This window comes from Tachypleus tridentatus, chromosome 11, assembly GCF_004210375.1.
Source record: "Tachypleus tridentatus isolate NWPU-2018 chromosome 11, ASM421037v1, whole genome shotgun sequence".
Classification (NCBI taxonomy): domain Eukaryota; kingdom Metazoa; phylum Arthropoda; class Merostomata; order Xiphosura; family Limulidae; genus Tachypleus; species Tachypleus tridentatus.
This window is the reverse complement of record NC_134835.1, coordinates 80807128-80917555: the sequence shown is the minus strand read 5'-3', so window position 1 is coordinate 80917555 and position 110428 is coordinate 80807128. Positions and strand designations below refer to the sequence as shown.

The 110428-nt window shown below is 32.5% G+C and overlaps 1 protein-coding gene across 3 annotated transcripts; it reads right to left on the bottom strand.

The window, feature by feature from the left end:
- Window positions 1-8866: 8866 nt before the first annotated feature.
- Window positions 8867-68609, bottom strand: LOC143232586 (importin-5-like). Of its 3 annotated transcripts, none has more exons than XM_076468189.1 (27): window positions 68468-68609; window positions 56625-56705; window positions 53220-53412; window positions 49439-49541; window positions 44615-44711; window positions 43500-43604; window positions 41096-41221; window positions 35751-35874; window positions 35547-35634; window positions 34736-34842; window positions 29733-29857; window positions 29124-29213; window positions 26312-26485; window positions 22767-22867; window positions 21491-21608; window positions 20978-21061; window positions 19664-19796; window positions 17724-17785; window positions 15948-16104; window positions 15388-15560; window positions 14195-14362; window positions 12439-12561; window positions 11645-11719; window positions 10689-10833; window positions 9804-10032; window positions 9382-9523; window positions 8867-9186 (listed from the first exon to the last, which is right to left on the bottom strand). In XM_076468189.1, the coding sequence occupies exons 1-27, from the start codon at window positions 68546-68548 to the stop codon at window positions 9100-9102; spliced, it is 3291 nt and encodes a 1096-aa protein (XP_076324304.1). In that variant the 5' UTR covers window positions 68549-68609; the 3' UTR covers window positions 8867-9099. The 3 variants fall into 3 exon arrangements, with proteins under 3 accessions (XP_076324304.1, XP_076324306.1, XP_076324305.1); XM_076468191.1 differs by having other exon boundaries at window positions 53021-53412; window positions 68468-68590; XM_076468190.1 differs by lacking the exons at window positions 8867-9186; window positions 9382-9523 and having other exon boundaries at window positions 9895-10032; window positions 10652-10833.
- Window positions 68610-110428: the final 41819 nt, after the last annotated feature.

The following is a 110428-nucleotide window of genomic DNA, read 5'->3' as shown; positions in this document are numbered from 1 at the left end:
ACCTAATGCTTGTAACAATTAGAGATTTAAGGATCTGGTAATTAGAAGGATAGAAAAAAATGATTTGTAGCAGTACCATGTACAAAGAGACTTAAATTTAATTAAAACACTATTAACTAAAGACAACAGGCTGAATACTGTATTGTGATAAAGTTAAAGACTTACAAACAAATAAGCTGTATGAAATGGAAAAGGTAGGTAAAGGAAACTATTTGGTCAATGATAAAGTAAATTTTACCAAAAATAAAGTAACCAAACAAACAACAAAAGTGACTGTTTTCTAATTTCAAGAATGAAGCACCCAAATCATTGGATGAAAGAAATATAATTTGCTGGTGCAGTATCAGACATACCTGGAAATACTGGAGTCAAACTGCTGATTGATTGATTCTACCATCGAGGCCTCCTTGTCACCTGATATTAAAATTATCTGAAAGACAAAACCTGGATGAGAAACCCAAGTCCATAAGCTGGATGCATAGCTCCCCAGTGAAAGAATTCTGAGTAATCTAACTTCACAGTGAAGTTGATCTTAAGATAATGTACAAATTTCATGTTAAAATTCTTTTAAATGAAGTAAAAAATGGCACAATTATACAATGTACCTTGATCAATATTGCTGTTCATAGCAGAGTCGTAAATGAAATTAAGGATATCAACGCTGGCCACTCATCCTTGTCATTGTGGTAAAATTTGTTCAGTTCAGGTAAGGTGTGTAACTTAAAGAGTAAAAGGAGTATATAGCTACCTTTATGTGATTTCTATAACAATTAGAAGTTTGAGGCCTTAATATATGGAGACATATTTAGTGAAAGAGGAGGCTTGCTGTGATGTAGAAGCAGAATTAGAGACAGATGGGACTTTTGCTTTGGAATATGTTTACTTGAAAAGTAAAATGTATTTAAAAGTGAAGTAAAAACAGAAGAGTGCTGTTTGAGGGGAAGCAGGGAGGGTCACTTCCAACCACACCCTTCATATTTCACACTTTAGTTTTTGGAAAAATACACACCTAACTAAACCGTCTAGCTCCACTCCCATTTAACAATTTCCCAGTTTGTGCCCACAAGTCCCATAATCTCCATCACTGCCTTAGTGTCAAGTTTGTGAGTGAAATCTCAACTTGTTCTGTTTTTATTAAAAAAAAAAAGGAAATAACCACAAAATATTCTACCATAATAAGCTGATTTTTAGTTTATCTGCAAAAATACTCAACCCCACTTAAAGTTCCCATCTCCTCCTTGACTGAGATGGTGTCCCAGAGTAAAGCTGATTCTTATAATTAACCATAGGTGATAAAAGGTTAAAACCCAGACAAAGTTCAATAAAAACGTTTTGGTGCCTTCAGGACAGAAAGCAGTCTGTCAGAAAATGTCAAAACTGCATTATAAATTCACCTTCTCTCTGGAGTTGACCAGTCAGAAAATTGGAGCACAAGAATCTGGAGGCATCTCTGCTTCATGATAATCAGAGTAATCCCACACAGCAAACAAATATACTTTCCAAATCGTGCAACAGAAACAAACATTTAAGGATGAGTTTATTATGTTATCTTGAATTAATTTATTTTATTCCAAATCAGAACTTACATCTTGGGGATAAGAAATATATGTTATTATGGCATAGTAAGATTTGTGGTTTCTGCATACTTTCATGAATTCTATTAGTATAGCATATTTAAATCATTGTAATATTACTAATAACTATTAGGTCATCTAAAGACCTGTAAGTAGCTTTACTGAGCACTTTTTTAACCTCATAACTTCACCAGAACTACATAGAATTGTCATTCATTAGCATGCTACTATTAAGTTTATTCATATATCTAATAGTTGATTTTTCTCTTCTTAGTGTGTTTATACAACATTCATTTGCATTAACAATTATTTAAAGAATAATAGTATAAATGAAGGCACAGCTAAAACTGAAAGGCTCCTTACATTTTTCAGTTTTAAAAATATATATTTTTAATGGTTATGTATGTTATCTCTGGCAAACTTAAAAAAACATCATTAGAAAAAAAGTCCTAAACTTAGTTTTTCATTCAATTTCCAACCTAAATACATAAGAATCATACTTTTATTTGAGAACAAGCTACACAATGGGCAAAATGCTGTGGGTATCAAACCCCAATCTTTATCATTACAAGCCCTCAAGCTTACCACTGAGGCATTTTGGTGGGCAATAATCTTAAAATCATTTTTATTTGAATATTTTTCATTGTTAAATAATATGTGAACAATTAGTTTTATATTGAAATAGAAATAGTTTATTTTCACTTGTTTATTTTATAGTCATAACAGAATTATCAATGAATATCTGAGTTAACTGAACCAATTGTGTAGTGTTTGGTAACAGAAGAGGCTCGACACAGGACCTGAAAATGCTTGGATAAAATATCAGTAGGGCTTGATCTGGAAAGTTCATTTGCAGTGATCATACTAGTGTTTTACTTACTTGATTTTAAAACCACTCATTGCTCTTGTAATGGCTGTCTGGCCAGTAACAAGAGCCTTTATAACAGCTTAAGCCAAGCTTTCACTCGCAGTGAGTTTGCATCAAAATTATTAGGAAATCCTTCTACAGCCACCTGTTCTTTCATCATCAGTTTCATTATCCTACACTGACTTTCAAAGCTTGTTTTTTTCTTTACATTCTGCAAACCTATTTTTCTTACTACTTTTAATGTTTTGCATTGCAACTAATATCTTCATCTTCTATATTTGCATGTTATGTTTATGATAAATGCTTGGGTTTAACTGAGAGGTTTTCAACATTTTTGAGAAAAAAATTCAATAGAATCTAGAAAAGCAGTTTTTTGTGCATTTATTATTTGAAAGGAAATAATGGTTTACTGAATTGGGTGTTTTAGGTAATTATACGAAGTAAGGAGAGTGTAGCAACAGCTTTTAAAGAAGGATTATTTTAAGGCCAAGTCTTGGTAAAGGTAAGTATACCTGTATTTAAGGAGAATTCCACTACTAGAGAAAGGTTTTGTAACTAATTCTTTATTTAATGCTAAGAATAGAAGAAATTTTAATAACAGGATTTTTTAAAAAACAAAACTGTTTATTTGAACAAAATATACTCACAGTTGAAAGATGGCAAGACTGGACTTTTACAGATGATACATCTTAACTTCACAGAGCTACTAACTGAACAATATAATTTTGACACAACTTGAACAGTGTAACCTTGATGCAAGAAGCTAGGAATTACAAAAATAAAAATCTAACTTTAAAAATTATTAACAAAAATCTGCTTGATTGAATAAAAATAACAAGCTCTGATTAATTATAATTTCTGTTAGTTCTAATTCAACTCAAAATAATGTCCAATCCCTTCTCTACATATAGCATCTGCCATATGTCATCAACTGATTTTTCTTTTACACTGTTAGTTACTTATTACCAGATGTCAAGATTACAACTAAATACTAGCAAACCTTTTGATAAGTTTATTTACACTAGCAGAGGGTGAGAGGTTTATAGAAGTTCTTTTTACAAAGTATGTCAGTGACCATATAAAGATTAAAAGTTTGTCCCTGAAGAAGAAAGGTCTACCTTCTGAAAGTGCTCGGGTTATAGGGTTTCTATGTCATTTTTATCAAGACTTCTTGGACCTACGTCTTTTTAGAACACCATGGAGATTAAAAGTGCTTGAGTATAAAATTATTCCTGACTATTTAAATAACATATCAATTAAAACACTTAATATAAATGTGTATCTTGAAAGTATGTGTTAAAAAGAAATCCACCTGTAGGATTAATGACTTACCACTTATGAATATAAAGTTTCTGTTTTTGCCCTAAATATTCTAGCAATGATTGAAAGTACATAGACTGTATGTATACCACACATAATGAAAAAGGAAACTGGAGAAATCCCTTCAGTACTCTTAGTGTCCACCCACATTGACTAATCTATATCTAACCAGCACTGGAACAATGAACTTGTGTATTTGAAAAGAAAAACAACATTCTGAATCATTCCTAGTTAATTAAACTATATTTGACAGATCCAAATGAAAAACCCCAGAGAAGAGTTAGAGACCAAAAATACAAACTTCTCCAAGATCATAATAGCAGTAATGTACATATAGCCATGTACAATAAAAACCTTAGTGCCATATGGTGTCAGTCACTTTGTTTCACTGTGAAAATATTACTTTCTTAACTTTAATAGTGGGTAAACTCAGCCAAACAGTAAAGAAAAAGGAATGTAAATATGAACATAATTAAAAAAATTAAAATGTGTATTAAGTAACATTATCCATGCATTCTAAGCATTAGAAATATAATGACGAAGGCAATACAGTGAACTTTTCAGTTGCAATTTTATTTTTTTTATTTGAAAGTACTGTCAGAAGTTGCTACATTGAGTTTTACAAATTCTGGGTACACATTTGTAATGCAGTTTGATGTGAACTGTTAATTTGTCTAGCAGTATTGGTAGTCAGTGAATTCTGCAGTCATATTTGCAGTAGCCAAAATAAAATGCTGATGCTTAAAGGTAATAGTGCATGTTTGTGTCATCAGTAATGCAGTGAGAGGAATACATTATAAACATACAAATATGTGTGTCAGTAATTGGTTCACACTTGTTTGAATTTTTTACCATCTTTATTCTTGAAATATTGAACACACATCAATAAGTATGTGATTGGATCAAAGTAAACATGTTGATAATTTTATTAATTATTAACACAAATGCATAGCCACTGTATTTCACATTAAAATGCTACAGTGGGTATGGTCTTGTTACTTTTGTCATTATTACAACAAAAACTGTATTTATACACTTTAATAAAAGGTAAAAACAAAATTTTAAAATTTGTGAGATATCAGTATTTTTAAATTAGGTATTACTATTAAAAACATTTAATAAATACATCAGCCTGTGTTATTTTACTACATGTTATTGTTCTTAAAACAAGTATAAATGCATATATTACTCATGTTAATTCAACTCTATACATGGGCTCAGTCATATTGACTAACCTTGTAACCACAGCATATTATTATTCAAACTTTAGCTTTTAACACACTAAGTGTATCTTCAAAAAAGTTAAGTTTTTAATGAACATTGAAACTGTTGTACACAAAAAACCAAGTTTCTTAATAAAGTAATTCTTTCAAAGATTTGTCTGTGAACTTATAAAGCCTTTGCTGAGGCAGTCATAAGGCACAGTGATTTTCACATTAAAAAAAAAAGGGGGGGATCATCTTAGTTTTAAATTTTTTTTTGCATAATTTTTAAAACCTTTCAAACAAATAAGTTTTTCTCAGTAAGAATTTATATTTCATGTTACTTTCTCTTCTCTAACTATATTGGCATCATTTTCTTGTTTTTCCTTAGTTTTCTATATAAACTAGAAATTAGTTAAATAATTCACATATCTGCTCAGTCAAGAGTTCCAATGCTGGTAGTCTAACGTGAAGCTGTTAGATTTTTAAAACCAATCATTCCAATGGATAAAAACCTCAATTCATTCAGGCAATTGGAATCTTCTCTTTCTATTGGTTAAAAAGAATCCTACAGCAATGCCCTAGAAGATTACTGCCATTTTCAGAAGACAGTATGTATTAAGAGGGACATAATGAGAGTTTGACTTTATGGTTTATTAAAAGTAAATTTAAAACAAACAGAGAAGTGAAGTTTGAGAATTTATTGAAATGTTTCTTTTTGAAATTAAGAATAATAATTTATATTTTGATGACAAGTTTGCTGGCATACATTGATAATAAAATTATAAACTTTGTATATAGTTCTGTAAAAAGTTTGTGACATGCACTTTTGGTTGATTTTTTTCGTTATATGTGTTTTCAGTACATATAATCAGGAACTAAGAGTCCTTTTTATGTTTCACATAAAATGTTGGTTGGTTGGTTGATTTAGTGTTTTATGACACAAAGTAACTAGGCTATCTGTGCCAAAAGTCTGGTAAAAAGGTAAAAATAAATTAAATGTAGTAAAATACATAAAAGGAAATGAAGGTAAAACAAAACATCATTGAAAAATAGAAAAAGCAGAAAACCAATGTTGACACCTAGTCTACAATGTTAAGAGAGAAAGCAGAGTAAGAGAAGTTGTAAAGGACTTTCTCCAGCATAACGGTAATGATCATAACATGCCAGGTTGAAGTACAAGAACCACCGTCAGTCACCTGAAGTTGCCCTTTCCATTCCTAGGTTCGGGTTATGTGCCATAACAGCCATTATCAAAAGGTAAAGTAATAAAAGTTTTAAAAAGACATAGCAAAATCGTAATAATTAGCCAAATGTCTGGTAAAAAGGTAAAAGTGAAGTAAATGTAGAAAACTTGATAAAAGGAAATGAAGATAAAAACAAAACAGCAATTAAAAACATAAAATGGCATAAAACCAATGTTGACATCCAGTCTACAAAGTTGTAAAGGGCTTTCTGTAGCATAATGGTAATGATCATAACCTGCCAGGAAGACTAACAGATAAGTACAAAACCACTGTCAGTCAACTGAAGTTGGTCTTTCCAGACCTGGTTCCAGGTTGTGTGTCCTCATGGCCATTACCAAAAGGTAAAGTAATAAAACTGTTAAAAGACATGCAGCAAAACTGTAATAACAACTCGCCAGGACAACTAACGGGTAGTTCTAACAGCAGCGTTAGTCACCTGAAGTTGGCCTTTCCAGTCCTGGTGTCAAGTTATATAATGTTCTGGCCATTTTCAAATTGAACTAGAGAGATTGAGACTCTTAAAAGGTGTAATGAATAAATATCAAACACTTAAATGAGATTTAAAAGATTAATGGCCATTAAAAAACTAAAAACTTTATCAAGGTGGACAGTGTCATCATCACCAATAACACTGTCTAATGTTATGGAGAAACCTTGGGACAGAACATGTTTAAAATAGTGCTGATATTGAGAGTCGTAACAATGGCAAGAAAGTAAAATGTGGCTTACAGTGATTTGCGTGTTACACAAACTACTCACTGGTGCAACAGTTCCAGATAAAGGAAAATGATGAGTTAAAAAACTGTGACCAATGCGTAGTCTAGTTAGAACAACTTCCTCCTTCCAAACCTTACAGAAGCCAGATGGCCAAAGCCCAATATAGGGTTTTATTTGAAAAAGCTTGTCGCATTGCTCACTCCAAGTGGACTGCCAGCTGGCATGGAGTCGAGCCTTGAATACAGAATCATAGTCAATGTACAGAATAGGCACAGTAGTGATAGTGTCGGAGCAGATAGATTTAGCTGCTGTGTCTGCAAGCTCATTCCCGCAAATACCAACGTGGCCTGGTATCCAGAAAAACTGGATAAAAGTAGATATTAATGAGAAATGGGCCAGTTGGTTTTGAATATCAGCGAGAACAGGGTGTGAGCCAACGTGAAGTGAGTCCAGGGCCAGTAGAGAACTAAGCAAGTCAGTATAAATAGTGCAGTTGGAGAATTGCTTAGCTTCAATATGATCCAGGGCAAGAGATATGGCATACAGTTCAGCAGTGAACACAGAAGCTGTAGAAGGGATTTGCATGCAACCACCAAACAGCAACAAACCATGGCAGAGCCCACAGAATTATCTGATTTGGAACCATCTGTATAAATTGGAATGGAAAGATTGTTTAAAAGATGTTCAATAAATAAAAGACGGTACTTCCTATCTGGAGTATCTGCCTTTCTCAGATGATTTACAGAAAGGTCTCATTTGGTGACTGTAATAAGCCATGGTGGGATGGGCTGACCAGTGGATTCTGAAATGTTTTCCAAGGACAGACCCAATTCATCCAATTGCGCCTGGATGCAAAGGCCAAAAGGAGCAATGGCAGATCGTCTGTTCTGAAAAAGTATGGCCCACTGAGAAAGGAAAACATCCCCAGGTGGGATGCTTTGGTAAGGAACGAAGTTTCGGAGAATATAGTAAAGATAGTTGCAAGCAGAGAAGGTTCATGAGATTTAACGTAGAAACTTTGAACTGGAGAGGTGTGGAAAGCCCCAGTGCAGAGTCTAAGTCCTTGGTGATGAATGGGGTCCAACATCTTTAAGGCCGAAGGTCTAGCAGAGCCATAGACCATTGATCCATAGTCGAGTTTCAATCGAATAAGAGCACGATATACCTTTAACATAGAACATCGATCTGCTCCCCAACTGGTAGTAAACTGGGGATAAACCTTCTATATATCTTAACCTCAATTTGCCAGTCTCACACAAAGAAATAGAATAAACTAAAGGAATAAAATAAATATACTAAAAATTAAAATTAGAAATAAGAGGGTGAGATGTGGGTGCTCAAGCCCACAATGTCCACATCTATATCACCCTTCTATCATAATGGGGGTTAGAATGCTAATTTCAAGAGGTAAACCTTCCTACAAATGTCTGCAGACAGTGAATGGTGATATGTTTACACACATGCACACATTTAGTTTGCTATAACCAGAAAAAAGCTGAATCAAATATAAAATTTAAAATGTCTGTAAATATGATATGTTTAGCCCCTAATGGTAAAGTTCTTTTCCACCAATACTACTTATGCAACTCTGAAAAGCAAAATGGATGGTTTTGTAATGTGAATGCTCCTTTTCTTTTCTAGATAAGTTTGTGTTAAACGAATGATAACATTCATAGGCATATTAGACTCCTTTCAAAACAATTCCTTCCCTTTTACAGCTTTGAAAGCACTCAGTATGTACACACAAATCCAGATTGGAGTAACAATACAACTAGTAACATTGTAAAGTCTAATCACTGGCCCTTACAAAAAAACGTTACCTTTAACATCTGTAGGTTTGTACTTGTGTGATTTTTGTTGTGTAGTATAACCATTTTTTGCATTACTTTCTGTGTCTACCTGGCAAAACAAAACATAATTAAAAATCACACCATAAACTTAGAGAAAACATTAAATATTATTTATTTTTGAAAGAATAGGAACGAAATACAGCAAAATTTCGCTAAATTTTAATATACAACTTTGGGTTCCAGAGACATGTTCTGTTAGATATTCTTTTTGCTTTAGGGTAAAGCAATAGTCATTCTGCAACTGATCACTTTGATGAATTTCTTTTTTAACAAACCAAAAATCACTATAAACTAGTTGAGCAGAATTAAGTGCATGTAAGGTCAATGTAGGGCTAATAATTGGTGAAGGGCTTGCTGCTGTCCAGGTGCGAGTTGTTTTAAGCATATTGCAAATACTTCACTGTTGACCTGAAAGTATTGCAAAAGGCAGCATGATTAAAACATGCAACCTATAAATGAATCACTTCGTTAATCTGATTATTCAGTACAAAATCATTAAGCTATAACTATTTCAATTTGACTAGACCATGACCACTGAGCTATTTTGCATGTTAAATTATGTTTCAAACCTTTCTCAGAAATTATCACATCCAGATGTCTCACCTGGAGATGGTGTAATAAGGTAATCATTTTTTTCCCAACCTCAGTCTGTGGATCTACTGCTTCTTGGGCAAAAGTTTCAGCCATAACAGCCACTATACGAGGTAAATTACAGTTGTCCTTGCCCAACAGGATGGGGTTATTCCTTAAAAGATAAATTATTTACTGCTTGTAAATTTAGTTTATGTGAAAAACTAAGGAAAACTTGTTACTAATTTACAAGTAAACACATTTCACCAATAAACATGAGACAGGGAATACAAGACACAATAAGTTGGTTAGGTAAAATAAGATTTAAATCAATTAAACCAAACACAAAACTTATAGAATTGATTACTTCACTGTACAGCTGACTTCACTGCATAGCTTGTCTTTATGTATATTACAGTTACAGTTTGTACAGTTTACAAATGATTTAAACTTACTGTTCAAGAAGTGTGCAAAGAAAACCATAAACATGTGGGGCTTCATCCTCATCTTTCCATACAGGGAGCCAGCCAAGCCAAAGGGGCAGAATTTCATCTACTGATACGTGGCTGTTATTGTACATTAAGATCTTTGTAACAGCAGCAATAGCATTTTCTGTAGCTGCTAAGTTTTCCAGTGAACGTGAATCTGACATATTGATCATCTGTATTAGATGGGGTATAGCATCTGTCAAACAAAATTTATGCATCTGTTATGACAACGTTTTCTGCTAAATTTATACTGTATTGCTTAATGCTATATACATCACCATACTTTTGCCAAATTACTGAACCTGCAGTGAACTGATTTATACATGGTTTTGGCACTGATTATTAGTTACTTTAAAAAACAACAAATTATGATATAGTTGTCCAGAGATTTAAAATGAACACTGAATAAACACATTAAGAAAGTAGCAACTAAGTTCAAAAATTATCTCTACGTATAAATGATTTAACATATTTCAATATATATTTTCTAAGTATTGTTTTGTTTTTGACAGGAGTATTTCCAATGATTTAAAGTTAAGTTTTTAAAGTTTTTATAAATAATCACCAATGAAATTAAAATTACAATGGCACAAAAAAAAGGATCAGATTGTTAACATAGGTATACCCATATATTAGTAATTTAATATATTAATATGTGTTTACTTAAAGCAGACTTAATGAATGTGTGCTACACAATATATTTTGAAGATAATTTTCTACAAATTTTACTAAATAGTAAATACCAGTCTCTAGTGAATGTATTGCATACATAATAACTCATGGGTAATAAAACAATATAGTTATTCACAAATTACCAAAATCTGTTAAAGTTAGATAAATGGCAAATAGTACCAGCACAAGTTTTGGCAAAACCTTCCCCTGCAAATTGACCCATTACACCAAATCCATAAGCAGCAGCCTGTCGAACCTCAGGGTTAGGACTTGCTAAAGCATCCAACATTGGCTTAAGGAAGTACTGTTGATACTTTACACATGCCTATAAGAAATAACAACATGAAAATATTGGCAACTGTGTATCCAAACTGATGAAAAACACTAAGAGGTCCAAATAACAGTACAGACTAACATTAATTCTAACATTTAACTTCAGTTTACATTTAATAAATAAAACACTGATTCATTAATGTGGGTAAAACCAATGACAAAGCATTTACAATTATTTATGTTCTTTTCTTATAGAACTATCTAAATCTCTGTTAATTGTATTCTTATTTCAACAGAGTTGAAATTAGTTCCATAAAACCACTTATGTCAGATGTATTAGTCCTCATTCTCAAAACGATAACTAGTAGATTAAGTGAAGCAAACAAGTGGTCAAAAAAAAACAAACATTATCATCCTTAAACACAAAAACAAGCCTTTAGACAAATGATTAAATGTTTAATTACATATTAATTACAGTAATTCTTAAATATTGCACAGTGTGAGTCGTATATGCTGGATTTATTTAATAGTCATTCACTTAACACAAGATAAACTAACCCATTAAAACAAAAACAAATCCATGCAGACATACTATTTTTCGAAAAGGTCTATTTATATTATATTCACTATATTGCCTCTATTTCTTATGTTTGGCTAAACCTCTTTCATGTTTTCTAATGTTGGATTCAAAATGGCTGATAATTATCCAATTATCAAAGTTACCCATTTCAAAAATGTTACAGTTCTAGTTTAATTTCCAAAGAGTAAGTTCTTCATATTTGTATGAAATCCTATTAAACAAAGCTTTGCCCAATGAACTTAAAATGGATGAATTTTTGGAATAAAAAAATGTAAACACTTACAGATCCTCCATGTTCAATGACATCATCAAATACACAGATTGCCCACTGTTGATCAGCCCATGATCTGTCATGACCCTAAGACAAAACTTAAAGTTACTTCCAGAAAACATCTTCTGAAGCTTATCACTAATGAAAATACTCTACGTTTTTTTGTTTTTTTTTATTGTTCTCAAAATGAGGCCAGATATAGTTACACATTTAAGTATACATGTAAATCCTGTGTTGCTCATTAACCCAATAGCTATTGAGCTATGAAGAGCTAAAATTCATCTTATAATCACAGCCTGCAGGCAAAAAATACTCTTAAATCTCAGTTTCCTTACATTTAGAAATATATAATACATATTTAAAGGAAAAAAAAAAAAAAAAAGACCTCGGACACAAAAAGGAATTATTTAAATTTCTTTGTGTAGATTACTTGACTACATTCTGGCTAGGTTTTGAGATCACAGAAATTCTTAAGATGATCACATTGGAAATCACAAGCAAACTTTTTCAACAAGTAGTTTTATTAGGATTAGTCAAATAGAATATTTTCTTGGTTAAATAATGAGAATGATAACATTTTATAGATAATAAATAACTATCGTAAGCAAATTTGATAAAAAAAACTGATACTATCAAAGACATTAGAATCATTCCTAGAAGTTTACAAACTTCTAGTTTTTTATTGCTAAAACTTATTGAACAGTGTCATGTTCTTTCAAAATTAATTAGTGGAACTTGCCTTCAATTTAAAGTTAAATAAAACATTTTTATAAGAATCACTTATCTTTCAAAAACAAGATACTTACCAAAAGCCTAACAAAGTGTTGAAGTAAATGATCAAAACAAGGTAAAAAGTCTTGCTTGTGGGTGATAAATAATGAATGTAGAATATCTGCAACTTTACTGAGGATATAGACATCTTCATCGTCCTATAAAATTCCCAATACTCTATTATCAAAACTACCTTTTGACATACACAGTATCTATAATGGTTGTGAGCTTTTTAAAACTTTTTAATGCTATTTAAACATGTTGTCCAAATAAAGATTTGTAGTCAGTGCTAACACTGTCAGCATACAGCAAAAACTTGTATACTGTTTTAGGGTACAAGGTTTTCATGTCAACTTTTTTTGTTTCAGTGCCAATTATGAAAACCCTATCATACACAGATATCATTGAATACTGAATTAAATGAAGGCAGAAGTAACTCAACAACATAGGATCTGTGTCTCTTAAGTGGACCTCTGTATGACAGAATAAAAAAAGAAGACAAAATATTTCCTCACTAAATGAAGTATTTCAAAACCGTTCAGGAAACTGTGAGAAGGGTCATTTCATGAACAACTTACATAAAAGCTAAAATGTCATGCCCTTGAATTTAGGATAGTGAAACAAGTGCATACAGAGGACAATAACGTTTTCATACTGTAAGGCTCATGATAATACATTTCTCAAATACATTTTCATGGACAATGAAGCAGCATTCTATTTTGTGGTACAATCAATAGACATAACTAATGCTCAGGATTTTAGGCTGTAAGCATACATGAAATACAGCTCTGCAGTCACAAGTGATCTTGAAAATGAGCAAAATAATGCAACTCCAGAAAAGTTGCTACCAATGTGTTTCAACAGAGATAAAGATGCCTGTAGAAGTTTAAGTCTACAAAGGTTATACAGAAGTTCTACAAACTTGAGGGTGTATAGACCAATGTGTATTTATATAAACTAGCACATCAAGTAGTAACAAACTGACAAAAACAACCTAGCTGACAGAGAGGAAAGGTCAAATTAATTTTCTATTGTAAGAAGTTTTTTTCAATATGCATCTTTAACAATATTTTAATATTTTATTTTTACTTTCTATGAGAATTTATAGAAGAAAACACTATTTTTAGCTAATTTGTTATTTAGATAAAGCTTACAACTAAACCTGCACTTTCCTCAGAAAAATAAGTATGACAATTGATATCTGAATTATTAAGTAAGTTTGGAAATTTAAATTTCAACGTAATTTAGGACATTTTATTCCTCACACAAATAATTGACAGTACTTAGTATTAACAAATTCCAATTACACTTCTGTTTTATCAAAATAGTTTTAAATACAACTTAAATCTGGCATGGACACGTTACATAAATAAACTGTTCAAACAGATGAATGGTATTTTACAATGCTTTAATGGTATTTTACAATGCTTTAATATCATTATCTATCTGAACTAGCAGTCAGAGTTTCAGAGAGGCTCAGACCACTTCTACCTTTTGAAGCCTCTAGCTACAATAAAAATAAAAAATGATGACATATGAAAACAAAATAAGACAATCATTAGCCCATAAAAAAAATGAAACAATTTTAATACTTCATCTATAAATATAATTTGCAGTTCTAAGCTCAGTGTATGTGTAACATTTTGTATGATTGGAAGACAAAAATATATCACAACACTTAACAATTACAAAAGAATAAGAAGTATTTAAATTTCATGCCCCTTATGGCTTAAGGTTTAGTCTAAATACCCCTCCCTCTCCTCTAACTGAGCTCACTAGCAGTAAACATACCTCATCTAATAGCTCTTCTTCCACTATTTCATCATAGTCTTCATCTTTTCTCTTCTCCTGTCGCTCTTGTGCTCTTTCAAAATGATCTTTGAGACTCTTGTCAAGAACTTTTAAAAGTTCTGCCATGTGTTCTTCTGACAAACAACCTCTTCCAAGTACTTCTATACACTTCACAATGGACGTAAAAAGGAACTCTGATATACACATTTCAAAATTACATGTCCTACAAACCCATATCTTTAATTCTCAAAGTGTTAGGTGGCTAAAAATCACCAAAATGTTGACATTAGGAAACATATCAGTAACTAGATTTTAAATTAAAATGTTTTCTAGAAATAATGACAATAGTGATTTTATCTAATGTTTGAGCTATTTACACATTAAAAACAAAACAAGGAAGTAGTTTAGAATATCAGAAGCAATACTGAAATAAATTAAAACATTAAAATATTTTAATTGTTCCTTAATTTCTTCAGATATCACAAATCTTGGGTGTTTTCCTAACTTAACGATATTCAATGTCATAGGTGTTACTGTTTGTATTATAAAACCTTATGTCGATTTTCTGCTTAAAAGACTATTTTACTTCTTGACTTTTCTTGATCACCTGTAGTTATAAAGAGGAATTTCATTTATTAAAATTACCATATTATATTTCTTAGTTTTATTTTACGTGAGTGGTATTCTGTCTCAAAGTATTCATCATTTCTTGACTATTTTTCTGTGTTTCATACAAATATAGAACATGGGTGGATAAAATACGGCTTGCAGGCTGAATCTAGCCCATTTAACATTTCTGTCGTGCCCACCTTGACTCTTGTCAATTGTGGAAAGAACATAATGGGGTCTTTAAACAATCAGCACTGAGGTAATTTAATTAATGTAATATAAATGTGCAGCTAATAATCACAAAACTTTGTGAAGTGGCCTCTCAGCAAAATTTATGGTCAATCTCTGATCTAGGCCATATTTCAATTCTACTTTCTTCCAATTTTTTTTGTGTATTCTTTGTTTTTAAAGTGTGCAAGTAGCTCAAACATTAGATAAAAAGCAACAGAGTGAATAATGTAAGAATTCTACACATTCAGGAATTTTCTGTACAGATATTTCTAAACAACCTACAATAACTCCTGTGTTAACTATTATTTACAAATATTCTATGTAACGAAAATAAACTGTTTTCTCACTCTTACTTTGGCCAATGCATGCATGTGTTCAGAGAGAACTTCCTTCTCTGGTTCACTATCCACCGACTTTAAAAGTTCTGGACAAATATAACGCCACATCTCTGCAAGGTAATCTCCTCCACGAATACGAGCACATTCTAACAGGTAAGGAAGGCACTCAGCAGCTGCTGTTCGAACACGTGAGCAAAATTAAGGGAACTAAATTTCTCGGAAACAGAGGAATAATACTAATATTTTATAATATTTAGCAGGTACTATGTTAATCACATTTAAAATAAAATAAAAAGTTCTGAATATTTTTAAAAACTGGACAATGAAATTACATACAACACTAAGTTAACATAGTGCAAAGTAAAACTACAACATTTGCTTTTATTTCGCTACTAATGAAATACTATATACCTTAAACTGAATAAAAAGACAAATTGCTATACATGAGATTGACACATAACTAAAAGAACACATTTACACAGTTCTAACCCAAAAAACATCCTTTGCTGTATTGTTTCTCTATATTTTAAGGATGCAAAACATTCATTACTTTTATAAAACAAACAAAAGGATATCATCATGAAAGTAAAATCTAAGTAAAGGCACCATCAGTTTCACTACTTCTTCTGTATATGCAGAAAATCCTTCTTTTAATTCACGAGCATAACACACTAACATTTGGCAGGCTGTTGCTTTCTCTTCCAGGCCAACTGTTCTGATTCCAAAGTTTTGCTGAAGCAAAAATTAACATAAATTACAGTACTTGCTGTAGATCAAAATAATACATAATTTATGTTTCAGTTACTTTCAAATAAAAAATATTTATAGCAGATAATACAAGTAACAAATAAGGAATAGAACAGTTGAAAATAGGAGTTAGCACTAACCTTCAGCATAATACATATTACAAAAATGTTAACCATGTTATAAGCATCAAACACTAGACATTTTCTGCAACTTACAGTAAAAGCACTGCATAATTCATTAACAAAAGTATCTTATTACAGTTTATTACTACAAATAATTATCTTTTTTTTTTACTGTTTGCTCAGGACAACATTTTGACACAATCACATATCCTTCACAATAAGTTACAAAGCATTTTCTGCCTATTCAAACCAATGAAGTATTGTATAAGTTACTTTTATCAAAAACTTAAAACCAAAAACTATAATTTTGAGTAAAATTAAATGCCACTAACAGTGGTGCCACAGATCTGAACCATAATATGTTTAATTCAAAGCCAAATCTTGGCAGTTTGACAGTGTAATGCATCCAAAATAGCCTTATGATCATTTGATTAATGTCATGGTTCTTACTGAGGAAGGATAATTGCAAAATAAAACTAATACAGAACCAAATTTCAGCTTGACATAAAATATGTTGCACAATAGGCTCAGTCTGAGGTTTTATTTTTTTCCATTATCAGTTACATTCAGTCACATTTCTAATATTATGCATTATTGCATAATGCTACAATTTGTACCGTAACATGAAGAACAGGTAACGTTTTACAGATCCTATGTATGATGCTGACTTTCAAAAATAAATATGACCAAGCAAAAGGCACAAAAGTTTTTTCTAGCTGTACTATGGAATTTTGTGGTTGATTGAATTGGATTGTTGTGCTTCCACTAATTTTTAAATATTGTATTCTTTGGTTCTGTATTAGTTTTATTTTGCAATTATCCTTCCTCAGTAAGAACCATGACATTAATCAAATGATCATAAGGCTATTTTGGATGCATTACACTGTCAAACTGCCAAGATTTGGCTTTGAATTAAACATATTATGGTTCGATCTGTGGCACCACTGTTAGTGGCATTTAATTTTACTCAAAATTATAGTTTTTGGTTTTAAGTTTTTGATAAAAGTAACTTATACAATACTTCATTGGTTTGAATAGGCAGAAAATGCTTCGTAACTTATTGTGAAGGATATGTGATTGTGTCAAAATGTTGTCCTGAGCAAACAGTAAAAAAAAAAGATAATTATTTGTAGTAATAAACTGTAATAAGATACTTTTGTTAATGAATTATGCAGTGCTTTTACTGTAAGTTGCAGAAAATGTCTAGTGTTTGATGCTTATAACATGGTTAACATTTTTGTAATATGTATTATGCTGAAGGTTAGTGCTAACTCCTATTTTCAACTGTTCTATTCCTTATTTGTTACTTGTATTATCTGCTATAAATATTTTTTATTTGAAAGTAACTGAAACATAAATTATGTATTATTTTGATCTACAGCATTATTTAGCTATTCTTTTAACAACTCCAGTTAATATATCCTACTCAGCAAGATAAACAATCTGTCAGCCATCATAACCAAACAAGTTAATACATCCTACCTGTTCACCAAGGCTAACAAACTGCCAGTCGTCATCTCCTTCCACAACTTTCATGTCTTCGCCTTTGTAAAATAACAACATAAATCAATATTTCTGAATAAAAATCAGTGCTGATAAAAAAAGAAGAAATTTATATGCCACATAACAGAGTTTTTGCTAATTTTTTTTCTCTTATGACAGGTATATGTTTTCCCATTTAATGGCTATAAATGACATTGTTAGTAGTGATGACATCCATAAATTAATGCTGTAATAAATAAATACCAATGTTTTATGGAGAAAAAAAAAGGACTTTTAATTCATTTTTGATGAATTATTTAGTAATGAGTGATTCTAGTTTCCTGATAAAAAGGTAGATGTGTATTAGTACAAGCATAAAATAAAAAAACTTGCATAATCAGATAATCAGTGATAATGTTCTGCATTTTCTTTCTATATAAATAGGTATTATGTTTTGTACTTTTCATCAGCACCAGAATCTAAAATAATTCCTTAACTGTCATGACAATAAGTTGAAATTATGTTGTAACTAGAATACCAAGAGCAGAAGTACAAGAGTTAATATCCTCCCCTCCCAAAATAAACAAATTGAACTGAATTATTGTAAGACTTTGAAGTAGGTCCAAATGTAGCAAATGCCACTGTCCTCAAGCAGGTATGGCAAAAATCCTGCATAACTGGATCAATGTTTATACAAAAGCAATTCTTTTTTCATTTTACATAACTAGAAAAAATTATATATACTGCAATCTGGTAAATGTAAAAAATGATAAAATCATTCCTTTAAAATAGCATCGAAAATTTAGATTCTTTCAGTTTTGATGAAGTACTGATATTTGTCTATGTGTATATATATACACACACATTACTAGCAACACAATTTTACCCTTACCAATTTTCCTTTTGTAAAAGTTATTATTTCCCAAAGGGTGTTATGTTTTCAAAGCCATTTGGGAAGTTTCTTGTTTAAGTAATTAAACTTGCATGCACAAGTATGGGTCTGTTGAAGCAGAGAATTAGGCACTATGGAGAGCTGAATGTTAGTGCTTTTATGCTCTGTAGGTAAGAAATATCTATTCTTTGTAGTTACTTTTATTAGTAGTATTGATTGCGATTTTTAACACAAGTAGTTTTACTACTGTTCACTTTTACTTTTAGTACAGAACTTTCATTACAAAGATTTTTTTGCTTATAAAATGTATTTAGGACTAGCTTATATTTCCTAAGCTGCATGAAATGTGCAAGATATGATTGGATTTACACCCAGGAATATCATTCAGTGAGGACTTATAAGTGATGAAACAATGCATCCAAATCCATATACATAGATAAATAAGTACAATTGATTAGCTATACATGGGAGCACAGGATAACTTTTTGTATGTCATATTATACGTGTAATTGAGAGAGAGAGAGAAGGTTGCATTCTACAAAAGGCATCAAAAATTTGTAAAAAGTCCAAAATTCTCACAACTTTTGTAAGTATTATCCATATGTATTGTGAATTGAAGGAGTGAAAAGTTTATAGTTTTACAGTCAGTATTCTGCTAGTTTGGAAACATACTTTTAACAAATTTTAACACATATGAAACAGATTCTAATGTACTTACCAAAAATAACACTAAATAAGACAAACATTCTACAGCTAAAATAAAATTAACTTTCCCAGGAAGAATTGGTTGAATGGACATTATTACTAACTTGAAACCTTTGTATAAAAAAAAGAAGAAAGGTTCTACTTATCTATACCACCTGAAAACAGATAAAAATATCTCAGAGAAACGTCTGATTCAGACAAGAAACAAGGACAAGCTCATAATGTATTCAATACAATTTTAACTTAGATGGAGTCTCCCCATAAAAATATTTCAGGTAATTGTGAAGATTAACACACAATCTGTACGCACATTTAAATGCTCAATTTCTATCTTCAAACTTACTATCTAGGAGAGCAATCTCTGGCTTTAAGGATGCTGCCTTTAAAACTGGTCCCATAACACAAGGAAGATAAGGTTCAAACTGTTTACCAAGAATCTTGCATATCCTAGCCCAGGCTGATATCATGTAAGATAGCTAGAAAATAAAATGCATCATTTTACATAACCAAATCTAGTTTTTATGGATTACCACAATATTAAGCACAATTTTATATATAGTCTAGTCAGAAGAATATAAAATTATTATTATTATTATACTTTTTGGAATCACATTTATCAAAGATACAAAATTACACTAAGAGTTTAAAATATTCAAATTACACATAAATCTCTTAAATTTCACTAATAAGCTTCCTCTTTTAAGCAATATAAAAAAACTTATATCACTAAAATATTTAAATAGTAACATAGTTTTTGGTTAATCATTTTTCACGGAGACAAACACAAATCAGACTATAAATAAAAATACTAAAAAAATAAATGTAATTTATAATTTTACTGAAAATACTTGACTGACAGAAAAGTATTGCTGTAAGCAATATATATAAATACTGTAAACAAGTACATTTTATGTTCAAAACATTATTCTAATTCACAGTATATTTCAGTGTAAAAACCAATTGATTAAACAACTAAAAAGTAAAATTCCAGAATATTTTATATAATGAATACAAGCTTTTATTTTCTCTTTAGCCTATATGAGTACATTATTTCATGGTATTCAAGTAACTGGATTGGTCTATACCGGATGCAAAAAGAATAAATGGAACTTAATTTCATACCTGAATTAAGGTTCATTATTGTACAGTTTTATATACTGTCACAAATCTAAAAATCAAACACAGCTGAATCAAAATTAAATAAAGGGTGTCCTGAAAACATAATTTTGCTAGATTTATTTACACAATATATATATATCTTCACACTAAGTTACTGAAAGAAATTATTTGTAACATATCATTAGAAAATAAAGTAAGGAGAGATGTTTCTAATTTTTCTAATACTTGAAAAGCTGTTAAAATCTGAGAGACTATACATACAAATTTTGTGAAATGACACCAACAAATAGCAGAACCTTAACCCTTAAACAGTAGGAATGCTGTAGGTAGCAGCATCAATTGATAATGGCTATTGTTTAAGGGTTAATGAATAAAGAAGGCTAAACTGTCAATGATTTGGAAACCTTCATCACCACCTTAGTTTTATTCTGTATTAAAACCCTTTCATTAAAGTTCTACTATCTGCATAAGGCATCTGTTTCACTATGAATATACTGTACAAACTAAATAACACCAGAAACAAAGATAAAATACTTACTTGTGGATCATCTTCTCTAATTGTATTCTCATCTGTTTGTGTCTTTAGCAACATGTTCATAACATCACTGGCATCAGTCACAAACTGTCAAAGGTTTAAAAAGATAAACAACTTTTTCAGACTATGTAAATCATATATATACCGAATCATACAAACATGCCAATTATAACTCTATAAATAATTTTAACAGCAACTGATGAGTTATACCAAACATTTAATATTCTATGCAGCAAATGAGACAGTTGAAATATAATAATAAGAATGTTACATGAAAAAGTCATTTTTACAATACTGGTACTCATTATGGATGTTATTAAAACTATTAATTTTTATGTTAACATCAAAACCAACACAACTTTTCACAAAATTTTACTGGGATGTTCTAATTACAAAATTCACATATAGTGTGAAGCAAAAGTGAGACACCATCACGATATTTCTAAATCTTATCTTTACTATAATTTTTTAATATAAAAAAAGAAAATTATAATAAATAAAACTGGAAATTCTTACTTTTTCTTGACCAACAGCCAACCCTATTAGACTCACACATTCAATAGTTTTGCCTCTCAAAAGACGTAGTTCCTCAGTGTTTGCATTTTCAATTATATATTTCAAGCATGGCATAAACCTAAACAGAAAATTGTGTTATTTAAAGCAGAGCACACACTGACACTAGTGTACTTGATACATTGCACACAATTCTATATGTAAAAAGGTTGCAATTATTTCAAAATACTATGATCTAACACTACCATACTAACCTCATAAATTCAACCTTAGTAAAATTGCTAAAAGTCAGCTACAACTGTTGAAAAAAAATTTTTTGTTCTTAAAATCTCTTTATAATAAATATGAAACACAGTAGCAAGCCTTTACAACATATAAACAATTTACCATGTAAATCAACATCCCTGTCTAACAGAAACTGATTTACCTGAAATGAAATAAACAGCCAACCAAATAAACAGTCAAATGATTGTTAGATAATTATTACACTTCGTTGATGTTATTTCACAAACAATGTATAAACACAACTATAAGTCCAAGGCCTTCAACTTCTTTTCACTACTTGACATAAAACAAGCTATGATTTTATGCCACAGCAGAAGCATAATGTTAAAAACTTCAAATATGTTCTTAAAGATTTTACAGAAGAACATTAACAAAATTTAATATTTTTGTTACAGTACACATTCTTAAGAAAAATATTTCGTTAGCATTTCATGTGTGAATTATTTCTAATGGACAATACTGGTGTTATTGTTTTACTTTATTAATGTATGATTTTAATATTGTAAGATATTTCACCCAGATGTTTGTTTTTATATTACTTTTGCAAATTGAAGGCCTACCTAACTGATTCCAGTATTTATGAAATAAGGTACAAACGTTTTAATACATCTAAACAATAACATAGAATTCAATATGTATACCACACTTCTATAGAAATCTATTCAAACACTACTGTATACCAAGCGTGCTTTCCTTCAATAAACACACACACACACAACATGTCAGCTGTCACGGAGTAGATTAGAGAAAGTCAATGAGATGAAAATGTTACTAAACCACACCACCATCATGAATTATTAATTAAAATCTGTGTTCAGATATAGACTGAAGCCAGAAAAGTATACTGATTGCAATCATCTAACCTCACAGAGAACCAATCCTAGTGGACCACCCTATAATGTTTGGCAAACTCTCAAGGAAAAAAATCCTCCCAGGTTAGGAGCTGCTGATACACACAATATAGCTTATATTTTAAAAAATCACACAGTCTTACCTATCATAATACTGTACAAACTTTTCTTCTGCACTGTCTGCCACTGATGAGAGAGTTACCACAACTTGTTCCAAAACCAATTTTGTGCCTTTTTCAACAAGCTGAAATATTACACAAAATAGATTATTGCTATAGCATGTTTCTAGTATTATAATTAAAATCTTGTTTATACTCATTGAATATTCATTACATTAATCCCAAGAATCACACTTTAGTTACTGCAAAGAATAATGAAACTTTTCTTTGTTTATTTACTGAACAACTGGCACCAACAATTTTGTACAAACTCATTAACTGTTACTCTAAAGTTCAAAAGATTCAAAGCAATATATACGAGTTTCTGTAAAGTGAAACTAATATTATTTAGAATAGCAAGTACCTTTACAAAGAATTTCAAAAATCTGGTCACCTGGTGCATACAAAAAGTCAGGCCAAATAATATAGATTTTATTTTACACACATTACAAAATCATCCATTAAATTTCCAACAGTTCTTTATATTGCTCACTACTAATAAGGTCCATATACACATATATACGTATACACATCACCTTGAGTAACTTCTTTAGCTTGTTACAACACTTAGTGTAGTGAACTAATCAAAACAACTTAATGAAATCACTCATTTTCCATATAAAATAAAAAAATGTCTGGGCTCATTTTTAAACTAAGAAAGTAATGCAGTTACACAATACAGAGAAAAGACCAACAGGATCCACATGGAACCAAAGGTTAAACAGGGAATAACTTTCTAAAACAAATTAAGAGCATAAGTGCTGTAGTCAATGTACACATCAATTATGAAACAGCTTTAGTAATTTTTCAATTTGTTGTTGGTTGGTACAATTTAACGTATTAACTTTAACCCAACAAGAATAAACAAGTCATAATAAAACATTCTTAACCTAGTATTAATATTCAAACATGGACTGTAAAGTAGAGTTAGTTTTAAATTTTTACCTTCTTAAAAAAAAATCTACATAATCATAAAGTATATAAACCATGTAATTTGGAATAGTGCTTACAAAGTTTGGTAAAATTAATTTTCGAGGTATATATTCATCCCTATCTAGACCAGAGGTTCTTAGAGATGTTGAGAATACAACTAAATATCAAAATTTATAAAAATAATAATTCCAACACTATTTCAACTCAAAAATATTTTTAAAATTGATACTTTATTATTAAATAACATTTAATTAATGTAATTAACAAAAGAAAATTTAAAAAAACCAAAAAACTCCAACTTTCATTTCTACAATGTTCTAAAGGACTATCTCATCTGCAAACAATGTAGTAAATTTTAAAATTTTTCTAGCCATCCCAAAGTATGTTTATTTTTGCTATGAAATTGTCATCATTTCAATCCCTTTTGGCGCGGTTGGAAACCGCAGTCAACTTGAAGGCTCAGCTCTGCAGGCTATCTTCATTGACAAGATGTAAACAACATACCCTCATGGCTAATTATCAATATCACACAGGCCTGTAGACCCACTTGAGGCTAGAACCACGTGTATTCATTGTTTACTTGGAATTCCCAGCAGGTATTTAAACTGGAGGTAACATGATATCTTTGTTTTCTAACCTGTGTAGATCATACTGTTCATTGTTTCAGAAGATGCCTTCCTTGCATATTCTGTTGATATTTGTGATGCTGTTACAATGCTGAAAGGAAAAGCTTTATACCACTAAAGAGTGACAAAGAGTTTAAGCCAGATGATAATGAAAGCTTACTTGTAACGGACAAGAGTGATAATGACGACATTCGTGGCCTGGAATCTGCCCCCGCTTTAGGTAAGCACATGGTGTAGTTAGGGTCATATAACTTATTGCATAAACTGACTGACCAAGGCTAGTTCTTTTTAACGGATATATAATATATTGTGCAGACTGCAAGAGCAACGGTGAAAACCCGGAATCTCAAAGACTATTTAGAGAGCAGATTATTCAAAATTTGCTGGAAGGATATGTCAGCAAAGCCAAACGAAAAGGAAAACCAAGTACTGATAAAGGTCAGCACTTGATGGAAAGACATAGTATTGGACAATATGAGGGCAAAAAACACAAACCTGATTGTACTGTTTGCAGCAATAGATACACAGCTGGATGGAAAAGAAAGCAGACTAATTATTTCTGCAAACAGTGCAATCTCCCCATGTGCTTCTTACCATGCCATGAGATATATCATAACCACAAAGACTATGCCAGGCTGCTGCACAAACTGTATACAATTTATAATAAGTTATTGTGCTTTACATGGCACTTCTTCATTGTGTATCAGGGTGTCTTCCTTTATTCCTGTTATTCTTATGTATTGAATTTAACATATATAGTATTGCGTACAATCACTGAACATTTCAAGGACTTTTGTTGAGTTATTGCCGAGATATCGTGCTTTTAGTACTGATACTGTAATTAGATGAAGTATCAAAAATATTTATGCAGCACCATGCCAAACATTAAAATTTTTTATTCAGTGCCAAAAGGGTTAAATAATAACATTCCATGTTTTGTTGATCATGCCATTTTCTTTCTCTATTATTTGTTTGATTATTACAACTATTTGTCCCCATCCTTTTAGAATAACACAGAATTGCTTAGAAAATATGACTGTCTAAAGCACATTATACAATATCTTATATAATATAAATAAAGTTTAAATGGTAATTTATGGTTTTATGGGAAAGTGACTAACCAGTAAAAAGAAATTAATGATATGTTTGGAAGGCTTAGGAACAAAACAAATCTATGATTTTATATATATATATATATTTAGATATTTTTTCATTTCTGAAAGGGTTTTATGTTAAATCATATCATTTGAAATCTTAATTAGGTTTACCCAATACAAGAGGTAATGGAAATTTATGTTAATGACTCGAACCCTTAACGTATTTTATAATACTAAGATTATAGTATTCAAACAGTGTTTAATAATAATGGTGAGTTTTCTCCATTACTTTCAAGGATAAATTTACATGAACATGTTTTCTTCAGATTTTATTAATCCACAGTTATATAATTTAATTCTATCATGCCAAGATGGGTGCATCTGGTCAAGAGGTAAAAACTGCATCACTGAATTAAATATTTAAAAACAAAATTCTTCATAAATAAAATTTATTGAATAAAAAAAGGTTTTACTTATTTAATTTCCTGTGCAACAAACTTTTAAAAATTGTAAACCTTGATTTAGAGTTGATTGCAGCAAGGCAGGAACAAAAACATTAGTAATTTGTGAATTTTCTGAATTTTGTTATGAACATCATAAATTGCTTATTGCACCACAGGAGAAAAGTCAAAATATTTATGAAAAAAACAGCACTCATCTGAGCCTTGAAACTTAATGCAAGTGTGGTACTTTTATTTATTCTAGCCAATTACCATTTCTAAACCTAAACTGTCATGGTGTGATATGACCACCAACTTCCACTCTTGAACATACACATTGTTTATACAACTTCACTCTGAAGTTTCAATAAGTAGAACTGTAAACCAGATTCAATGCTTTAATGATACATACATCTAATTTTTGTTTCACCTACCTCTTTGAACTTACAGCTCAGGACACCTTCCAGAGTGCTAATGATTTTCTCAAGGTATAATGTTACAATAGATTTTGGACAATCCTCAAAAAAGTTTACTAAAGCTGCCCCAGCATGAGCCTGGACTCTGGGAAAAGCTGAATTTTCCAGGATCATTAATAATCCAGGAAGGACCTTAAAATAAGAAAAAAACATTAAGTTAGTTATTCCGATAAACCATTCTAGAATGTGAAAAATAAATTAAAAATCAGTTACAATATTTTAAAATCAATAACTTTCTACTTCAAAAGTGGATTTAAGAAGTTTTTGGAAAAATTAAAGTTCTTTGAAAAATTTCAAAATTCATACAATTTTGGAAATGTTCCTCTTGGTTCCAAAACAAATACTTGAGTTTCCTACTTGAATATTCATCACTCATATTTGATGTAATCAATAAATACAATGAATATATCCTTGTTCCTACTATACTTTTAATAAATAAAAAAACAAACCACCTTCTTGAAAGTGCTCAGGTTAGGTTTATACTTTTGTTTTTCACCTATATGTTTTAATCAAGAACAAATAATACTGTCTTTCTGTATATTATTGTAAATCGCTTGTCATAAGATGAGAACAATTACTGATAATATCAGGCTGAATACAAATGTTCAAAGATACTAAATAAATATTTAGCATTGGCCTTACTGTCAATGTCAAGCCTATCTGTACTGAGTGAGAATCATACATATTTTGTTGAAAATAATTCTGCTATTACACCCATATATAATAAATATGTCAGACTGCACTGGCATAAACTTGACTATGCCACAATTAGCTATAATTATTCACTTCTTTTTAAACTGCCATTTTCATTCATTTTAGTGCTTTTGGAAGAACTTGCTTTAATTAAAATAAAGTACCGAACAATGTTTTGACCTTCTTAGGTCATCTTCAAGTGTTTCTTGTCATCATGTTATATGTTTGTATTCATATATATTATTTGTCAGTTTTTGATTTTTGGATTTGAAGCACAATGAAGAGTTCTTATATTTATTATAATCAGGTGATTTGAACTCTTACTTGAAATGTTTATCATCCAATCCATTACACTTTACACACTCACTAAACAATGAACATTGGGAAAAAATTTTATTTGAATCAGTGAGCAAAGCTTTGTAACCATGTTGTTGAACCATGTTAAGTAATGCTAGAAAATTACTTGTAGGATCCTTTTCTATAAAAGAACCTTATTTACCAGGTTTCCCACCTAAGAAATTATTTTAAACATCCATCAACAAAGATTAATTTTCAAAATCCAGTATACCTGCACCTACATTTTTAATTGAGATTTAAAAGCCACCATTGCAAGTTCTACAATAGAAACACTGTACTGAAGAACAACTTTTATTCAACTGAGCATTTCAAAACTACTGATATAAAGAATGCAATCAATGCCACAGATTCTATGGTAAATTAACTGTCTTCAGTTTTGTCATGATACATGTGCTGTTCTCTAAGCCTGTTTATCTTTCATAATACAGTTCCTCTAGGTTTGTTGATTTTTACTAATTTATGAATCTGATTATCTTCACTGATGTACCATTACCACTATTTCTCTAGGTCTGTTAATTTTACATAATATATTGTTCTCTAGATCGTATGATAAGTTTAAAGAAAAAACTAAGAAAGGAAGTGGTTGTAGGGATGGCTAATATCAATCTTTCAATAACAATGTAAACAAGATTGTATGGATGGCATTTGCAACATACCTAAATTCTTTTTGAAAGATAAATATTAGCTATCCCTACTTTTCTGTCCATTTTAAGTTTGTTTTCTTTACTTGCTTGCCTTTTTTTTTAAATATAATTTTTCAATAAACATTGGAAGATTATATTTATAACTAAGTTTTAAATATGAGGTTCCATCTGTAATATGTATTATGTACTATTGGCTGGTATTTTCTGTTTCCCCTGTACTTACATTTTTAAAAAGTATACCAAAGTTTTGTAAGAAAGTTAACTTCAAGGGTAATGACAACATCATTTGAAACATTTTTTTTTTTATTAGTACTGCTTATTAATAAATAGTTATGAAAGCAGATACTCCATTTTAAACTGTCACCTCAATAAAATTGGTTGATATCATGGTTTTTATATTTGAGTTATTATTAAATAAAAAATAAGCATAAGAAATTCAAACTTTTTGCTATGATATTTACAAACATTCCCATAACTTGACTCAGTCATTACTTAGATATAGTTTTAAAAGGAAACACAGTATAGTATTATAAAGTTCTGATAACCTTTTGGGAAGATGTTTAAAATACCATTTCAATGGCCAATCCAAGCCACTCCCATACAGGCAATGCTACTGCCTGCCTGATATTACTATTCTGTGGGAAAGTTGATTTTTATTAATGTATATTTCTTTACATCTTTATTATTATTAAACAGATTTCACTGGTGTAACTTTATTCATGTAGTTTTCTAGTTTTATTCACCCCTATTGATATGGTGGCTCACCAAGTCTGTGGACTGTGAATTTTTACAACTTTACATTTGTTTATATCTTAATTTTCATCGATATAGTTATCTTCCTTTAATGATCTTTAATACACTATTCTCTAAGCCTGATAATGTTCATTAACGTACTGATCTCTATATGTATGGTGAACATTACTCTTGTACAACTCTCCTTGGTAATTTCATTTTAGTGTTAGTATATGTACAGTTTAAAAATTAATGTCTAATACTTAATACTCAAATATGTATCTAATACTCCCATAAATCACTTTCACAATGATTTTAAAACAACTCTGCAGTTCTATACTTACTTTGTCATGGAATTTCTTTTCAAATGTTGGAGCAAAATCTGTAGACATTTGACCTAAGGCATTACAAACTGCAAACCGAACCCTTGGGTGCTGTATGTGAAAAAAAAAACGTGCATGTAACAAGCTGGGAAAACATCTTCATTTTATGAATGTTGGAAATCAAAGAAGAGAGTTTCAATACATAAAAATTCATTAAACATTTTAAACAAATTCTTGCAAATGATAAAATTACTGCTTTTAGATAATAATACAAGTATGAATATTTAATCATATCACATTAAGAAAACATTACTGTCCAGTAATTTACCCTTGAATATTCAACACTTGGGTACAAATAAATGTATAGGAAAAATTCTAAATTAAAGATCAGGTAAAAATATAAAAATGAGTAGTTTTAGTCTATTTCAAAATTGTCTGTTGAATCTAGTAGTTCAAATGTATAAAGCTATTTAAAGAAATCAGAATTAAAACCATATTTAACAGACAAATAACAATGCTATAAAATCTGTGTGATATTTACAAAATTTGCCATTTAACACAAAAAGTAGCTGGTATTAGAAACAATATAGGGATCTAGCCATGTTGTTTCCAACAAAATAATTAACCTACCGGATCCTGAAGATATGGAAGAATGCCATCAACTATCTCTGGAAGAGATGCCTCCATGTGGCGATGGCAACCCTCCCCCACAGCTGCTATTGCCATCAATCCTGCATACCGATGTTTCCAATCGGCTGTATTAAAACATAACTCTTTGATATTCAAATATATTTTTATTGTCAAAACACCCTGATCTTTTATAGTATTTTTGGTGTATTATATTCATAAATCAATGATTTTGAGTTGTTCTAGTTTCTCACATGAAATTCAATAATAAATTTATGGATGCAGCTTTATTTCTTATCATTCTCTTCCTTTTCTTGGAGGAGGTGTTACATATTATCATTTGTTTCAGATAAGCCTCCAATTTAAGTTATGTATTACAATTTCAAATAGCTTAAAACTGAGTTAAATTAATATTTAAATTTAAAAATTAATTAAATGTAGAGATGTACAAATTTATGATGTTTGACAAGATTGATACACAGTTTTCTTTCTTAATACAAATATATTTTAATATACAAACAACAACAGCATTTATAATAATGGTTATTACAAATAGTTAAAACAAATCATGATTTATTTACAGTACTGAGTTTTCTATCCAGTTTGGAACTGAAAATTTTATCAATGAGTGAATTAATTTTGAGTTGATTTTAGTACAGCTTACTTAAAGGATAGCTAGCTAGTTTTCCACTGATCACAGACAAGTTTTTCACAATGAAGATATCTAACATTTTCATAGTTATAACATCTGATGATAATTTGCTGAAATTAAATAATTTGTAACATTTGAATCTATAAACATTCCTGGTCAATTATCTGTAGTTTCCCGATTAATAAGCATTAATCACAGTTCTAATATCCGAGGTTTATAGTATACCAACTGTAGCAAACCAACAACATAAAATGTCACTTGATGCATCAGTTTATAAATGATAAGAAGAGGTTCTAGAAATTTCAGTCTGCCCAATAATGTGGTAAGTGCTTTCATAAAACATACACTTGATTCTTACACTAGAGAATCTCCTACAAATTTAGGGAATAGGTAGGGATTTCACAATACACAATTAATAGTGTAAAGTTACATGCATTTCCAAATATAAGTATAACTTACACAAACATTGATATTAAAATAAATATATAATAGTAAATCCTTTAGAGAGGAACATCACCTGTTCTCAATATTTTCTTTAAACTAGAATTACCAATGGTATCCACATGTGGACTCAATGACTTATGAAACATTTTTTCTCAACTGCTTATGATCTAAATTGCCTATAACATTTGTTCATTATAGAGTCGCAAATAACGAGTCATACAAGGATATTATCTACCATCAACATTGGAATTAATTCCATCAAATATTGTTGAGGTCCCCTGTGTATTTTACACAGAAAATGAACAATTTCACATAATACTTTTGGGTCATTTCATTCTCCAAATCCAACCTAAATTTCAGTAACACTGTAGTCTTCCATTTCAACTACAGCTCTAAACTTATTTATTTTGTTCCTTATATTCCTAATATTAGAACACTAGGAATTTAGTGTATTTTTATTTCTACTAATATAATTATGTATATCCTTAAATCTGATACTTATCTTTAAAACTCATTTCTTTAGCTATTATATAAATTTGTTTATTTACAAGTTCCCAAGATCCCTCATCTCTATGAGTTTAAACTACCTTTGATTAATACATTGAGGCTTCTCCAAACATCCTACTACTTAATCTGCTTAAGTGAAACTCACCTCTACCATCTAATTTACCCTCACCCTGAAAACTAACCATAGGTCTAACCCCAACACACTTGTTGCTCTAAATGCATCTGTGACAGTCTTTAATCTAAGCTTTTAATCCTGCAAAGTAATGCCTTCCAGTATCTGGTCCAAGAGAGCATTCCACAAAGGGCCACACTTCCATTTCTATACCTAAATCTAAAATAGAAGGTTCCTTTGCAACAACAAGTAAACTGCTAACATGCTTTATAATATAATGTACTCCAACATATGGTAAGCAAATTCTAGTCCCAGTCTTTCCTTCTCCGAGTCATAGAGTCCCCCCTACTAAATACAACTCTTGTTTATCTCTTTCCTCATTGCAGTGTCAGCAGTGATTCTAATCTATTAAAAAAGTGGTACCTGAATGATAACTGAAACTGTTATTGTAGTTTTAACTTTTACAACTGTTCACACCAAAGATAGAAACAACTTATTCTCAAATGAACAAGTTTCATAAGAACTTAATAACAGAAGAAGGAAAAACTAACTGTGGTACAGCTTGACAAAAGTATTTTTTTAAATCTTAATCACAGAAATAGTGCAAGAAAAATAGCTTAAAACCTACTGTTCAGTACTAACACCAGATATCAGACCAAGCAAAAGAATCCCAATAGACACGACATTCCCTCGTCTGGTACTGACTTAAATGAAATCCTAGGATGAAAGCTTACTGTTAAGCTTAATCCTATAACATACGCTAAAGCTTCTATTAGTAACATCAATTGTTTTACACTAGTTTATAACAGTGCTTTAGATACTAATACCAAATATACTATATAAACAATGTTATGTCTTAGAACAGATGAAACTAACACTTTTATATGGAAACAAAACAGATAACAGGAAAGAAGTAACATGAAAAAATACTATAAAATCAATAAAGTTATTGAAAGTAGGTGATATAAAAAACTATTTCCATACAGTTTTCTATGATATACAAGACTTAAAAACACCTAGAGAAATGAACTAGGCAGAATTTACAAAAAAAAAAAAAAACTTTTGCTGAAATTACAAATTTTAACAGAATTGTAAAAAACTTGTGGCAGAACTAACTTTATATTCCATAATACTGTGGGTTTTCTTAATCATTTCCTATGTATACCACATCTGATTCATCCATATTGTATTATTACAGTAATTAACTTAATGGCCAAATATGCCCAGTACCAATCCATAAAGGATATCACAAACATGTCACATCTGACCAACAAAATCTCCAATGGACCAAAAATCCCTAGCAGGTAACTTAGACATACATGATTCTAAAGCATTTTTTTTATTTCTTTCTACCAGTCATTCACTTTCATGCATCACTGGAATTTCTGAAACAATCTTTATAAATGTATTAATTGTGAACAGCATTTGCATTGATTTAATTTTTACATTCAAGTGATGTATTTTCTAAGCAATTTTGATTAATAGCTTATAACTTTGACATCTGGCATCCAATAGCCATAATCCAGATGTTCTTCTTTCAGAAATGTTTCAGAACCCTAATGGTGTTTCCATGTCTTGACATAAAATGTTTTCTCTTCCTTTGAATAACAAAATTGTTCATCACCTTTATGTTCCAAAAGGAATGAAAAATTCAAAATATTACAGACAACTTCAAATATTAAAGACTCATTTTCTTAGATTGACAGCTACAATTTATAATTAACAAAGCTTAAGAGTTACTGCACCTACATACAACGTACATTACATATGCAGCCAAAGCCAATTTGGGATACATTTTTTGGGCTCTGTATTGAATTATGTGTAGGACAAGAGAAAAGCTTAAAGAAAAAGTTAAAACACCAAACTTGTGCATCTGAAAAGTAGACTTACAGCCTTGACAAATAGAAACATTAGAGACCCACCATCTTTGAAGTATAAAAGAAATAATAAACTCTGTAGCTGTGCTTGATGCATTTCTTAGTGCTTATGTAAATCAACTCTGTCATTTGTAATCACAAAAGCTGAAGTAATATTTAAAATTATCAAAATACTAGATTAAACATAATGATCAACTGGAAATTATTTCTATGAACAATACTGTTAGCATTGTTTTTTTCATGTATAATAAGCTACCACTTCAAACTGTAATTATTCAAAAATAGTTAATAATCAGTGTTAATACTGAAATATTGTAAAAATTATTTTTAGTTAGGTCTTTTGAAAACAGGACTATAAGTCATTGGCTCTCTTTATCTGTGTGATATATCACATAAAATTAATATTTCTCTTGCTATTACACAAAACTTGCACTTTATAATGTTGTCTGGTTTTGTATTTTTAAGCTTTTGTTCTCATATTGGTGTTATAACAGTCATAATTTTGTTGTACCCAGTTAAATAAATTTATCTGAAATGAACACTCTCCTTTGACACTTCTTATAGAAACAACTGTTAAACAGCATTTGTTTTAGTAGCAATTTTTTCTCATACTCAGTAAAATGACAAGGAATAGTGGCATCCAAAGGAAAAATCTCCATCACTATTTAGCAAAGCTAAGTGCTTTAATGTGCAGAATGCACCCATTGCATCAAACACCAACTATTTGTACAAGCATTATGTTGTATCCAGTCTCTTTTGATTAAAAACAAATGTAAAACAATTTTTGTTAGTAAAATAACAAGTATAATGAAAAATACAGTTGCAAACAGTCAACTAGACAATGATAATGCATACAAACTCTGATCCAAGTGACTGGACTGACTACACACTTTATTTATTTATTCATCACTGTTTTTAGGTTTGGTTTGTTTTGAATTTCTCACAAAGCTAAATGAGGGTTATCTGCACTAGCCATCCCTAATTTAGCAGTGCAAGACTAGAGGAAAGGCAGTTAGTAACCCAAGAGTTGGCAGTTGTTGATGGTGACTCTTTTACTAACAAATAGTGGAATTGACTGTCACATTATAATGCCACCACAGCTGAGAGGCTGAGTATGTTTGGTGTGATGGAGATTCGATCCCACAACCCTTAGATTACGAGTTGAGTGCCTTAACCACCTGGACATGCCGGGCTGCTATTTTTGGGGAAATTACTGTTGATGTTTTCAACAGATATTAGCTAGGTTTTAATAAATATTGCTAACTCTGAACTTTATTTCTAATCAATTTTGTATGCTTATGATGAAATGTCTCAGGTGTGATAAAATAATTTTTCCATATACAGTATAAATATTTAATCCGTAAAAATAAAAATGCACAAATAAAAGAACACCACAATCTCACAGCAAACTTACCACTAGTAAGCATAGTTGGTAGAATGTTGACAACAAGAGGCAGCATTACTTTTCCACCTAAAGCACAAGCAAGCCTATCCACTGCTGATTCTCCAACCACTGGATTACTGTTAAAATGTATTATAATAATAATATTTGTTTGAATTTTAAAAGATACACATATCACAGGAATAAAAATAACTTACAATGAACATCCCACAATTAATCCGATATCAAAAAAACAAAAACTGTAACCGTACTTGGGACTTTTTTTTTTATCAAGTTAATTTGCACCTGTTTAAAAATGACCAAACTGTCAGTTTCTAATGACAAATATAAATTGTGAAATACCTAAGTTGACTACCTGTGTTCTGATCACATGCATATCAAAATGGTTTTGTAATTATAACTGCACAGCCATATAAAACTAAGCAAATACTTTCCATAACAATCAATAACATATACAGATATTCAGGTTTCAATACATTTTTTAAATAAATGGTTATAACTGATTTTATACACAAAGTTACACAAATAAGATCGAACTTAAAAATACTTATATTAGATTTTGTAATATTTCTTAAGTTATTTAATTGGAATATTATTAACGTAATAACAGCGCATCAAACATGCAACTATGATGCTAGTTATTGAAAATATTTTACAAACTAAAAATTAATATTAAGAAAGTATAATTTTCTGAAATTTCCCTACTTTACAGTGCGAGTACTCTTCTATAGGTAAATCTTAACTGCTAAAATATGATGTCAAAAAAATCTTTCAGTTGAATATTTTTTATTACTGTATAATATATAAAAAAAATTATTTTTACCTGTCATTATCATCATCTAAGGTTTCATCTGAAAATGCCCAATTTTCTTCTTCTTCTAGGTCAATCATCATGTTGAATATCAGGGGAACTACAAGTGATTGGAAAATGACTAATTAATTAGAGAAGCTCATAATAATTAAATTCATTAAATAATATACAAAGTATTGAACGTTTTCTTGCGTAGTAGTTGGATATTAAACTCACCTAATTGTGCAATGTGTTTGCTTGCAAGTTTTCTCATCATTGCAGGAGCAGTTTCAGAGAGTGTTACGATTACTTCTAAAGCCAGTTGGCGCCAGGAATCAGTCATTTTAGTTTCTGATATGATCTGTCAAACCAAAATATTTTGTATTTTAATGTTTTACATTAGATAAACTATCTCTTTCTTTCTTTTTTACTGACATGTAATGGTGTTTCCTGAAGACCATAGATGTCTTGCAAGTTTAACTTATTTGTATTTACTAGTATCGTTGTCCTTAATTTTTTAGTTGGATAATTTTTACCATCCATGAACCACAATAAATTTAAGGTGTTAAACAAATTCATACATAGCATATTAATAAACCAATCACTTCATGTTAACATCATAACACAAAGTTATTATGAGCAAGAAGTTTAATTATTCATAAATGCCTATATAACTTAATTATATAGAATTTGCATTTCTTACTGTTCTACAAATAATTAGAAAATATGTAAACTGGTAATTTTCATATATAGTACCAGATTCTGTCAGATGCAATGGTGCACTCTTGTCTCAAAAACAGTCTAATTTTTTTTATAAGCACTGAACCAACATAAGCTGTAACACATATTTCTTAAGGAAATTATATACACGTATACTTTACCACAGGTTTCTAATGTCATTTTTTTTTTATTTTAGATAAAATCTCTGCAATTACTGTGACACACTATTCATCTGAAAATTGTTAAATTACATTTACATAATTAATCTCTAAAGCCCTCTAAATAAATTTTATACTTTTTTTTAGTAAAAGTTTACATTTTATCTGTTATTTTCTCTATTCTTACCATGAGGTTTAACAGTTTGACCAACATAATAGCTGCCAGAAAAAAAAGACTAATAAATCAAAATTACCCCTTTTTCTTTTTAAAATGACTTCAAATTATAACAAGTAACTACATTTGATCATCCCAAACAGCTTTAACTTTATAAAGTATACACCTGTTTATATTTAAATTTTATTTTTATTGTCCTTTGACCCATGTTTGACTAATAATCCTACCACATAAATTGAAAATCATTTGGTGAACACAGCTCAGGTTACCCTATTGAAATACATAACACACAGGTTACTCACAAGTTCCTTGCAATTATACCTTATGAAAATCGACTTTTTTTTTTTTTTTACCTAAAAGTTTTTAATTTTTATATATTAGTTACTATTATAATAATAAATAAATAATACACATTACAGACAAAAAATAGAGTGTAGTAAGATCCCACTTAGCACTACCCCATTTTAACCCTTTCACAAGTCTAAGGCCACGTTATCACACTTGTTGACTTGCATTTGAAATATTATTGAACTACTATTTTATAAATTTATGTCCATAAGTTTGTAATCAAATTGTAGATTATAATTCAAACTTTTATATATGAGTTAATTTCTTAATGTTAAAGTAAATATTAAAATAACACATTAAGTATAGATTTTAGTGAGTCTTATGGTATGTTGAATGCAGCAATATTTGAAGTTAGATGTTAATTATGTCAAAATACTAAGTCTATACTTTCGTACCAATTAGAAACTCACATTATTAATACTGACAAGCTAGAATATAAAATAAGAACCTCATATCTTTTTATTTTGCTGAGATGTGGCTTATGTACTGAATAAAATACAGTGGCCACACTCAACTCTTTCCATTTTCTGAAATAGTCCCTTATATACTATTATTACAGTATATGACATGTGAATAACCAATCAACAGCTTAGAATGTCCACAGAGTGGTTTTCTCAGCCATTTAAATATAAAACCTAAAAAAATTGTTTGATACCCTCTACATGTAAAATTTTAAAAGGCTTAGCAATCTAGAAGAGAAATTATTTCAAAATAGTAATAATATAATCTATAATAATTGAAATGTGAGTATATATTATAAAATACTAGTCAACTAAATAAAACAACAGAAACAGGGAAGGGTAAAGGTCAGTTTTATATTGCTAGATATGTGACCCGAGTGCACTTACATTGAGCTAATGCAAGTTATGTCATGTTATCTAGGAATGACTAGGAGGTCAATACACACACACACACACACACACACACACACACACACACACACAGCATTACAAGACTTAAGGTACTTAAAACTAAGCAAATTTATTTTTGTGTTACAATTCTAGCATGAAAAAAGTATAATTTATATCTATTTCTTAATTTTTTCACAATGGTTATGAGGTTGGTTAAGTAACAGACCTCACATAGCTAGAGTATAGAAAATAACAAAATATAATGTCTTACTGAAAACAAACATCTGAAATGTATTGAGAAGGTTTTAGAGATTATGCAAATAATATGAGATGTTTTGAGCAAAGAATATTTCTTAATCACAACATGAAATCATTTTGCACTCAGTCTAGTAACAAAACAGACTATTTTTACAAATAAATCATTAGCAAAAATATTTATTAAAAATCTGATTTTTTGTATACAAAAGACTTGTAATCTTCTGTAAAAGTCTATCAAAATTTGATACACATACTGTATCAAAAGTTATACTGAAAATATTTAATGTGTGCAAATGTGTAGATGAACTTGTGTATATTATACAAGAAAACAAAATTCAAATCCATAACTCTCTGAAAACTACTTTTTCATACTAATGGTAGTAGAGCATTAAATAATTTTTATTTAATAAAATAATATAACAAAGTATATAGAATAAGAATATGCAAAAAACAAATGTCCCTTAACTATTACAATTTTTCTGGCATTTCTTGCAACATGAACCATTAAAACATCATTCATCTACACAATATTGCCTTAGGAAGTGATCTACAAATCTTTGCACAGAAAATAATGTAATACAGTATGTCATTTAATAAATCGAAACCTTGCCTGTCTAGTGGTTATTGTTGTAAATGTAAGAAAGAACTACATGTATTGACAAATACTGAAAGAAAGGACCTTATTGTCTATTTAATGGCTCTGTAACCAAACTAGATTCAAGGCTAATAAAAAGTTACTTTTTTCCAGCAATGACAATATCACCGAGTAATTTATATACTTTATCAGTACATAAATAAAGCACTTATACATCATTTACAGGTAAGAAACAATGCCTTCAGTTACCTATCTCAACTTATGTAATGTTAAAATGACCCTGTTTAGAGATTTGTTCTCAGGAACTCTTCCCAAGAGTGAAACAGGGTGTTGCTATACACATTTTGTCTACTTCTTTACTGCTGTCTACTGTCAATAAAACTAACCACCCTTTTCTTTATACTAATAGTACTACTGGATCAATTAATTTTTTAATTAACTCTCTCTCTCTCTTCAGTATCACTCAATTCAACCAACCTAGTAACCATTTTGCACTGTTTACTGTTTCCATACCATAACTTTTAATACACTTTGCATATCTTCACAAAATTTGTCAATTTTAGTAAACATTGCAAGCCTTTTTGTACACAAGAAATATGAAGTATTCTTACTAACGATTTGTCCATTAATATACAAGTTATTTCCATGGTATGGCTCAGAATAATATTCTTTGTCCCAGAATCTCAAACTTTGTGTATTCTCTAAAAACTCCTAAATAAAGTTCTAAAGTTTTCTTCAGTAAAACTTTATAATTTAACATTTTGTTACCTAACTTTAAACAAGGTGTATGTCAATTTAACTGGCTTTAAAACCACAAGGGAAACAAAAATATATATATATTACCCTTTTTTCTTTTTAGAATGACTTCAAACTAATATGAAACTACATTTGTGTGTATGAAATAGAATTATACTCATAACACTATACATCTATTTATATTTAATGTTTTATCATCTAATTAGTTGCATCATTGTAAGTTGTAGCTCACATTACACTATCAAATTTCATCAAATACAAGCTACACACAACAGACCTTATGAAAAGAAACTATTATTATTACCATTATTTATTTCACCTAATCTAACCTTAACTAACAAAAATAGTTTCCTGTTTTTACACATAATAATATATAAACAAAGAATACACAAGAATAACAAGACAAAGTAGTACTTCTTGGAGGAGTGGTAAATAAATAAGAGAAAAGAGGATGCCAAGAGAGCAAATTTCACAATCCCCATACTTGGAAAAATTGAGGATTTTGAAAACAAAATTACAAACTTGAAACTTGTAAAACATTAAAAGTTACATTATTAGCTATGTTTTGATACCATATTGGTTCATATAGCATGATAATAAAATATTTTAAGTAAATTTTGAATGTAACTTAGTAAAACCTTGTGACAATCATAGAAAAGGATGTCTGTATGGAAAGAGTTACAACCAACTACTAATATTTTTTTTAAATATAAGAATGGATTGGTTATCAAAAAAACAACAACTAAAAGTTGCATCTTATTAATACTTTTTATAAGATTTTAAAATAACAGTTAGTTTTAAACATAAGATGCATGTTTTTGTTTTTCACTTTTGCTTACATACCCCACAAGTTTTTGGATGGATGTTAAACTAAATTAAGCTCAAACTTCACTTTTTAAAAAAATGTTTCTTCCTAGTTACATTTTCTCAATATGTATTATGTCCCAAACTAACTTACCAATAAAAGAAATTTTTAGCCACTTGAACAGTGATTTAACAAGTACCCAGTGCTTTAACAGTAATAAATATTTGTTTACTGCATAAACATGTCACAGCTTTAAAGTTCACGATGTTGAAATCATAATGTAATAGAGATGTACACTTTACAGAATGCTACAAAAACTGTGAAAATAAGATATTGTTTTACTTTGATTTTGTGAAAAGAATAAGATGCTTATGCTGTTTTCAGAGGTTGCTTATACCAAAGAGGTTTTATAACAGTTGCAGGTTTCTATATTCACAATCAAAAATTAATTTATTATAAAACTCAAGTTAACTGCAGATATTTTTACTAAAGTCCTCATAATTTGTCCTTTGTAGCTCCAAAATCAGGGGTATGTAAAAAAAAAAAAAAAAAATTCATATCTAGATTTCATTTCCCACAAGTCACTGTCAAAGATGTTAGATGTTTGTTTAATATCATAACTCACCAGTTAAGGCTGGACAATAAGAGGCTAAAACAATGAGATACTATTTGCAATCTTTAGTCCTATTGGTTTCCAGTAATTCAACAGCTTTCATTTAAGCCATTATTTTCAAAAACTATTTTGCTTTTTCTTAAACACCATAGTTGAAAAGTTCATCAATAAGCAGAGCATTAAGTGCCAGTAAATTGACTTTTAAAAAATATAAATATTTGATGATAAACATATACAAGTTTACCTGAATACAGCAGTGTCAAAACAACAATTCTTATGCCACAATCACACAATACTCAGTACCTTCAAACATATCTGTAAAAGAGGATCAAGTTGACTACGTAGGAATCGGGGACAAGATTCAGCTAGGTCAATAAAACTTTTCAAAACAAAGTCCTCATTCTGTTGCTCCAAACTCTGCTGCAGAACCTTTTTTAATTATTTAAAAAATATATACAAGTTTACATATACTTATATAAAGTAATATTTTTTTCATAACATATGCATAATCATCTTGTACTAACTAAAACATCTGGACAAATCTTGAACACATGGCATGATCTACTAAGCATGCTCTAGAAATGAACCACAAGTATTAATACAAACACACATCACCTAAGCAGCTTAATAATGTTGAAGTATGGACAGGGTGCCAAAATATTGTGAAATAATAATTTGAAAGGGAATATTGTAGGTTGTTGAAGGCGTGGAAAATTGACATGTCAAACAATTGAAATGATTGACCATAAAAACAACTTACTGTGAATGGGACTGAAAGATTACACTATGTAACAAAATTTTTACTTTTTCTTGTTCCTGGGCAGAAAGTGTTATTTCCCAATTGCTTATGCCTAAAGTAAATGAAAAAGACGACCTATTTTTCTCTTCAAACTTTGCTTTTGTGACCTGGGAGCATATAAGGAAAACATGATGGGAGACTATATTTGGGGGCTGATATGTGAAAGTGATTTACATTACAGTCACATATCTCAAAAAACTACTCACTTCTAAACATTTTTGTATAACTTTAGTATAAATACATGTAAATCTTGATTCATATGTTGTTTTATTCAGATCTTATGTAAATGAAAATGTGCAAATTTGCTCATTCTTACATAGAAAATAGATTAATTTCTAAATTTCATTATCCAGGTCACAAAAGCAAAGTTTGAAGGGAATAATGTTCATTTTCTGTACTTTTACAACATAAGCAATTAAGAAATAACACATACTATCCAGAAAAAAAATTTGTGTTACATAGCATTAAATTTATAACAGTATCTGAAAGTCTTTAGCAGAAAGTGCTTTCGGAGTTTGAAAAATGTTAACTTCTTAGGATTCTAATAAAATGCTGGAAATTAAATTACAACAAATTTCATGACTTTACCAGATGTGACTACACATAAATGGTCACTAACTCTGAGGTCTATAGGCATGCTTTACTATTGTTGTTCATGTAATTTGATAATATAATAACTCAAACTTAACTGTTTGTTGTACCTCAGCCTACCTGATGAAGAAATGATATAAGGGGAAGTTATCATTAGCACTTGTTATAACAGATATAGTGCAGCTCACAAAATGTTTTATATTTTTTCTTTTTTCTTTGTTTTTACTTTGACTCAAGTCCTTAGAATTAAAATCAACAGAGGTTTCTCCAACATAATTGATATCTCCTTAAAGAATGTTTAAAACTATCCAACAACTGAATTTACAAAAATTTGTCACAAATATCATGAAACATAACTACTCCATTCAGTTTGATGGTTAAACATAGACCATGACCACATTGACCAAATGTGAAGAGAAGTAGGAAGTGTCAAAGAATTGTCTAAGTATTCTATGCCGACATGGTAACTATTTGTGAGACAATAAACCTGAGTACTCAGAAAAATTGGCAAATCTTTATGTTCCAACAGTCAAACAAGTTCTTAATTGTTATGCACAGAACAAAGCATGACCTACATCTTATTTCAGTTATATATTTGTATATTTAAATGACTCATCCATGATATTAACTCTGAAAACATATTTGGCATCATGTGTAGTAGTTAGTTTAAAAAGTTAGAAAACAGTTTTCCAGGTTTAAGCAACTGGTCAGGCTTTAATGCATGAGAACCAAACTGTACCAGACATTTCTCAGAATCTATGTGAAAGCATGCCTCATAGATACTCTTAACAAGCACTGTGCTATGTAAAGACAGCATTCAGTAAGACCTCTTCCTTTTATGAGACTCCATGTTCAGATACTTTTAACACATGTTGCACCATGCAAAGACAGTGTTCAGTAAGACCCCTTGTTCTCAAGACTATGTTCAGATACATTTAACAAAGCATGAACAATCAGCCCAAAGAAAATTCCTGAGATAAACTATTTGCACAGAACAATTCAAACTTTTAAAAAACATTTTAGCTATCTTTTTTATTTTTACCATAACATCATAATAATATTCAGTAACACAATATAAAACAGACTAAATGACAAGTTGTTTATCCAATTTTCTACTCTCAAAACAGTATCTTCAACCATACCCTTGATTAAAATATATTTAAATTAAAATCATTATTTGCAACACAAAAATTCATATTCAGCTTACACAACTATAAATATTAAACATAGTTTCCATGAAAATTTTAAAATACTATAATAATAAAAGATCAAAAGCATGTTATCAAAATTAAGTGCACCAAATGTGTTACTTTTTACCTGTAGAAGAGGTGGAAGGCAGTCTGCCAAGTGTTTCTGAATGTTATGTTCTTTTTCATGAGCTAGTAAAAAGGCTGTTGTAGCTCTAACAGCAGCTAACCGAACCTACAAGAGCAAAGTTGAATTTAAAAATATTCCAACATTTATTAATTATTACAATAAAAATATTTTAACACTAAAGATCAAACATTAAGATATCACAGTTCTATACATGGCTTAAATTGTACACTTACAAATGTATAGACATTCCATAATATTTTACATGCTTATCAGAGCTAATAATTAAATGTGATTAAACTTAATGTAGAAGTTACAAAACCTTCAAAATATTCTTTTAAAAACAAAAGATTTATAATTAATAGCAAAGTTTACAATATTTCTTTCCCAATTTAATAACTCTGCACTACTTAACAAAATACAGGCACAGAATTTTTCATTACCACAAACAACTGTAGTGTACAAGTTGTACATTAAATACCCACCCTCAAGATCATTAACATACTTCATACTAATCAGCTATAACAAGATAATGGAAATATACAACTATGAAAGTAAACCTACAGAAAACTTCATTAATTCAAGCTATATTTACAGAATATTTCAATAGCACTCAAAATTAAGTCTATTCTAGATCTATAAAAGTCTACCATAAAATATTATAAAATAACTGGAGAAAAAATGAAATTGTGAGGACAGTGATAAGTTCAATACTTTTTTGACTGTAAGGGTTAATTTATCACTAACATACATATACATGACCATCAACTAGACAAACATATTTACAGATTTGGACAAGTTCAAATGTAATTATGATGACGGGTTTTTTTAATTATTATTTTTTTTTAATGTAAAAGGGTCATTCCAACTCACCTCAGGTTTTCCAGTTTATGTCATAGATTTCCTTCAAAAACTTTAAAAAAAAACAACTTCATTTTGATTTATTCAGCCATGCAAAATCCTAAAACTGTACTGCATAGCTAAATAAATCAAAATGAAGATTTTGTTTGAATGTTTTCAAGAAAATCTGACATGAACTGGAAAAAGTTCTTTTTTCTGGGTGAGTTATATGGAATGACACAAGTGTTATACTTAATGTGTAAAAGTCTCAATATTACATTTAAGTTTGTTGGGTCTTGAAGACTCTGTAAGAGCATTTGTCGAATTACTTCTAGGTATCTGTTCTGCTGGTTTCCAAAGATACCAGGTACAGCTCTGTGTAGAAACAAACAACATTTAACATTATAATATTCAACACTTTAATAAAATCAGCTTTTTTTAAATTTTAAGTTAAACTGTATGTGATTTTCACCAGATTTGTAGCTTTAATAGTATCTGAATAGCATACCCAAAGAATATTATAATTAAAAAAAACTGATAAGTTACCTTGCAAACAGGCTAGTTATTTTGTTGATTCTTTTCATAAACATACTGTCACAGGTAATTTTATATGTAACAAAAGATAGGCTTAAAAATTATTTTAGTAAAAGTTAATAAATTTAGAATTTTAAAAAGACAAAAGAAAAGTGAAATCTTAAAAGATTTTAAAGAAAATATTGATAATTCCAATATTAAAAGGAGCAAAAAATTTAGTTATCCTAAATATTTTTATTAATAGAAACTATTTTATTAACTCCATAAAATAAAAGTTAAAAACCTTTAATCTTATCTAAATATAGATAATACTTTTAATATCTTTAAAAAAAAAGCAGAGAAAATCAAGAACAGTTTATTACCCTTATCGACAAATGTTGGTTGTAATACTGGTCTTGTACATAAAACACTACATGCATACACTTTAATTTATGAAATCAATACAAAAAAAAGATCTAGAAAAAACATTTTAAATAAAAATAGAATGACTAATGTAAAGAAAAACCATTAAAATGGAATATAAAAAGAGGTTCTAGATGTTCTAATTTACTATTTTTAAATACAATTTTGAAATTGCATAAAACTCTTGTAAAGTTGAGATTTATTACAAACTACTTAACTCTTTTGCAGTTATCAAACTCTATTAACAATTTGAATTTTAATCCAAATCTAATATCTCCAAAAAAACTTAATTGAAAGAAGCAACAGTACTGATATTTATGTACATAACTTAGATATTAATTTTGTAAAAAACAGAGCACAACTGGTAAAAGGATGGGATTTGATGTTACCACCTTTACAGTTCCCACTCCTAACAGTTTTTTTTTCATCTATACTTCAGAAAATAAATGTTTATCTCTCAATTTAAAAGATCTTTAAACATTTGTAACAAAATTAATTCTTGTTTGGATAATTTTCAGATAGACTTTTGAAATATAAATGTTATAAGAACTGGTATACAAAAAAAAAGTTTATACCCTTTATATTTATTTTAAAATATAAAACTGTATTAAAAGTCTTGATTACAGAAACCACCTTGTGGAGAACATAATTTGTTTGTTAGTCAAGGTTAATCCCTGACTCATAATTACCTAACTTTAAAATATTTAGGTATTTTATTCAGTATAGCCAGGCAGAAAGACTAGCTTCAAGTAGCTAGGCTTAGCTCACTGGGTTTAAATTTGAACAAATTTTCAAGAGAAAGAGAGAAGGATGTGAAATTATAAACTATTAAAGTAATGGTTTTAGTTATGTTTAACATAATTTTGTAATTGTAAAATAAAAGGACAGAGATTGGGAGTCTTGTAGAAAAATAGGGTAGTTTATCTCTACTGCGAGAACAGTTCTGTAAAATTTAAGGTGGTTTATTTCTACTTTAAGGTTATATCCGAATATTTAAGATTACTGCCTTCCCACAACTGGTTGGAGACAGTGAAAAGCAATAGAAGTCCAGATGTTTAGGTTCAATCATTCAGCTTCTAACACTTAATTGATTTTCCTTAGTTGCTAATTAGTTTGACATCTGCATCAGATTCTTGTTATAGATAGAATATCCCCAACACATTTGGTGTTATTGCCACAGGCATTATCCATTATGAACTTTATTGATGACAACAATAATTGGTAGTGGAAATATTAATTTTTATTTTTGCTTCTCTTTGTAATGTTTTTGATTTATATTAATGCATATATTCTAATTCTGAGTGACTATAAAAGCCATACATTATCATATCAAAATGACTTTTTTTTTTTTACACACCAGGCCTCAGATTAAACATTTTCACTTACCTAGAAACAAAAACAAACATTTTGCATAATACACCAAGAATAATGATATTTTAAATGATCTAAACATTTAAAGCCTATCCTATTCTTAATTAGATGTTTCTTATTTTTTCATGGTTTCTGGAACAAATCAGACCAACATAATACTTTAACTCTGAAAGTTTAAAAAGTATAAAAACTCAATTTTTTAGTACAAAGTATCAGTTATGATACATTCATGAAAAATATTCACAAACATTAATATATTCGGAATTTGAATTTTCCTTCCAAATAATTTTCAGCAAAATGTATGTATGTATAAAATTTAGCAAAGTTATTATGAAGTTTCATGATGTGTTATTTCACATTTTCTATTAGTAAAAGACACACCACAATACTTCATTGATTGTTTATTATGTTTAGGCATAATTTCCAAGAAGCTAAACATTGAAATCACATGTACTGGCAAATTATTTTTCAGTAATTCACAAGCAAAGTAAAATTACTTGTAAATATTTGTTCAGTTTTTTTTTGTTTTAAGCTGATACAAGTATTTACTTTAATTTAGTTGTGCTGTTGTTTGGAATTAAGCACAAAGCTACACAATGGGCCATCTGTGCTCTGCCCACCACAGGTATTGAAATGTGGATTCTAGCGTTGTAAGTCCGTAGACATACTGATGTGCCACTGGGGAAGTTAGTTGTGATGTAAATAACTTCACGTCATTTGTCTATGGTATAGACATACATGATCAAACCACATAATGTAGATAACTTCAGGTCATTAGTTGTGATGTAAATAACTTCACATCATTTGTCTATGGTACAGGGATTACAAAGTACCTTTTCAACCCATCATCAAACATTCACATAATGTAGATAACTTCAGGTCATTTGTCTATGGTACAGGAATTATAAAGTACCTTTTCAACACATCATACACAGAGATGCCAACTATTTCAAATGACTGAGCATAATGATTGTAGACAGAGCCCTTTCACAGTTTTAGTTTGTTTAGATTTGCCAGAAACAAGACAATCTGGTGAACGAGAAATACCCATCTACGCAAGTGCTGATTGGCTGACAAGCAGTGATGACATAACTATGGATTCTCCCACGTACCCAGTATGGAGAAGCACTGCACTCAAACTATTGGTAGACATTGGAGATACAAATATTTTTTATTATTTCAAGCACAAACATGATTATCACAAGTAGCCATTTGGGCAATATCTTTTATTTATTATCAAAATTTATTTGTATCTCACTAGAAATTTTCTTTTCACCCCTTTCAAGCCCTGGGGGAACAATTTATCACTTTATTCTATAGGCCTATATAATATATAATAATTTGGGAGTTGCAACAAGTCGTAATATTTGTCTGTATGAGCGTATAGTTGTAATGTATACACCAAAATCATAATGATTACGCTCAAGTCGTAATGGTTGGCATCTCTGCAAACATTCACATAATGGTTATAGAAAATTTATAAATATTATCAAGCAGTAAGTATTCATACACACTTCCTATACAGTTAATTTATTGCTTCTTTTTCTGTATCATTTCTGTGATTCAAGAATATTTGCATATTCACACTTAATTATTTCAAGAAATTTTCAAGTACAGGCAGATCTAGACTAACCACTTGACAGTAAAAATTTAAATATTATAGAGGTCAGCACATCATCATCGTTTTGGCATTTATCATCTCCATTACTCACGAATATTAGTATGTCAGTGTAGCAAAAGTTTAAGTAAATACCTATAGATGCTAACAAATAGTAACACAGTCAATGAAACACAGATAACATCAATATAAGACTGAGTAGAAATGCTAATTATTTTTGTATCTAGTGACCTAAAAAAAAGTAAACAAAACTGTTTAACATTCCTGATATTCACTGTCCTGTAAAGCAACATATAAATATTTTTAAGTACTTACAAAAAAATAAAAGAACTAAGATAGAAAATTCCTATCCATGAATCAGACCAACAAACATGTTAAAACAAAGGGAGGAGCAAAACTTAAAAATAATAAGTGAAATGTACATAGTCACTGTATGAAACAGATAAATAGCATATTAAACTTACATATATTCATCTCACAATTAAAACTATATTATAATCAATATATCGCATAATGCTTGTGTGAAGCACCCAATTATCTTGTCTACTGACACTTTTACGGTCCTATTCTGTACAAAAAAATAAACCAATAATATTTTCATAAATCTTTTGTCCACTGAGAAAACTTTTTATCGTTATAATTACACAAAACTTGATCATGGGAAAAAAAAATCTGTATACTTTTTAACAATTTTTCTATTGAATTAGCTTTACATTAACAAACTTTTATCTAATTATTTATAATTATTACTAAATATATTTGATGAAGAATTCAATAAACAAGAATAAACTATATTTTGAGAAATTGCAAAAACAAAACCTGAAGAAATTCTTGCCAGTATTTGTTTCCAGCTTCATTCAGAAAACATGAGAATTAAATATAAGAAGAAAAAACCATGTTCCATGTATAACTTTAATATAGACTCATTTCAGAAGTTAAAGATCTTGGATTCTTTTCATTAATTATTTATCCACACAGAAAAGGCCAGAGGATACGAGTAGTTGGATATGGAACATATTTCCTAATTCCAATATTAGCCTCAGGACAACATACTATACATTAAGAAGCAGAAAACACAACCAGTTTAACCAATACAAAATGTGCAAATAAAATGTTACTTTTTATTTTACTTTGCAAATTTTGATAATGCCATATATTTAACAAAATGAAAACTTACGTAAACATTTGTAATGATGCTTCCTTATAAACTGTGTTTTGGGAACTTGCACAGTCAAACAAAAACTTGAGAAATTCTGGCCAATGGTTGTTTCCATCTTCATCTAGAAAATGTGGAAAATAAATACAAGATGGAAAATATATTCCACATATAATAAAATACAGACTCTTGTTTTCATAAATTATACATCTCATATTCTTTCCACTAATTGCACATCCACATAGAAAACTTTTTTTAACTATAATTATGTGATTTATTGGGTGGGAATAAGTTAAAATTTTCTTAAATTTAAAATGTATTTCCAATAATAATTACCTCCTGTCAGACTTACAGCTATTACTCAACCACCCACCTAAGCACTGGTCCAATTTTTTCTTGCTTTCTCTAGTATTTTATACCCCCACTCATTTGCTCTTAGCAATATTTCTTCCATGAAACTCTTAACCTACACCCTCCATCCTGGTACTAGATGATTACGTCACTTTTTTCGAGACTGACTCCATCCTACTCTAACACTAGCTCTTAGTAGGAAGAAGGGGCAGGATAGTGTTAGAGGTGACAAGTATGGTTTGAAATACATTTTCAATTTAGGAAAATGTTAACTTCTAAAACATAAATGACTCTTTGTGAGTGGATATGTGCCTCACTGCAAAAACTCCTTGGGTGGAGAAACCAGCAAGAATCTCCAACTCTGGGATGTTCTTCAAATCCCTCTCAACAATAACTTTTTGTGATGAATTCAAAGTAGCATGAGGTGTAACCTCAATAGGTATATCCCCAATGGCTTTTGAATGCAAGAGGAGTTTACTGTGTTGAGATGTAGATGTTTCAACCAATATGTTACCAGATCAAAGCTTCTTTACTGACTTTGGAGAGCCAGCAAGTCCCTCTAGTCCCTTTTGAACAAAAAAGGGAGACATTTGCCCTAAAGGTTTGTCTGAAAGTGAGTGCAATATAAGAAAATGAGGTACAACAGGTGGTACAGATGGTGAGGTTTGCTGCTCAGGATCTTCAAGACATGGTCGTTTACCTATAGACTGTGTATTACTATTTTATTAAGATTTTTTAATTGGAGTATCTATAATAAAGAAAGGGAAATATTGGTGCCAACTGACCCCACCCACCGTGGAGCCCTATGAGGGGACACACTACAATGTCAAACAAAGACATTGCAGCAACGTCAGGGTTTCATGAGCACTATACCCAAACACCAGTATCAGATACAATGTCCACAACACCTATTGAGAATATCCAATACTGGTACTTGGTTGACCCTAGCCCGAGTGGACCAGCTGATTGACCCAAGGGGGCTATACCCCAAGGCTGCCTGTGTACAGGAATTCTAGGCCAAAATGGTGTGTTAGGGTTGGACCCTTCAACCACCAGGATCCTCTCCTCCCCTTCACAGGTTGCCACACACAGCAAACACGTAGGTGGATGTTTAGATCCCAGAGGAAGTAAACTGAAAGAACAGAACCTTCCCTGAGAGATTCCCTCACCATGTACAGGAATCCACACCGAGGGGCACCACTATGGAAATGTGAAAATAGGCATAAGCAAAATAAGATTTGGTCAATCCACAGACCTGATGAAAAAATGCCAATGTTGGGTGAGAAATGACTCCACCATAATCTGAAAGAATCTAAGAATTGGTTGAAACAAGAAAGATCAATGATCGGATACCAAACCTACTGTCTTTTATGGGCACAACAAACAGGAATAAAATCTCAGAAAAACTGGATAGACACATTCTACTCTTCCCTTGATCAGTGACTCTCTGATAGCTTTGGAATGAATGCTAACACTGAGGATCTGTAAGAGGTGAAAATGCTAAGTTGGGTGAGGGATAATAGTGGTGGTGTTGTAAACTGAATTACTAAACCTAATGCATGAATGTGAAGTACTTATGGATCTTTTGTAAATGAATACCCATATGTCCAATAAAAGTTGTAACTGACTTTCCACAGACCCCAACGGCAAAGGGTAGTCAATAATGCTGATGATCTGCCCAAGTGAAGAGCCTGTCTGATTAGGACAGAAACTCTTCTGGGTACCAACAGATCAAGGAGCTATAGCTAAGGATCAGGACACACCTTAGCACATAAATATACATCCTCCTAGCAGAGGTAAACCAAAGAATGTTATTCCAACAAACGTGGCAAACAAGGTATAGCCATCCCTCCATGTAACTGAGTGGTAAACCTCCCTGCATAAACAGCAATATCAAGTGAAGGAAAAAAGTTCTTTTTACCTCAGACCTTTCTGCCACTAAGGAAGGAGCAGATTGAAAAACAAATGGTTAAAGCTCCGGAAACTCACACACCCATCTGAATAACTGAAAAAAGAAATAGGAGAAGGCTGATCCAACTGACTTCCCAAAAAGCCAACCTCATAAACAAAGATGATGGGAAAAATAAGTCTTAATGTCCTGGATCATAGGCAGCCTCAACATCTCCTGGAGAAATATCCTTGGAACAGATATGTATCTCCTTTTCATAATAAATCATGTACAGTCTCAACTGTTGAGAGATGCTAATTAACAGAGGTAGAATAGAAGAGGTCTGATCAGTAAATCAAAATTTATGCCTGAAATCAGTATATCACAACAAAGGGAACTTTTATTTAGTTATTATTGATATTATTGAACTTAAATCAACTAGGCAATGCAAGAGTCAAACTCAAGGACTTTAACAATCAAAATAATTCTTTAGAGAAACCCATTTCTAAATGCTTTGTCAAAAAAAGAAAAAAGAAAAAGTGACATTATCTGAATGGGGTGTTTTAATACAGTACCAGGATAGAGGGTGCAATGACATTGGTGGAGTATCTTTAGATAAATATTGCAAAGGGAAATTGAATGGGATATAAAATACTGGAACAAGCAAGAAAAATTCAGCCCAAAGCTTCGATGGGCCAGAGAAAAAAACAAACAAACTGGTGGTTAAGTAACAGCAATAAGTGGGAGAGAAAGTATGCATGTTTAGGAACTGCCTTTTCTTAATGTAACTCTTTTGTTGGATTAGATTTTTATTATTCAATTATATAATTTTATTACCTAATTATTTACAATTAGTACTAAATAAATGTAATGAAAACATAAATAAACAAGAACATGTCACACAAGTTAACATTTTATTCTGAATAAGTAACTGAACAGTTTATAGGAACCTCTAAAGTATTAAAGTATTAAAGGAAGTATTAAAAGATGTTGATTTTTCATGTTATAGACTGTACTTTTTATAATGTTACAACTGTAAAGTGAATAACAGAATTTAAAGCAATCCTCAATAAGTGATTTTAAATGAAGTTAACATTCATTTACATCCAGTATACAAACTGAATATCATATGCGAGCCTATAGTTTATCATTAATATATTACACAATTCATTATCTGTAAAGAATTCAATGCTACCAGATAAAAGACATGTGGTCTTTAATAATGCTTTTTAAACAGTTTGATTACATGATAAATTTTTCTTTTAAGACATTCAATATGTTCTGTTCAGTAAGTGAAACATTATATTGCTTTGAAATAAAAATTCTCAAAACAAACTACAACCTTTATCAACTATATGGCTTACTATTCTATGTAGTATCAAACGAAGCAATCTTCAGCTGAAGTAACTTCCACTGCTAATTTTGATAGAGATGTACTTGAGCATCACAGTATAGTAACTACTTAAATATTTGCCTATGCCTACTGATATTTAAGGTTTTTGACAAAAGATTTGTCTTTCAATGATAAAGTATTTTCAATAATAATTTTAAAACATGAGGTACCAATTAAGTTTCTTGCCAATTCTGATGCAGCATCACAAACTTTTTTCCTTAACTGTGGAGACAAGTCTTGCTGAACTGTCAAAAGTAGTTGATTTTTTAATTGAGCTTGAGACTCAGAATTCAGCTTTGGGAAAAAATGTTCAAAATCTCCAGAAATTACTCTTCTTAGCAACACTGCTCCTAGTTGACGAACCTAAATGCAAGTAAAAGAAAGGCCAAACATAGTCTTACATACCAATGTATGCATAATCATTCTTGCCAGAAGTAATCACTGTTAATAAATGTTTTTTTAAGAAATCACAATAGTTTTGAAACTTTCTTGCTTCCAGGTGCTTATCAATTACTACTAATAATAAGATAACGAAAAAAAATGTTCAAAGAAATGTAGATGGATTCTTGCTTATAGCTTTCTTGTATCATTTCATATTAACACCATCACTTAACATTCTTAGAGTGGGAGAAGGGGGTTAAAAATTTGAAGTCAAAATGTTTAAAACCATTAAAATTATGTTTGTAAATATTAATTTATATTTTCATAAAATACTGCACTGGCAATTTAGTACCAGAATTTCACTTATATGGAGCTATAAAATATTAGTCAAAAATCAAAATGACCATGGATTAAAATTATTATAAATATTAGAACTCGTATTTTAAATAAGATTAAAAGTAAATACTATTTCTATATAACTGTTTGTTAAAATACAGACCTATTATTTAATGGACAATTCTTTTTAATGATATGCAAATTATTATTCAGGAAATACATTGATATTTGTCACTTGTATGATACCTCTGTAAAAAAATTATAGTTCAAACACCACAAACCACATTCTGAGATCATGTTTAGTTCTGCCCCTAAGAACCTTAACATTTTCTTCTCACACCCAAACCTCATTTGAGAATAACAGTAAGATTTTTGAGTGAGAGTTAAGTATCTAAATATAATTTAAAAATAAAACATCAATTCCAAACAAAGTAGTTTGGCTCTATAACACATATTTCCTGCAATATCTACACACAAGTGGAAGTGGAACCAGAGTAAACAATGAAACATCTACTACGTATGAAATTAAGTACAAGTAAAATTAGCTATGAAATGACTGACTGTAGTAATTTAGTTATTGCGAAACAAATTGTATGACGTGTGTGTGTTTTGTTATAGCAATGCCACATCAAGCTATGTGCTGTGTCCTTCAAGGGGAATGGAACCACTAACTTTTGTGTTATAAATATAAAGGCTTAATGTTGTTCCACTGGAGGACCAAAAAACAAGGTTCTTCAATGTTAATTGTACATGTGAAAAGGCCAGAGGACAGGAGTAGGCTGGACACAAAACATGTGTTATAAATATAAAGGCTTAATGTTGTTCCACTGGAGGACCAAAAAACAAGGTTCTTCAATGTTAATTGTACATGTGAAAAGGCCAGAGGACAGGAGTAGGCTGGACACAAAACATATTCTCAACTTTCACTACTGGCCCCAGGACAACATACCAAATAGTTCAAGAATAGAAAAAGATGGGTCACACACGAAAATTATCAAAAGGACCCAAAGACATTTGATGACATGTATCAAAAGCCAAGAAATATTTTGTATTAGAAATGTTCCACAAATAATCTTATATTACTTATCTTGCAGAATCATCCAAGTCTGTTCTACTAAAAAGAGTATGAAATGTCATTACTTGGGACAAGCTGTCTATTATACAAGTGAACATACCAAGTACCATGTCACCTTGACTTTTAGTAGATGCAGGGAAAAAAATACCAAAAACAGTGTTACAGTCTCATACCAAGTTATACATTCTCTTCTCTAAAAGAATTTCAATAAGAAGCAGTCAACAACTTGAAACTCTATGAAAACAAAGGTATTCAGACATACCTTAATGAAATTCTTTGAAACTGGCACTGACAACTACAAAAAGTCAATGAAACTGCTCATGAAAGAAATTTTTATATGATAAAGATAATAAAAAGTATAGGGAAGGAATTTCACATTTGGCTTTGAAAATATCTAATTAGAATCATAAAAGTTTATGAAAAAAGTGTTTCTAGGTTGGAAGTGGCACAAATGGCTATAATTGTTGCTAACTTAAAAGAACATACCAATGTCACGCTTGTCAAAGATAAAAAAGCAGAAAGGCTTAACAACCATTTTGACTCAATTTTCAAAAACTGGAAGTAAAGAAAGTGTGGTTAAAACTACTACTTAATACAAAAAATTCACCAAAACAGTAGAAGTTAGAAATTCCATGTAATGAAAACTATCTGGAGTCCAGTACAAGTACTTGACAGTAATAAAAATGACAATTTTATTTCCCACATTATCTGATCAAGAAAGTTGATATGACAGAAGACTTATCACTCCAAAACATAATACAACCTGACCTGAAACACAAAACCAAACTAATTGAACTACATCCAATATACATCACCCCAATACCTGACAAAGAAAGATTATAGGGCAGAGATAACTGGATAAGTAAAATCCTCTGACAGCCACAAAATTCATTATTTCAAGGATATACAGACCTTCAAAGTGATGGACCAATTTTGGTCCTAGAATCAGAGGAGACAAAATACATTTCCTAATTCCACTATTAGCCCGATTACAACATACTGCACATCAATAAGCCTATTTGCCCTTGCTCAATGTCAGCCATAATAGAGTATTTCAAAAGGCTGCTTTAGCAGTATTTATGTACTACTATACATGGAGGATTTATCCCCCTTCAACTAATGAAGGTCTGTAGTCTAAGCTTATTAAATCACAGGCTGATATAATGGACCTTAATACATGGAGAAGTGAAAGATTAATTTCGAAGCTTGTGGCATGTATAGAAAACTTTCATGGTTATGGGCAAAATAATAGCTGTTTGTTATACAAATACTCGAGTGGCATTTCTGAAATAAAATATGTACTAATACTAATAATAATCTTTACGTACAATTAATCAACAATTTTATGTTAAAAAAAGCTGACTGTCAATCTGCTTACTACACTGGTTGTTAAAAATATCTATTTTACCTAAATCAGTTACAGTTCTTTTAACTGGCAGTCACAAGATGCTAATGCAATGCAAGCTCATATTGCTATATGATTATCACACATAGCATCAAATACATCTACAAAAACAATATGCATTATTTACTTGAAATAGAAAAACATGATTATTGTTCTCTATAACATCTTTATAAATTATATACGAAAGTTTTATTTGTAAATTCAAAATATTCAATCAAATATAAACTAGAAATTATGGTAACACCAAAACTAAAATTATGCAACTTAGGACAACTGGAGGTTCAAACCTTTGAAGGTTAAGATCTACCTTTTCATTATACCCCTACCATTTGTTCACTGAAGTTGCAAATGGTCTACTTTCAAAGATGTTAAACTCACCTCATCTGAATTTCCATTATTACCTACAGTGTTCAAAAGATATACAATTCTTCTTTCAACAGGGATGTTATCAAATGTGCTCTGTAAAAAAAAAAAAAAAAATACTGAAATATAAACATTTTGTTTTTAAATCTAGTAAAAATATATCTGGACATTTACTTTTGATGTATATATTCATAACAGTGAAGACTCCCAATTTAACTGACTTGTTTGTAAAAATCAGAAAAAATCTAATGTGCAAGTCTGTGATAATTTTAAAAAACTCATTCTGTAATTTTTAATTATATTTTTCTTAGAAATGCCCAAGAAGACTCGTACTGATTCTTACAAGTTAGGCATTTAAGAAAAGCAGTAAAATGTATATTTTAAAGGAAACATTTTACAGGATCACTTACAAAATATTTTGGTCAAAGATTTTATTTAGAAAGTTTAAGTTTTGTTGTTTGACTTCACTTTAGTAAAATTTCAGACCATGAAAAAACTGACTTGAATGTTAAAGATATTAATCCTTTCAACAATTAAAGATTAGAAACAGATTAAGTGAAAAAAGCAGATTGTAACAACACCAAAAGTTTTAAATAAAATCAAAAATTAGACAGCTTCATAAATGAGTATCTTTTGGAAGATCAATAGACAGTGAGCAGATGTCTAAGACTTGAGAGTTGTTAAATGTTACTCCTGATTTTAAAGGGAGTAATAAGTGTTGCCAAGAAACTACAGGCAAGTAGTCTTGTTTCTGTCAAGGAAAAAATTCTAAAGAGTCTAATAAAAGAAGCTTTGCAAAATCATTTAGTGAAGTTATATCACACAAGAGAGCAAGTGTGGTTTTACTAATGAGAAATCTTGCTTTACTAGTCAATTAACTTTTTTAAAGTGTTACTTTTGATATGAACGGTGATAAGGGTTTTGACTTGTTATACTAGATCTACAAAAGGCTTTTGATAAGATACCATTCAGATTATTAGTGAAGAAAATCACATTGATAAGAATTTGGGAAAGACTGGTCAATTGGATCAAAATTTGAAGAATGGCCAAAAGAAATAAAAAGTTACAAATGTGGAACTGTATTTTTACCAGTACTGTGCTTCTGTGTTTTTCTTATTTATATCAACACTGTAGGTGGCAAAATCAAACTATTAAATACTGCTCACTTTATCACAAATATTGGATCAACTAGCACGTTTTATAAATATTTGTCAAATTACCCTTAACTATGATAAGTGCAAGATAACTCATTTGGATTATAATAATTTATACAACATACTGAATACAGAAAAGAACCAACTCAATAGTTATTTGAAAGCAAGTCCATGTCATGCTTTACAAAGTGCTTTTATTGATTCAAACTCTCATTTCAAATGGCACAAGTGGATAAGAATGGTGTTCCATTCTCCTTGAATAGATACCAATCCATTACAGGTTAACTCCCAGTTAATAGCTGAAGCTCATCATACAGCTAGAAAAAGTGAAGTAAATGATATAAAGCAAACTGCTTAAGTGCACAAGATCATCATGCAAGCTAGCCATGAACTTACAATCATCTATGAGTCCAAAATGCAAATCCAAGATTCATGCTGCTGTAACTGAAATAACTCAGTCAAGCCATAAAGGCAACACTCTGATGGTAGTAGTAGTGTTAATATACTTGCAGTATGCATTGATAAATATACTGACAAGTTAAAAGACACAACTATCTCATTATACAAATCACTAGTTAGGCATCATTTATGACACTGTTCACAGTTTCAGAGTGCCACACAAGAAAGGATAATGACTTATTGGAAAGGGTACAGAGGAGGTCATCTAAGTTTACATTTTCCTTTACTAAAAATATATTTATAAACATATTTACCTTCTCTCATGTTTCAGCTTTATCCTAATGGATGTTTCTCTTTTCTGCCCATCAAAGCACTGATATGAATTATGCCTCATTTACTCCAGTCTCTATATTTCAATATATCACCCATATCAATTATAATCTTGTGACTCTCTCTAGCTATGTCAGTGCCCCATATCTACCAGATCCATATATTAAGTTCCTTGTTATAACTTCCTATTCACTTTTTCAAGACTGGCAAGATTAACAGCCACTGTGAGGAGGAATGGTGGGATAGTGTAAATGGGGGTATTATCAGAAACAAGTTTTCAGTAAATGAAAACCAACTTTTGAAACATGCTCAACTCCTCTCACATTTTAGCTAGAATCCCACATTAAAAAGATGGAGGGACAGGCAAGGGCAAGATCCAAACAAAAACATCAATATGGAAAATATGCAAATTGAATATATTGGTATAGCAGTATAGCATACTAATGGGGTCTGCACTACTTCTGAAACAAGTTTCCTCTTTGCCCAGATAATATGAAATCTAAAACATGGGTGGAAAAGGCCAAACAGCCATAGCATCGTAACATCATGAGAATAAACATGCAAGGAGGAAACATTTCTCCTGCAATACCAGACTCATCTGTTCTGTGGATCCGAAGCTAGACCCAATATGTAGTGTCTCAGACATGAGGACAGCAGTGTGATATCATTGTATTATAGTCATATGATATTAAGGAAACCCACCATAAAAGTTGCAGAATGTTGCTTGTCAAATAACTGGAATTAAGGAGAAAACAAGCAACACTTACATGGAAAAATTTCCCCTCAATCTGAAAAAACACAGAATGTAGCAAAACGAATTCAGAACTACGGGATCATTCACTCCTCACTCAATCTGAAGAAAATAGAGATCATCCAGATTGGGATTACAAATTGAAATCCTAATTCCCAACCTGAAAGCAAAGGCAACATATCTTGCCTTTGGAATTAAAAGAAGGATATGGAACAATTTTTGACCATTGACTCAAAGACTTGACACTCTTCATTTGGAAGTATGAGGAGAGAGGACCCTCTTCCATGTTCCTGGTAAGTAATGTAATAAACACAAAGAACCATACTCAATGTAACCAGACAATGAAGTGCCATCTCTAAACCAAAATTATGAGAAGGCTTCCACGTACACTGATTCTGCTCCCACCAAACATCTGGGAAAACCAACCAGTGTAAGGAATGGGAGGGTATCAAGCTTCACCCTTCTTCTCTTTAAGCAGAATAATGTTCAAGCAACATTCAGGAGGAATAAACCTCTGGCCACCATTGCAGCAACTGAAAACTGAAAGTGGGAATGACCCCAATGTTTCACTATAAAGAGATGCGGAAAAATTTGCATTGGAGAGTCCTGACGAATAATGATTCAGAGATAATGTAATAGATGAACTACATTCTCTATTTTGAAAAGCAAACCAACCCCAATTTCTACAATCTGGGGGTCAGTAGGGATGAGCAAAATCCCTTTATGTTTTACTCAGTATTGTATATTAAGTATGGTAATGAATAATTGTGCACCACCCAGAAAGCATGAATGAATGGTCTTATGGAATACAGCATCTGAAAGCAACTCATTGCTAAAAGATATTTTATTTATTGGTCTACTGGTAACTAGTGCAGATTTCGAAAAAGTTTACCTGACCAGGCAACACCCACCACTGAGGGTATCTAAATAAAAATAATGAAAGGATTGCTCAAAAGGAATAGAATAACAAAGAAAAATTGAAATCATACTCCTCTGTCACAATTCAGCCAGGTCATATAAAATAGCTATGGAGGACAGCCTAAGCCCAACCCAAGAAGAAATTGCTAAATCATATGGGCAACTGAAATGAGCTGCCAGAAACATTGGGATATGTTAAACTTGATGTCATGAAACAGGAAGTTTCCACTCCTCCAACAATTCCCGCAAATACCAACGTGGCCTGGTATCCAGAAAAACTGGATAAAAGTAGATGTTAATGAGAAATGGGCCAGTCGGTTTTGAATATCAGCGAGAACAGGGTGTGAGCCAACATGAAGTGAGTCCAAGGCCAGCAGAGAACTAAGGGAGTCAGTATAAATAGTGCAGTCGGAGTACTGTTCAGCTTCAATATGATCCAGGGCAAGAGATATGGTGTATAGTTCAGCAGTGAACATAGAAGCTGTAGAGGGAATTCTGCATGCAGCCACCAAACAGCAACAAACCATGGCAGAGCCCACAGAGTCACCTGATTTTGAACCATCTGTATAAATTGGAATAGAAAGGTTGTTTGAAAGATGTTCAGTAAATAAAAGTACTTCCAATCAGGAGTATCTGCCTTTTTCAGATGACTTAAAGAAAGTTCACATTTGGGGGCTGAAATAAGCCATGGGGGGATGGGCTGACCAGTGGATTCTGCAATGTTTTCCAAGGACAGACCCAATTCATCCAATTGCACCTGGATGCAAAGGCCAAAAGGAGCAATGGCAGATCATCTGTTTTGAAAAAGTAAGGCCCACTGAGGAAGGAAAACACATCCCCAAGTGGGATGCCTTGGTAAGGAGTGAAGTTTTGAAGAATACAGTAAAGACAGTTGCAAACGGCGAAGGTGCAGAGAAGGTTCATGAGATTCCACATATAAGCTCTGAACTGGAGAGGTGCAGAAAGCCCCAGTGCAGAGTCAAAGTCCTTGATGATGAATGGGGTCCAGCATTTTTAAGGCCAAGGGTCTGGCAGAACCATAGGCCATTGATCCATTGTCAAGTTTTGAACAAATAAGTGCACAATATATCTTTAACATAGAACATCGATCCTCTCCCCAACTGGCAGTAGAGAGGACACGGAGGATGTTCAGTGCTCTTGTGCATTTGACCCATAGCTGCTTTAAGTGTGGTATAAAGGTCAGCTTACGATCATTGATAAGCCCCAAGAACATGGTCTCAGGGACCACTGGCAGCACAACTTCACCTATACGGAGTTCAGGATCAGGGTGGATACCCCTTTGGCAGCAAAAGTGCATGCAAACGATTTAAGAGAGAGAAAAATTAAAGCTGTTCCCCGTAGTCCACTGCAGTACATGATTGAGGGCAGTTTGTAGTTGCTGCTCAATATATCTGTGAAAGTCGTCGACATAGAGCCCGTTTGCAACAGTGAAAGGAAGTTGTTCAGTGATGGCATTTATCTTCATACTGAAAAGTGTGACACTCAAAACACAGCCTTGAGGGACCCTAAGTTCCTGTTGAAAAGAACGGGAAAGTGTCGAACCCACACGAACTTGGAATCTCCTGTCCATTAAAATGTTTTTTAATAAACATGAGTAAATGGCCACATAACTCATATGTATGGAGGTCTCGCAAAATGCCATACCTACATGTTGTGTCATAAGCCTTCTCAATGTCAAAGAATATTGGAACAAGATGTTGGCATTTGAGAAAGGCTTCTCTGATTGAAGTTTCAAGTCGAATTTGGTGGTCCATGGTGGAATGCTGTCGTTGGAACCCACACTGGGTGGGCGAGAGGAGGTTGTTTGATTCGAGGAACCAAACAAGATGAGCATTAACCATCCTCTCTAAGATCAACAGAGATAGCTCGTCAAAGCAATTGGATGGTAGTGTGAAGGAATCTTGGGATCTTTCCAAGGTTTAGAGAAAGGTAAAATAATAGCCTGGCATCAGGCATCAGGAAAAACATTCTCCTGCCAGATCGAGTTAAAAACAATTAGAAGAATATCAAGAGAAGCAGGGGAGAGATAGCGCAGCATGTCATAGTGTACATCATCAGGTCCAACACATGTACTGCCAGACCGATGAAGGGCCATTTCCAGTTCCACCAGTGTAAAGGGACAATTATAGTCAAAAAGACAGTCAGTTCGAAAGGAAAGAGGCAAACACTCTGCCCGAGTCTTGATGGCCAAGAAGGTGAAGGAACAAGCAGAAGTGCTAGATACCCAGCAAAAGCTTTCACCTAGAGTATCAGCGATGCTTCAGACATCAGCTACCTCTTGGCCATCAGAGAGTAAGATCGAGAGGGGGACAGAATTGTAGTGCCCACTGACCTTTCAAATCCTGTCCCATATGACCTTGGAACTGGAGGTAGAAGATATGCTAGTTGTGAACTTAATCCAAGATTCCTTCTGGCTTTGACGTCTTACCCACCTAACATGCGCACGGGCCCGTTGGAAGGCGATGCGGTTTGAAAGTGTGGGATATCTACGGAAAGTATCCCAGGCCCGTTTTTGAGCCTTCCATGCCAAGTGGCAAGCAGGATTCCACCATGGTTGAGGATATTGTGGAAAACGTGTCTAGGTTTTAGGAATACACTGAGCAGCTGCTTGTATAATACAGCCAGTTACTGCTGCTACACAGACGTCTATTGATGGCAGGATCAAGTTCTGCTAGGGCAGTGAAAGTGGACCAGTCTGCCTGATCCAGCTTCCCCTGGGGCATGCGGGTAGAATGGCATCGACCACGGCCAGTCTCTCTCAAACGTATAGGAAAATTATCACTGCCTAGTGGATTACTGTCAACCCGCCATGAACATTGGGAGAATAATGAAGGGGAGCAAACCGAGAGATCAATAGCAGTAAAGGACTGACTAGGCGCATGAAAATAAGTGGAAAAACCAGTATTGAAAAGAGAAAGGTTGTGATCAGAGAGCATATGCTCTACAGAGCAAACCCTCCCATCAATAAGAGCACTTACCCAGAGGGGACGATGTCCATTAAAGTCCCCCAAGATTAGAAATGGAGACGGCAACTTTCAATGAGAGCGTCAAGATCTGATTGATCATGTCTCTCTAGGAAACAGGTAGAGAGAACAAACAGTGATGGTATGACCCAAGGAAACACGAATGGCTACAGCCTCCAAGGGTGTGTTGAGTGACAAAGACAGGGTGGGCACATGCTGATCAACCAATTGTGTCACCTCTCCCCTGTACTCTTTCATCACACAGCCTGTCATTTCTGTGCAGAGGAAACTGCTGAATGATGACTGTATCAGCAGGTTGTAAAAATGTTTCTTGTAAGGAAAGACATACAGGATGGTAGGAAGCAATCAGTGTTTTGATATCATCCAGATTAAAACGTAAACCTCGACAGTTCCATTGTATCAAAATGGCCATTTTTAATGATGGGTAGGCAAAAGGGCTGGAGAACCCTTCTGTTAATGACCACGTCTTTTTTACTTACTGTCCTTATTCAGAGGAGGTCTATAGACCTCCATGGATCCCGCCCTGGGTCAATTGGGCAGGTCTTTGTTGTTGGAAGGGGATTCCAGTGACTGAGGATGCGAATGAATGATTGTTTTGCATCGTGGGGTTGGAGAAAAAGATGTATCAGAAGAAATGCCTGTATTTGAAACCGAAGGATGTGGATCTCGAGAGTTGTTGGACTGTATGGGAGAAACAGACAAGTGTAGAAGTCGATTCATCAACCTTTTCAACCATGGAGGTCAAAAGGCTTTTCATTTGTTTTGAACACGATTCTCATGGAGGTACAGAGAGATCTGTCTGCACTCTCACTGTAGTTGTGGAACGAAGTGCAGCAGCATATGTCCGAGATGAAGTAGTGGACAGCAATTTCCCGAGCCTCAGGATAACTAATGTTATGGGTCATTTTCAAACACCGCACCTCTTTTTCCTCCAACCATTTTGGGCAAGAACGAAAGTAGGAAGGGTGAGAACCATTGCAGTTGACACAATGTGGGTCTGTGTGACACTCATAGGCATTATGGTCCTTGCCACCATAATGAGCACATGTCAGGGAACCACGACATGACGTCTTTTAGTGGCCAAACCTCTGACATTCGAAACATTTAAGAGGATTTGAAACGTACAGCTGTACCCTGCAAATTAGATAACCTGCCTTGATGGTGGCAGGTGCACGTGGTGATGTAAAAGTCAAAATGAGGTTATTTGTCGGCAGTATAATTTCATTTTTGCGAGTGGAGATGAGCCTCACTGCAGAAACACCTTGAGCAGAGAGACCAGTGAGAATCTCTGACTCTGAGATGTTCTTCAAATCCCTCTCAACAATAACTCCTCGTGATGAATTCAAGGTAGCATGAGGGGTAACTTCAATAGGTATATCTCCAATTGCCTTTGAATTCAAGAGGAGTTCACTGTGTTGGGTTGTGGATGTTTCAACCAATATGTCTCCAGATCGAAGCTTCTTTACGGACTTTGAAGAGCCAGCAAGACCCTCTAATCCCTTCTGAATAAAAAAGGGGGACATTTGCCCTAAAGGTTTTTCTGAAAGAGAATGTGATATAAGAAAATGAGGTACGTGTGTTACAGATGTTGAAGACTGCTGCTCAGAGTCTTCAAGACGTGGTCGTTTACCTATTGACTGTTTTTTCACTATTTTAGTTAAAATTTTTGAAGGAAGATCCATTGGAAAAAGGAAAATTTCGGTACCCACTAACCCCACCCACCATGGAGCCCTATGAGGGGACTCACTACAATGTCATGCATGGACAATGCAGCAATGCCAGGGTTTTGCGAGCACTATACCCAAACACCAGCATCAGACACAATGTCCACAACACCCGTTGAGAACTTCCAACACTGGTACTTGGTTGACTCTAGCCCAAGTGGACCAGCCGACTGACCCAAGGGGGGCCACCCAAAGGCCGACCATCTACAGGAATTCAAGGCCAAAGTGGTGTGTTAGGGTTGGACCCCTCAACCACCAGGATCCTCTCCTCCCCTTCATGGGTCGCCACGCATGGCAAACACGTGTGTGGATGTTTAGATCCCAGGGGAGGTAAACTGAAAGAACAGAACCTTCCCTGGGAGATCCCGTCACCAAGTACACACCGAGGGGGTTTTTGGTAGAAAAAGACCTGTTTGGATACAACAGAATATAAGTGAAATGGTAAAGAATTATGCAAATATGAAGTGCAAACACATATGAACATCAACTCCCAATAGCCAGAAACAGAAAATAAATCTAAGTGAAAGATGATATAGTGAACATGACAAGACACAAAGGACTACTGTGTTATTCCAATTCAGAACCTGGAAAGGCATACAAGGACAGATAATGCAAAATAATTTCAAAAGCAATGAAAAAGCTGAGGACCCACAAAATATTTGTCTCTGAGAAAAATGAAAAGTAAATGTTAAAACAGCTTTATACAGGGTAATAGACACAGGAAATAAACCTTTGTTAAATAACTACATCATAAATTGAGTATACACTTGATACAATTGAGTATACAAAATTATACACTTACTTCTTACAATGGGTGGTTTATTTCAAAAATAGAGATTTTAAAAAACTTTGCACCATGAGTATCGTGATGCAATTTCTTTGAGCATTTGCTTCTAATGAGGTATCTTTCTCCCTGACTGACTGTTATGCATGTATTTCTTTAAACTCTGTACCAGCATCTTTCCAACTGTCAAACTCATACAACAAAACAGAAGCAAATGTCATTAATGTTGCATGAGTAGTTTTCTTAAAAGAATAGCCTCACTATACAATCCTTTAACAATAAAGTCAGATGACTAATTGTACATAGAGGAATACCTGATTGCCCTGTACAATTACTTCTGCAAAATTTTATAAGGGTTTTCATCTATGATCTAGCATTTTAGGTTTGAAGTGTCTGCTTTTGAATCCAGTACCTGTCTTTCAACACTTCTGAATATGTCATCAAGATTTATGTTAAAATTTTGGAATTTTTTAAATGGCAGATGCCAATTTTATGGCATCCACTCAGCAACTACTTTGGATGTTTATAAAAAGTAAAATGGATGAGCAATTGTATTTATAGTAAGTTCCTACCATTTTGCAAATCATTTTAGCATAGCATTTATACTTCCTGATTGTGATTCACCGGAAACTTTCAAAATATGTAAACATTTACCAACTTGTCACATAGCAAGCTACTTAAGGAGTCAATTCATGTTCATTTTTGAGGTTTTCTCTATACAGTAATAATTCCTTTATAATATGAAGTTGAGAAAATGAATTAGTCATTATATTTATAATCATATACAAGTGATATTTAATAAAAAGTAAAGATCATTAAATACGTAATGTTACAGAACACACAGACTATTAGTTATTTTGTAAAACCATGTGATAACATTGCCCCTTTTGTATTTTACATACATTACATTGAACTGACTACATTAAAGAATAATAGTAGCATTAAGGTTATTTGTCACTATTACCTGCAAAATAAATCAAAAGTTTTACTAAAGCAGCCTGAACCTATTTACACTAATAATTTTGAGAATCCAGTGAAGAATATTTGGATACTGAAGACAACCTTTATCTGAGTATATGACTGCATGTTTGAAGCAATTCAGGAACAACATATGCTTTGGATAATCTAATATCAAAAATGATAATGAATGTTGTAAAAAATAAAATTTCACATATTCTTAAAATAAAATATTTTATATAAATATATCACACCAGAAAAATACTACTATTTTCAATAATTATTAATAAATCTTTTAGTTCGTTAATTGTGTATCTGATTTTGAAAAGTTTACACACCTATACTGACCTAACCAAACGTTACTTAATGAGCATGAAAAATATATAGTAAAGATTAAAAACAAACTCTTTGTAAATTACTTAAATATGGTAGGGTGGTAATGACAAAATCATAGATAACAAGCAAGAGTGTAAATTGTAAGATTTATGAACATTTCCAAAGATTACACGTGATGTAGCATTTCAAAGTATTCATTATAAAAAGCTATTTTGAAGTCAGCAATTGTAGAAATTCATTAGCATATGATTTCCTGAATTAATTAAACTACTATTGACTTACTCACAGAATTCTTTTTAGTGCCAAAGGTCTTGGATGCATCAAGTCAAATACTTGTTTGAAACTTATTTTTCAGAATGGGTACCAATTTTTGTATGCATGTAAGACAAAAAAAAAAAAAAAACATATTTTTTGTATAAAACAATAACAATAAAAAAATTGGATTCTTGTTTTGGAATGATCTCTTTCAATTTTAATATGTTTATTTCAGTGAAAGGTATCCCATCTGGAGAGGCTTGTTTTTATTTTGATATTACAGAAAAATAACAGATTATTTCAGAATAACTTTTTTCATTAGTAATATGGGAGACACACAGACTGATGTAGTAGTGGAATGACATGTGTCACTTAATGTGCTCTCTCCAGAGTTTCTTCGTATAATACAGAGAACTACAAAAGATTTCAAAATAATTATTTCTGATTGATGTAGGGAAGAACTGTCGTACCTAGGGAAACATATATGCTGGTCTCTAGTTATTTTATATACTTACATATTACAGATAAACTACCAAATATTAAGGTAATTATTTGCATTTATTGTAAAAGAGCATTGGATTAATTAGATGACACAGTACAAGTGGCATCTGGTGGTATTTAAATATTAAGTTACAATTTCAGGCAAAAATATACAAATCTACTGTCTTTTTGATATGACAGAAACTGAGACCATTGTACAATAGATTTTGAAATAATTTTCTCTGGTTATTATATGCGAGAACTTGAATGATATAATAAAGTGTTTTTATAATTTAGTGTCTTTTAACTGTTCCAGCTGAGCAAATATATGCTACTCTGAAATTTTTTTTTTTGTTACTGCTACTACCAGTACCACGTTTTATCAAAAATATGGAGAATAATTATTACTTTTCCTTCCTTAAATTTAAAAACTTTTGTGAATACTAAAATAGTAATTTCCGTTCTTAAGTCTACGTTAGTTTATATGTGGCCAAAAACGTTGCTGTGTTTACTTCACTTTAAATCAATTTATAACAAAAAATGCTAGCACATCCCAACTAAGCCTGAAATGAGCACGTGTATCTAGTACCAATATATGTCACTAGTTCTAGGTTTATTCACATTCCATCAATGAATCATTCGATATTATGTACTCAACTATGAATCATCCAGTTCCATTTTTGATGATTAAATTATGCCTCATTTATAATTCGATCATATTTCAAATGAGCAAAGTACTTCACATAACAGATAAAAAGACCTTACCTCACTCTTAGTTCGAATGTCATTGTTAGTGTTTAACAAATTTAATAGAAGAGAATCAAATTCTATCTGCCCTTCCGCCATCCTGTCTCAATAACACCGGTGCGCGCGCAAATATCCTGCCACCTGCAGTTAAATGTCAAAATGAGTTAGTCGATTTTCATAGATTGCATAATCTCAATCAAACCAATATGTTTATATATGCACAGTATTTTGGATGTTGTGAAATAACAACGAAATACAATTTATCTCGGATTAATTAGTTTACAATCAAAGGGAATTTGTTACGGATCACCAGATTATACTGGTAAAATTATTGAGAAAACTTTACTTTGAGATTAAGATTTCAGTTGTTAATTAGGTCATAATTATGGTGCCACCCAGTGGCTCAGCGGTACGTCTGCGGACTTACATCGCTAGAAACCGGGTTTCGATACCCGTGGTGGGTAGAGTACAGGTAGCTCATTGAGTAGCTTTGTGCTTAATTCAAAACAACAAGAACATCATAATTATGGATCATTTTGATTTCAGACATACAGATTGGGAAACGATAGAATCAAATCATGAAGAAAAAGCTTCTTGGAATCTGTTCAATCTGGTTTTCTTCATCAGTTAGTTAAGGAACGTAAACAATGCTAATTTAGATTTGTGTATAACTTCTAATATAGGAATTGTTAAGACGATGGAAACTGGGGAATACCTGGGAGCAAGCGATTATTACTCTACTAGGTTAGATATTTTTCCAAAACACTTTTCAACTGTACAGTTATATTTCAGTTTCGTTATTCTTAATACATGATGCCTTATTGCATTTCATATATATACTCGTATAGGCTAAGCAACAAATGATTAAAAAAATGAAGAATATTCTAGTAAATATATTTATTTATCAACTCTGAAATTGAGCTTTATAATCTTAAATATATATTTTAAATATTTATCCGCTTCACTTACTTATATAGGTGAATTTTTAGCTACACAATTACTTTTAGAGGTGCACAATTTATGCCCAACTGTACGTTGGGAAAACCCCTGGCTCGATTTTTTGCTTCGCGTTGAGAAAAGGAATAACGATATTTTGATTAAAAATTTTAATAAAGCAAATTTTTAAAAGATGTTACAAGAAGAATGAATTTTGAATTGGGCAGATAGCTGTTTGAAGACAGTGATTAAAAGTAGAATTTTTTAAAGTTATTTTTAAATATTCAAGATAAACATATTCTTTATAGAAAGTATTTGTTTGTTTTAAATTTCGCATAAAGCTACACGAGAGCTATCTGCGCTAGCCGTCTCTAATTTAGCAGTAAAAGACTAGAGAAAAGGCAGCTAGTTATCGCCACCCACCACCAACTCTTGGGCTACTCTTTTACCAACGAATAGCGGGAGTAATTGTAACTTTATAACGCTCCCAGGGCTAAAAGCTCGAGCATATTTGATGTGAAAGAGATTCGAACCTGCGACTGTCATATTATAAGTCGAGCGCCCTAACCACTTGGCCATACTGGGGCTTTATAGAAAGTAACGGATGGCTGACTACAAGCTAGATTGGATCAAAAAGGGTATAAGAGATAAAATTCAAGAAAATTATGACAAATTTAAGAAATTTAAATTGATTGATATGACGGGAGACTTATAAGATTATAGAAGATCAAGAAAATTGGTCAAACAGGAAAACGGATATGTGAAAAAAGGTTGGCTGAAAATGTAAAATTAACGGTAATAATTTCTTTAAATATATTAAAGGTAAGCAAAGTGTTAGAATGTGTGTAAGACCCTTCCTTCATCATCCTGATGATTAGGAGATGGTTGGGCTATTAAATTCTGCTTTTTTCAGTTTTTAGTAATGAAGGTCTGAGCAGTATTACTCATTTCGAACAGTTGATACATGAAAACAAGATTGAACAAGATAATTGCATTAATTCTGAGCTTGTTAAGAAAACACCGAGAAGTTTAAAGAATGATAATGCTCCTAACCCAGATAATATTTCAGGCCTGGCATGGCCAAGTGTGTTAAGCCGTTCGACTCGTAATCCTAGGGTGGCGGGTTCGAATCCCCGTCGCACCAAACATGCTTGCCCTTTCAGCCGTGGGGGGGGTTATAATGTGACAGTCAATCCCACTATTCGTTGGTAAAAGAGTAGCTTAAGAGTTGGCGGTGGGTGATGATGACTAGCTGCCTTCCCTCTAGTCTTACACTGTTAAATTAGGTATGGTTAGCGCAGATAGTCCTCGAGTAGCTTTGTGCGAAATTCAAAACAAACAAACAAACCACTAATTTGAAATCGTAATACATACGATTGGAAGTTAACTAATGCTACTTCTTTTTTCAAAGGAGACAATAAAAATTGTACCTGTAATTATAAACGTATTAGTTCTTACATTAGTTGTAGAAAAAAAGTTTTAGAAAGTCATTTAACAAAGTGTAGAATTCTATTGGATAATCAACATGATTTTACTGAAGAAAAATCTTGTCTTACAAATCTTATGACATTCTTTGAAAAGGTTACTGCTTATGTAGATGAAGGTAAGGGTATATATTTGGTATATTTGGATTTTCTGAAAGCATTTGACAGGATACCACTTCGAAGGCTTGTAAAAAAAATATATATATATATATATGTGTGGGATAAGCCAGCTAATTGGAGTGTTTCAAGAACTTTTTAAATATATATATTAAGTAAGTAAATGTACGTGTGTGCTGGGCTAAGGATTCTTCTAAGGTAGTGTCTGCGACTTGTTGCGAAAAAATTCAAAAGAATAAACGAACAGCACACGTTTCTCTTGTTCTTAATATAATATATATACGTATTCGAAACAAGTTAAACTTATGTACAAAATTTCCTTACACTATGAAGTTCATAGTCATATCTTAAATACTATATAGTTCATTGTCAAAAGTACACCTAGGCCTATTCAATTATTGTAGAATTCAGTTGACAAATCAAACTATTTTTTCTCTATTACTATCGCAAGATTATCCGTGTATAGTTCACTTACGTTGTTGTTGGGCTACGGTGACTGTATCATGTACTTCAAAAATCGTCTGCTCCTTTATCATATTTCCAAAATTCGTCTGCCTTTTGTCAAAGTCCAATTAGGCTGGTTTATTACTTTTAAACTCCCTTTGACGAGACAACTTATTCTCCTCATCTCTTACGAAATTATTAATCTTACTTGTATATCAAACCTGAGGGTCTCAGGTTCGAATCCCGGTCGCACAAACATGCTCGCCCCTTTCAACCGCGGGGGCGTTATAATGTGACGGTCAATCCCACTATTCATTGGTAAAAGTTGGCGGTGGGTGGTAATGACTAACTACCTTCCCTCTAGTCTTACACTGCTAAATTAGGGACGGCTAGAGCAGATAGCCCTTCAGTAGCTTTGCACGAAATTAAAAAAAACAAAGAAACAAACAATTAACTATTAAGCCTTTCACTTACACAACGATTAACTTTGTACTTGAAATTCTCCTCCAGTGACTTTAAACTTTTCTGCTATTTTTTCATATACTTATCGCTATTTATGTTTATCAATTAGGTTTTCTAGAAATATCTATATCCTCTACATCAGTGAAAAGTTGCGAGTTCGATAGCCTCGATATCAGTGAATTATAAACACAAAGTAGGATTCTTACCGAGTTACGTAACTGAACTTATCATAACTGTTGCATTTAAAATAATTGCTTTTATTATCTTGTTATGAAAAACTAAAACATTATTGAAATATACACTCACGGAATACAAAAATTAATAATACCTACACTAAACAACGTTTTATATCTGACAGAGTGACTGGTTGGAAGAAAGCAGAGAGTTATTATAAATGGAGTTCGGTCAAACTTGATTACTGTCACAAGTGGGGTACCTCAGGAAATAGGTGAAGGAATGGTCAATAAATTGCTCAAACTTGCAGATAATACTAAGGTCGTGAGTGCTGCTAGCTGTGAATAAGGTACTGCTGATTTGCAAATTAATTTAAATCAATTATTGAGTTGCGCAAATAGGTTTTAATTATAATTATTTTTTGTTTTGTTGTTTTTTTAATTTCGCGCAAAGCTACTAGAGAATTATCTGCGCTAGCCGTCCATAATTTAGCAGTGAAAGACTAGAGGGAAGGCAGTTAGTCATCACCACCCACCGCCAACTTTTGGGCTACTCTTTTACCAACGAATAGTGGGATTGACCGTTACATTATAGCGCCCCCACGACTGAAAAGTTGAGCATGTTTGGTGAGACGGGGATTCGAACCTGCGACCGTCATATTACGAGTCGAGTGCCTTCACCACTTGTCCCTGCTTACCCTCCCAGCCGTGGGGGCGCTATAATGTTACGGTCAATCTCACTATTCATTGGTAAAAGAGTAGCCCAAGAGTTGGCGGTGGGTGGATAGGTATGAATAATTTGTAAGCTAAATAGATAAATTTATATTTCAGCAGTATGATAGTTGGTTTTAATAAATATTATAATAATGAATATAGTTTCTGCTATTATAATAAATGTTTTGAACATGAGACGAAAATAAAGTATGCAATCATTTGTTTATTACTGTTAATATTTACTTTTGGTTTTGTTTGGTTTATTTTGAATATCGCGTAAAGCTACACGAGTGCTATCTGCATTAGCCGTCCCTAATTTAGCATTGTAAGGCTAGAGGGAAGGTAACTATTCATCACCACCCACCGCCAACTTTTGGGCTACTCTTTTACTAACGAATAGTGGGATTGACCGTCACTATATAACGCCCCAACGGCTGAAAGGGTGAGCACGTTTGTTGCGACGGTGATTCGAACCCGCGACCCTCGGATTATGAGTCGAACGCCTTAACACGCTTGGCCATGCTGGGCCCGTTTTAATTATAAGAAATGCGAAATAATGTATATGGATTATAATTTGAATTACAAGTATAATTTGGATGAGAATAACAGTGTCATGAAAGAAAAGAATCTTAGTGTAATGATTGATCAAACTCATAAACCATCCAATCAGTGTAATGTTGCTAGTTGTAAAGCAAATAGAATTTTAGGTCGTTTCTACTGTAATAGTATACATATATATAAGTCTAAATAGATTAAAATTTCATTGAATGGGTCACTGATTAGGCCACATTTGGAGTATTTGGTTAATCTTGGGCTCTTACTCTATGAACCACCCGCTGATACAACGGTAAGTCTACGAATTTACAACGCTAAAGTCAGGGGTTCGATTCTACTCGGTGGACTCAGCAGATAGCCCAAAGTGGCTTTGCTGTAAGAAAACGCACACACTTACTCTTGGAAGGACATTGAATTGTTAGAAAGGTTTCAGAAAAGGGTTAGTGTGGAGAATTGTCATGTGACGAGATATTAAGATTTCTAAAATTGTTTTAACTTGAAAAAAAAAAGTTAAAGGAGATCTGTTAGCGGATTAGTGTATTCAAGATTGTAAAGGGAATTTATAGTGTTAGTGCAGAGCTTCCTATGATCTGCATAAAAATAACAGCGAGAACAACAGTTAGAGGATGTGATTAAGGAATAATATATTTAAGGTTATAAATGGATTTAATAGTGTTGGTGTATAACCTTTTTCCATACTTAACTGTGAGAACAGTAGGACAGGAAACACAACACAAGTTCTGGCAATGTAGGAGTCATCTTCAGATGAAACATTTATGTTTTTCTAGCAGTGTGGTTGGTTTTTGTAAAGAGTTGCCTTCAGATGTGCAGACAGCAAATTTATGTAAAAGATTAATAACTATATGAATGATAAAGACACGCTTTAAGATATTTTATTGAAAATAAAATGTAGGTAAATGTAACATTTTGAAGTATAAATGAGTAGCAATTGGTATTTTATCAATTTATTTTTCGATCATGTTTAACAAAGAACGAACTAATTGCCCTCCAGAAAAAATGATTTTATTCAAACCCAGTGTTTCATATAATACTACTTTCGCTGAAGTTATAACATCATATAAAATGTAAAATAACAGATGAAAAAACTTTGACAGTACACAGTTAAAAATTGACTTAACAATGGAAACATCACATATTATCACAAATTAAAGATATTTAAAATTAATTAAAAGAAGTAAAAATAATTACAATGACTAAGCACCAGAAAATCGCAAGCTATTGAATAAAAGTAGAAAACAAAAGAAAAACTTAGAGAGATCAATGATAATTTACGTTTATTTTAACTTTATGAAATCGAGTGAGAAGAGACTTTTTTGAATTTTTTATCAAGGAAACTATTACATTTTGCTAAAGGTTCATCATTAAGTGGTGAGGTATCTACTGTACCATGTTTTATTAGAAAGTGTTCAACAGTGGGTTTGGTTCGAATTTCCATCACACCGAATATGCTCGCAAGTAATATCTGCACTAATTTAGCTATTTAAAACTAGAGAAAAGGCAGCTGGTCATCATTTTGGGTAGTTATTTAAAACTAGAGAGAAGGCAGCTGGTCATCACTTTGGGTAGTTATTTAAAACTAGAGAGAAGGCAGCTGGTCATCACTTTTGGAGAAGAGTTAATGGCTTGCATTACTTCATTACTACTGCGATAATAAAATATTTTAGACGTGATTCCCTGTTGGCTGGGTTGGCCAGAAGGATTTCACTTTCAACTGTAAGTTAAAATGATTTATTTTAATAGTTTGACTTTGAAAACTCTCGAAGTCTTAGCTTTCTTATTTTCAGTATCTCAAACAGCTTGTTCAGTGAATAATTCAGTAGCATAAATTCGACATATTATTTACCTCCTACATAAATATAAGATCATTGTTGTGAGTGAAAGAGAACTAAAGTCATTGCACTTCAAGTATATCAGGTTAGAGGATACCGAAGATGAATAGTTAATAGGTGTGTGGGATTTTTCTTATAGCAAAGCCACATCGGGCTAACTGTGAAGCCCAGCGAGACTGTTAGCAAGTAAACGTGGTATTTATTATAAAAAGAAAAGAAGAGAAACTGAACATAGATCACCAATATTAATGATCTAGTACTATTTTGTTGAATTTCATGCTGTGGGTCATAAACCATGTTAAATAAATAACATAACCGATTGATATACATAAACTATAAAAAAAAAACATGAACTGAGAAATATAAACAAAAATATTCTAAATGTACTTTTAACGTTTTTTATATTTTGCGTTTTGATTTTAATTTGAATAGAATTTAATATAAGTAAATTCATATGTCTATGAATTATTTATTGTATAACGGAAACCTTAACATGTGATTACATTAATCGTATATCCTCTTTAACTCTGGAAGTTTGTTTTGTTTTCAATTTTGCGCAAAGATACACCAGGGTTACCTGCGCGAGCCGTCCCCTAATTTAGCAGTGTACGACTAAAGGGAAAGGCAGCTAGTCATCACCACTCACCACCAACTCTTGGGTTACTTTTCTATCAACGAATAGTGGGATTGTCTCTTACAGTATAACATCCTCACGGCTGAAAGGGTGAGCATGTTTGGTGTGACGGCGATTCAAACGCGCGACTCTCAGATTACAAGTCGAGCGCCCTAACCACTTGGCCTAGAAGCTTGATCAGTATTTTTAATATTTCTTTATGTTACCTTCAAAGAGAACCGCGTAAGAAAATACTTGAGAAAATAAAAGTTATAACATCCAATAGCCTTTGCGACCAACCTTTATCGGTATGATGAAAAGATTGTGAGCCAATTGTAATGCTACCCATTGAAAGAGTTGAACAAACACTAAGCAACTTGGCATTCTGAAATGAATCGTCAAATGAACATTTTAAATAAAAGTAATCCAAGAAGTTCTCTGAGAACGAACAAAAGATTCATTGGTACTTAGAGGCAAGGATTTCTGTTCAATGACAACTATAATTATCATACGAAGTTAAATCAGATCGATACAACATTTTATGATGTAAAATGTAGCGTGTTTCATACTCAGAAACTATCGGAAGAGACCTTCACCATAAAATTGTATTTCATTCTTACCTATGCTTTATTTTTAAATATTTCTAATATTAACATAAAACCTTAGCGTTTACGACATAGAGGTGTGTGGTTTCGTGGTTAGCGGACCAGGAGGTTTCACGATTCTCCATCTGTCGCTGCAAAAACTCGTTTCGCACTTTGAGATGTGAGGAATCGTTGTAAATGTGACAATCAAACTTCCTTATTTGATCAAATAAAAGTAGTCCAAGGGTTGTCAGTGGATGGTTTTGACTTCCCTGTAATTTACCAGTTGAAAAGTAGGGAAGGTTACGTGTAAGATTCTGAAACAGTTACTTTATAATTGAGCCAGGCTCGGCATGGCCAGGTGGTTAAGGCACTCGACTCCTAATCTGAGGGTCATGAGTTCGAATCCCTGTCACATCAAACATATTCGCCCTTTCAGCCTGAGGGGTGTTATATTCGTTGGTAAAAGAGTAGCCCAAGAGTTGGTGGTCATGACTATCTGCCTTTCCTCTAGTCTTACACTGCTAAATAAGGAACGACTAGCGCAGATAGTCCTTGAGTAGCTTTGCGCGAAATTCAAAACAAACAAATAACTAAGCCCTCTAACGGTTTCAAGTAGTACCATCCTTCTATCCAAATAGACCGCGTTATTTAATTACCTTCACTTTTAACACGTTTTTAAATAACTAGGTTTGTATCAGTGTTAGTTATCCCACATAGACCGTGTGATTTAACTACCTTCATTTTTAACATGTTTTTAATTAACTAGGTTTGTATCAGTGTTAGTTATCACACATAGACCGTGTGATTTAATTACCTTCATTTCTAACACGTTTTTAAATAACTAAGTTTGTAGCAGTGTTAGTCTTAGTAAAGTTAGTTAGTCGTAGTAAAATGAACAAGGTATTTCTTATGGGACGTCAGTTTGTGAACTTTAGCCAACAAATCATAACAATGTACAGAGAAAGTGTAGAACCAGTAAGTAAGAAATAAACTACTTTGTCATAGTTATGCCACTGCTTTCCCACATAATTTTAAATAATCCACCAAATGTAAGAACAACGTTACGGTAATTCACTTCGTACTTCAAATTATGCTTATTTTAGTTTTATTATTCACAGTCAACGATCATTTGCCCATTCAAAATTTTTTTTGGCATCCAGAAATTTAATCCTACATACATTAAATAGATATAGTGTATAACAAGAAAACACGTTCGTGAGCACACGTTTACAGGATTTTGTTTTCTCTCTCTCGCATGTCAACCAGGTATTTCCTACAATACTAGATATTCTCTTCAATCCTATTTTAAATATTATTAATACTTATAATATATTAATACTAATATAACTATTGCTTTAAATTATTTTTTAATCTCCTCCCCACCAAATCTTCTCGCCCATTTAGCCGTAAATGCATTATAATGTTTCGGTAAATCCTACTATTTGTTTGTTTTTGAATTTCGAGCAAAGATACTCGAGGGCTTCCTGCGCTAGCAGTTCCTAATTTAGCAGTGTAAGACTAGAGGGAAGGCGGCTACTCATCACCACTCACCGCCAACTCTTGGACTGCTCTTTTACCAACGAATACTAACTATTCGTGAGTGAAAAAGTAGCCCAAGAGTTGGCGGTGACGATTAGCTGCCTTCCTTGTAATCTTGCACTGCTAAATTAGAATCGGCTAACTCGTACATTTCATTTCTTGTATTTTTCGGAAATAAACATTCAGAAAATTTTATTATTATCTTAGGTAAAGCATTGGCATGTGATGACACTGCAGTACAGCGGCCGTATTTCGGACTAAATATTAAAACTTTTATATAATGATAAAATTCTAAAACAGATGAACAAGCTACTGCAGAAACGCCTGCATCTAGATTCACAGGGTCTGCACGTATGTCTTTGTAGAAGAGTTCCTATGTTTGGTTTGCAAAATATGGTTACAACCTTTATGTAACACGAGAGCAAAGAAAAAACAAACTTAGTAACAACAATCGAAAGTTGTAAGTTATCTGCGTTAGTTATCCTTAATTTTCAACCGTTGTGCTACTGCAATAAACTAGTTGGGTTTGACCGTGTTTCTTATAACACACCTACAGCCGCAAACCATAGATCTTTAAATAAAAATTCACGGTCAAGTACAGTAAAGACTATGCCATATCCGGACCTTGCGGGTTTATTTTCTGCAGTATTTTGATTACAGAGCGGCAATAAGAAGTTTGTTCTAAATAAAACACATATATCAAGATATGTAGTCTCCTTATCAGGGAGAAAACTAGGAATGTCCATATTTCCAAAGCTTTTGGGTTAGTTTGCATTTTTTTTAACATAGCACCAAGAATTACTCGTATGTTTACTTTGAAATAATATTAATTGACATCAAATAAAGTATAATTTAACACAAGGAGCAAAATTGTTTCCTTGTTAATAATTGTCGAACACGGTGTTGCTGATAGCATGGTTATTATTCAAGGAAGCCTGTCAAGTTGTAACAACCATAAGGAACACAAAACCGAAATGTAGAAAGCTGTTATTGTAACAAACGATTCTTAAAAGTGTTTAAAATACGTTTCTCTCCCGCTGAGAGTAATGTTTCTCAAGAAATATATTGTTTTATAAAGTATAAGCTTAATAGAGAAATTCATGACAGCTACATTTAAGAAGTTCTCACCTTATCTAAGAAATTATAAGAACAAATATTTTTAAATTAGCGCATCAGTTCAGTGTAAAATTAGCATCCAGGTTAAACAGCTTGTAAAAAAAAACAGTTTGCTATCTTTCAGAAGTGTTTCTTTATCAGTCATTAAATAGAAAATTGTTCATATTTGCAATAGAGTCTAAGTTTTCAGTTGCTTAAAATGGAGCTTTTATTTCAAATCACATATAAAAAATTAAGCATTTTTTTACGCTAATGAACAGAGTACCATTTTAACAAACTTCTCAATTAGAACAAATTATTTGGAGGTATGTTCACTATATTTATAGGTATACCTTCATTTAGAAAATTAATTCAACGATAATCTACAAAAACTATGTTGATTCCTTGGATATCATGATAACACCGGATAAAATACTTTATATTTTTTTAACTATTCGAAATAGGATATAAATGTTTCAGCCTATGAAGTTGCGTTTAACCAGCGATATCGGAGTTCTTCGAAAGGAGAGTAGGCACAGTCAGAGAAAATCTGTTCACAATGAGGATGTTCGGTACTGTTTCTTAGAGCAATGCTGTAGCTTTGTAGATTCGGGGTGATGGAACTAAGGAAAAGAACAAATTTGTCTGAGAATAGAAAAGCACGCTTGAGTATTTTATAAACGTACAAAACATTTATGGTAAACCCTAAACCTTTAGTATGATAGAATGGTACTTACGCTGCTAATCCAATGACCCTAGTAACAAAAGGATAATCCTTAGACATATATTCTCCCAGTTCGCAGATAGCCCGGCTCTGACACTGCGGTTCCGGAATTTCTAAATACTTGAAAGACGATTCAGTGAGATCCAAAGACTCAAGAGCACGTACCATCCGCTCGACATTTATCTCTGCAGCAGTTGACTTCAGAGAACGGAAGAGGGAGACTGTAGGAGGCAGACCTAGGGACAGTGGGATGGCATAGAGACTTGGGAACAGCCAGGTCGCTACTGTAAATATGAGATAGATTATACCGTACGCCATACCAATATACTGGATCCCTGTCCAAATAGTGGCAAGATGACCAGACACTGTAGCCAGAACACTAGATGCAATAGCTGCCCAGTTGACTTTATTTAGTACGGCAATACCTTTTGTGACGAAATCAGCGGTCCTTCCTAGTTGATTGATGTCCAATTCCTTAGATTTTCTTGATCCGGTCTTCGTGGAGACTGACAAGGCTAGTGAAATGTATAAATATCACGTATAAAAAATCTCAAAAACCAAGATTACATTTTAGTTGAATATTTTTATTTTAGCAAAATAATATTTTAAAATATATATAAATATATATATATTTTGCAATTAATGATGGTATTTTACCTAATGAGTTAACCATGCAGACAACTATTATGCAAGTCAAAAGATACATTCTTCCGGATGTCAGCATCGTGCTATATAATACTGTCGTCAAAATTAACTCTTGAGTATCAACTTTCTTTGCGACGTGAAATGGTGAATTTATTCGAACTTAGCGGCTTTTATACAAGCCAGATTGAAAATATTCGCTGTAATTGGTTAACAGCTTTTCCTTTTCTTCCTAGAAATAAGTTAAAAATCGAAAACAATACTGATTGGTCAGTAGAATGTGAAAGTGGGTTAGTTGTTACTTGTGATTGCATAAAGTAAAGTGAAAACAAGGTCAACTGGACGTAAGAGTTTGGCCATACTCCCTGAAAACTTGACTGTTACTTCCTGTTGTAGTCTTGCTTTGTCTCTTCGAATAGATAGATCCTGTTTCACAGCAGGAACGTTGTTTGAATTGACACATTTACGTTACACAGTTAAGTGGCTGAAAGATCAGACTTTAGAAATCCACCCAAAGTCAGTGTTTAGAAATACACCAAAATCGCACTACTTCCGAGAGAAGAGAAATCGAAATTTCTAAACACACTTGGTTTTAAACATAACTACCTACCTAGAGGACGACAAGTTAAAAGTAAATACGATATTTTAAAATTAAACAAAACAAAAAACAACAAAGATTACATATTTGATAATTCTGTTATGTGCTCGTAATTTCCATACCTATTAAGGCTCGAAATTATTATCTGTTATGTTTGTTTTTCAGTAGTCGTGTTTATTTCCGTTCATTTTGTTTTTTTCAAAGACAATAAATCTTTACGTTTTAAAATATTTTAAATTAAACATTAGACTTAAAACAAATAAAATAATCATTTTAGGTAGAAAAATAAAGTAACAAAGAAAAAGAGTTATGAAACAACGTAACTTGTGCTCCCTTTTACAAATTATTAATAGCACGTGTGAAATGGTCATACAAGGACTGTGTCTTCGTACATGAGTATTCATGCGCAGTTGAAAGCATCACTGTTATAGTTTTGGATATAATTCAGTGTGTCTTTAAAACATAGTATTAATACACATAATCTTATATTAAGTATAGATTTACGTTACCATTTAAATCGTTAGTTGTCATATGTTTTTACGATCATACCAAAAAACGTATCTTTTACACATCAATCGATGATTGGTATTGTTAAAACATTTCTATAAATGTAATGACGTAAGCTCTTAGTTGAAATAAAGCCTTATGACCGAGAATTGAAGTTATATGTAATTAATTTAGAGATTATTGTAAATTTGTTATCAGAAACCTGAGAACAGAAAAGAGTGTGTGTTTACTATAGCAAAGCCACATTAGGCTATATGCTGAGTCCACTGAGGAGAATCAAACTCCTGATTTTAGCGTTGTAAATCCGTAGACTTACTACTGTACCAGCTGGGTACGAACAGAAAAGAAGCAGTTAAATAATAAACACACTCACACACACACACATATATATATATACATGAATTCAACGACTAGTGTGATCGAAATAACTTATTCAATATAGAACTGTAATGACATCCTGAACCGATTTCTAATTCTTAGGTAAACGGTAAATACTGGAAAAATATAAATTATTGTTATGATTGTGTGATATTTTAGAAACAAAAAGTATAGTTTAGCATTTTTGCGCCAACGAGACACGAACAATGGATCCTCCGATTTACAATTCAGCACAGTAACGACCCGTTGTAAATACTGTTCCCAACTTTCATTTAACACCTCCATTGCATTCGTTTATCCTCCTACTATTAGATTTATTTTTGGGCATGGATGACAAACTTTGACTAATAATATCGCACCGTTTACCTATAATCTAAATTACAATAAATACATTACAGACGTTGAATTTATTTAAAGTTTTATTGTATTTGAAGGTTTAAAGTCGAGGTCTCGAATATCAGAGAAATTAACGGGCAGATCTGCGTTGACTCTAGAATATTCAACTGTGGTTTGTATAGATGTAAGTTATTATTAAATTAAAATTTCGTTGATGTTTTTATTCTTCAAAGTAGAATTATTTCATGTCTAAATTATCTACATTTTTTCCCCCTGTTTAAGTTCATCACACTGATTGTCAGTGTGAAGTAAGAAAGAGTATGAAGTAGCTATAAATACGAAAATAAATTATTGAAATAACAATTATTTGGAGCTATGTGTCGACGTTGACACCTAATCAACCAATCCACAATTCGTTACAAACACCTTTCACAGAATCAAGATTCGGGCCTAATCTAGTAGTTAGCGTGCCTGAATATGAATTCAGTGTTTCAATGTTTTCATTCCATTTCTGAAATAAATTCTTGGCGTGAATATATGAACTAATTTTCAGTAGGAAAAAATAATATTTATTGTAACGGATTTAATATTATTTTATTATCTATGTTTGTTTCAATTTAATACATATTTAGAAATGTATGTAGCTTATATTGTTAGATGTGTATTGCGCAAGTCCCACCTGTTCTCTAAATTTGTAGATTCTCAAGTGTAAGAATCAACAATATATGTTTCAAGAAAGCACTATTGTATTTTCGAATATTGTTGCCAAGTGAACTTTCGAGATTGTCGTCTTGACGTTTATAAATCGACACGCCGAGAGACAGGTAGATATAATATTGGTGGCCAGCTAGTCAGTGTACTATGTCTCGGAAGCTATAATTGTAATTAATGCTTATTAATAGCAAAACTAGATATATTTGACCATGAACGTTTATGGACTTTGATTATAAACCGTTCAACTTCGTGCATTAGTATTTCTACGAAGACATTAAATATTTTCTTCGGTAAAAATTGAGCTTATAAACCACCTGAGATCAAGCAAGAATAGAGCTAGCTAGCTTTCTCATTATGTTTGTTTGTTTGGAAATTTCGCACAAAGCTACTCGAGGGCTATCTGTGCTAGCCGTCCCTAATTTAGCAGTGTAAGACTAGAGGGAAGGCAGCTAGTCATCACCACCCACCGCCAACTCTTGGGCTACTCTTTTACCAACGAATAGTGGGATTGACCGTCACATTATACATCCCCACGGCTGGGAGGGCGAGCATGTTTAGCGCGAACCCGCGACCCTCGGATTACGAGTCGCACGCCTTACGCGCTAGGCCATGCCGGGCCTTCTCATTATGAGAAGTGTAACAATATCAGTTATCATTTCATAATTAATTTGGCCATCGTGGACTTTAATAACAGTCGATAAAATATTAACTTCCAGACCAAACAGAATATTGTTTGTGAGTTTGTAAAACTCTTGCATATAAACCAATATTTGTAACAACTGTTATTATAAATTGTATTGTTGTTTGCATATATGGTGTAATTATAAACATTAAATATACAAATCACTAGTTAGTTTTCTCTGTATCAGTTTGGTCTCCAATCTTTACAAGAATATTTAATTATGTATTCAGTATTATTGATGTTAGTTTCATACATGTTATTAATTAATTTACAAGTTGAAACTGCGAAGTAAGTTTTGTATCATTTCACAGGAGAAAGGTTTTTATTTAGCTTTATTGACAGAAATTTTCGTTATAGAATATATTACAAAATCATCCGGTTTCCGTGTTCCGCTGCATCCAAATTTACATATATGTGTATATATTTACACACACATTTAACAACATATTGAACATTTTCCTACTAAGTATAAAATTTATTTCAAAATTCGTTACAACTCATACAAATTGAAACATTGTTCCTTAAAACATTACGAGCTACAAATAATTTATTATCTTTTAATAGATTTGCAAGTTCTTTCTATGTGGGCCCGGCATGGCTAGGTGGGTTAAGGCGTTCGACTCGTAATCTGAGGGTCACGAGTTCGAATCCCCGTCGCACTAAACATGCTCGCCCTTTGAGTTGTGGGGGCGTTATAATGTGACGGTCAATCCCACTATTCGCTAGTAAAAAGAGTAGCCCAAGAGTTGGCGGTGGGTGATGATGACTAGACTTCCCTCTAATTATACATTGCTAAACTAGGAACGGCTGCGCAGATAGCCCCTTGTGTAGTTTTGCGCGAAATTCAAAAAACAAAACAAACAAAATTTCTATGTGTGGTTTTTATTAATATGTGTATTTATGTAACTTTTACGGATAAACGAGTTGAATTTGCGAGATGTCTTTAACTATGGGAATTTTGTATTATACACTAGAGTTAAAACACCCTATACAATAGATTGGTGGTAAGGTAGTTCAACTGGTATTTTTGGATCGCAAATTTGAACAAGTTCATTCTTTTCGCCATACGGATGTTATTATTTGACAGTCAGTTTCACTTTTCTCTGGTCTAGGAACGTCCCAAGAGTGGTCAGTGGGTAATGATGGCTATCTGTCTTGCCTATAGACTATCGCTTCTAAATTAGGTGACTAATGCAGATAACTCCCGAGTTGTCTTGTGCAATATTCCAAAACAAACAAATAGCCAATGACTTGGTCAGCTTTTCGTTAAGCCGGAAGATAACTTAGCAGGAAATAAGACCTTCTCGTAAACGAATTAAGGTCAACTGGCTGCCGTATACTTGAGGTGAAGACATCTGTTATTTTTGGTGTACATAGGGATTACCTTTGAATTATCAATGAAAACTATCCTTTTTTCCTAATCTGTTTCTTACCTTCTCACCTGTTTTGTTAACTGACACGCCACGTACAAAAACACAATATACAGTTTTTATTATCTTCAGGTTAAACATTGTTTTGTCTTTGCTCATATAGAAACATATCTATATTGAATTACCTTTGAAATTGAATTATGAAGTCACTAAATGATTATTTAAAGTGTTACAATTCTGTTAAATATTCAACTCGACATTCGTCGGATTGATGTTTAGATATAAACTTGATACTCGTTATAATTATATCGTTACAATATACTAATATGTAATTTACTAATGAAACTCAAATATCAATTGAACAATGTTCTTAATGCAATTGTTTCATGAAAGAAAAAAGATTACATCTTGTTATTGTCAATTTAAAGTAAAATGAAATGTAGACGTAAAATATTGTTTTCAGTAGAGAACCACAGGAAAAGGTATTTTTTATGCACTTTATTTACCTAAATTTGTATTACAAAATATGGAAAATAATGAAATAAATAATGACGATGAAATACAGAATGGACTAATATAATACAATAAAACATGTATATGGGATATAATAAATATAATATTGTTAAAATATTAATTAATTAAAGAACTTCTTCCAAGGTGAGTTTGGACACTTGAGGGAAAAGGAGCCACAAGGATTTCTAGGTGACCGAAACAAAAGGTCGGAATACTTGGCTAAAGCCGGAATTCTGGATCTGAAAATATGTAGTTAGCACATATTTTAGGTAGGAGTTATATATATATAGACAGGAGTTGTTAAGAAATAAGTTCATTTTTGAAGTACAAAATACGATGCATTATTTTGCTTATTAACCTTAATGAAAAAGCCGGTTCTTAAAAATTTGTTATGAAGCCAGGATCTGAATGCAGAACTTCTAGCGAATAAAGGCGAAACTACCTCGGACCTATCCACGAGTAGAAACAGAAATCTGTTTTCATACATCTACTTTTAGTTTAAATATATAATTATTGATTTGATGTTTAAAAACCTGGAACACAAAATTATGTTACATTCGTGAAGACAACAATAAACCTGATTGTTGTTTGAGTCAGTAGTTAAAAATTTAATTAAATAATTCAATCTAAAATAGTAACTTAAGTCTTGTTGACATCAAGGCTTAAATAGAATAATATAAATCAAGTTTTAGTTATGTTGAAATAAAATGCATCTACTTAATCCAGTTCGCACCATGACATTTATCAAATAATTGCTAATATAAATAGTGCCTCAACCTTTACTAGTTCTATCGTATCCCAGCCAAACCGGTGAGCTCTGGTATTGGGCGAAAGGTCCCGCTGGCACTGGTTTTAGCAAATAAGTATAGTTGGCATATTATTAGTAATAATTACAACCATACTAACAACTGACACGATACTTGTTGTCAGATGACAAAACTAGACGAATATTAGGTAAAATATAATTTTAGCGTCTTTCAGGGTAGACTTCCTTTCAATATATACGTATGTCTAATTAACAAACGTCAAATATGTGGCGCTAGTGTTATTTAAATTTTATACACGACTACTATGCTAAAGTTTTTATTTTGTTAACGTTTATAAAAGTTGTTCCGAGATAAATTAGCAATGCATTCCCTTATATACAACGTTAAATTCTGGGGTTTAGTTCTCCGCTGTAAACAGAGCACATGTAGCCCATTGTGAAACTTTAGGATGATAAAACTACTACGAAAGCTGTTAATCTATTCTTACAAACATTCTTCTTGCTAGGAAATAGTATTTGATAAACGATCTTTACCAAATTGCTTGTCGACCCATGACTTTATTGATTATAGAATCTCTGATATCACATAAGTCATACACACATAAACAAAGATACCGTCAGTGTTGAAATTAATCCAGTACCACTAATCAACGTTGATATTTTATACGTATTTCATCAAAAATGATGGATTTTCCCCCTTTTTCCACCAGCCCTTTACTCTGAGTGCTGCGACAAGCAAAAACATAAAATTACCCAATAAGATGCAATACATAGATCCAGATGTTGGTATCAGGATGTAAGAAACTGCGTAATGTGATGATAAAATACAATACAGAGATAAATTTAATGTATTTTGACTTATTCTCTTAAAGAAGTTAAATTATTTATGGAACAGATGTGACACTTACCCAAAGAATTGGCCTATGGTAAAAAGTAAGGGGAATTTTTTTACCAGGTACTCTCCGACTTCACAAATACCCCTTTCTTGACATGCTTTATCTTTAATATTTAGATACTGCATGGTCTTCTCGATCAACTTGGCGTCATTCATGTTTCTGGTTAATCCGTACACGAAGTTATTCGCTGGAAGACCGAAAGATCGGAAGACCGTGGTTTCAATGAAACCAGGATAGAACCAGGCAACGATAAAATAGAGAACGTATAAAATACCAATTATAAAGGAAGCAATCTTTAGATAGTTAGAGAGAGAGCTAATTCCGTTAGCAAAGGTTTGAGCCAAGATCGGTAAAATTAAAGGTAGAAGGCTTCCCGTGGAAATAGCTTCTCCTGATAAAATCCCAATGTTGTAGTCCGCTGGATTCAGTAATTTAGAATTACGATTAATTAGGGCCGTAGAAGTAGTAAATTTTTCAATAGGCACAGCTGTAAGAAAAAATAAAAAATAGCGTAACAAAAACGGTGAAGACAGCCAAACTTCATGAGCATCAAAGTACCCATTATCTTAATGATTTGAAAAAAAAAAATGGAATCGTAGATTAAGAAATTAGCTGATAACATTCAAATTGCACGAAACTCTTAAATTCCAAATATGTCGCATAATTTGTTGCTAAATATTCTATTCCAATTTAGCTTATTTAACAAAAACTTTATTGTTATTAATAAAAACTATTTCTCAGTTAAAAATGAAAAAAACTTACCGGCAATAAAAACAGATGCAATCCAAAGAAGATAAAATAAAGCCACAGCTGTCCTCTTTAGTTTCATTTTAATATTGGCCTGTCTGGCAGGAATCTGTTATAGATAAAAACTCTGTATGACAACAGAAAATGATTTAGTCTTAGCATAGAGCATGGAGGATTGGAGTTTTTTCTAAACGTCTTTTGTGGTTTTTGTTGAAATTTTTAATTTCATATTTAAGTTTTATTAATTAGTTTCCACACTGATATAACAACGTGTTTTCAAGTTGAATAATTTTTTTAATAATTATGGTGAGGAATGTCAAGTTTATCTATATCTAAAATCAATCTGTTAAATTAAAAACATATTTCGAGATAAGTGTTTCACATTGGTCGAGCAATTTAAAGAATCTAGTGAATAATAAATTAATGAATAATCGTTTCCAAATTGGGAAAATTAATATTTATTCATAATTGTAAGTATAAAACCCATATTGTAAATAAAATTTAACTGTTAATATCGTGTTTATAACGTTCCGATACACCACGCGTTTCGAAAATCCCGAAAAAAATATGAACGACAGAAATGTTCTATCTCATGAATGAGAACACGACATTTAAGTGTATATATAAACGCTAAGTAATTACCGCACCTTGAAAACTTTCTTTAGTGTTAGGTTGAGAAAAAATACTAGTTTAATATTTACAAAGCATTTTACACAACAACGTTAAATAAATCATTTCATTTTGATGAAGTGAAATGAAACTGAAATAATTTTCAGTTATATTTCATATATTATAAACTAAACATTTATACATACAAAAATATATTGTAGAATGGATATCATAAACATATAATATAATGTATACCTACTGTGAGAATACTTTAGTTACAGTAGGTATTACTTATGTGTTATTCCTCTGTTTTATAGTTTCTCAACAGTTAACTAGCCAATGGTCAGAAGTTATTGAAAATGACCAACGAAATAAGTAGTACTTGGATGGACTTCCTTTAGTCCTAGATTACAAGTCATGTGACTTTAAGTAGAACAATGTTATGAAAAACAAGGTCATTGGGTTTTCTCGAAACCACGTGGAAAATTTGAAAGTACCTTGTTTATTTAAAAGAGTGTCATCAGGTCAAGGATCACTTCCTTATTTTAGGAAATTTCCTGGATTTTTAGATTATGAACTATATATTAGGATGTGGACATTTTTTAAATATTTGCTCATCAGTAATGAAAAATATACATGAATGGAGCCAGATAATTCATTTTACCCATTGAATTATGTCTACTGTGTCCATCGCGAGAAATCAATTCCTGTATTTAAGCGTTATAAGAACCAGATAAAAACCACTTGCTCTTCGCGATATGCTGCAGTATGGAAACGTTTTTAGGTTTACAGGGCGTTTCGAATTGTTTTATGAGATACAATGATATGCTTAATATATACCACTTTTTTATTATACGCTATTAAGAAATTTGCTGGGAAACTTGTCTTCGAAATATAAAAAGAAAAATCCATTTATTTGGCTTATTTCTAACTAGAACTTTCAAAAGTCTGAATGTGCAAATTATTTTGTTATAAAAGGAAAATAAAAACGTACTCACTAAATATTTAAAATATTACACCTGAACCTGACGATGACCGAAGAAGGTCGAAACGTTGTTCGCTCTTCTACGTAAAATATTTTCTCAACCCAAACGAGCCGTTTTTGCACATATACTGCATGCAAACCTGCACGAGGGCTGTCTGTGCTAGTTGTCCCTTATTTAGGAGTAATAGACTAGAGGAAAGGCGGCTATTTGTCACTATCCATCGCCAACTCTTGAATTACGTTTAACTAACGAATAATGGAATTAACCGTGACATTATAACACCCACACAGAAGAAAGAGATGTATGTTAAGGTATTCGAATCTGCGACCCGCAGGTTGGAAGTTAAGCTCGCTAATCAGCAGGTTTATGAGTAAAAATAAAGAAAGTATGTAATAATATGTCAACTACACTATGCTTAATATAACTAATACTTAAGTTGTATATCTGTGTAAGGTTTGGTATGTACAAAGCTTTGTTAAAGAATTACTGTATATTAATATTGAAAAACAGTTAGTTATCTGTTAATTTGTGAAATGTTAGGTATGAATATATCTATAGTGCTAGCTTACAATAGAACATGGTAAGAAATATATCATTTCACTAGCTATAATGTACTGATTATAGACACAGATATCCTGCTGTCATGATTAGACCATCGGTACCATAACTTTATCTTTAAACTTGACACAAAAACCGGTGTAGATAGACATACTTGTATTTCTAGCTATTGATGAAAGTAAGACCTGTAAGTTTATTTTCTGGTCTAAGAATATGAAAATGTTAATAGGCAAGCTTTTCTTTGTCTTGTAAATTGTCAGTTTAGTCAGGCTTCACGTTAATGGTGTAAATATATAATTGATGTCCATGGAGTTTGTTCTACATAGCAGCAAGATAGAAATGTAAACAGTTGGAAGAAAGACAGCGCTGTGCTTTAATTAGAATATAATTAATTTTCAAAAATGTTGAGGTAATAAAAATCGAGTATTTCTTGAAGAATTTAATTAGTTTTTTTCCAGGCAGAAAAAAAAAAAGCTGGAACTATGAGACCTGCAAATGAGAACTAAGAACTGATATTATATTCATATGATATTAATTAAATACTGTATACCTACTAGGTAAGAAAAATCTCTTAAGTGGTATGTTGATGTTATTACTATCTTGTTTTAGATTCGTAGTTCATACTTGGTTAAATACAATAAAGGTTCCACTAGACAAAATGTGGAGGTTTAGATTATTGAAAATACAACAGATAACAATGGATTGTTTTTATTCTTTTTTTACACCACTTTTAACAGTAAAACATAAAACCCACTCTTTATGCTCGGGATATCAATTATTCTCCTGTTAAACTCCAGTAAAGAATCGGTTTTCACTACTGCCGACAACAACTATTTCCATAAATGAATCACTTTCTTAAAAAACGGAACTATAGGGCATGAAAATTAAACTTTATGTTTATATTATTTGCCATATCTGTATTTCGTTTGGTTATTCTCTTGTTAATAAAAGTAGGTCAATTTCAACCTCTTGGCTCATTGTCGAGGTCACATGGTCAAACAAGGTAAAGCATACTGTTGCAGAGAAGAAGTGAGGGGTTTCTTCTGTTTCCTTCTTTGTTTTGAATTACATGCAAAGCTATACGAGAGCTATCTGCACTAGCCGTCCCTAATTTAGCAGTGTAAGAGTAGAGATAAGGCAGGTAGTCCTTACCACTTATCACCAGCTTTGGGCTACACTTTTATAAACGAATAGTGAGATTGACCGACACATATACCCCCCCCCCACGCATAAAAAAGCGAGAACTCTTGATGAAGAGAAACCCACTTGAAGTAAAAATGTATCTCAGGACGGCTGGTATGGGTATTAATACTTTTACCAAAATAAAGTAGAGAACAACGTTTTGACCTTCTTAGGTCATCTTCACGTTAACGAAGAGCGAGGATGTCTGGAAAGGCAGGGGTTCCAACTCACTCCCCTCAGATTACGAGGCGCGCCTCTTAACCACCTTACCATGCCAAACCATAAACTTTTATTAACTCTCGTTTCTTGGTTTAATACTTGCAACTAAGAGTAAATCGATCATTAGTCAACAATCTAAATAATAGAGTTTTAAGGTAAAATATAGGTTCAAACTCAACATAACGTTAAAATATCAAAGTAGAATACCGCAGTCATAATAAGATTTTTATATTAACAAGCAAGCACTTATAAATGTATTTCTTTTATCCTGATATGTCAGAGTAAAAACATGAAACATTTGTAATTATACATCAGTACAGATTTTAATTCATGTTTTAAAGTAGGACTATCTTAATAATTTCCGATTACTACAAAATTCTCTACATTGAGTCCCCCGCTAGTACAGCAGCAAGCCTACGGACTTACAATGCTAAAATCAAGGGTTCGATTCCCCTCGGTGGGCTCAGCAGATAGCCCTATGTGACTTTGCTATAACAAAAACACCAACACACTCTATATCGAAAACTAAAAATTTCAAATGCATTTAAAATTTTAAAATGCGTTATGCTTCACTAAGCTGATTGGACAAGTAATGTGAACCACCAATAATGTTAAAACTGCGAATATAATTACTATACAGGTCTTACTGTTACGTATTAAAGCAAACACATGAATTTTATATTTATTTCTCCCCACTAAAACAAAATAGTCTTATTTCAATATAGGCCCGGCATGGCTTAGCGCGTAAGGCGTGCGACTTGTAATCCGCGGGTTCGAGCCCGCGTCGCGCTGAACATGCTCGCCCTCCCAGCCGTGGGGGTGTGTAATGTGACGGTCAATCCCACTATTCGTTGGTAAAGAGTAGCCCAAGAGTTGGCGATGGGCGGTGATGACTAGCTGCCTTCCCTCTAGTCTTACACTGCTAAATTAGGGACGGCTAGCACAGATAGCCCTCGAGTAGCTTTGTGCGAAATTCCCAAACAAACAAACTTATTTCAATAACAAAATCTTACTGTGGGAAAGGAAAATGTTCATAATAAAACGTATAACTTACTATATCAGATTTAAACTATGCAATTACAGTTGTTATATTACCAGAACAGATGAGATAAACAACATGAATTTGGCACACAGTTAATTAAGTAGTACTTAAAAGCGCAGCTTTCTTGTGTGTAGATGTAATAAATGAGATTGAAAACTTTTATCAATAGTAAAATGTGAACTGAAAATGATTTAACCTCCTCAGTTTTTCATATACGTTTTCCAGCTGATTTCGTCCAGTTTTCTTTATATGGGTTGTAAAGTTGCCTGTCAGTATGATTACTAAAGGCTTTCCTATCATCTTAATACTACAGTTTTGTATTTATTCTGCGGTAGAGGTGAGTTGAACAAGTTTCAGCCAGGAACAGTTCGGACCTTAATGTCTTTGTTTGTTTGATTTTAAATTTTGTGCAAAGCTACACGAATGCTATCTACTTGGGTCCCTCTTTTACCAACGAATGGTGAGATTGACCGTCGCATTATAACGCCCCATGGCTAAAAGCATGAGCATGTTTGGTGCGATGGGGATTCGAACCCGCGACTCTCAGATTACGACCTTAATGTGTGCGAACATTGTCGAATCCAACCAGGTCGGACTTTAATTTCTCACAAGCGTGGTGGAACTTGAAAATGTTTCTGTATTCTAGAACTCGGACTTTAATGAAATATGTAAGATTCAGTTGTTTTCCTTGGACTCGAGAGACACGTAAGCCTATACATCCAAATCCGAATTCTTTAACTATAGGTGTTTTGCGATGAAGCTGGCCTGTTACTCATTTATTGCTGCTTTAATATTTCCTAGTCTTTTTGAAACCATTTCTTATAAATCATTCGATAATCATTTTTAATTGAAGATTTAAAATACGAATTAACACTTAATCAAAATTAATAATAGTGAAAAAAAACTATTGCACACCGTGTGCAGATTTGAATAGATTTTTATTACATAAGGGATGCTATTCTGGTTATTTATTCCTCAGTTGTTTATTTTTTTCAGCCGTGGGGGCGTTATAATGTAATGGTCAATCCTACTATTCATTGGTAAAAGAGTAGCCTAAGAGTTAGCGGTGGGTGGTGATGACTAGATGCCTTCCCTTTAGTCTTATACTACTAAATTAGGGACGGCTAGTGCAGATAGCCCTTGTGCAACTTTGCGCGAAATTAAAAAAAACAAAACAAACAAACACTAGACTTTTCATAACAGTATTTTTTATCTTACAAACTTTCAATTATTTCTTACTTTATGTCAGATATAAGGGTAATTTTGTTTGTGTTATTCGTATGTTACCCTTACAGTTTAATTGAAGATAAGTGATCCAATTTCAAATAATTAAGCCCTATTTCAACTAGTTAAAAAAAAGAGGGTAAAACAAATAAGTAAAAACACAAATTCCGTCTTGAAACCTCAATACTGTATTACATGGTTTATATTATATTATAAACTTGTTAGATTTTAATTTTTTGGAATTGACCCTCACTATGTAACTCAGGTTTATATTAACTAAATCTGACCTTCAGAACTTTGTAAAGGGGGCATTGCGTTGCTCTTTTTATTTTGGCGGGAAAATAACATTTTGATATTATTGTTACATTGAATGGTTTTGAGCCTACTGTGTCACTGATTTAAACTCTTGACCTTTTTATTATTCAATGTGTACTAGGATATGGACAATGTGTTCATTTGGTAAGGCAAATGACCCCTAGGATCCGGAAGATGTTTAGTTTTTGACCTACTAACTGACCGGTTTTCAAGCTATAAAGGTATGGCCAAGAGACAAATCATTTAGTTGTTTTCTAGAAATCTAGAAGCCTACTCAGTTAGTCTGCAAAAAAGGTGAGACTGTTAAACATTGACTTTATCTAATTTACAAAATTAGAACGAATAAAATTCTCTGACTACTGTGAAGCATACTCGTTTAGGCTTAATTTAGAATTATTTCAGAAAATGAGATGACGTATTACTTCACATCTTCATAGCGGTTATTATTCAAAAATGCGAGAATGATTAGAGTATTTGAGTGTTTTCCATTCTATGACTGGGTTTAGAAATGCAACAATGAACTGAGATATACGCTTTATGTATGTTTCTACGACTCTTAAGTTTAATGGATTAAGTGAGGGCATCTTAATCGCAAAATGTTTTAAGAAACATTATAAGGGCATTTGGAAATATGTGTTTCCCAACGTATTCATAATTCTTACTGAATGCAATTACAAATTCAATATTTGTTGCAGATTCTTTGTTGCTTACAGAATATTTTAACATAAAACGTTATTCCATATTGACGCAATTATTTTCGTACTAAGATATATATAAGTTGATGAAAACAATTCTTTGAAAGTTCGTGGAAATTGCCTACTCTCTAGTAATTCTGCAGTAACTCTTACGACATAAAATTTCGATATCCAATGTGGGCAGGGTACAGACATCCCTTTGTGTAGCTTTGTTTTTAACAAGAAATAAAATAAACCCTCTAGAATCAGACTATTTGCATATATGTATATATATGTGAGTGTGTTTATATACACACGTATTTCGTTTAATACCTAATGTTACTTTTCGCAACCATCACAGGAAAAAATTAGATCTTTGTATAAACAAACAAATTCTTTCATTTCTGTTCCGTCATGTTTACAAAAACATGATTTACAAGAAACGTTTTGTAGTTATTTGTTTGTCAAAAGATTGCTACTTTTAAGAGTGCCCTTTGCCTGTTTTTTAAATGTTGAAAGTAACATTAATAAAACATTTGTTTTTATATATATACAGACAAATTGGAATGTTTGATGAATATTATAAAATCTTTATTTCAGAAATCAAAATGAAACTCTTCAGTGTTTTTGTGATTCCACTTTTCTGCTTGACCATCCTGGACCTATTCGGTAAATCTCTTACCGATCCTGTTAAAGTGGAGAAACACCCACGAGCTGGAGTTGAGGGATTCCTCACTGAATTGCTTCCTACTGAGCTCGTCCCTCTAGGGACACAAGTATTCCCTGCCGTTGTTTCTGCTATATACAACGTAGCTAGCACGAGTCAGATAGCTGTTTTGGCATTTGGTATTGCATATTTGTTCTATTTCATCTTGGCATTCTTTTTTCCTTCGATTTCTTCTCTACTCGGAGTTCCTGTCGCCACGTCTGCCGCATTCCGTAAGTTCACTGATGCCGTCGAGGAAGTAGATTTTAACCGCATGATGACAAACTTCAACGATGTAAACCTTCCAGAATCCTCTTTCTATTATTTGGGCATACAAGAAGAAGTGTGTCAGGTTAAAGCAGTATGTGAACTGAGTGCTTATGTGGTGAAGAGGTTCCCAGCAGCGGAAACCTTTATAAGGCTAACAAGGTAGAACTTATTGCATATCATTCTCATATGGATACCTGTAAAAATAACACAAATATATATAGTTTTAAAATGAAATAGTTGTGTATTTCAAACATTCATCTTTAAATTTATCTCATATGCATAGCGTGTACATGATACTTTAATCTATTGAACACGTTACTTGGACGTTTCTCATCATGTACGCTTAAGCTAATTATTATCACACGTTTCGTGGTATCTCGTGAAAACATGGTCATTTAAACCATGATCTTAGAGAATGTATTTCGAGTCTTAAATATTTTTTTCAAACAAATTGCTATAAATATGTGTTTAACGTTTGTCTTGGTTTTGATCATATAATATTTAAGAAATGACTTTTGAATCTATATATACTTTTTGTTTGTTTTGTCCATGCAGCAAATTTTTACCAGGAATGAAGAAGTATAATGAAGCTATTATGAAAGGAATCCAAAATTCTGATTGTTCCTCAGCATTCTCAGAATGTGTTTATTCCCCAGAATAGAAGTTGTTCCAATGAGGCGCGTGAACAAATGAATCTCCAGAAAGATAAGGCATCTTTAGAACATAATGCTATTGATTTGTGTGTCGAGTGAGTCTACATTTACGTAGTCTGGCTTGAAGAACTGTGTTATCTCTTAGAGCAGATTTTGGAGTTAGTTAATTATGTTGATGTTTTACGAAAGGTAGTGTTATTTTATCAAATGTGTTTTAAATGATTATTTATTAATAAAATTGCATAATTGTTTTGTGCAGTGATTGGTTCAATTTTTTGTCATTTCTGTTTATAATCCTTATAAATATGTTTAAGTAATACATTTCAGGAAGTCGTATTATAAAGATTTCCTTGTATTACACTATGTAACAGACATTTTGTTCCTGAATAGTATGTGTTATTTCTTAATTGCTTATGTTGTAAAAGTACAGAAAATGCCCATTATTCTCTTCCAAACTTTGCTTTTGTGACCTGGATAATGAAATTTAGAAGTTAACCTATTTTCTATGTAAAAACGGACAAATTTGAACATTTTCATTTATATAAGGTTTGGATAAAACAGCATATGAACCAAGTTTTACATGTGTTTATACTAAAGTTATACAAAAATGTTTAGAAGTGAATAGTTTTTGAAATTTGCCTCTTTAATGTAAATCACTTTTACGTATCAGCCTCCAAGTATAGTCTCTAATCATGTTTTCGTTATATGCTCCTTGGTAGCATCGTTCAAAATACAATACATCTTGGTGGAAGCGCTCGCCTTGCTCCTCTGTGTATGCTCCCATGTTCACCTTGAATTTATCAAGATGAGCGTCAGGGACATCCTGCAGCCCATTTTGCCGTAGTTCTTCACCAGAGTCTCAACCAGTTCCACTTAATTTTCGGCCTTGTGATTGCCCCAGAAGCCCAGAACCACTGCGACAAAGCTGCCTCAAGTTTTTTCTTTCTTCCTACCGAGCTTCTTGGGGAATGCTGTTGGACCTTTATTTGTGGTCCAACGAATACAATAGCTTTGACCTTTGCCTCAAACAGCCTAGGGTAGAAGTCTTGAAGGTACTTGAAGGGTGCAGACTCCTTATCAAGAGCTGTGACAAATTGTTTCATAAGACCCAGTTTTATGTGCAGTGGTGGGAACAACACCTTCTAGAGGTCTACTAGTGGCTCATCCTTGACATTGTGCCTCCCTACAGAGAACTTGGTCCGTTATAGCCAGTGTTTCCTGTTGTAGTGCACTGCAGTGTCCCTGCTGTTCCAAAGGCAAAGATAACAGGGAAACTTGGTAGAGCCTCCTTGGAGACCCATCAGGAATGACACGATTTTGAAGTCTGTGATAACCTCCCAGCCATACTCATCATGCTTCAAGGCTTCTAGCAAGGTCTTGACACTGTTGTATTCCTCTTTCACAAAGTACTTTTTCGCTCTTGTCTTGATAAATTGGCCACATACATAGCAGAATGTGTCTGGAGAATGCTTGCAACTTCTTGATACCATCTCTGATAAAATCAGATAGGTCTATGTGTTCACTTAGGCAGCTATAACTAAACTGAAGTGGTGAATGGTGAGCCCCTGCATATATGTTACTATGGAAAGTACTAGAAAATTCTAAAAGGTTCTTGAAAATTCTCGTAAGTTTTACAACATTCTAGAAAGTTCGGGAAAATTCTCTATCACCTACTCAGCACTGAATCTGCCTACATTGTTCTGGAAAACGGGTAAATTTGAAAATTTCATTAAGCAGGTCACAAAAGCAAAGTTTGAAGAGTAAAATAGGTCTTTTTCATTTACTTTAGGCATAAGCAATTGGGAAATAACACTTTCTGCCCAGGAACAAGAACAAGTAAAAATTTTATTACATAGTGTTATAAGAATGAATTGGTAGTAAAATACAATATGCGTTGTTTCATAGATTATTACGAATTAAGTTTTTGAAAATCGTCTACAAACACTAGGAAAAAATGACTGTCTTGAAATAAGACAAATATAATGCTGAATAATACGAATGGACTAATTCATTAGTTGGATATTATTCTCCTTATCGATATGGACTAGCAGAGTCCCACGAAGTTGAAAGATGTTAATAGTATTATATTTTATATCCTAACATTTGGAGAGGAAAAGGTGTGTGTATTTCATATAGCAAAGCCACAAAGGGCTATCTGCTCAGCCCACCGAGGGGAATCGAACCCCTGATTTTAGCGTTATAAATCCGGAGACATACCGGAGAGGAAAAGGAATACAATGTGTATTAAGCACGACCACCACATACCAAGTATAATAATTTTTGGGCAACACTATTAGTTTTATATTTATTTAAATAATGTGTCCTCCCTATGGCATATCTGCGGACTTAACCCTAGAAATCGGGTTTGATACCCGTGGTGTCATTCGGCAAAAAAATTTGCACGCTTACCTTTTGAACAACATAAGCATTAATGTACTTAATAGTTAAGCCTACTTGAAAAGATAATTGTATTCTTGGGTGAGTAAACACATTTTGAGATACCAAACACTTTTTGTGAGCAGAACTGTTAAATTTAATTTTAATGTACAAAGAAATAATTTAGTACCATCTAAATTGTTCATTTCTATATTATTTTATGAAGCTGCATAGTAAAAAATTACTTTTAAATTGTATTACAATTTATTGTGCACATAAGAAAAACCGAGTATTTTTATTCCGCTAAAATATTTTTGTTTAGGTCTAATCTACATTTTCTGGTCTATAAAATACACATGCCAAATGACTCGTATAAAAATCAGCTAATATACGATGACTAATGGGACGATTTGAAATGTATTCGACCGTCTAGTGTCAAATATTTTAAAATAAAACAATGAAACATTTAAAATCCTATTTTTAAAAACTCAGTTGAAGGCTATTTAAATTCAATAGTGCATTGAATGTAAAGTGAGCGTTGTGTTACCAGAATATTTTTAGTACAAATATGAAGAGATTTGATAAAATGTTTTTCTAAACATATAATGCTAAATTTTCCTCCGATATGATACCCGTGACCCCATTTTCGGCCATCTGGTCCATAAATTAAGCGTACGAACCATGTCTGTCTTGTGTCATTAACTTATTATTGCTAATTAAATGGGTTTAAAATAGAGTAAAATATACATATATATATATTCAGTTTTAAATTCCGCATGCTTTGAAAAATCGTAAAAACAAAACAAACATGAGTCGTGTTAATTTTGCACTGAGACAAAAGAAAAAACGAACACATTTATAATGTTTATCAAACTTTTGCTTGATGTCCAATGAATACATGATATTTGTTGGCACATTATATATATTTAATATTCATATTTCCGCCTGTATCAAAGGTTTGTTTTCTTTTGAATTTTGCGAAAAGCTACACGAGGGCTATCTGAGCTATTCAATAATCAATAAGTCTTCAGCGATCCTTTGAAAATACCTGTTTATAAATTTTTGTTTGTTTGTGTTGATTTCGCGCAAAACTACATGACGGCTATCTGCGCTATCTGTCCCTAATTTAGCAGTGTAAGACTAGAGGGAAGGCAAGCTAATCATCACCGCCAACTCTTGAGATACTCTTTTACCAACGAATAGTGGAATTGACCGTTACATTATAACGTCCCGACGGCTGGAAGGGCGAGCATGTTTGGTGTGATGGAGATTCGAACCTCGGATTACGAGTCGAGTGCCTTAACCATCTGGCCATGCCGGGCCATTAATTATTGAATCTTTTGATATTTGATGAGAACGCAGTATAATTTCTATGGGCACTAGAGATTAGTGTAGGTAATTAATATTAGATGTACTTCCGTAGCGTCCCAGAAAGTGTTCTGTTTCAATAGTTGATAAATCAAAATTAAAGAGTGTCAAATATTTTTGTTTCTTGGTTTTGTAGTTCATTTGTCATGGAATGTACACGTTTTACTGACGTGATCGTAAATTATATAGTTAAATATCCCTTATGTGACGTTATTTTAGAGTCTACTGACTGACTGACAAACAGTACACTACTGTATATTGGTGGTGGTGATTAAAATAGGTGACCCCTCCATGCAACCTTTGACCCCCTTTTGAGCAAATGATATAGGTACAGCTTTAGATTAGGCCAGGTTCAGTTATACAACATTGTGTCTTGAAGTTAGAGGTGTACAGGTTCACAATGGAAAAATATGACTAATATTTGATAGTAGTGACAGAAAGGTTCAGGCTCATAGTAGCGACTATGGAAGCTAGAAAAGTAGGAGCTACAAAAAACATCTTAGTTGTTACAAAGACATGAACCGTAATTTATTTTACTTTCATGTGTGATACCAATCTTGCTAAGAATAATTTAAAAGATTCAAGTTTCAAAGCATTTTACATTTTCGTAGGCTTATCTATCAGCTGGTGGAATCAACGAGATACACATGAATGTTACAGTATCTGGAAATGATATTTTTTCCGCTTCGCATCATGATCAGACAAGTCACCAGCATGAATAACACTGCACAACAAAGATTTTGCTTCTTAAACACTGTTGGGTGTTCCTTATAGATTTTTGGCTGCTGATCACGAAAATCACATCCAGATTTGCCCATCATGTACCGTTTTATCGAAATCTTCAGCTTTGTCATGTTTTTCCTTATATTTGTGTCAAAAAATTTTAGTTTCTGTAAGAAACCTATGAACAGTGTTTTGTGCAGTCAATGTTTTGTCACTCAAGATTCAGTTCCTCCACTCACACTTGGACTTCTTCCCCGCAAATCTCTGTGCTTTTAGTGACGAACACGGTGAAAGGTTTCATCAGGACATTGCTACAATGAAAAAACGATATCAGGGCAACTGGAATCCGTCAATGCTTGCTGACTACTGTTGGACACTGCAACGTGATGCACTGGACATTGAATACAAACGAAAATCAGGAGCAAAACACTTAATTATGTTGAACTTAATAGCGTATTAGAAACATAAACACAATTAAATAACGTTATTGTCGGTAAACAGTTAACTGTCTATTTCTCATAATTCCTACGTGATGAGCAAAACCAAAACTGTATTTGTGCATACCCACCAGGTAACTGTCACAATCAGCAATAACTTTTCAAAAAAAATTGTTGTGCAGTGTAATCGTTCAGGCCACTTCTGGAGTAGCATAAGGTTCGAAACCATATTGCTTGATTTAAAATCATGAGCCATTATGGCATATGTTCTAGGTTGCGGAATACACTCACTTAACTTCATCTTTACCATAGTCACAAAACAATGGACAATTTCACATCCAAAATGGCTATTACCAAAGTAATTCTGCCAGTAAATTATGTGTTCTGGAAAGGTCTATTCAGACAGTTGTATATTTCTAACAGGGTGGTTGACTTATGAAATGAGTGGCCAAAAACATTTAAAGAGGGAAATCAGTAATTTATTGATACGTAAAGGGTGTATTTACATTTTTTATAAGAGAGGATGTGCAAGAACTTTCTTGAAAGGCCAAAGTAAAGTATGAATGAAATATAAATAATTTTTCAGCCATAGAAATACATCTCTTTGTACACGAATATTGCACAAAAGTACGTGAATTCTATTAAAAATTAATCAATCATATGAAGTTCTTTATACTATTTAAATTAAATCTGAACTTTACTTACACGTTAATCTAGATGTTATAAACTAAATACTCAGAGGTTTTGAAGATGGCGTAAAGCACTATGTACGATTACAACCTGTCCTTGTTCAAAAGTGTGAATAATCACACGCTGTGACAAACTACTTCAGAAACAGAAAATGGTCACCTAAGTTTACACCTTTGAAGCTTTAACCGTCTGCTATCCCAGTGAAAACTGTGCAGCTTCAAAATACTTTTCTTACAGGTAAAAGCGAGGTGTGTTAAAATCTGAAACAGCCTTGAATTCATTATTGTCATACGGTTAATGTTTGTTTTGGAATTTCGCACAAAGCTACTCGAGGGCTATCTGTGCTAGCCGTCCCTAATTTAGCAGTGTAAGACTAGAGGGAAGGCAGCTAGTCATCACCACCCACCGCCAACTCTTGGGCTACTCATTTACCAACAAAAAGTGGGATTGATTGTCACATTATAACGCACCCACGGCTGGGAGGGCGAGCATGTTTGGCGCGAACCCGCGACCCTCACATTACGAAGCGCACGCCTTAACACGCTAGGCCATGCCGGGACCATATCGTTAATATACTAATTCATTGTAACTTGTAAATGAATGTGTTTACAAGAAGTTTTAATATAACCCAACAGTCAATATTCACTATAGAAACAATTAATTAACTAGAACAGACACATCTACCTGTTACAGCCTATACACTTCAGAAAAGGTTTTAATAATCCAAATAAACACTTGGTACAAGTTAAACACATTTTTAGTCAGTCCTACTGGAACTATATTCTCACCATCTAGAAAGATAGGAGTGAAGCATACTTTTCCTGGTGACGAGAAACCCACTTGAAGTATTGTTTTGTTTAATTTAGAATTTCACGCAAAGCTACACGAGGGCTATCTGCGCTAGCCGTCCCGAACTTAGCAGTGTAAGACTAGAGGGAATGCAGCTAGTCATCACCACCCACCGTCAATTCTTGGGTTACTCTTATACCAACGAATAATGGGATTAACTGTCACATTATAATGCCTCCACGGCTGAAAGAATAACCATGTTTCGTGCGACCGGGATTCGAACCCACGACTCTCAGATTACGAGTCGAACGTCTTAACCAACCTGGCCATGCTGGGCCCACTTGAAGTAGAAATGTATTTTAAAGACTGCTGGTATAGGTATTAAAACTTTAATTAGATTAGAGAACAACGTTTTTAGAATACAAAGCACACTTTTCTTTATTCAAAATCTTCAAAAATAGTTTGCACACTGAAATTACAAGTGCACTAACAGTTGAAAAGGGTGGAATCTTATATTATAAAGAAATACAAAATATTTTCATTTTCTTTCCTTTATGCACGCTGAGTTTATTAGCTGTTTATATATGTACATATATATTAGTGAAAATTAATACATTTTGATAAAGTTAAGTAAAGAAAATCCCAAGGAAGGACTGTATTAAAAACAGTAAATCTTGACCTCTGACCAGTTATATTAGTTTGTTGTAACTTAAAAAACAAGCTGCAACAAAATAAATTAAACAAAAAACACTGCACTAATTTAAAGGACCCTAACTTATGAGCTATAATGTGGGATTATAAAATGTACTCTAGGTTTTAGAGGTGACTGTATAAGTAGGACCCACATTGCGGTGGGGATACACCATCTATCAGTCTTAGCCTGCATTCGCCAGTCTCACATAAGAAATAAAATAGTACCAATAGATATAGAAATATAAATTAGTGGAGCAAGATGTGGGTAATTAGGCCCACAACGTTCCACATCTATATCACCCTTCACTGCCTGCAAACAGTTGTGGGAAGGTGACTGCTCTCCACAGTAAAGAAGAAAAAATAACTAACATAAAATTAATAATAAGAAAATAAGGCACTACCATTTATGGGTACATACGTTGAAAACTTACGTCTTTTTATTCCCAAACTACACAAAACGTTATCACAGAAAATATCAGTCATGTTTTATCATTCATCTGCGAGACTGCTGAAAATCAAAATCAGTGTAACGTAGAGTGACAGAGACACGTATTTTTACCTTTTATATATATTGCAGATTTTGACGTTTAACCAATCCGAACGTTCTCACCCGTTAAACAAACGAATTTTTCATGGAATTCGACACATTAGTTCACAGTGAACAGATTTAAAATATTTGCCGGAAGTAACCGTCGTCGCTGTCTAGGATGAGTTCCTCGTGACATTTGAGTGTTCTGTTATAAAAACTGATATTTAATAAACACAGTTTTATTATTGTTTATATAAAACCATTTTATAGCGAATTAAAATACACGTGTGTATGATAACTGAATTGATTATGGACTAGGGGAGATAATCGTTTGTACATGGAGTGAGAGTAGCTATGTCTGCTCATTTTGCAACCATCTGGTCAGTGGTCTAATTTGTTGGCACAGCTTACGGTGTGATGTGCTCTGTGTTTACCACAGCAGTCTGACTGTTTCCAAGTTTCTATATCATACCTTTAGGTCTACCTCGTACGATCTCTCTCATTAATTATGCAGAGATTGAGTTATCAAGTAAAAAGCTATACAAAGGACTATCTGTGTTCTGCCCATTACGGGTATCGAAATCCGGTTCCCAGCGGTATAAGTCCGCCATTGGGGGACTTAAGAGATGGATGCCGGGCGGATGATGCGAACTCTTGAATCCGTTGATCTAACGGAATCCGAGATCCAGTTTTTAGAGACCTTGAATGCAGAGTATCAGAATTATGCTGTTTGAGAAATGGGATAATTCATTACTAAAAACTACAAAAAGCACCCTAGAGTCACTAATTTCCTTGGCTTGACAGCGTAAGTACGAATCTCGATTGTTTCTTATTATTGTCATTAAGTTCTTATAAATGTGTAAACGTAAGCGTGAATGGATTGTGAATCTGCAAAAATTTCGCTTGTCATAAATTGGTTTGGTTTGTTTTGAATTTCGTGGAAAGTTACTCGAGGGCGATCTGAGCTAACTGTCCCTAACTTAGCAGCGTAAGACTAGAAGGAAAGCAGTTAGTCATCACTACTTACCACCAACTCTTGGGCTATTCTTTTACCAACGAATAGTGGTATTGACCGGCACATTATAATGCCCTCACAACTGAAAGGGCGAGCATGTTTGGTGTGACGGGGATTCGAACACGCGACCCTCGGATCGTCATAAATAATAACACAAACGTAACTAAAGAGTCATTCAGTAGAGCTCATACATCCGCCACGCAGCGCTGATCATATTCGGCTCTCACAACATACGGAAATGTCCGTCGTTATCAACCGACACGGACCATACTGACAGAACAATGAGGAACAGTATTTTACACAGCTCACCAAATTTCATGAAAATATAATAAATTTTGATTTGACTGAGTTATAAACCAAAATAGTGTGAAAAATCGGTTCTTTCATCAATAGATTGTTTTCGATCTTCATAACCTTGCTGTGATCTTGACCCTCTACAAACTAATAACTTCTAAGTTGAGTCATAGGTCAAATATATACCAAAGTTCATTCAAATGCATTCAACTGTTTTCGAGAAATCTTGCTCCCCAGTGGCACATAGGTCAAATGTATACCAAAGCTCATTCAACTGTTTTCGACAAATCTTGCAGTGTAAAACTAGAGGGAAGGCAGCTAGTTTTGTGTGACGGGGATTCGAACCCGCGACCCTCGGATTACGACTCAAACGGAAAAAGAGGAACAAGAACAATAACTTATCTTAAACATACTTGTTTAAACCAACAGATTTTGTAAAGAAATATCAAAGGACGTTTTAATCATGATTACAAATGAACTAAAGCAGTACTTGTATAACCTGAACGTTTGTCGCTCTTTTACTTGTTCAAGGTCTTGCAGCTTTAAACAACTCTGTTCTAGTCTTATTTTGACGAACTTACTTGAGACCTGATAAAAAAAAAGGCGAATAACAGGTAAATTGTAAGTCGGTAGCAAAAAATACAGACAGGAACAACATAACGCTTTACAGCTGTTAAGTAAACCTAAACGTCTCAAAAACGTGATATAGGTTTGTTGCCTTTTCCTGTTCAGCTCTAACATTTCTGTTTCTAACGGTTAGGGAAATAGATCAGGCTTAACGATTGTGGTAATACATTCAATGCATGGATGTACTTCTTATGCGAAGCGAGCTTTATACACAATGTGATAGGGTAAAAAGTTACATCTAATGACTTCGCTTTCAGTTATTCGCTAATATTTAATTGTCTGGATCCGCAAACATGCAAGACTTTTCATAATATTTTCATTGATCATGCCGCCAATGGTGGACTATTAAAACACCATTATGACGTGTTTTCTGTGTTAAAAGCTTTCTTTTCATTTCTATAGACATGCTTCTGAAAGAAGTTGCGGCTCCGTGGTTTATAAAATGAAAGACAGTGTTTAATTTCTACTTTCAAGACTTTTGTGAAAAGTTTAGTTGCATATGAAATCCTGGATTTTTTTATATAAAAAACACACATAACACAAAAATTTTTAAAGAAATATTTCTTACTATACTTCGGTTCCCAGTGACACATCAGTATGTCTTTGAACTTTCGACGTTAGAAATGGGGTTTCGATACTCGTGGTGGACAGGTGACCTATTATGTAGCTTTATACTTAAGTATAGGCAAACTGTTGATACGTTCACGATGAAGACGAGAAATAGTTCGAGAAGTATCAGAAATACGCACTTCATACTAATTTTTGCATTATTTGCAGAGTAAGTAAATTTACGTTTTATACCAGTATTTGGTATTTTTATAACACTTACAAACAAAAATGAATATTTATCAGAGCCTAAAATTCATCGGTTACTATGTTTTCATATATTTTGTCAGCTAAAAAATAAAAAATATTATGTTCATTTACACTCAGTGTTCTAATTTGTTATTAAGCACAAAACTACACAAAGGACCACCTGTTCTCTTTCAGCCACGGGTATAAAACTCGGTTTATAGCAGTATATGTAACGGATTTAATAATGTATATTTACTTTGATATCGGTGTTTGTTTTAGTTAAATATATATTTAGAAATGTGTGCAACTTATACTGTTAAACGTGTTTTGCAAAATTCTCTCCTATTTACTAAATTTATGGAAGATTCTCGACCGTAAGAAACAGCAACGTATATATGTGTGTAAATACCAGTATTGTTGTATTTGTTGAAATTTCTAGAAAATCTCATCTCAAGCTTGTAAAAAGTAACCAATACAACACGAAAAGACAGCTTTATATTTTTGGTTTGCTACAGTGAGTATATTGTAATGCAAGCTGAAATTTCTAGAAAATCTCCTTCTGCCTATAAATATAATAAACGCGACGCGCTAAGCAACAATATATGATACTGGTTTGCTATAGTTAGTGTGCTATAAACCTCGAACCCTCTAATTGAGATAAACACTTATCGATCGGAAAACTACAGATATTTGACCATAAACGTTTATAAATTTCGAACACAAAACAAATTCGTTATATTTTATCGAACTCTGTAATATTTTTATTAAAGTACTTTAAGATAACCTATAAAACTATTAATTTAATATTATTAACTCATCATGGTTTGAAAGAGTAACAATAAATATTGAAATGACCTGGCTGGGCCAGGTGGTTAAGGCGCTCGACTCGTAATTTGATGGTCGCGTGTTTGAATCTTCGTCATACCAAACATACTCGCCTTTTCAGACGTGGGTGCGTTATAAAGCGACAGTCAATCTCACTGTTCGTTGGTAAAAGAGTAACCCAGAAATTGACGGTGGATGGTGGTGACTAGCTGCTTTCACTCTATTCTTACACTGCTAAATTAGGGACGGCTAGCGCAGATAGCTCTCGTGTAGCTTTGCGCGAAATTCAAAAACAAACAAATATTAAAACATTTTAAGACTTAGTATTACAAGTTTTAGTAGTCAAATTCTGTTTTAAAGACCTATCATGCGTAGTAACGCTGCAATCTGAGTCAGGGTTTTTATATTATGCTATTACTTGTAGCATTATAGCAGCTGAAGGTTTCATAAAACTGAAACCAAAACCTTATATTACAACTTCATAGGCGAACAAACAGGGCATTTTTACTTTTGAATAGCACAAGAAGTAATACGATTTTCAATTTGTTTAAGAATATCTTTCCCACCTTGCTGGATAAGAAGGTTAATATTTACGTTATCCTAACATTTTAAGTAGCAGATATTCCTGTGAATTTCTGAAATACGTAATTAGAGATACACATACACTTACACATACATATATATATTTCTTTTTCTATTTTTTTATTTTTATTGAATAAAATAAATAACTTTCACATTGAAACCTTTGGGGATTTGCTAGTAATATCGTGTAACATATTATTAATATGTAAATTACATTTGTTTACGTTGTTCAGCAAATTTTTGAAGTTTTATATTGAAATACACATGTTTATATTCAAAATTTTATTTACTTTTCTTTTGAATGATAGGATTCCGCAAGTGACGCTACTGACACTGCGACGTCAAGTACCAGTCACTGACGTAAAATCATGTGGTGTGTTTTAAGTTTGCATTAATAAAGCTGTTTATGAAATTTAATTTTGAATAATCAGAGTATTTATTTGAAAGAGAATTTAGTTTTCGTGCATTACAGCCACTTTAAAGTATTTAGTTCCGGCAATGAACACGGAAACGACGAGGCAGAATAGAAAGCGAAACACAGATGTCTATTACTGTTGAGTCGATGAGCCGAACAACGTATCTCTATTATAGCTTGATAAGTGACAAATAAAACATTAGTTTAATACTAACTGAGGGAATAGGTTCTTCTGACTCAAAATATATTAATGATAAAACTGAAACAAAATGATTAAAACATTAATTTCGACGACTGAACTTACAACATAATTATCACAATAATTCATTTTAATGTTTTCCTTGATTATTTTTGTATAAAACTACAGTATTTTAAAGTTAAGATAAATGGTAATGCGTTTATGGGTGTTGGGTGTGTGTGTTTTTCTTATAGCAAAGCCACAAAGGGTTATCTGCTCAGCCCACCGAGGGGAACCGAACCGCTGATTTTAGCGTTGTAAATCCGGAGACCTACCGCTGTACTAGCGATGGGCGTGCGTTTATGAGTAACATTACATATGTATACAAAAACAAAGAATGACTAAACGTACTTTGCAAATAAGACTTCAGGTATAACATATATAAATAATACATACTGGAATGAGTTAAATGTATTGTATTAGGCCATACTCTAAAATTTAGAGGAATAACTTTTATTGAATGACAAACATTTAATTAAAATATCATGGTTGGGAATACATATAAGCTTGTAATTAACTAATTAATAATGTTACTATTGACAATAACAGTATTTTATTGAAAAGTAGATAAGAAAAATTTCGAAATCACAAGAGCCCAGTTAATGAATTGGAATAAACTTGTATAACAACCGATAGATGGCAGGAAAAGTCACGTTGGAATTTGAATGTTGTTTATCACAATGCTAGACAAAGGGCTATTGTGTTCTGGTGACCACAGGTATCAAAAACAGATTTTTCGTGTTGCCAGTGTACATGACTGTTGTAAAGAGAGTATTGGTTTCCGACATCAAATTACAAAAGGTTTGCTTGTTTTGAATTTCGCACAAAGCTACTCGAGGGCTATCTGTGCTAGCCGTCCTTAATTTAGCAGTGTAAGACTAGAAGGAAGGCAGCTAGTCATCACCACCCACCGCCAAACTCTTGGGCTACTCTTTTACCAACGAATAGTGGGATTGACCGTCACATTAATAACGCCCCCACGGCTGAAAGGGCGAGCATGTTTTGTGCGACGGGGATTCGAACCCGCGACCTTCGGATTACGACTCATACGGAAAAAGAGAAACAAGAATAATAACTTATCTTAAACATACTTGTTTAAACCAACAGATTTTGTAAAGAAAGATCAAAGTACGTTTTAATCATGATTACAAATGAACTAAAGCAGTACTTGTATAATTTGAACGTTCATCGCTATTTCACTTGTTCAAGGTCTTGCAGCTTTAAACAACTCTGTTCTAGTCTTATATTGACGAACTTAGTTGAGACATGATAAAAAAAAAAGACGAATAACAGGTAAATTGTAAGTCGGTAGCAAAAAATACAGACAGGAACAACATAACGCTTTACAGCTGTTAAGTAAACCTAAACGTCTCAAAAACGTGATATAGGTTTATTGCCTTTTCCTGTTCAACTCTAACATTTCTGTTTCTAATTGTTAGTGAAATAGATCAGGCTTAACGATTGTGGTAATACATTCAATGCATGGATGTACTTATGCAAAGCGAGCTTTATACACAATGGGATTGGGTAAAAAGTTACATCTAATGACTTCGCTTTCAGTTATTCGCTAATATTTAATTGTCTGGAGCCGCAAATATGCAAGTCTTTTCATAATATTTTCATTGATCATGCCGCCAATGGTGGGCTATTAAAACACCATTATGACGTGTTTTCTGTGTTAAAAGCTTTCTTTTCATTTCTAT

Excerpts from the sequence above, each read along its gene's own strand:
- LOC143232586 (XM_076468189.1), bottom strand. The coding sequence starts at position 68,548 with ATGGCGGAAGGGCAGATAGAATTTGATTCTCTTCTATTAAATTTGTTA. Across the intron at positions 22,868-26,311 it reads TGAGCTGTAAGTTCAAAGAG|CTTGTTGAAAAAGGCACAAA; the intron begins GTAGGTGAAACA and ends GTAATATTTCAG. Across the intron at positions 19,797-20,977 it reads TTAGAGAAGATGATCCACAA|CTATCTTACATGATATCAGC; the intron begins GTAAGTATTTTA and ends TTTATTTTCTAG.